This window comes from Psittacula echo (assembly GCF_963264785.1).
Source record: "Psittacula echo genome assembly, chromosome: Z".
NCBI lineage: Eukaryota > Metazoa > Chordata > Aves > Psittaciformes > Psittacidae > Psittacula > Psittacula echo.
This window is the reverse complement of record NC_137742.1, coordinates 19377570-19521748: the sequence shown is the minus strand read 5'-3', so window position 1 is coordinate 19521748 and position 144179 is coordinate 19377570. Positions and strand designations below refer to the sequence as shown.

Here is a 144179-nt window from a genome sequence, read left to right as displayed (position 1 = left end):
TCAATGCAAGCATCTCACAGACAGTGAGGTGATATTAAATGACAATATTACCTAGAGATGTTTCCATTTGAGTATAAACGTGTCTTGGTTTCATGGTTGCTGTGGTAAGCAGCTGGAAGAGAGTAGGGGATACTCATTCCTCCTCACTTTTGGTGTTTAAAGAGTACCCTAACCACAACAGGTTTTCTTGGATGGGGCTACTAATTATTTTGTAGTCAGAAAGTGCTCTATAAAAGGCATAAGAGAGTAATTCAGTGCAGTTTCCTTTTATCTGCCTTGCCAATTGATGTCTATACAGAGCAAGCGGGGCTCCCCAAACACGTCAGTCTGTTTCAGATACACAAGATTAAGTAGCAAGTGACATTCAAGAGCAATCGGCCCACCCAGGAGGAGTGAAACCAGCGGAAAAGCTGTCAGATTCCGCCTTTTCTCCATTAATCTTGAAGCTTTTCAATGCTGCCAGGTCGCATCTCCATCAAACAAGCTGAGAAGAGTGTCGGGCTATTTTCTTTCGTCTCACCCTCCCCTCCGCATCGCCCCCCATTAACCCCTGCCATGCCAGGTTCTGGTTTGGGAGCAGCTCTTGTGTTATCCCCAGTAGGTGGGGCCTCACATGGGAAAGGATGGAGCCCAGTGTGGACCTCATTCTTAGCAGCAGGACAACATTTAGGTGGTTGGAGAAGAGGGTGGCAAAGATTTCTCCCAAGACAGAACTGTTTTGAATGCTTGTGCAAGAAGAAAGGAAATAGCAGGTGTGTTTGCCTTCTATAGACAGACCATATAATGAGGTACTACACCCAGGTTGGTCTGGGTTGGGAGTGAGCTGTGTTTTCCATATTCTAGATAAGAAGGGGGAGGAATTTACCCTTTTCTGCATTTAGGGGTAAATTTTTGCCAGTTATATTTGAGCTGGCTGCATCATGCATGATCCAGGATTTGACCCAGGCATAGATATATATCTCAGTCTTCCCTGGGTAGTGGCAATAGCATGTAGGACACATTGTGTAGCTGTCATAGAGGAGGCATTCAGGCTGGCGGCAACCTTCAGAACTTGAATCATAGAAGCAAAGGGTGGCTGAGTGGCCGGAAAGTGGCACAGATTGTGAAGTGCACATAGCAGGGATAAGTGATAATACATGTTGGAACTGGAGCCAAGTGACTGTGTTTCTCTGATACAAGCGGATGGGCCTGTCTGAAAGGAAGGAGGCCTCTTTCCTTCAGTTCCTAGGGATTGCATCCTGAGGATGATATTGGGGAGGGTGTGGTTTTGAGAGGGAGGAAATTATGGTGGAGATGAAATCCAGCTCTGAGAAACTAAATCTATGAGCATAAGAATGGCTGCAGCAGATAAAGCCAATGATCCATCTAGACTGTCTCTGACAGCAATGTGAAACATGCAGGCATCATGTAGTGGTCACTCCTTGGACAGTCTTCCAGTTTGGAGTAAATTGTAGATAAGAAATTTCCCTATACCGAGGTGCCATCTCTCTCCCTCCCTCCACCTTCCTTTTTTCCTATAATAATTCAGCTATGGTGTTTATTCTTGTCACCAAGAAATCTCCCATGTTCCTCTAAGTGATGTTTGAATTTCTAACAACCACAGACATAGGGACAGCGGATTTGTTCCTACCATAAAGCAAAGTAGTGAGAATTGTAAAGGAAGCATGCCCTGGTACAATTCACATACCAGTATTCCATTCCTCATGCTCAAGCAGAAACGATCAAAGGCTGCAAAGTAAAATGATCTCAAGTCTCCAACGTCTGAGGTGAATGTTCTACCCCGGGTGACTGAGTACCAGGGAAGAGAGGATGGCAATAGTAAATCTCCAGGAATGTTTCATTGTATCCTAAAATTGTAGATGTGCTCTGAGAGTGCCCACCAAATCTTACCTTGAAGGTTAGGGAGGGGATGCTAATCTTAGTGATTCACCTGTAAGCTTTCCACCTCCCAGATACCTTTTGTTATTCTCTCTCTGTGCTGCTCTAGGGAAAAGGAAACAAAAGGGATATGCTTTAGATTCCAGGGGCGGGAATTTTTTAAAGGAATTGAATTTAATTTTAGTAATGCAATCTAGGTCACTCTTAGTTTCTCCCTACTAGACACTGGTATACCAGATGTATTTTATTTAAACTTGCAGAAGCTACATTACAAAATACATTCTTTGGTTTCTACTTAAGTATGCCACTAGTGTGTCTGTTTCAATATAAATGGTTTCTTAAGCTACATTTGTAGATAACAGGCCTTCTTAATTTTTCTAGAAAGCTGCCTTTAATGGCTAGTTGTGTGTAGTTCATTCTGCTTCTGCTCTTTATCAGCCTCCTGGCTGACTGGGCCAGTGGTTGTAATTGGTCATCCTTCCAATACAGTACAACACTGCCTGCATGCTAGTCTGTGTAAACTCAGTCAATTTTGTATTCAGACAGTGCAATCCCCAGCAAATGGGCTATTAACACATTTAATGGTTGTAACAGAAGCAGCAGATTATTGGAAAAGCAGTTGTGTCATTATCAAATGTGAATGCAGAAGGACAAATAGTGTTACGACGTACAGAATAGTGGGGAGGAAAAACAGCCAAAGGTGACAAAAGGCAGAAAATTAATACATAGACAGTAATAGCAGTTTAGCACAGGAATAGTGGGAGAACCAGCATCACCATTATTTTGATCAGACTACACTGAATAAAGGAAAAATATGCTTCACAAAACAATAAAAAACACTGTGCTGGCTGCAAGAGCCAGATGCCCATGTTCAATATGAGAGCAAAAGTGAGATCTGTCACTCTAAGGAAAGAAGCAGACATGAATTGCTCTATACATCTAAAAGCACCAAAAGGCTTAGAAACTTAAGACCTCTTACTGGAAGGATGAAGTCTTCCAGAGTGATGATATGGCAAGCAAACTTTTACCCACTAAAATAATGCATTTTAGGTAATGAAAAGTTTGTATATCAGAAGAGATAATGTAAATAATATGTAACAAGGTTTATTCTCTGGCTGGTTGGGGCTGGATAGCCTCTTGTGAACTGCTGTGGTGTGGTGCCATTAGCAGGTGTGATCACACAGACCTCTAAGAATGATCATCACATTAAAGGTGAGTCCTCTCCCCTTTGCATTGCAAGCAGAAGCATGTGGACCTGCTGAGATAGTTACCAGTGTACTTAGTGTTTACTATTCTTTGGTTTGCACACAGAAGCCAGAGCAGGAAAAAAATAATGACATTACAGTGCTGGTGTAAGAGTTGAATAGACCACTTGAATAGGACACCCTTTCCCAGTGCTCACTACTCACCCACGCACCTGGCATTCACCAAGCCCACACAGCCAGCATGTCCCACTCCTAATTTTACACAATGGCGAGACATGAAGTTTTTCCATTATGTTCATCTATAATTCAATGACATTTATCTTTACTAACGACTACAGTAGCTGTCTGTTCTCCACAGTGGATTACTGCCAATATACAGAAATGAATGACCTTAAAATGTCTCCCTAAATATCTCTACAGTCTTTTTCCTTGTGCAGTCTCCACCATACTCCCCCGCTTTCAAATTGCCTCCTCACCCCAGGCTGAAAAATAAACTGGTATCAATTTCCTCCTTCTAAAACAAAATAGTTCTCCCACCTTTCCCTTTTTCTCAGTTTTCTACCTCTATCGTCCATGTCCTTTTCTCGTTCTTTTTTTTTTTCCTGTTGCTATATCTATTTATTTCTGGTTTTGCCTGTCTGATCTGTGTTCCCAGTTAAGGAGAGCTGATTTGTTCTATAGCCCTTATGGCATCTATACTCACATTATGCCACACCTTTCTATAGTCATAGCTACTTATGTACTGCCAATTGCTCTAGTATTCTGTCATTTATATTTCCATTTAGATCTTTACCATCATAACCATGAGGCTTAAGCTCCTTTCAGTCACTGGAGTTGTATTTCTCCACAGCTTAATTTTTTTAGAGGCATAAGTTAAACACGAGAGTTTGGGACATTTTGTTTGTGCCTGCTAGGGCATGCTAGTTGAGGTCACAAGACCTTCCTGACTCACAGCCTCAGTTGTACTTTTGGATAATCCTATGGGATAGCAGTATATAACTAATTTTGGAACCCAGTTTCTCTTCAAATTTTCATGCAAAATCCTGCCTTAAAAGAAAAAAAGGCCTTGGAGGGAGCCTTCGATATCATCTTTACATAAGCATTAGTGCTCAGATGCTGTTGCTGTCTTTGAAATAACTCCTCTCCCTCAAGTTTAATATATAGAATGATAGTATCATTCAGTTGTTTAGGTGGAAAAAAGCCTTTGAGATCTTTAAGTCCAACCACTAAACTACCACTGCCAAGTCCATGACTAATCAATGTCACTAAGTGCCACATTGACACGTCTTTTAAATACCTCTAGGGATGGTGACTCAACCACTTCCCTGGGCAGCCTGGTCTAATGCTTGACAACTCTTTCAGTGAAGAATTTTGACCTAATATCCAATCTAAACCTCCACTGGCACAACTTGTGGCTGTTTCCTCTCCTCTTATCATTTAATTACTTGGGAGAAGAGACCAACACCCACCTTGTTCCATCTTCTTTTTCAGGCCCTCCCTGAGCCTTCTCTTCTCCAGACTAAACACCCCCAGGTCCCTCAGCCATTCCCCATCACACTTGTGCGCCAGACCCTTCACCAGCTTCATTGCCCTTCTCTGGACCCCCTCCAGCACATCAATATCTCTCTTGCAGTGAGGGGCCCAGAACTTAGCATAGGATTTGAGGTTCAGCCTCACCAGTGCCCAGTACAGGCGGATGGGCACTGTCCTGGCCCTGCTGGCCACACTATTGCTGTTGGCCTCTTGGTTGCTTGGGCACAAGCTGGATCATGTTGAGCCAGCTGTTGATCAACACCCCCAGGTCCTTTTCTGCAGAGCAGCTTTCCAGCCACTCTGCTCCAAGCCTATAGCATTGCATGGGGTTGCTGTGACCATTATGTTCCATTTCCACCAGTTTATCTTCTTGGATTGAGCTCATTGTTGCATAATGAAAACCAACTAGAAATTCCAGAGGTCATGAAAAAGAGTTCATTACATTCCTGCCTCTGTTTTATTTCTTCCTCCCCTCTTTCACTTCCTTCTCTTTAATCTTTCTATTTACAGCAGAGTTAGACACGTGTAGGTTAAAAAAAATATAAATTATTACTTTATCTAAAGCTACAATCTTTAGATGTAGATGAACTTTCTGTAGAACAGAAAGATGTTGCTTTTACCAAAACAGTCTTTTGAAACCTGCCCTATTTTTTCCAGAAGCACAAAAGTGGCTTGGAAATAACTAGATTACTAATTTATTCTCTGTCTTCTTCTAGTGTTTCTTTAAAGAAATTCCAATCATCAGTATTGACTGGATCAAGAGTTTCAGAACTGTTTTTTCCTGATAAGGTGAAGTTATTATCTATCTAACGCATATTGCTAAAACGGAAGTTTTAAATAATTGCCAGCAGTCGGTCCTTGGACCAGACTGACTCACAAATATAAGTGAAAATTATGGTAGGATTAACATCTAATCTAGCTATTTATTATATTCAACAGTGTTTCTCTTGTGATTATCAGGAAAACATAAGTAAACTTCTGGCAGAAGAAAATATTTAGGAATGCTGCAAAACCATTAATACTTCCTTCTATTGGGGATCATGTTGTCGCAATGATTCTTAGCAACATGTTCCAAGAACATGTTATTTCTTGTGGAAAAGCTTAAATGAAGTTTAATTCCTGACTTTCATACACATACTATAGAAAGTGTATGTAAACAAAGTGAAAGTACTCTTTTTTTAAATGTTTGAACCTCAAAGTCAAACAGAAAAATGGAAGTCATGAGTCTGCCTAAGCAAGTAATAAAATTATTCAGGTGTTGTGTGTTTCTCTGAATGGCTCACCTCTAATGCTTAAAGGTTGAAAAAAATTAGGATACTGTTTTTGTCTATGGCATAAAGTAACATTCTAAATAAATTCTCTGGAGGAACTTTTACCTCTGCTTGAGTACTAAGAAAAGAACCTTGGGAAAGGGAGTGTAATTTTGCTGGCAAAGTTTCAATCGATTTACAGATTCAACATTTTAAAGTACTAACATTAGACCATTTTGATCTGCAGTGAAGCTTTTTGGGGAGGGGGGGAATAGGGTGGGATTGTTTATTTCATCTTTATGAACCTTATGACCTTCTTATGATTCAAATAGATGCTTATAAAGTCTATTAAGATGATTGTTTCAGGGCCAGGAAGACAAGCAGCAAAATGAGTTAAGAAAGTGTAGCAGAATATCTAATAGACTTCTAAATCTCTCCAACCATATACTCAGATGGACTTTAACATCCTTTTATTATTAGATTTGAAAAATATTTGTATTTTTTCATAAACTGCTTTATTTCACGGGCTGTTTGTAATTCTTAAATCAAGTCTACTTTCTGCTGTGTTTTTTCTTGTTATTATTATATTTTAGAGTTTTTTAAATAGTCTTTCTTAGCCAATATAAAAATTGTTCCCTTTTCTGTTATTCCACTATAGCAGTGATGCAAAAAGGAGCTGTGGACCACAGAATGTACAGAAACCAGCACAGTTTGGCAGCTATCTAAAACTGGGAGGCAAAACTGAAGTCTGCATTTGAAAATGGATGAAAATTCGTTTGAAAGATGTTTCATACAGGTGTCATTGGCCACTTCGGTTTATGTTTACATTTCTAACCCCTCCTCCCCTCCTGGTTCTAAAAGAGAGCTTGTGCAAAGTAATAAAAGAAAGACAACTCAAAGCTACAGCCTCTGGGGTTTCAGAGCAACTGCTATATATTGCATTACAGGAACCAGGAGCTACGACAAACCTCAATTTTCATGTTGGACGTATTTTCTAATAGAAAACTATATTGACATTACTGTCTTAGTAAAGCGGAATTCTCCATGTCTCTTTGTAGAGGGGACATATGATGTGTTCAAGAATCCACACAGGATTCATATTCTACACACGTAGCAAAAGTGTCAATGACTGACTGACTTAGAAATCATAACTTACCTACAGAACAGGATTAATGTACTAATATAGTAGCTAAAATGATAGACCTGAGTTATACGTCCCATTTTTTCAGGGTAAGACAAAAGAAATACACCTCTTCCCTCCCAAAAGTATTTTTTTTCCCTGGATATTGTCCTTCTTCTGTATCACATGCCTGCTTTAATTGTTACTCACATATCACCAGTCCAAAGAAGAGGAGCATTTGTGGAGAATTTTTTAGCAGCAGGTTGATTAATTTCTGAGAAAGTGAATTTTAAAACCAGTGTCCTGGACTCAGCAGTAGCAGTCATTTTTCTCCTTCTTAGTAGCTGGTGCAGTGCTGTTTTTTTGACTTTCGGCCTGGGAACAGCGCTGGTAACACCGATGATTTTGTTACTGCTCATATATTTAGTCTGACCAAGGACTTTCTGAGTCCCATGCTCTGCCAGGGAGGAGGGGAAGCTGGGAGGAAGCAGAGACAGGACACCTGACCCAAACTGACCAAAGATGTATTCCATACCACAGCACGTCATGCCCAGGATGTAAACTGAGAGTTACGTGGAAGGGCTAGTGCACTGCTGGGGTTGGGCTAGGTATTGGTTGGTGAGGTGTTGTATTCTCTTCACTTGTTATTTCCCTTATCATTATTATTATTGGTGGTAGCAGTAGTGATTTGTGTTATACCTTAGTTACTGGACTGCTCTTATCTCAGCCCATGGGAGTTACATTCTTTCGATTCTCCTTCTCATCCTTTCAGGAGTGGGGGGAAGAAAAGGAGGAGGGGGGGAGGGGAGTAGACTTCGTGGTTCTGATTTAAGGCCTGGGCTTAAACCATGACAACCAGAAACTGTGACAAGTTCTTCCTTGTAATGGTGCTGTGCAGTGGCAGGAAGCTTGTAAGAGGAAGACTGTGTATGTATGTGAGGCAATGGAAGTTTTGAAAGAACAATATTGTACAAAACATGAATAGTACAGGTTATTCATTATACATATAAAATTATCACGATGAGAGTAATTTGTTGTTACTGAAGTCTAGGAAAAATGTCAATTACCTTGTAACTCTTTCTTATGTGAAGTGCATATTGCTGCATGCTCATCTCTGTAAGCTCTGGAACAGGCACCGAAATCCACTATTGCACAGGTACACTGATGCACAACAACTGGCTCAAATTTTTACACCTTAAAAAAACCACACCTATGGAAGCACGTTACTTGTGGCCTCTGTTCTTGCAGACCTCCATCATGTAACACCCTCCTTATTAAGACACATCAGCAAAGATTTATAAAGGTTTATACAGCTCTGATGGGAATGGACCTCACTGCCCCTGGTAAGAGGAACCCTTGGTTCTGTCAGTACAGAAAGTTTGCTCAGCCCACAGCCATTTATGAGTTCTTACTCTTAGTGTGAATTATCTTTGACATGGACCTTTTTTTGATCTTGTGCACTGCTCAGGTACTTTACAACAATAATGCTGACTGGCATGTAAATTCTTATTAGGAACTAAGCACACATGGACTGATTCTTACCTGGCTAGTGTAAGATCACTCTATCTGCCATGAGCTTCTGCCACACATAGGCAGAAAAGCATCAGACATACCAAGTGGGAAAGAACAAAAGGGACAGGCAGTGGTCAGCTGAGTTAACATCCCTTTTTTTTTTCGTTAAAAGTGTTGTTTCAGGATTAGTTTAGTTTTCTAAATTAGCAGTAAAGCTTTTAATTCTAGATCTTATTTGAAACACAACATCCATTGCAATAAGAGAATTCAGGCAGTGAAGTCCTGGAGTGAGATTCTTACTGGCTTACCATAATGGACAGGAAGAAAGCGCCTTGCTCCTTACCACAGAGAAGGCACTCAGGGTGTGTTTCTTATTACAGCATTGTTCTATTTTTAATTGTCTGGAGCTTCCTGAGAAGTCAGCATGGCTCACAGTACCAACAACTATATTTTTAACCACACATGAAGTGCACAATGAAAAGAAATCCTTGCTGGTGCACTGTTTTGAAAGGTAGTGCTGTCTTGGTGGCTTAGGTCAGATGCTGTCTGGGCAGATGATGTAAGAGCAACAGGATATACTGTGATTAGTACTTTTGCTCGTTCTAGTCCACAAGTTCTGGATGCTCATCGAGATACCATGTTCAAAAACACAGCAGCAACTTCATCATTCAACAGTGAACAGACAATTACAGCCTTTTTTGATGATTTAATCTGTATAAACTTTGTCTCACTTCTGGAATACCTCAGCTTGCTCTTAATGACAATAGTGACTTTGGCAGAGCTTTAAGAATTGCTTAGCTAACACAGTATATTTTATTCTTATCTTTTTATTTCCATTGTTACTATTTTTTCATTGTGCTACTATTTTAAATGACAGTCTAGGGTTGGTACTTCTGAGAACTTGCAATATTAATCTCTCTCTAACAGCTTTTCCTGTGCAAAGACCAGTATTTTCCTTTTCGCTGGAAGACCCCAAGGAACAGCATACTGTGGCAAAAAGTTGCCATTGTATTTCAATTTAAAAAACCAAAATCAGATTTATAGGCATATATACCTCACCATGCATTCATTTTTCATTGTTTTTCAAAGTGTTCAGAGTCAATATCATGAAATAAATTTTACTACCTTACATCCGTGATAACCACACAAAACCCGAAAGTTTTGCTAATACTATCTGATTGATCAGTAGTTTCCAAAACCACTTTAATGCCAGACCAGAATGGAACTTCTTGTGGCCATAGCCAAGTTTCAGCTCTTCATAGGATCAGAGAACCTTTTTGGTTGGAAAAGGCCTTTAAGATCATTGAGTCCAACTGTTCCCACAATTTTCTCTTCCCAATCCAAGCTAGAATACGTGCATCATCCCATGTGGCATCTCCCTTTGTAAAAAACTACCTCTAGACATTACAATGCAATATATTTAAAGAACTTGTTCCTGAAAGCTGATTTAGCAAAGCAACTGTCTATTAAAATAGCTATGTGCTACATAGTAAGCTATTCAGTATATCACTGTTAGTTTTTGAGAACCAGCAAGTTTGAAGGATAAATTTTGCCACAGAACTTTGGAATTTCAAGTGAAAGTCATATTCCATTTGGGAGCCTGACAAAAGTGAATTTTGCTTGGATTCAAATAATAATTCAATGAAAACTGACTTTGCTTACATTCTTTGATTATTTTTGAAGAAACTGTTGTTGTTACTGTTGTGAAGAAAGCGAAATCTTGATCAGCTAGAAACAAGCAGTTTGATGATTTAACTGAGTTATTATTAATTTCACTCAATCCTAAAAATTTTCTTATGGTGGTGTTCTTAGCTCTAAGGTTAAATTATAGTTTGTTTAGCTGCATGCTTCAGGGAATATGCTTTCAATGAAAGTTTACACTATTTATAACAGTCTTTAATAAAGAACAGAAAAGTAAAGCTATCAAAGGAATATCTTAACACATTGCTTTTCCTAAACAATCTGCGCTTAGCAAATCAGCATTTGTTTCAACAGTTGCAATCCTGATACACATTGACCACTGTCACACTGCAGTCTGCTGTCTTGATGAATAACTTCCCTTTTTCCTCCATCTATTTTATTTGTGACTACACACAAATAATCATCAGATTAGCAAGCTGTGTTGCAAATGGAAGGTAAATACTAGTAGCCCAATCACCACCATGGGCCAGGTCTTTCTAGTAAGAAAACAACTCCCATTTGTTATTTGGTGACCATATATCCAGCTAGCTTTTTCCTTGTTGTTTTGAAGTTTAGAAGACAAAGTTTGCAGAGAGAAGTGATAACATTTTTAGTCAAACTGATGATAGAATTTTCTTTGGAAAACTACCAAATCAAAAAACAAAGTAATAGTGTAAATCTATCCTCAGTTTAATGCTCTAAATCATTCTCTGTTTTAAGACAAATTTCTTATTTTTTGTACTTAGTCTAATATAAGAGCATGGAAATGTCTCCCATATTAAAACAAAACTGCTAAACCCAAAGCATTTCAGTGCCATTGGAAGGCAGTTAAAAACTACTGGCTTTAGTCAATTCCATGTTTGATTGCAACTAGTTAATGAGTTAGAAGTTATTTCTTTGAAAACAAGAAGAAGAATTGGTACAGCAACTTCTTTTTTCCAGTGCTTATCCGAAAATTTTCAGTGCTTCCATTCAATAGATTGACCAGACTGGTATTCCGGACTCCTTACAGCCCAAGAACATGATTTGTAAATCTGCCAATTTTCAGACAATTTTTGCTTCTGAAAAAATTCTTAGGCTGTGATGTTTCAGACTTCTATTATCAAATGCTGGTTTGGGTTAACTGTTCTTTGTGGCAGAAACATGTTTCTTCCATTTCCAGAACATCATCAGCTCTAATGACAACAAACCAATTTCTATTCCCATTCTGAATCATGTTTTGGCTTTGCAATGGGCATGATTTACAGATGAAAGGAATGAAAGCAATGGCTACTAAAATTATTTGGGAAATGGCAAGCCATTGACATGACAGGAGATTAAAGGAAGAGTTCAATGTGCTTAGTTTAGTAATCAAAGGCTAAAAAGGAATCTGATTAGGTATTTTAATTCAGAAAGTATTTACCAGAGAGGGAATATTGGATAAATAAGTGGAAATGTGTATGAGCTGGTTATAAATAAAGCTAGTCTGAAAATAAGAATAGAAACTTAGTATTTCAGAGATGAGCTGGTCTTTGAAATGCAAGAAGGACTACAAGGAATACAGTGTTTCATGCTAGCAACTATCAAGTGTGTAAGCAGGATTTGATCACAGGATAGAAGTGATCCTGCTGTTGAAAATTAAAAGTTGTGATTTGTATCTTTGAGTGGTTAACTTGTGTCTGTAACAGAGGCTTGAAAGAAGACTGCATTTCCATACATCTTTTCTGCACTGTATTTTAAATATTTTAATCCTGCCAGCTGTTTACCTGCAGGGGCCAGAGAGATTTACATTTGCCCTCAGTGCATAATTTGGCTTTTGGGGAATGAAGATAGGCAGGGTTACTTTCTTTTGAGGCATCAGACAATGGCCACAGAAGATGATGGGATATTGGGGCAGAATTTACTGCTATTTTCGTGATATTGGAAAAAAATCTTTCCTGCCTTCACTCAGTTGTTTAGGAAGAACCTGATTGTCAGGTACGGAGTAATACGGGTTCCTCTCACCAAATTTAGTGTGTTGACAGGGTCTGTTAACAGTCTTCGCTTTACAAATGCCCTGCTATTGAAGACCATGGTTGCCACATGGGTGACATGTTTAATTTTTCATATTTTACTCTCCTTATTATCCTCTGTGATGATTTTTTTGGCTTTATGCTGAATGTTTTGGGTTAGTTAGAGTGACAGAAACTTTTATACAGGGTTTTGGTTTCATGGGTAAGTGCATGGTTCTGAGGCCATTCTAAGCAGATATTTTGGCAGACAGCTGCAGAGTGTCGTGGTTGACTGTGATGGATTCCAGGTCCCTCCAAAAACCTATACTTCTTCGTATTTAAGTTCACAAAATAGTTCTTGAATCTCTGTAACTGTGACTAGTTGAAATATGCTTTATGCCCTAAAGAACATAGGGAATTGTTCCATATGTTCTGTACCTGAACATACTGACAACCTGCAGTTTACAGTGTAGACATGATTTTATTTTATTTATTAATTAATTTATTTATTTATTTATTTAACGTAGACACTCCTCTGCTTTCGTGGTAAAACCTCTTACCCTCTGTTTCACTTGTTCATTAGTTACAAGTGTCACTTATCTAGGTTTCCACCATAACTCTATTGTATAGTCATGTTGGCAACATAGCAGGGTCTTTGGATACTGATGGAATCACAGCCTTCTATGCCAGATGGCATAAAAACCTGCTCTGCAGCTTACCTATTGTTATTTTTTTGCACCATTCCAATCCTTAACATGGACAGACTAAAGACTGGACAACCTACAAAGTAGGGTTGTCACAGCTTTGTGAAATATCACTCACTATGTCCTATCCTCAGTCATGACATTAAGAGATAATAGGCCACTTTGTTAATTGAGTCCAGATGTAAGAAGTCAACCTCTAGTTCTACAAGTAGATATATGATTAGCAAGGTTTTTTTTTGGAGGAAGGACAGCTCATTCTGTGTGTTCAGCTGCACCTTGATGGTGCTGCTCTGCACAAAGCAACAGGAAACCCAGTTCCTCCTAGAACATAGGAAATTCCGGTCAGGGCTAAAAGTGCTTTTCCAGTATTATGAATTCTTTGTTAAACCTACATACTGACAAGAACAGATTTGTTATTCAAGAAAGGATCAGTATTGGAAAACCACCATGAACCACCCTGCTGCAGCTAATATGACAGCCATTCCCTGAGCAGAATTGTGAAGATCCCTTAAAGGAGAAAAATATTTATGTATCCTTATTTGTTACTGGGTGAGTAGCATCTATTTGGAATTACAGCTCAGCTGTGGATAAAATGGGATGGGATGTAGAGAATACCCAATGCTGGTTAACAGTATGCAGACATCAAACCAGTTGGATGCCCTGAGGGAAACATTTGAACATAAGCTTGTTTGATTAAGCAGCATTTCAGTCTTTATTTAGCTAGATGGTAAGCATCTCTGCCTGTCACTAGATTAGCATTTGCAAGGTACCAGCAGTGAAATACATAAACAGTTACTCAAAGGAGACTAAACTGTTGCTGTTCTATAAAATCTACTTGTGCTGTTAGGCAGTCTTCAGCGGAGTCCCAGATATTTCCTTCACTTATAAATCTGTTAGAAGCTTTGTAACAGTGGAGGACTGAATACATGTATACAATACAATCAGCAGTTAATTTGTGGAAATATTCAAAGGAGAGAGAAAAGCTATCACGTATTTTACTCTTGGACATGACTTCAGTGGCAGGAGGTAATTGCTTAGTGTCTGAAGATTAAAGTACCGCTTTATCAAAATAAGCATACAACCCAGACTTGTCCCGCAGGGAGCAGTGTTTCATAAATGCATAAACAGGTGGCACAGTGCATACTCCAAAGATGGGAATATTTCCAAAAGAAGTTGCAGAAGCCTTTATGGAGTAAATCTTTATCTGATTGGGGAGAAGGTTCTCATCTATCTGTTAGCATAAGAGTATTTGAGTTAGCAATCCATATGGATCCATTTTGGGAGAAAATCTGCAGCACTGCGTGCAAAATGTTCCTTTCTTTTACTCTCTCAACAAAGCCAGTCACCTCAATCAGATTGTGAGTGTTTTGGTAAGATGCAAGTCATCGAGAAGTGTTCTAACATTTACAGTATATGAAGACTTATTTTAATAGTAATTATGTGATTGACATAGAAAGCTATGACTGGTTTAAGGAGAGATTCTTCTTGCGGATTAAGGCAAGGGGCACTTCTATTTGCTCTCAAGAAGCAGAATTAAAATGCTCATAAATGGTTCTATATTCACACAAAGATTATTTAAACAAAATTAATGAGTCAAAACTAGTCCCCCTTCATTTCACCTATGGAGGACTGCAAAGTACCCACACAGCAATCTTTTTGAGACTATAAGATGGATGGACTGCTGCAAAGTTAAGTGCAAAGAAACTCTGATACTGGATCAGACTCCTCAGCTCCCAGGGAAATAGGAGGAGAGCTTATTTGGATGAACATAAGATTGCAAATTTTTTTATCAGCATCACTGCAGGTGAAGGTTGTGAGAACAGCCTTATATATACTGTAACAGGATCCTTCCACCAGACATGCTAGTATGTTTTAGTCTCTGAACCAGGATGCCAGGCCAGAAATTCTTGTGTGCAACCAAGGGAAAATCTGGCTTCAAGAGAACTGGAAGTGCCCAATGGCACTTGGCTAAGTATTCTCAGATTCAGGCTTATTACTGCTAAGGGATTTCTCTACAATTGAAGTGAGTTTTACCGATTCCTGTTGATGCTCTGAAATCCAAAGTTTGCAAATTCTATTCTGCAAGATGGCATTAGAAATGGTATTTCTTTTTTCGATCTAAGCCAGAATTTGGCAGAGATTTGAGAGGCAGCATATTCTGTCTGTGATCTGGCAAAGAAGATACTCTAAATTAACTAGTAGTGGGTGGGGAACTATTATCCCTGAGGACCTTGCCTGGAAATAAAACCTGGAGCTTTTGAAGTTCCTTGCAAAGAAAAATAGAAAAGAGCAATAGAGAAATAAACCAGAGCAAATTATAGTCACAACAGCTACCTAGGAGATAAGACCCAGACTGAAGTTCTGGCTCCATATCAGATTCTAGGGCCTGGGTCATTCATATATCAGATGAGCACCCTAACAGTGCTTGCTGTTAGTCCTTGCTTCATTCACTTCTTTGGAGCAGTCCTATTCAGTGTAGATAACTAGGAGAGGAAGTCCTCAGACCAACAGTTAGGGATTTCATCCAGGATAGACCAGCAGCAGGTGCCAGTCCCTTGACTGTGCCTTCCCAGGCACACGACTTTCCTGCTATTGGCTACTCTTATGCAAATTCAGTGGTTTGGACCTAAAGTTATGTCTGGCTGCAAAATATTTCAAAACTAATGTTTACTTAAGCCAGAATTTCCCCACAAATCATGATTTCAACAACTCAACATTTCCCAATATTACTTGGTTTTTTTACAGAACATTTCCAAGCTGCCAGGGTTCAGAGAACTTTTTATGTTGCTGACAACTCAAACAGCAGGACTCTAATAGGTTAAAAAAATTTCAAAATTTAAGTCTAAAAATAAAACCTTTTTGAGCTAGCCTAGTACTAGATTAATGATATGCCACAGATAAAAGAGTTAAGCACCTAGACACAACTATAGCAATTCTAATCACAGATGAGACAGTTGGCTGCAGTGCCATTTTATGCCCTCAGGAGGTGGTGGAGGTCATTTAAGTGCACAGATGTGGGATGCTAAGACTACTGGCCAAAAAAGAAATTCCAAACTCCAGAAAACGTAACACCAGGATGGAGCACACATAACCACATCACTCAAAGAACTGACTGCAGATCTTTAAGGCAATGCCTATGGAAAAGAATAAAAGGCCCAAGAGGCGCCAGTAAGAACTGGATTTTTGTTTCTGTGGCACCATTTGTTTTCTATTATGGATATTTGCGTCTTAGGTTAACATTCCTCTGAGATAAGACCTCATACCTGATAACATTCATCCCCAGGCCAGGCCACGGATCTATGTCCCTGGCACCATACAACTATTTCTGTCTGGAATCCAAAATACTCCCAAGAACCACATCACTTTATGTTCAGGTTGGTTTTTTGTATAGAGACCTGGTCAGAAAACTTGTCCAGGAAGAGAAAAATGAATCATGATCCTGGAAAGACACCCTGTGCACGTATGAAAGACCATATGGTAATGATCAAAGTTGAGGAAAAACAAAAAGCTGCCTTCCACCTGCAAAACAGAATTGTCTGAAGATAGTGAAATGGGAATGCTTTGAAGATAAGCCATCACGTAGTGTGGGAAAAGGAGGCAAGAAGTGAAACCTGGTATTGAGACAATTTCCTAAGGTGCACTCTGTGATTGGTGGGTGGGGGAGCCAGGTGCTGATTATTTTCTACCCTGTTCTAACATGTAAAAATCAGCAAAAGAAGTGCTAATTTTATTTGCTACCTGCTTTTCCTCATAACCTTCCTTCCAGTGGATAGAAAGCAGGCAGGGGAGGAACTGAAAATGATCTCAGCTCTTCATTTCAAAATATTTCAGGTAGTAAGTCATTTGCCCTTTCTGAAATGGGATTCCTGTATTGTCTTCCATGGTCTTCTCCTGGCTCTCTCTTCAGGAAGATAAAGGCTTAAGTTCAAGCACGGGCTCTGTAATTTCTCTCTCCTCTGCTTCTTAATCAGTTTGAAATCCGAACATAGGCACTGATGGGAAGTGAGGATGCTATTTTTGAGGCCGCATCAAGAGAAGTGAGTATACCTAACCCTCTCCACTCCTCTATTGCACTCACTGGTAGCATCTATGACTACTTCAAAAAGCCTACGGAATCCTGAGATGTAGGTAAGACTTTGATACTGAACAAACTACTAGTCTGGAGAAAAAAAAAAAAAAAAAGTAAAAAAGGCATTTCTTAGCCATTCCTTGTAGCCATTGTTTTTAAAGGAGGGAGCAAAAAAGCAAAAAACCCTGAAGGAACTTGAGATAATATGACAAAATAAAATCATACATGTAATTCTATCTTAAACTGTGCAAAACAAGTAGATTCAGATACACAGCAATAAAGTCAACAGTTTCAACATCCCTCAGATGATATTCTACTGCTCAGAAATTAATTATCTACCAGTCCTGAAGACTGGTATTGATGACTGAACTTCAGATGTTTACAGTGGAGATGGCAGTTACTTAACTAGTCTCAGCTTATAGTCATGTAAGTGTTACAAGAACATAAAGGTGGTTATGGTGTCTCCGTCTAGCCTAGGTCCTGTTTCTGATGGGGAGTGAATGTAGACAGCTGTCTACCTCTGTAGGGATGCCTGCTGAGTCGTGTACCTTTGAGTATTCTCACAGCCTCTGGCCATTTGTGCTTTAGAGGCTTGTATGCTGGAGGTGGCTTCTAAGTGTTTAATAACCCTTAATGATATTTTTTTTCCCCACAGTAACTTGTTTAGTCTCTCTTTTGAGACATGAACATTTAGCATGCATATCACACACATGCTAATAGACAGAAAGGTACTTCTACAGCTCAGTGCATCTCACCTCTTCAGATTTCAACATTAGTTAAATGAATCAAAATCCATCATTTATTAAAGGAATCCAGTTTAAGTGTGGATATCCACATTGTGGGCAGGTGAGTAGTTCTCACAACACCTCCCTTTAAAACAGAAAATGTAAGTTGTTGGCATTTGCAGTTTTACACCAAGATACAGTGATGGGCTGCAGCAAAGTAGTCTCCAATTTGGTATTATTTTTAAAATTCTGATTATATTCACAGTGGTAGGTTTTGATTTTTTACAACCTAGTTATTTTGTAAAAGTATGAAGTATTTTTGCCTAAATAATTTTACTTACATAGTTACATTATACATGCAGCTCATGGAAACTAGTTACTGTCTATTACTAGTTACTGCTGTCGTTCAGTACTCCTTGTTGAGGTAAATGTACCAAGTTTGCTCCCAAATTATTTTTTATGTATAGCTGCAAAGGGCAGTTGCAAAATAAGGATTGTGAAAGTGGAAATTAAAGAAAACTCTTCTAGTTGAAGTGGTAAAATATTTAGTAGTTTCTTTTACAGTATCTCAGTGACGGTTTTTTTGCATGAATGAGATTTTATGTGCATTCTAGTTACTGGGTATTTTATATATTTGAGGTCTATACTTTGGTATGTTAGCTGGTAAAGGAACTTTGCTATTGGCACCCCAATAATAAAATAGAAATCTGTCTGGCTAAAGAGAGGGAAATATGCACCACTAGAAAGCTAAAACCTGAACGACCCAAGCAATAGATTAATGAGTAGGACAGTCTGCAATATAAAGGGCACTGTAACTGCAGCATTCCCCCAGCCATGTGTATCACTCAAAAATGTTTTCTCAAGCACTGTGCAAACACCCTAAGTGAAGCAATGAAAGTGGTAAGGTTGGGGAAAGGGAAAGACAACAAAAATAAATTCCATTTTCTCAGCAGCTTTGTAATTTTGACAAAACACTTATTTGGCAACATCAGATCATATGTAAACCAAAACAGTGAAACATCCAAGAATGGATCAGAAAAGGTGCTGAAATAAGCAGAGAATTTATTAGTGACTGCTCGTAATACGCAGTATGTTCTGGTTTTAAATCTACAGTATTTCTCAGTTTGATGCTGTACTTCCCTTAGCTGGTTAAGGCAGAAGGCAGCGATGACAAGCTTGCATTCAATTAGAAAAATCATCTCAGTAGACTGACTACAACTTCGCATACATATTCCTGTAACAGACAACCAAGGCATGCTAAAAGACAACTGCTTTACTTGACAGACATGCTAAGAATTTTCTCATCTTCTCTACCTAATAACAGAGAAATTTAAATATCTTCCAGTATTTATAGGCACAATACCAGAATAAACAGTTTTCTTTACTACTTCTGACTGAGCAATAAAGAATAATTGTACTTACTTATCAAGTCAAGCCATGGTTTTACCAAGATGTGTCTGGAGAGTAAACTGTATATATAGCATGAAAGTATTTAATCTTCATTTAAATATTTCTGCAATATTAGACAATACTCTTTAATCATAGGATCATAGGACAGTTCCAGTTGAAAGAGACCTCTAGAGATCATCTAGTTCAAACCCCCTGCATCTTCACTTAGATTAGAGATTGTTTAGAGTCCCGTCCAACCTGACCTTGAATGTTTCCAGGGCTGAGACATGTACTACCTCTCTTGGCACCCTGTGCCTTTAAGTACCAAAAGGCCACAACAAGGTCTCCCTAGAGCCTCCTCTAAGCTGAACAACCCCAACTTTCTCAGCCTTTCCTCACAGGAGAGGTGTTCATCCCTGTAATCACTCTTATGGCCCTCCACTAGACCCATTCCAGCAGGTCCACATCTTTTTTCTACTGGGAACTCCAGAGCTGAACACAGTACTCCAGGTGGGGTTTTACGAGAGCAGAGGGGCAGAATCATCTCCCTCAACATGCTGGCCACTGTTCTGTGGAATTTAGGCCATATGTATGTATATGAATACAATAACCTGGTTTAAAACATCTGATTATTACTGAAGATCATGGCAGTAGTAAATCTCCATCAGCTTCTGTTGGTGGTCATTTCATTTCTCTAAAGAATGTATTTAGTTAATCACAGAACACCAACAAACACAACAGCATGAATGTTTGAATGCCATACTGGTAAACAGTACCAAGAACAGCCATTATGTGTCAGATCTGGATATCCACCTGAACAAACTCTGTTTTGGCAGTGGCTAATAGTGACTACCAAAGAATGTAAAAACAGGGCTAATTCAAGGACACCCTTTCCAAGGTATCAGCAGCCTTTAGCTCAGGGATTTTTCTAAACTGAATACTGTTTTATGTTTAATGCAAACTTCCATTGCATTCATTACTTGTGCTGGATTTGAGACAGTGTAAACTTCAGTTTTGAGAGTCAAAAAGTTGCCAATGGATTTCAAAATCTGCTTTGTGAAGATGTACTTGTTTTTTAGCTGCATCCTCTCAAGCATGATCTGCCTATACACGAAAAAAGTGAGTAGCTAGCTATACACTATTCTCTGCATCAGTTGATATTTTAGAGGAGACTACCATAGTCATCCTTAATTCCCTCACCTGTATACTGAATTCACCTTTTTGCTCCTCAAACAGAAGATAATTACATCTTAAGCATGCTGTAACGTGTTAAGAGACCTTTCTGAAAGCTCTCTTTAAATCCAAATAATCTATCTGATCACCTTGTTCCCATATTCGCCAGCTTCTCTGTAGAACATGAAAGTGAATTACATCTAAACCAGCCAAATGGATGCATGATTTCTGTATCATATCTGCTTACAGCACTATTTATCAAGACCTGTCACCTGTTATTCAGGTAGATAGTTTTAAGATGTTTAAGCCACATAATAGTTACATAGTTTCAAATCTGAATTCCATCAGCACTCTCACAAGACTATTCTCTGGCATTTGTGTTTATTCTAATCAACTTGTCCAAGAAGGTTTTTATTCACATTTTCTGTGCAGGAAAGGTTTAAGGCCAGTACCTTTACCTTCCCTTTTGATGAACATGGATGTGAAGAATCGCATTTTAAATACAACTGAAACCCCCATTTTAATATCATTTCAAATTAATTTTTTTCTATTAAGTTGCTGTGGGCATAGTTGTTTAAGTAGTCCTGTGCTGTTGGTGATACACTCCAGCATTAATGAAGTACCAATTAAAAATAAATCCCTTTCAGAATGCAGCAATAAGGACAAGGACTTATGAAGACATACCATAACTCACTATGCATCTGTCTAAAGTTATCTTTTTAGGTTATTGCAGGTTTCTTTGCACTTTTTCTTTTTGAAATAACAAAGTATGTTGGTATGCCAAGTAACCAAACATAGGGTCAGATAACTGTATCTCTGGAAAAACCAAACTTCATTGAGTCCCTGGTGGGAAATTAGAGACAAAAGCTAAAATTAGTCCAAATTAGCTTCTCCTTTTCTACCATATGACAAAACTTTGCAGATAAGGGTAATTAAATTTTCCATTTCATACTATGACTTAATAGTCTGATTTGTTTTAAATTATCCATCAAACTGCTAAGTTAAGGAATACACTGCTAGAAATCTGAAACTGTGCTTTTAGTTTCCTGACAGTCTCTAGGTTCCATTACAACATCATGATTTTGAGAGTTGCAGGGCCTTTGTTGTAATAAAAAAATTTGTTCGTTGGAATTACGAATGCTACCAAACTTCATATCCTGCAAATGTCATTTTATCACAACAGAACTATGCAAAATATATCGAAGTACTTGCAGGCATGCACCCACATTTTTAGGGAGTCTTACATGGCAAAATAGGTTATTATCTGTATTCAGAAACAGAATGGGGATCATTAACTTCCATTATCTCTATTTGGCTTACACAAAAGAAAACACAAAGATTAGAACCATTCTGGCCATTCAGAAGACAGCTAAACAGGGTTGGTTTGGAGTTTTTCAATGGCTCATCACAAAATTATTTAAAAAGGTATATATTTAACAGAGCAGAATTCATTGCAAGGAACTTGGAGAAAAAGTGGTAGGAAAGATGAAACACAAATATTAGATAAAATTTAAAAAAGGAGGTTATTATTAAAGTCAAACTTTCACCAAAATATTTCTGGTGCTGCAGTGGCCAGCCTTTCAAAACTCATATATGAAAATCCTTATGTGGTCATCTAAAAAAACAAAGGTATGTGCTACATACTGTATAGAATTGATGGAAGTACAAGTAGTAGCATATGGGAGGAAAAAGATGATAATGATGCTTCTTTCTTGAAATACAGAACTTTCACCAGACTTGACCCGAGCAGTCCAAATCTCATTGTGACGTGTAGCTGTCTGAGACAGCTATGACAGGTAAGAACCCTTTTTCAGAAAGCTGGTGATGACACGGACTAATTTGCTAGAAGTGGGAAATGACATTGTCCAGTAGCAGAGTTCTGCCTCCAGAACTTCACACAGTATTTCTACATGAGTCCAACTATAAACCACTTTGGATCAGCCTGTTAATTTTTCGTGTAAGACTTCCAACAATAATGAAACTAAAAATATGTAAAGACAACTTCTCAAATCTACGTAGCTCAATGGCAGATTGTGAATGTAACATCTATGTAAGACTCCTCTGCAATGCTGGCATGAAATTGTCTTTAGTTCTTTAATATTCTTTTGGTTCCTACTGCCACGTAAGGTGGTAATACACCTCAGATGCATGCAAATCTCACTGTGTAAAGATCATGTTCTATTCGTTTGACAGCTTTAAACTTTTTATTTCCCCAGCATTGATTTTGATACTTCCAGAGGTTTGAAATCTTACTGCCATGAAAAGTTTCGATTAGTTGGATGCAGCACAGCTACATCTACCACCACATCTAATCTAATTCGGCATTTGTATTAGCCTTCAGTCCTCAGAATCTCTCTATATTTCTATTTTCAGATCAACAGTTGAGAATACTAAAAAGATAAATTACAGTAGTTTACCTGTAGTGCCTTTTGTTTTGACATGCTATAGATTTGAAGCAATTTTGCCTGTCGTAACACACTGCAGAATAGACACAAGCTGGAGTTCACCAATGAATCATTCACTTCTGAAGATACTTAACTAAGGATGGTCAAATTATCTTGTACAATTTCAGTTCCAGCCTAGTGCAGTAGCATTCTGGTAAGTTAATGGAAGGGTAATGAAGTTTAGTATCTAGTAGATTTTTTTACCTATAAAATATATTCATACTGGTACTAGTCCTCTACAAGGTCTTGCACTCAACTTCACTTCTAGTGTTTGAAGACAACAGTGACGACAATCAACACTCTTCCACTGTCAGCATGCTAATTCTTAAGAAGCCATCCAACAGGTGAAAAAATCCAAGTTCTAGGAAAGCAATAGGAGAAAAAGGTCTGTGTTCAAACACAGCTTCACCATGGGCTGCACAGTGCACAACCATAATGAACATACGGATTTTAAAGAAGGGGAAAAAAAGCTTTCTTCCTCAGAGAGGGGATTTACAGAATTCTCCTTTGAATAATCTCATTATCTTAATAGCAGAAAAAAAAAGAAAAGAAACTGTGCTCTGGAACTGATTCTAGTTAAGAGAAGTATAGATTAACATACAGCAATTTCATATATTTGGTGTCCAATGATAATGATAATAGGTATCAGTTTCCCTGGACTACATAATTTCAAAAACCAAGCTGTGCATCTGTTGCATTAGATATCCAAGCACTTTTAAATTTTAATGTTGACAATCTTATAAAGCTTGAAGACCCTTAAATTAAGTTCTTGTACTTGCAAAAGAAGAAAAAACCCAAACCAATGAATGGCTTTTCCTATTACTGTCTCCTTTGTAAGATCAGAATATTAAGCTTAGCTGGAATACAAAGACGCAGCAGATTCTGGATTGTTACAATTCCAGTTTGGTCACTCTGGCATTTCTGGAGGACTTTAGGCTTCCCTGCACAATGCAGCATTCAAAACCCAATAGGAAGATGAAGTGGAATAAGAGTTCTTGTCTGTGATACAAAAATAGTGACATCAGCCAACTGGCTGATTACACTGAAAATGGGTCAAAACCAATGATTTCAACAAATGTTAGCCAGCATATAGGGCAGCTATATATATGTATGAAACAAGAGTATAATAAAATCTGGGCAACACAAGGTAGTTTTATGCTTTCTTTCAGCTGGAATTAGTGCACAGCACTTACACTATTCTTTAGATCTATGTAGAGAGAGCTGTCTCAACTGCTTCTTTTGTAACAGTTGGGATAAAACTCTTGGTTGCACACAGAAAAGGTGTATCCTCCCTCAGTTTGTAATTGATTTCACTGATCACGTGTCAATATCTCTATATGTTAAGCCAAAGTGAAAAGTGAATAAATTAAAAGCCATAGATATGCGACCAAGAATTCCAAACATGACATTTTGCACAATTTGCAAATCATTAATTGAGTTTAGGCTATTAACAGAGTTTAGGCTATATATTTGATGTAAAGGCTGAGATGCTATCACCACATCTCATTAGGCAACAGGAAACCTCACCGCAGATAAATGTGTAACTAGCATTAAAAACCCAGAACTACAATTATATAATTAGTATATGCTGATGCTGTGTGAGGCACTCGACACTTCTGACTTAATCTGTGAATATTTAACTGTCTGAGTTTCACTTCTGCAGAACATCACAGAGAAAACCTTGCAATCTAAATATTTTGGACTAAATCTCACCCATATCCAACACAAACCCCAGTGTTCTCTGTTCGAGTCACGAATGCTTCCGGAATATTAATCTGGGCAGAGAGGAGGTTATAAAATATACACTTTTACATAACAGTCAAAGTTATACTCAAATGTTAAGTTTTATATATCATACTTTGTTCTTCAATTGACAAACATCTCTTGTATAGAAAGAAAAAAACCCAGCTCCTATTGAAAGAATTCGTATATGCAAGTTTAAACAAGACAGTGAATATAAAATTATCATCAAAGATCAACCACGATCTTTAAAGTTGCAGCTGATTTTAAAAATTCCTTTTGCTAGATTCCTCATACAGCAATTTTTTACAAGTATGAACACTCCAAATCTCCTCTATTTATAGGGAAGTTTGTAACAGGTTCAATTTGAGACATCAAAAACATTTTAAATAGACATCACAAGATGCATCTGTAGTTTAAAGGTCAAATTTATTAGGAGATTAAGAGATGTGTTATACATGGACTATAAATATAGCACAGCTGACTTCATTCACAGTCAGACAGCCAATGCCAACCTATTTTGTAGACACCCTTGTTCTTTTGTTCCAAGAAAAGTTTGCACCATAAGACTTGGATTTAGGTTTTGGAATCTTCTTCTCTTCAATATCATAGCTCCAGCCTGGAGGTTACAAGGGAAATGGCGGAGGGAGACAAGAAACAAAGAGAATTGTAAATACTTTTAGCATACGATATATAGCAAATACAATGTAAACCTTTTAACTTCAATCTTTTTCTCCATGTTGGCATTCATTAGTTTATTCCTTTCTAGTGACATAGGTGTGACATATGCCCATTCTCTCAGTTGGTAAGAAACCACCATACTACATATCTCCATGTCCTTTGCTCCTACAAAAAACTTTGACAGTCATCAGTGAAAATCTCAAGAGGGAACGCTGACCGTCCTGCCTGTTCATGGTTCCACAAGTCCATAGCATCATAGAAGCACTAAGGCTCTGTGTATGCTTGGACAGGAAATGAAAATAAAGCTAAGGAAACGTAGAAAAAACACAGAATGGTTTGGGTTGGAAAGAACCTTAAGATCATCTAGTTTCAACCTCCTGCCATTGGCACGGATGCCTCATACTAGACAATGTTGCCTAAGGCTCTGTCCAACCTGGCCTTGAACACTGCCAGGGATGGAGCATTTACCACTTCTTTGGGCAACCTGTGCCAGCACCCCACCACCCTCACTATAAGGCTGGGAGAGAATGGAGACCTTGGAAAGCTAGAGAAAATATAACGGTGGGAGGACCAAAGAAAGTAAAAGAAAAGAAAAAACTTCAGCATTAGAAAGGAGTTTAATACTTAACATTTTTAAAAGAACATGAAAGATCAGGAGTAAAAGGAAAGAGAATGAAGTGATAGAAGACAAGTAAATTACGTGATAGTTAAGCAAGAGAAATGCTAAAAAATGTCAGAAAGGAGGAGGTGGAGACATTAGTGTTTATGTAAATCAAAATGCAAATTGGTTGCAGCCTCCAGGTGCCTGGAAAGGTGCCAGGGCAGCACTCAGTATTCCAAAGTTTGGTCTCTTTAGCTGCAACATTTCACTCAAAGTTGAGATACTTGAGTTGAAGTTAGAAGTGGTTAAGTACGCAGTTTTAACTTGTACTGATAAGATGGTACTTTTCTTCCTTAGTTTTAAAACAAAAGCTTAAAAAGTCCTAAAAGGTTTAACATATATCTAAATTTTTACATTTAAAATGTTCACAGAAAATACTCAAGATGCAGCTACACTTCAAAACATGTTTCGCAAGAAACACAGTTTTGTGTACTGGCATGTCACACAAAAATCACCTTCATGTTTATTAGGCTGAACCAACATTAACTTACAAGTTAACTATTGTCCATGAAAAATACTGGAACAGAGGTTTTACAAACATATTCTTTCCATCTGTGAGAGCACTGGCTTTTGCCTCCTGTCCTGATTAAAAATGTAAGCTTGAGTAAACAGCCAGAACTAGATCCAGAGACAGACTTTGGTATTGCAACATTCAGTATTATAACACCTAACATCGAGGCATTTGGCTGCTGGAATGTAATCTACAGCATCAGGTTATTGCTTCATCTTTTTATATACTAGATCAAGAGGAGGTGAATGCCTCCAAAAGAGATTTGCAACTGCCAGCACAATGACTTGGGCTGCAATACTTATCCAAAATGCACAGTGTTAGTTACATCTAACTTTGGATTGCAAGAGGTCACCATATGTGATAGGTTTCAGACTCTGGAACAGTCTACTTCTGTGAGGCACCTTAGCTTGTTCATGACAGATAGCAGAGGTCACTTTGATAAAAAATACGACAACGGTGAGGGAGGTTATTCTTGCCAGAACACTGCCATACAAACCAAGTAGATAGAAAGCAGATTTTATCATCTCTGGGAAAACACCCTCATTACCAGACTGAATGGCAAGTATTAAATCTCTCTATCCTTGCATGTTTTTAAAAACTGCCTTAGTGATACCAGACAGCACAAAAAAGAATTTAGGTTGACAGGCTAAACTATTTATTTCAGCCAGTTACAAGTGTTTCCTCCTTGCCTCGACTTCAGGCCATCTTCAGCTGTCACATTTTGGACAGAGATCTCTCCCTTTACTGTATTCAGTGCTGTTAATCCAACATTTGAAAACACATCACATGGGACAGGCAGAAAGACAACTTGCCTCAGGTTCCTGAAACACTTAGGCGAGAAAGAATTTTGGGTTTCCCAATCATAGCAGAACCCTTGCAATATCTAGGATTTGCAGAAATTAAATTTTAGGTTCTCAAGGAACTTGGTAATAGAAAACTTAGTTGGTTCACATGGGAATGCCAGAGAGGTAAATACGTGTGTTCCTAGACTTAGACATGTTTCAGTAACACCTCAGTTTAGAAGTTCCATTGTAAATGTGTAGCTATGTTTCTCATTCCTTCTTAAAAACAGAGCTAAATATTGAGAAACTGTATTTTCAGCTACATCTGATACTGAAGTTTTTACTACAGAAAATACTAGGCACATATCATACACATAAAACTAAGCCACCTTAAAAAAATAGAACAAGCCTTAAGCTCAGTTGGTAGAATTTCTTTGTAGTTTCCCTTCTCAACGGAGATTCATTACTAACTCAGTGAAGGCCTAGACTTTCTACACTGAACAAATCAAGTTATTTTACTTGAATCTTCATTTCAAAGCACAAAATATAGCATGTCCAAAGACATGACATAACTATCTCATTAATATAGTGCTATATAGGCCAGGATTCAGTCTTTTTCCCCTTTTAGGCTGAATTTCCCAAGAAAAGTAAAGCAACACCAGATTTTTCCAAATTTCATATCTGTTCATAAAACATTACAAAATACTAGTAAAATAGCACATAATTGGTGCAATTTTGATATCAATCAAATACCATATATGCATTAATATCAATGCATATATGAAGATACTATTAATTTCTAAAACTGAATACTATTTATTTTTCAATAAAATTAAGACTATAAAATTAAAAAAGATCCACTCAAAGAGGAATAGAGGAATTCAATTCTAGCCTTTACCAATAAAAAGTGTAAATACATTGCACATTAAATGGTTTAGCTTCTTATTTGTGTAAGTTAATGGACTTCCCCTGGTTTTTGGATGTACAACATAAGCCATCTAAGAACTTTATACAATTTGATCTGACCAGGAATCTACCATCTAGCAGTTGAAAGCTGCAGACCACAGGGAAGACTTCTGAAGAAGCTTACATTCCATCTGCATTATTTCTGGCTTTAACTCAGTGAAATAAATCTTCCTCACATCCACAAGCACTAAACATCAGTCCTAGGCCTTTAAGGAAAATTTAATTGATTAAAAAAAACACAAAACAAAACCCCAAAAAGGCAGAGAAAAATTCAGACCATCACATAAAAGGACTGATGAACATTCAGAAGGCTGAAATTATAGATACTGCTTGTGGTACTATAATTCTGTGAGAAAATACAAGTCTAAATAACCAAGTATGTTTACAGATAGAGTTCTTCTGATACATCATTAGCATTAAAGATATTAAGTAATTATACAGGCTTTTCTACCACCTTTTTCTCAAATATGAACAATCATCAAGTGTTTAGACTTTAGTGATGTACATAGGGAAAGTTACATTTAATTTCCTCAATCTACAACTTCTGCAAGGGGCCATTGGAGGGGGAGGCACTGATCTTCTCTTTCAGTTCAGACTGGACATTAGGAAAAGGTTCTTCACTGAGAGGGTGGTCAGTCCCTGTAACAGGCTCCCCAGGGAAGCAGTCACAGCACCAACACTATCAGAGTTCAAGAAGTGTCTGGATGACGCTCTTAGTCATATGACTTAGTTTTAGGTAGTCCAGCAAAGAGCAGTCTGAGCTGGACTTGATGGCCCTTATGGGTTCCTTCCAACCTGAGATATTCTATGATTCAATGACACAAGCAACATGGCCAAAACTGAAGTCCAACATGCTTACTTGGCAGTCACCTAATTTTAGTTTTTTCTGATTACTGCTCATTATTATTCACAAAGGTTCTGACAGTTCCTTAACCAGAACTCAGAGGTTCATATTAAGCCTTCAGACAGAAATCCCACTGCCACGTAGCTGGGACCCCTAGCCTAGGATACTCTTAAAGTATTAATATTAATTTTTCTCCAAGACCCGAGCAGGCTCAGTTCTCATTCAAATCACAGATACTGGCAAAAGCATCACAACAGTAATGCCAAGAAACTGGAACATTTTTCCAGAAAGTAGAAAGCCTAGGCTAAATGCCTTTAGCACCACAGGAAATATCCCCCTCACTCTTTAGTTTTCCTTCTCCTTAAGTGGAGCACTAATGGTTTGCCAATATTGTGAAATAGAGGGAAGGTGCTTTATTCTTGACTTTCTCTGTTGTTAGATCAAGACTGTCTACAGAAAGATGAAACCCTCATGCCCAATACATACCATTTTTTTCAGCAAAAGCAATGGCATCTGCTTTAGTAGAGAAAGTAAGAACCATGTTGGATAAAGGATCAGCTCTGTAAGAAATCAAGATGACAAATTTTAAGCACATCTGAAATATAAAATAATTATATCTGTACCTCAAAAGCTAGTCAAACACTCTATTACACCACTTTTTGTAATACAACACCTCACAAGCCATTCAGAATTTTTACTTATTTCCAGGATTAACACTTACACTCTGCAGAGTATTGTTTCAGTCTTTCAGTCTGTTACTCTTCTCCCAGTTCCTTGCAGAAATTAATATTTTAAGTTTTTTATTAGACAAACATGTCTAACCACCTGCTAAGGTTATAGTAAGTGCTCTGCAACTATCTTTTCATTTTAAAGCTGTCTCCTTTTGGACAACCAGGAGGCTTAAGTTAATGTTGAAGATTTCAAGGAGACCTGGAGTCTGTAGAGCAGCTAGGGGAAGAATAGTCTTAAATAGAAAAGACCAGAATATCAAAGTGATCAGAGCAGGAATTAATCAGAGACTGAAAAGTGCATAAAAAGCTTCAAGAGTTCAGCTTTGTCTGAGGTCACACGACCTCCACAGATCACTGCAGTACAGCAAGCAGATCGAAGGCCACCACTGAAAATGAAGCTCAGAAATGAAAACTGCTAGCTAACTAAATACACAGTGGTCAGTTTTAGATGATTAGCTATTCCTCAACTGCATTTCTGAAAGGAATCAAACAGCTTTGTGGGGAGGGAAAAAAAAAAAAAAAAAAATCTCAGTTAAAAAAACAAACTGCCGTCTTTGTTGCTGTAAAGGCTCACTTTAAGAACAGCGACAAAGGATGAAAAAAAAAAGGGGTTTCTAAAAATGAATCTACAAAATTTCAGAGAAATAAAGATACTGGTTGTAGCAGCACAATGACTAGATAATGCTTCCTTCAGACAACACTGCATAGGAGTCTGGGGGACAACCGGGACAATAAGACCAAATTGCAACAAACTATTGAAGGAGCTGCCTCTCAACTGTTCTCCCTTTGAAGCTAGAAGGGTAAATGAAAAGAAAAAGCAACCAAAGATACACTGAACTCTCTACAATAAAGGACAAAGCCTGTGACTGGTGAAGGGGGAGGGGAAGGGGGAATCTAGCTCCCAGCAAAGACAACAGTGTAATTTTACCTGATGTACACATGGAAAAATGGAGTTCGCTATATATCCAATATATTCCCCAATAAAAAAAGAAAAAACAAAAAAGGATAAAGGCAGAAATTACACTTTCACAAGCCACTAAGATGTCTCTCTTACAGACATTTACAGATCTTTCTTATAAAGGCAGTGAGGAGAATTAGAAACAAAGAATTACTCCATGATGCAAGCACTGGACAACCAAGTGAACCAAACATATTGCAATACTGTGACAACTTTTGCTTATCATACTTCTCTTCCATGACTGGGGTTGGAAAAATCTTTTCAACATTACTAAGACAATCATAGAATCATAGAATAGTTAGGGTTGGAAAGGACCTTAAGATCATCTAGTTCCAATCCCCCTGCCATGGGCAGGGACACCTCACACTAAACCATGTCACCCAAGGCTCTGTCCAACCTGGCCTTGAACACCGTCAGGGATGGAGCATTCACAACCTCCCTGGGCAACCCATTCCAGTGCCTCACCACCCTCACAGTAAAGAATTTCTTCCTTAGATCCAATCTAAACTTCCCTTAAGTTTTAACTCATCACAAAGAACAAAGAAGTTTAAGTCTGAAGTGTACTGAGAGATGAATGCTTGTGCAGTACTGCAAGTTTGCCAAAAACTTTCCAAAATAGAGGCAGTTTGGAAATGAGGACTGTGCAGAAATTATTTGTTCTGTTTTCATGTGGGATCATCTCTCATACAATCTAAATGCAGCTTTTTTTTTTTTTTTATTTCTTCCCATAAATGAGCTATCCATGTGTTTAAATCTGTGATAACCTGTGAGCAAACTGGAGCTCAGGATGGCAGGCATGATGTCCCAATAGTGCCAGCAATAGCAGTGGTGCAGGATTTCTTATGCATGCACTAAACTTTCTCAGTCACTACAAACTCAGATTCCCCATTTTGGTCTGAGATCTTGTACAATGAAAACCATGCATTTCCCCTGTTTCTTTGTTCACAGTTTTATAGTAAAAGACATGCTCAAGAACTATCCATAGGCATTCCTGTAATGAAACTTCCGCATTACAAAAAAAAAAAAAAAAAAAACCAACCAACAAACCAAACCAAAACCAAACAGACCACAGGCTCGTTTTATTTAGATCTTCAACTGAATAATTTTTGCTGGGAAAAAAATACATACAAGAAACAGCAAATTCAAGAACAACAAAAAAAAGCCAACAAGACTCTAAAATAACGAAAGATAGCAAAGACCTACAGGTAAATAAGTATATTGAGTTCAGAGGAAAAGAACTCTAATCCCTAGACTCTTAAAGGGCTCTAATCCACTAATCCCATTACATTATTCAAAAGTAAATGGGAAAACTTCTAAGTTAGAACTGTTCTTTGCAGAAATTAATTCTGAAAAGAAGAAACTATTCTTAGGTATTTCTGGATGTTGAATGAGAATTTGAAATTACCAGAATGTGCATTAATAGTTTTTGTGAGAATTCCTTAAAAAAGTTGTACAAACTAGTTTACAAAACCCTTAATCTAGCAGTGTCAATTTTCAACACAGCACTTGCTTTTGGCATACCTGGATCTTGCTTACACAGGAAATATCCTTTTTCCACCCCAAAATAAAAACACATGCGGAGACAGTCATTCAAAACAGCTATTCATTTTTAAATTCCCACAGTAAACTCACTCCAGGACAATTTAACATACAGGTAAGCCCTTAATACCGTGATTTATTTTTCTGGATGGTTTATTTAGCACAAATGGTTTTAACTGTTAGAAAGGTTAAAAGCCATTGTTTTGACTGAGATCATGCAAAATCCCACCCAGAAAGTAATTTGTCTGGGGAGGTTAAAGTCAGTTAAAAAGCAAAGCGGGATTAGAAGAAATGTTAAATTCAACCTGGACTAAAGCAGGTGTTACTGGCACCTGCTACACTGTGATAATTTGTGCATACGTCAGTGAGTAGACACTTGGGGGGCACACAAGACAGGAGGGAAATGTGTATTGCTGGTCAACAGTCTATCACTTACTTAATCTAGGCCCTGTGAAACAGCCTGCTCATTACTTGCTAAATAGAGTAGTTACTTGCAGTAGTTGAGTCATCCAAGGCATACATGTATTAAGTCATTGACATCCTTGGAAGAAGAATTTAAATATGCTTAAGACAAAATGGTGAAAACCCGCAGGATGTGCTTAAGATGAGGTCATTGTTATACACAGGCTTCAGATTTTAAAATTGCTATTTTAACAGATTATTTTAGTAAAATTAGTATTTTAATTCATATTCAGTACTTTTTCTCATCTAATGATAGTTGAGCTTGGCTTCCTAGTGCTTTGCAATACCAATACAACCGAGACGTTTCTCAACTTTTATGGGAAACCAAGATAACAGGAAGACATTGTTACATGATTTTAGAGTTATTCAGAATTAGTATTTCTGGATGCATTTATTTTATAAATAATTTTTTTTTTTTAAAAAAAAAGGTCTAGAAGCTAAGTATTGTTATATTATGCTTCACCAAATTTAAAAGATGCCAACTTTAAGCCGACTAGCATTTACTGCTTAAGGTAAGTAACAACCTCCTTTCCCTGATGCTGTCATACAGTAGCATCATCACAAATGTAATCCTTGAAATTTGTGGTTATTAACACTTTTTTCAAACTCTTCCTGATGATGTTATGAGCTAAAATCAGCTTTCAAATGAAACAGATCATTAATCATATGACTAACAAACCCAATGACTTACTGTAAGTACTGGTAAAACACAGTAGGTTTATGGTAGAAATGATATTTCAAACTTAAAATTTACATGACTAGTTAAGAGCCAAATACAGAAGAAAAGTATTTCCAAATTCAGTAACTACTCACGTAGATGCCCAGCCCATTAAAGGGTTCTCCCAGCGCTCCCTGTTATCAAATTCCATCTTCCATTTCTTCGTATTGTTAACACCTGACTGCATTGCATTACGTGCCGGAACAAAAATGTGAACTTTCCTGGTTTTGATGTGCTCATCTGGAACACCAGTTAAAGCAGTGATATCCTGTTAAAAACACAGTGGAACTTGTTAAAAAAGGGTTCACATAAAAGGCTTGTAAAATAATATTGCTTATGTATTTTTACATAATTTTGTGCTTTATTTTTATTGAACTACCAAAAAAAAAAAAAAAAAAAAAAAGCCTGAAAAATACGTTATGAGTTCAGTTACATAAAAGTGAAGCTAACACACGTTGGGGTTCCTGTCATCCTGCTTTCCCTGGCTGAAGTAGGTTTTGTTTAGATTATTTACCTGAACCTGCTCATCTCCAGGCTACACAACTTGCTAGTGGCAGAGGACAGACAGGACATTCCCTCCCACCCTGACTACCGCTGCAAAGTCAAGACTGCTCCAACCTGCACCAGCTAAAGAAAATGTGGCAATATATAAACTCTTCCTTCTCCCTTAAAGAAAATATTAAGAACATGAATTATCAACAAATCCCCAATTTTTTACTTTACCATTAGCAATCTAAACTTCATATGAACAAGTCTATTCACCAAACTCTTAGCCAGTCAACCATGTGCTGCAGTGTAAGGGCTTTCACTTGGGCTTAAGTCTGTAGATAATTAAGAGGCACCAACATCCACATGACATAAGAAACTATGCTTAGCATGAAGAAAGAGGCAACAGGTTATCTTTCACACAATATCCCAATAAGAGTGCAGAGCAGGTGCTAGAAATCAGCTCTCTTATTTCTCTGTTAGTTATTACATAAAATTAACCCCCTCGTTGCGTTTCAAGCTATGAATATCAGCTTTTGAGAGTCAATCCTTCTGATGTTCAAGAGAGGAACATCTGGTACTGGTAACATTCTTCAGTATTTCTGTTAAGGACAAAAGGATTCAGGAGATCTCAAACTTCAAAGAAATAAAAAACAAAACACCAAACCAAAACAAAAACCACAGGCATTGTAACATTGTATATAGTCAGTAGTAGGATTCTCTACAAAGTTTCGGCTTGTGAGTCCTCAACAAATAAACCTAACAAAGATAAAAAACTGAAAGATCACAAAACCAGCCAAAATATATTAACTCACTTTAACAAAGAATAAGATAGGAAAAAAACCTCACAAGAATTGCTGTGAAAAATTACCCTCAGCAGCATCTGATATAATCAAAGTGAACTTTCTCGCTAAAAACTAAACAGTAATTACATAAAATTAACCTGTCAGTTCACCCTAGGAAAGAGTGAAATCAAACATCAAATCCATCTCTAAGGATGCTAAACTACTTCTGTTCCTTTCACACTTAAAAGGCCAGTGGGAGCTCCTTGGTCTCCCTCCTTGCCTCCCCTCCCCTTCACTCCACTCTCCAGGAACAAATAATAAACTGGTAAAAGTCCAAAAAAGTGCAGCAAAACTTTGGGCATATTGAACTCATCTCATCAGTACTGCCATGGTTTGAATTAAAAGGCGAACAAGTTTAAATAAAACACAGTGGCTTTACATGTCTGTAGCTACTAACTTTATGGGATTTTGTTTTGTGGCAAACTTAAAAGCTCTTGGTGCTGTCACCAGATCATCTTTCGAAATGAGGCAAGTTTCATTTTTCATTTTACTTCAAAAAATAAGTTTTAGGAGGTCAGTCCCTCAAAACTACACAAGGGAGCAAGTTTAAAGCGTTTGACTTGTATTTGCAATTAGAACAGCAGGGGAAACAAGCAAGCATGCAAGCTAATTTTCCAACTTCTGACACTTCTACCCAGATGACCAAAAGAAACTGTCAAAGTATCTCAACAGTTCCATTGTAAATGCTTTCATCAGGACAAAGTAATGTTTGTTTTTAATATGAGTCTAGCAGTGATATGAAAAAGAACCACTACCAGTCACTGGAATGTTGCAACATGTATGTAAAATACCACCTGCCAGACTGGCATTTCTAAACTGAAGCTAAATCACAGTGTTAGAAGGCAATAGCTTTAAGTTTTCTTACTTGAATTGTCAAAGTGCTTTGTTTAATGAAAAGATTTTTACCTGCAGTAAAGTTTGGTGGGGCTTCAGTGTTTCAGCTTGCCTATTAATAGGAATAGGCTACTATATTAGCCTTTATTTCTGTATTTAACAAACATGCTTATTTAGAAAATGCAAGCACATTCACAAAAGATTATTTTAGCCCTCTGAAATAATCTGCTGCATGCAAAAATTCTGGGTTTGTTATCATCGAATACCTCCGAATATGCAAGCTTCAAACCAGCTCAAAACTATTATTTTTTTTTTAGTAGTAGTATTCTCAGTAACTCCTATGTCCATTACGAATTTTATGCCTCAAATTTAGAGGGGTTTTAATTGCTCCAGAATTACTCAGAATTATTAAAAGAGGATACTATGTTAAATATCATTATGGACATAGAGTTTCCTCTTTTGAAGTCTCCACACCAGAGAATAATAAAAATACTACACAACAGTACATACAGAACACAATCTAAACCCCAGCAAATACTGTACTTATGAAGTAACTGTAGTAAAGAAATGCCTAGACTTGTTCATCTGGATGAAAATAAAATCAAAACTGCAGACAAACCGTAAGTCCCTTCAATCCATGTTTTTTCGGGCACTCAGTTGGCTCCAAATCAAAGTTATTTCACTGATAATATAGGATTCATCCTGTAAAAATCTTTTCAATGTGAAAACTAAAACCTGCCTACTTTCCAAAACTAAAATATATACATGGTATTGCTAGCTCTTCATACTTTGATTCATTATCGTTAAAGTTTCCATGCCTTCTGGGAATCTAGCAATCATTTATTGATATCTTCCCCATTCTGAGGCTGGCAACTGGACAGTTGTTAGGACAATGAGTTTCTGGTTTCTGAAGCCCAAGTTGTCCTGACATAAAATCACTGGTTTTGCCTGCTGTAGACATGTAAGATACTGTAGCATAGCTGAGCTGTTGCCAAAGATATGGAATAAAAAGGCTTGGCATCTATCACATACTTGACACCTAAAGAGCACAGAAGCTCTAAAATTCCTATTCCCTGTAGACGCACTCTTAGTCTAGACAAACTGATTTCTCACACTTTTAAAATGCATTACAACACTCTATTGTGATCATTTCATCCACACAGCTCCAGCTAGTGACAGAAGAACCTGTCCTTTAAGCGACATTTCAATGGGCTAAAGCTCCCGCTCTAAGATGCCATTAAAACAATATAATACTTGAAAAGAACTATGCTGCACTGGGTTGAACTCTTTACTGGGTCTTCAGTTCTTTGTTCTGAGTTCAAGTTCTCACTGAAACTACCTGTGAACCAACTTTCCAAAACAAAGATGTTTTTGACAGCTAGTTTCACATTACTATCTCTTTTTAAGTGTTCCATACTGAATTTTGCAATATTAGCATATTAAAGTATTAGTGAGGTGTTCAGCATTCACAAGTCTAAATAATAAGGTGACATTATAAAAGGCTTGAGATTTGAACTGTATAGGTTTGCTTTACTAAAAATTAACAACCTGCTTCACATTTTTAACACAGCCTATCATCTAAAACCTGCATTTTAACATTCCGTTTTTCTTAATATACAGAGGGGAAGATTTAATAGCAGCCTATTGTTCTTATTTTTATTTTTAATTAAAATACCCATTTTGAAGCACTTTGGTTCTTCTTAGAATAAGCTGAGAGGGTCAAACCGCTTTTTTTTTTTTTAATAGCAGAAATCACATTAAATTGCTTACAAAAGAAGAGGAGGTTTTGTCTTTATTTTAACTTACACTATTTAAGAACACCTGTCATACTGGAAAGCCTTGTAAAACTGTTCTGGAAAGAGTAATACGATGTATGTGCTATCCAGCAGGGAAAAAACTGGTTCATGGAGGCCGTGTCAATGAAAGCATGACTTTTAAAGGAACCAAGAATTTCCTTCTTTTAAGTACTCCACTAACAGCCCAAATTCCGAATAGGACAAGAAACGGAACTCTGTAATTCAATGGTAAGGACAAAGTAATGAAAGCATCTGTGAAAACTAGTGTTTTTGAATAGACTGGTCAGGTGTCCATAAAGGAGTCATGTTTCTCCTATGACATTTCTTTCCATGCATAGACTAAAACTGTATATAACCACTATCAACTATCTACTGTTAAGCACCCTCCCCCCTTTTTTTTTTAATAAAGGAAACAGGGAACAAGCAATGGGAAGTTGATGTCAAAACACAGAAAAACCTCCCAGCAAGCTTCCAGCAACCACCCAGGATTTAGAGTCTTGCTAGCCGCTTTCTTTTCAATACCAGAATTTCACACATTTCAATGACCATTATGACTTCAAAGAATCAAATTTTCATCATTGTCCGTCATCTGCCGGTTGATTTGTATAAAGGAGTTCTTCTGCATGCACTCCAGACAAAGGACTCCTTACTTTCGTGGCTATATATCAAGTTTAAAAGTTCTGTTTGTGACAGTTGTGTCTGTGGTAAATTAGGGTAACACTGAAGGAGTGCAGCTGCTCTGCAGGAACCTCCTTTTTGGCATCATTTCACTTAAATAAAAACTGAATAATTAGCCTCTGCCTTTATTAAACCGCAAAAATGCCACTGGCCTTAGTAATTACTTCCGGTTGCCCCACCTACTTAACCTCAATAGTTTACACTTGTTAGAAAGGAGGGAAAGCAGTAGTTTTCTGTACTTTATAGGAGTTTACAACAGCTTGCTCTCTTCCCCACCCCCAGCATGTTTTACCAGACTAAGTGCATAAAGTTTTGGTATAAATTCATGTTGCAAAACACTTTCTTTAGGAGCTGTTACATCAAAGCACAGAACATCTTGCATAATACCCACAAAACAGCTGCTGTGAAAGTTGCTTTTTTACTTAGTGTGCTCAGCTGCTTAGGCTGTAACTCAGGATCGGAACATTTACATTTCTACACTTCAATACAGTATTTTTGAAACAAATGTAAGAGAACAGAATCTACTATGCAAATTGTGAGTGGAAAAATGGAGCAGAATGAACTAAACATGGTCAGACAACACTTATCTAACAGCTACAGACATAACGAGGGGAAAAAAAGTATATCTGCCCTTAGGAAACTCTGTATCACACAGAATACTGTTTTGTTTTAGGCTTACAATAACTTTGCATTATCACAGTAATCTGTGAACGACATGGTGTTACCCATAATATGTTCCTCTTATCTAACCATCTTGCAGAACAATTAATGAAGTTGAGAAAAGGAGTGAAAGAACCATACTTTAAACAGGAAGCAAACACTGTAAACAGGAAACAGGTTTCAGTAATAATAATGGTTGCATGAATGCATCTATTAAAAAAAAAATAATCTTTCTTCATAGGCAGTTTTGTGGAAAACACTAAAGGAAAACTGGTCATGAATAAAAACATATAAAGTGGGTCTAACTGAAGCAGAAATGGAATCAACTTCAGTCCATTATAATACTTTTTATACTGACTGGCATTACGCAAAGGAAGACTCAGCATCCAAAACAGCACAACATTTGCAAATGTTGCTAGCTTCAGCAAACTCTATTCACCAGTTTGTATTTCACTGCTGAGGAGATATTACCTGTAACAGCCATGATGGCTAAGCATTCACTGTTCTCACAAAACCTTGAGAACTTCCACGTCGCCATGTCTTTTGCTTCCACACACACAAGTGGCTGGGTTTTTTTAATTACCTGTGAGGCACTTAAAAATACAATTTTCTACAGCATACAACTTTCAAGCCTTCTGCAGAACTTCACAATCCTCAGGTAAAAAAAAGTGCAAAAAACCAATTAGCTAAGTTAAGACTACAGTAAAGTTTTTAGACCATAAACTTTTAAATAAAATGGAAGACAGTCTTAGTTTACCTGTATTAAGAAAAAGCATGATAACTGAACAACTGAAATAACCTGAGTCCTCTCAGAACAGTTTACAGTTACGGCAATACTCTACTACTCCACTACCATAAGGAACCATTTCTTAACTGGGAAAAAAAAAAAAAGGCACGCAGAAAGTTTTAAAGATGGAAGTAATAGCAGCTAGGGCTCACCTAAAATAGAAAGTTTTGTACTGAATCCTCTGATTAGTTCAATTTTGTATATACTGTTAAATAAATAGTATACTGTAGTTCACTTGTAGTTCAGTGACTGTATATTCTTTCAAACAAAATGGATTCAGTCTGCAGTTCTGACTACTTATGCTAAAATTCCTAGCGTAAGTCACAATAAGCAGATTGACTTGTAAAGCTAAACATAATACTTCAAGAACATCTTGGCGGTTTATTCACTAAAGATAACTCTTGAACTTGCAGTCTATAAAATGCAGATTTGATCACAGACATGCAAAAAAACCCCAACCAGCGGCTCAGGGTGGTGTCTTCCATATCTTAAGTGAGAGCCAAAATCAAGGCTACTCCTTCACATTGGAAATAATTTCTGTATTTTTTTGTGTGTTTCTGATGCCACTTTTAAGTCCTTACTTTTAACATTCATTAAACTTACCCGTATTTACAAAATAAATCATAAGCATATGAGTTAAATGAATTTTGTAAAGTTACTGATTTTTCAGGAATTCTGCCAGGAAGAAGAAAATTAACAGTTCTGCCATGCTTACGCCCATTTGCAAACCTTACAAAGCTTCATTTAAATGAACCATTAGGAAATTTTCCAAATGAGGGCCATGCAGACTTCCCACATACAAGCACTATTTATTCAGCATTTTCAGCCTTTGGAGGAGAAGGAGTCCAACCTGTGTTAGATGTGTGGCTGGGTTGAGTTTTGTAGAAAAGTCTCCTTATCAGCTCAGGCTGCAAAAGACCCAACGGAGGATGTTCAGAGCCTAGCAGTGAACTGGGACACTACTTACACATAAGTAGTGCAATTACTGCTGTGAAGCAGGAACACCCTAGCCAATTGGTATTTTAATCAGCGGATAGCCAGGTCTGAGTTGCTGAGTTCAAATTTGGACGTTAGCAAAGTCTAAAGACTTGATAACTCTAGTACGATTTTCTAGGATTAATTCATAAGAGAAATTATCACTACACTATATGAAATATCCATTGTGAATTCACGTTTAACTAGCTAACAATATCCCTCGGCCAGCAGCTAGAGTAAGAAACACTATTTTTTTTCCCTTTTTTTTTTTTTTTATTTCATTATTGTGCATTCGAGTGCTGTCTTCCTTTCACCTCCCAACTACCTATTAACTCCCTATTTCATAGTAGCTGTGGAACACCATTTAAGGGTTAAAATTTAACAAATTATTTAGTCTTTATTTTGAAAAAAAAAAAGACAATCATCAAAGGTGGGGTCAAAAAAGGGCAAAAAGTAGTGTTTTAAAGACTAATTTCACAATACTGTCACACTAACGTATGGTCTGCTACTAACAACAATATTGAGAAATCCTGAGTTCATGTAAATCAATGCCTGCCTTCACTGTGATGCATATATCTATTCTTTACATGTCCTTTATAAAGAAAGTGATTTCTTATAAAGAAAGATCTTTGCCACATAGTAACACGTGGTGTGAGACATAGAGGAGAAAACCAGAAGCAAATCCCCAATCAAGAAATGCAAATTTAGAGCAAAATCCCTGTTGGTACATGCTTTTTAGAAGAAAAGTTGCATTTAAGAAATTGCAAAGAAGCCAGACCTGTTAAAAGCTGTTCCTTACCCTAATACAAGATGTAATGCTTCTATGTAATATGCATGGACTTTAAAAGTGGAAAGCAAGTGCTAAATAGTGTACAGAATTTCCATACACAGCAGGTAGTGATGCAAGAAAAGAACTGACACAGTTACCCTTGCTAAAGAGATGAACAATAGAGAACTGTTATGCAGTGTTAGCATACTGAAGGTCTATGCATCAGGGATGTTGCGGCTATTAACAGCTTAAATGTTAACTGTATTTTCTTAATTACTGCATACAACTTTTAAGCCTTAGAAGTGTTTTAGAAGGTTCTTTTCTGAAAGTAAAACAGTCATTATTCCCTGGTGGGGATGCGAAGAGTTGATGAGGCTTCAACTGTTTCAACATCATCAATAAAATACACAGCTTAATACTGAACAAAACCAATCTCTTTTAAATTTTTCTATACTGGTAAAATGAAGCTTTCTACAATATCTCTCTAAAAACTTGAATCATAACTAGAATATATTAGTGTTACTTCACAAACTGTTTTTAGCTTGCTCTATCTAGAAGTCTGTCCCCGTAATTTGTGCTTTGGCCTTTATATGCTTGGCCTTTAAGGTTACTTATAGGACAGAAATCATGGTCTTACACTAATGCAACAGAGAAGAACCCATTACCAAAAAATTCAAACCAGAAGAGCAATAATAAAACACTAGTGCAAACTACAATTTTAATCTTAAAAAAAAGCTTCTGCCTGGTTAAGATGCTACTCAGTGAAAACTTTAAAAGATGTGATCCCTGATAATAATGCTGGCCTATCCAGAAAAATACTGTTATTTATGTTAATAAATATGTATATGTGCACACCTACAAAATGAAATCTGTAAGGGAAAACTATCCAATTATTCAGATGTTTGTAATCAGAAATATATACCATAGTCTCAATTTTTTAAAACACTTGCCCCAGAATTATAACATCCTTAAAAAAATTATTTTATTTGGTACATCTTAACCATTTTGTAGAAATTCCTTGTGGCTTATAGCTCAGCTTCTTCTCATTTGTTAACTCAGTTTTCATGCTAACAGGTAATAGGATAAAATTTATTTTCCCATCAAATAAAGATATTCTTCTGCACTAAACATAAGCCAATGGGCTTTACAGAATGGATAGAACAGAATACATCAAAAAGATACATAAGAGTTTGAGCAATTTTCCTAGAGTGGATGCTTCACAATCCAAGAACTAAACTGTGTATTAGAACTCTGGATCCGCATATCAGATGCTCTCTCCATGGTTCTTGTCCAAAATTAACACAGGTTGATGTTTGCAGTTTGAGAAAGCAGCCATGAAAGTAGTTCAAAGATGCGTCACAAACAAGACACCAAGGACTAGAAAAGCACCAGGTTTCATTTCATCATTGATCTTCTCAGTGGAAAGACGTAGTACCGAAGAAGCACCAAGCTCTCTTGCAGTATGATCAAGATGTTCAAATATTTCCACAGGATTACTAGGCTTTCCAGACAAGGAAAACGTTTCTTTTCTGACTTGATAAAATGATTCAGCTAGAACTTTTTGACTAGAAACAGCTTTATCTGTCTGGATATAGAACTTGGTTAGTTATACTAGGATTTGTGTCTTAAATCTGTAACCTAGATACACTACAAAAACGCAGAAAGACACATTTGGCTGAACAGAAAAGCAAGCGCTCTACAATGAATTTTTTATTCACTATTCCAGACAGGACACGAAGACTTCATATCATCTATAAATATATTTCATAACAGGGGATACTAATTTAGGTGTCCCAGGAAAGGCTCAGATAATGTATTGTTTTATGAGAACATGAGAATACTTACTTTCCAGTCTTTAAAAAGCACAACTACAGAATAAACAGCTCCAAAAATAAAGTTACCTCTTACTCCTGTTGATTGCTCCACTGCATTTTTTATTCTTTCTAGCCGATTAGAAACATTGCTTGCATATTTAGACTTACAAAACCAACCAAGTATTTGCATGTTGAATAACCCTTTGGAAGCCATACAAACTAAACATGGCACAATGATACTGCTTTAATTTGTTCTGAGCAGCCATCGTAGCAAGCTCTTCAAAACAGTATTCTCTGATAGAAAATTAAATACTATGTGATGGGGAAAAAAAAATTGCCTGCATACACTTCAAAGAAACATATTCCTTGACCCAGTGCTCCAGACTAAAGCCTTGAAATTTTTGCACAAGAATGCTGCATGAAGGAAGCCCAGACAAAAGAGACACTCGAGATGTTAGAAGGTTGTGTAACCCCAATCTCAGACACTCATTCCAATACCCAGCAAGATATAACTACCACGCACTGAAAGAAAAGGCTCTCAGACAAAGAAATCCAAATCCTTCACCCATTCCTAAAACCAAAATAAACTTACATGTGGATGAGACTGCAACTGCTCTCACTGATAAAACTGTGTATCATTTTATATGAGGTTCTGAGCTATTTGCAAAATGTGTAGTTTTGTAAACAAAACCAAAATTAACTCAAGCTGAAGTTTAGTAATAAAGCAATATTTATTGCTTTTAAAAGACAGCTAAAGGTGATGGCAACATCTTTTACTTGCACCATGAGAGCTGTAGAAAACTTCTTTATCATGAGGAGAAACTTGTTGCCTGCAGACATTCTTAAAGAAAGCTCTTTATCGGTATCCAGCCAACCGGGTTTTGTGAACAACGGCAAGCTTCATCAAACTACAAACTGATTACAAAAACAAGTTGTAGCAAGCAGTATAGGCTAAACTGAGGTAGGATATTCCAACTGAAGAGGGATTTAATTGCTAAACAGCGTAATACAGTGAATTTGCAGTACTGAAAATGTGTACAAAGCTAGATAATCTGGAAAATAAACACACCTTCACCTGAGCTTGTATTGTATTGAAGACAATATGCAACTGCCAGAAGAAACCATAAAGAAGAAACTGCCAAATTACTTAAATAAAAACAAAATAATCACTGTTTAGAAATTAATACATGCTTTAGCAGACCACTGCTGTACATAAAATGAAAAGGATTATCACCATCCCCAAAATCATTAAAACCTTTCAATAATGAATTTCACATCAGCTACTTGACAAAATTATCCAAGACAGCTTTTCCATCCCCAGAGGAGTATTTCTTAGTCTTCACTGGGGAGTGTGGGGGGAAACCAAACCAAAAACCCAAAAAAAATCCCCAACCTTTTTAACAGATTGTTTAGTAGCAAAAATGCATATTCACAAATAAACTATCAGTGACCACAAAAAGGCCTTTAAATATTTATGCAACTGTACTCCTAGACATCTTTATTGAAGTAGATATACATGTATTGTTACTTGTGAGCAGACTTCTCTTTTGAATACTTCTTCTTGATTGACAGAATGCCTTTAATTTTGAAACAATTCTAGAATGTCATTTTACACTTTAAATACCCTCTACACTCAACTGTCAAACATCACAAATGCAAATGACCAAACGCAAACCAAACAATAAGTACTGCATATGAGGTTAAATGAGAGGATAAGACACACAGTATTAAATATTTTATAAACCACCAGCAAACAACTTTTATTGTAGCTTGAACTCAAAGTACAACACAGTTCAAACAAGCTGGTCATCTGCTTACTTGACACAACTGTGATGGAGGAAAGCGCCTCTCCAAAACACAGACTTCATATACAAGGCCATTTTGGCCAAAGCTGAAAACTGTTTCTTAAAACATATCTGCAAAGTAAAGGGTTGAAAAAACACTTAACCTTATTTTACATTAATATGTTTTTCAATTGTTATTTAGTTTTCATTATGCTGAAGGAAAATACAAACTGCTAATCTAACTGGGGGGGGGAGGAAAGAAGAAATACAACCTTATATTTAAGCCCCCTATATTTGAGGCTGTGGGGTAGAACGGGTAACTGTCTGAAGTCCCACACAGATTTCCATCCTGGCACGTTGTACCCTTTGAATATGATGACTCCCTGCCACAGAGCCATACATATAAAGCACACAAAGATTTGTAAGTTACATTCCTCATCTGAAGAGGAATGCTGTCCTGAACTGAATCCTTTATCATAACCACTTGAATAAATACTGCAGCTACAGTGGCTTAAACGAAGAAAAGATTATTCTAAATTCTTTTATCCCATTTAGTTACTTAAGGAACAGCTTGAACTCACCCTCAAGGAATAACCCACAATGGGTTAACAGCATTTTGACAAAACAAAACACAGAACAACCACTATATCCTTATTATCTAACACAGTGGTAATGCTTGGAGAATTCTTTGCTGTATAGTAGTTTCAAGAAAACGAAATCTAGTAAAGCCTGCCTTTAATAAATGCCTACTTTGCCAAGTGTTTCTCTTCACCAAGTTACAAAAACAGCTCCTATACACACTCTTCAAATGCAATGTCATACTGTTTCACACGTTATTTTGTGGTTTGGTTTTCGGAGTAAAAGCGTATTATATACTCTCAGGTTTTGGGAAAGGCTGCTAGCAATGACGACACTTTAAAAAACATGTTAAAACTTTATTTGTGATGTCCTTTGTCTCAGAGCACTGTAGACTATCAGACAGAGATCTGAGGAAGTTTCATCATTCCAGGCTATTTTTCACTTGTTTATTTTATTTTGAGCTGCAGTATTATCACTGTTTATTATAGTAAAGTCTATGCTTCTCTAATCAAACAAAGATTATACAATTTCACTAATTTCTAAGCCTAGCCAAAGTTGGGATTTGGATAGTGAACAAATTATGACTCAATCCTGAAAACACCGTGTGATGCTTGCTAATAATGCAGTCTTCTAGAAAAAATGGACTGGAATACTTCTTTTTCAAGTATTCAAAAAAAAAAAAAAAAAAAACCCACCTTTTTGCTGGAAGTTCATATTCTGAGAATCCTAGTAACACACTGAATACTCCTAAATTATCTAATAGCAAACACTTACAACAGACATTAACTGCTACTTCTGGACAGCCAAGAGGAAGCCACTCAGATTCCAATGCCAATTTCACAATAGTTGTAAGAATCAAAGAATCATTTAGATTGGAAAAGACCTTTAAGATCATTGAGTCTAACCACTGACCTAGCACTTTCAAGTCCACCACTAAATCATGTTCCTCAGCATTATGTCTACACATCTTTTAAATACCTCCAGAGATGGTGACTTCCCTGAGCAGCCTGGTCCAATGCCTGACTTTTCCAGTGAAAAACTTCTTCCTACTATTCAACCCATTTGCTCTTGTCCTATCACTTGTTACTTGGGTGAAGAGACCAACACCCACCTTGCTACAACCTCCTTCCAGGCAGACAGCAGAGGTCCCCCCTCAGCCTCCTTTTCGCCAGACTGAACACCCCTAGGTCCTCAGCCGTTCCCCATCACACTTGTGCTGCAGACTCTTCACCAGCTCTGTTGCCCTTCCCTGGACCCGCTCCAGCACCTCAACGTCTCTCTTGTAGTGAGGGGCCCAGAACTGAACACAGGATTTGAGGTGCAGCCTCACCAGTGCCCAGTACAGGCGGATGATCACTGCCCTGGCCCTGCTGGCCACACTATTGCCAATACAGGCCAGGATGCTGTTGGCCTTCTTGTCTGCCTGGGCACAAGCTGGATCATGTTCAGCTCCATCAATCAGCACCCCCAGGTAATTTTCTGCAGAGCAGCTTTCCAGCCACTCTGCCCCAAGCCTGTAGCATTGCATGGGGTTGTTGTGGCTCAAGTGCAGGACCCAGCACTTTGCCTTGCTGAACCTCATGCAATTGGCCTTGCGCCATCAATGCAGCGTGTCCAGATCCCTCTGCAGAACCTTCCTACCCTCCAGCAGATCAGTGCTATTACCCAACTTTGTGTCATCTGCAAACTTACTTACAGAGGGTTCACTTGATTCCCTCATTCAGGTCATTGATAAAGACATTAAACAAAACTGGCCCAATACTGAGCCCTGGGGAAGACCACCTGTGACCAGCTGCCAACTGGATTTAACTCAACTCATAGAATCACAGAATCGGTAGGGCTGGAAAGCACCAGAACTCTTTGGGCCTGAGCACCCAGCCACGTTTTTACTCAGCAAATAGTGACACCCATGCAGGCCATAGGCAAACAGTTTCTCCAGGAGAATGGAAATGGTATCAAAGGCTTTACTACGGTTAAGATAAACAACATCCACAGCCTTTCTCACATCCACTCAGTCCATTTAGTCTGCTTTGGCCTAATCTGCTGCAGTATACAGTATTTATTCCTCCTCTTGAACATCATCTGAAAAGTATGAGCTTCTCATCCTCAAAAAGAGGTTCAGATCTCGTGCATTCAGTTTGGTATATGCAAGTTACCTTTATTAAGTTACACAGAGCTTGTCTACAATCAGAAGGAAACTGGCCCCCTGCTGAGGTTCAGTATAGGGACTTTTGAACTGAAAAAAAAGGGGTTAATTAACAGTAGAGACAAACCAGTTTCAGGACAAGTGCTGAAATGCCAATAGCATCTTTGTAGCTAGTCTGTCATGCCTGTAGTATGAGTCCATTAGGACACGTTCTCATAATGCTGCAAAAACTACTTTAGCACTATTTCAACTGCACTTGATAGCACTGCTCTTAAATGCGTAATGCTGTGTAGCAACTTATCCTATTTTATCTTGGCCTGATATGGAATAAAAACATCTGTGAGATGGCTGCAACTAATAGCTGATCCTTAACCACAGTTCCACAATGTTTCCAGCATCTCCCCAGTGACCAAACCCTACAACTGCTCTTGCAATAATTTTTGCTTTGAGCTACAGCATATATATTATCAGGGGAATATTTTGCTTTAGAGATACAAAGGCTATTTTCTGGCAGTTATTTTAATTTTGAAATGTGCTACCATTTAACTACTACAAAAGCCCTTTTATTGGCAAATTCTTGGGAGTACCTTCCAACTGCAGACAGCAACTTTCACAAAAGTGCCTAGCCTGTAGGAACAGCAGGCTAGACACCCACAATGTAGTGTCACCACCACTGACTGGGAAGCCTGCTTAAAGCAGACATGCTGAACCAGACAACTTTTAGCTACAACAAAAAGTATTGATGCAGCCTACTCAAAAAAAAATGAAACAAATCACAGTCATTTAAAACAGTTCAAACCCCATTTTAGGCAAAAACCCTAAAGCTTTATATAATAATGACAGAAGATACATTATTCAACACACACAAATAGTTAAATAATTTGGAACATAACCTGAGGGAGATTTGCTGCCGACAACCTTTGTCCTCTATAGCCCAAATTTCCTAATGCAAGCAGAGTCTTGAGAGACTACTTTTCACACAGCTATTTGTCCAGACTCTTGGAATATGACCTAATTGGTGGCCAGAGATTCAAAATGTGATGCAAGAACTACATTTCTGTTCAGCTTTTTTCATTTTGTATGTTATTTTCTTCTTAACTGTTTCTTAAAAGTTTTTTTATTCAATATTCACTGAAAACAGCTAGTAACTTAGGCAAAGATAATTCACTGGATGTGCTCTACAGAAGCTGAGCATTTAACTTCTTTTACACTTAAGACTCCCACTTTTTCCTAATATGAAAAATGAATGTGGTCTAAACTACTGTATTTTCTACTAGTTCATTAGAACTCATTTTTCTGTTGTATTCAACATATGCTGGCCTGCAGCAAGGTGACCAACTACTGCTTAATAGCTCATTGTCAGGATGCTCTTCCCTCTTCTATTTCATTTGTGTTTTCCAAGACAAGGAACAATTTAGTAGTTACAGAAGCAAACTGGACTCTAGACAATTCAAAGGAATCCGTGTTGATCAAGTTCTAGCATATGCATGTACACACAGGAATATAAGGTCAACAAAAGCACTGGAAATGGACAGATTAATCTGACTACAGTATACAGTTGAAAGTTTTCAAGGACCACAGTGGTACTCTACTAGCAAGGCAAACAAAAATAACTATATCCCATTTTCTGCCTGTTCTTGCTTCTTTTTTCTAACAGGCACATAAAAATCATCAGGCTTTCCATTAAAAAAAAAAAAAAAAAGTATAACAAACCCAACAAATCCATTTAAATATGATTCAAAGATTTCGACCAATAATACATATACATCTGGCAGTAACATGAGAGGAGGGGTCCTTTTTTTAATTAAAAGCATCAACTTCTAGAATACAGTTTAATTAAAATTTGCATGGAAATAATAGTTTTATTACACTTAGCAACATTATCTAAAACTCATAAAATTCACGTAATGTGTTAAGTTAGTTTTAACGGGTTGTAATTAACCCTACTTAAAATTAAGAAATACACTGCAATAATCTACAACAAATTAATACAGTACCCTACTCTTCCATGAGGCTTAACAGGTGTCTAGAGAACTGACCCTGAAAGAGTGGACAGCCACACCAAATTCCTTTGTGAAGGTTTCCTGTCATAATGCAATAGAAATCTTTGTCCATTAGAATGTTATGTCCAACAGAACATCGATTACTGGATATTTTATGACATTATGGAAATTTCTCTTCAAACTTAATTAAATCTACAAATGCAAATTTAAAAATAATGTTCTAATTTTTTATGATTTTGTTTCAGGCTCTACAACAATATTGAAAAAAAGACTATGTATCTAGAATGTGCACCTACAACACAATATTACAGTAAAATACTTTTCAGTCTGACATTTAACCTAATGCTTGAAAGAACTACTACATTAGCTAATGTATCAAAATGAAACAAAATTATTCAGTTGCTGCTACTATGAGATGTCAAAAAAAAACCCCAAAACCCCAACAACTATGACGTATCTTCAACTTGATGAGAACATATAATGACATTAGAAATAACCACTTCACTTAAAATTACCTTACACTAACATTAAGAGAATAAGTAGATGTATTTCAAATTAGTATCACTTTCACTCAACTGGAAGTATAAACACTCATAGCCACACAGGGTAATGAATAACCTTAACTTAGGATAATGCACATTTAAATACAAAATGGAAGATAGAAGAGTACTTATTCTGTAGGTATGTCTTTGCACTGCAGTCTCTTTCAGAACTATGTATGCATCACCTGAGGTCACAACAGGGAAATGTGATACTGTAAATTTAGGCATTACAAAACTTCTATTTAGACTTTTTTTTTTTTAATGTTAAGGAACAGTGCTACAGTAATCAAATACAATTCATAATTTATTTAGGAAAATGTAAGTCTATTGACTTGGTGAATCCTACTCACACAGTAATTCATGAACTCGAGTACATGAAATAAAATTTCCTGAATCCTAAATTATGCAACTAGATTAGCAAGATAATCAAGTTTGCCAGAACAGAGTATTATTTTTTTCCCTAATTTTTGAACTCAAAATTATACTATTACTTTTTAAATTCAGAAAAAAACTTTGCAAAAGAACTGGTATTTTTTACCTATGAGTAGATTATTGCTATATTTGTATTTCAAAGCATGAGAAAAAAAATGCCTTAAAGAGTTGTTAAAGTAGATGTGCTTTTTACCAGTTAAATGAAAGCCAGCTCAACTTGTACTTATCATTACAAATGTCCAATTTATAAATAAAAATTCCAAGTATTTCTTAAGTAGCTACTATAGCTTCAAGGATACAAGAAAGTACACACAATATGAAGTGTCTGGTACATATGATGGGAATGTTTTTTTCCTGAAGATTCAAAAGCGATATGAAAACCAAAGAAAAGCATGCTTCTGCTGTGATGCATTCCCCCCAGAAGTCCTACAGAAATTATGCTATTGAATAATGTAAACATAAGTGTCAGGTTGCATCTAGAGTAACAGACCACACATTATGGAAGAACTTACAAGAAAAGATTGCCAAATTTCTGATCTGCTACTGATTAGCAGAAGAATGTCATGCATTTGTTCCTAGCTGTAATCTAACCTTCATGCATATTCAAAAGCTACAGTATATGTGCATAGTAACAGTAATCTTGCATGATGCTTCTTTACACAGTTTCTTTAGTAATATGGGTCCTAATGAAGATAATTTCAGGAAGCTGGCAAATTCTGTGATTTCACCACAACGAAAATATACCCAGATTTCAAAAAGAATATGCCTCTTATAAAATACAGTTTATACTGGTCCTTGGCTATAATATAATAATAATAAACAAGGCACTCATCATTTTATATGGCTTAACACTCTGAATGTCACATTTCCTTCACATATTTATGCTTCACTAATGTTCCACTTTCAATAACGTATGAAAGATTGTTGCTTTGTAATTCACATTTATACAGCTTTCCTAGAAGAACCCAATACCATAGTGAATGCCTGTTGTGCAGAAATAACCCTGAAGGCTGTATCATAGCAATATGCAGTAGAAAACCCTTACCAATTTTTCATCAACTGTGATGAGTTGCGTGTCTCGAGTTTGGTCCTGTGCCAGCCGCCATGTGGAAGTGCTCAGTGACCTGCAGTGCGAGACCTGAAGTTAAAAAATGATTCATGCAATGAGAAAATAGAGGCAGACAAATCTTACATAAACAAGTTACTTTAACAATATCCGTCTTGTAAAAAAAATTGAAGAGGGAGAGATGAGGGCACAAAAATCCTTTTTCTCCCCAATTAGTTCTGTCTGCTGAGTTTTTGGCAGGCTCCCACTCAGCAGTTCACAACAGGCTGCACTTTATGTCAGCCTACAGGCTCTCTGTCACAGACAGACTGCCAGTGGCAAGGACTGTACTGCTCTATATGAATGTACAGTAGCTGGTTTGTCACGAATAGACAGCAAAATACAAGGCTGCTGCAAGCATTCTGGAACTCTGATCCTTAAAACGATGGCATGAGAGGAAAAAAATCATAAATTCATTTGCAATGGTAAAGCATCAGTACTACACTTTAACAATGGAATATTAACAAATTTAAAACAAACAAACCAACCCAACAAAAAACAACAAAACAAATCCTAAGTGGATAATTGCAACAGAATTTTCTGATTTTGAGTGGGCAAAGCTCACAATTGGTTTGTTTCATTTCTAAGTTGGTATGGGTCAGCTTATTTACACTGAAGAAATATGATTAATCTTCTTGCATAAGAACAAAACCTGTAAGGTACAGATGGAAATATAGAACCCAATTCCACATCACTGAATTAAGAAGTAAAATTTGCCCTTAATTTGCATTATGTTACTGATATCAGGATTGGGTCCTTTTAGTACAAATTATCCTTTGGCAAAATAATGCAACAGCAAGTTGCATTATTTGCAAGCCAAAAAGCCCAATTCTCTGAGCTAATAATGTGCTTCACATTTAATTAAGGTCATTTTAAACAAACAAGGCACAAAAAAGAATATAGGCAACTGAACAGTAAGAGGGATTAAACCACTTTTGTTTCAACAGTTCTTCAGATGATTACTTAAGTTGGAAGCCAGACATGCTTGCAAATACAAATGAACTTTAAGAATTTTGCCTATGGGATACTTAAAACCGTATTTCTAGTAACTTAACGCTACTGGTAATGATTACGTAATTTTTGAGGAAACCATCGATAGGTGCCTCTAAGAACACCACATCTTTCAAAACGAAATTCTAAGACTTTCAGAAAATCTGCAATACTATGCAAACTAACTTTTTCCCACTTAAACTGTAACAATCAAGAGTGTGAAAGGTGTTTCAGGACCAGATAACCTGCACACAGTAATTCAAAACCTGTAAATTATAACAGCATACTTTCTATTGCATTCTACATGCATGGAAACATGGAAGACCTGACTGGGGAAATGGTCTCTCCAACAAATATATCTACTACATCTTCTAATCTCTGATCCCTCCCTAATTTTTGTCGACTCTGGTGAAAATACATTTCAAGATACGAACTTGACCATTTAATTAATCTAGCCACACTGCATTTAACATATTAACTAAACAAGCATTAAATTTCCAGACAATATTAGCATGGTAAAGTTTTTAGGAGGCAAAACCTACACTAGAAAGGAATTTGAATTTAGCCACAAGAATCTTACAAAACTACGCAACTGGAACAAAGTTCAGTTCACTGCTAATTCAAATGTAGATTCCCACAAATCTATACTTCTAACACAGATTACACTCTACTAAATTACCTTCCATCTGCCAATAACAACTTCAAAAAATCTCCACTTCATGAAAAATCAAACTCAAAGCACAAAGTTTACAGAATGATCCAACTTCTTGACACAGACAAACACATCTATTCCTATTTAAAATGACAAAATCTGTCTAGAAGGCTACTCTGAAAAAGAAGATGAAGTTTTTAAGTTCAAGGGAGCACAAGAATTTTATAAACATCCAAATGATAACTCCTCACTCAGCTCAAAAATCTCTGTCCCAGACAGCTTCTGGCTCGACACAGTTGTCTTTTTTTTTTTTTAATTTGTACATGTAAACCAATACGTCATAAAAACAGAATAGACAGATATTGCAGTATGCTACAAGAAATGGCTCCTAAATGGTCCTCATTCAAAAACAGACCAAGGGAGAATTATCTTAAAAGCCTTCAGAACAGCAGCATTACACTTGAGTTCCTGTGGTAAGCAGCTGAAGCTACAAAATTTCCAAATTTAAACCAGGCAAAAACATAGTGATATGAAAATTAGTTCCCCCCCACCATAATTTTAATATCAAAAGTTGTATTCTGCAGGTATTCTCGAGCTTCATGTGATACAGCATTCATTACACTACTTAATATGTGGCCAAAGGACACTGGATTATGCTATCAAATTGGTCCTTTCTGGATAGAAAATAATTTAAACTAGGGATGAAGAATTACTCTGAATCTTGTTCTGTCTGATGAATATGTAAAGATTTGAGTATGCCAGGATTTAAATAATAATGCTGATCAGAATTCTACTTTTTCTTGTAATATACAAGCAACCTGGAACAAAATTTAGCACAATTCAGTTTTAATTTGGTTGTTTGGGTGAGGGTTTTTGTGTTCATCAGCTTTGAAAAGTGTAAAAGCCATTCCCTTCCAAAATCATTTCTCTTTATAGGGTAACCTATATTTGCGGGGGGGGGGGGAGGGGGGGGGGGAATAAAGGTTCTATACCATTATAGTTGATAGGGAAGAGCAGGGTAAAATTCTACCAGATTAAGGGTGGGCAGAATCTCTCTCTGAGATGCCTCTACAATGCATACAAAGGGAGCTGATTTTTCTACTCTTTTTTTTTTTTTTTTTTTTTCACAAGATGTCTCTGTTAACTGGGATAAATTGCAAGGTATCACACCTCACAGCTTTCATGATGTTTTAGCTCTTCTACTACAAAAGCAGGCAGGTGGTTTAACAAACCCAACTTTTGCTCCTATTAATCATTTTTCAAAGCCATTTCTCTTGACTACATCATTCTGGAAAAAAAACAACTGTTACTGGAATTTGCAATGTATACATTTCTTAAATGTCCAGCCTTCTGTCCATCCCTGGTTGCAATGAACTGGCAAGAACATATTATCCTTAAGAATTTCCTATTTGAAAAGTGGCTGAAAACTGGACTAGACTAGGAATGTGAATCTTAAGCTCATGGAGGCCTTTCTACGTAAAAACACACAAACCACAAGTTTTGTTTTAGAGATGACAGGCTCTTGATATTTACATTTGTTCCATCTCTCACAGATAAGTAACCTGGAGCTTGGAAACACCAGCAACCCTGAAACACCATGTGATCTGAAATACTACTATTTAGAAGTTAATAGAAAGTGTTACTTCATTTCCAGAGTGCTTGTTTAATTTTCAGCAGGTTTCACTGCAGGTTTGTCCCTAATGTCAGGCACTTAACTGAGGAGACAACCAGGAAACACACCTCTTTCACAGTCCCACAATGACAACTATAATTTCATTACCATTTCCCCTTAAAAATTGTATAAACTTTACAACATTCACTTACCTTCAAGGTACATGAATATGCAACCTAAATCACTGAAGTGACCATTCAATTTAAACCCTTCATTCTGTCCCCAACAGTAATTCTCACAAAATCCCCAATACATACGTGCCTCTGCTCATATCCACCTTGACCTTTACATAGCTTTTGTGACAGAAAAACCTGCAGGAGTATAAAATATACATTCTCTGGTCCCATCTCAAAAGATTCTTTACCTTTCTGGAGGGTCAGTAGTAGAAGAAAGGAAATCTGTTTTCTTGCTTTCTCTTTGTAAGCAATAGAGTCTACATTATCCTGTTTCGCCTTTTTTTGACTGCTTTTGTATTTGTTTTTTATTCCTGTGAAAACATCTTGCAAGGAGGCCTTAAGAACAGGAAATTCAATTTCTTACCCTGTTCCAGGACTAATCAAACTGATTTAAAATTACTGTAAACAGAATACTTTAATAGTAACTAGACCAGCAATATAATTCTTAAGTTCAGAAACTATACAGAAATTTTTAAATGTAATAGGTAGCAACAATAAACCCTACTATCTTCTAGGGTCATTACTGTCCCATTCAAAACACAGATTCGACAAACTTCCTTCACAGTTACTATCTAATAAACAAAGTATGACGAGACTCCAAACTGGCCACAGCTCTGTAGTGATCTGCCCATTTTTCTTACAGTGAGCTCCCCCGTGATGAGCAAACAAGCTTTTAAATGTAAAAGCCTTTTAAAACAAAAACCCTTCAAAATTATGTAGACAAAAATAAAATTAAGGTTTAAAAATAAAAAGTCACCCTTTACGTCCTTTATGATCTTGCAGATATTTTTCCACATTAATGTAACGGCTAATGCAATTTGCAGGTTCTTGGATTATAACCAACCCTTCACAGGGTCTTCTAGTCCACCAAAAGTTTTTCTTTCACTGAGGCACAGCTGTAGGGCTGGTGAAGATGCCACACTTACCCTACAGGGACTCAAACAGCAAAATTCTCCTCTTGCTGAAGTTTGGTTTTTTTGGACCTCATTCTTCAGATGCGTCTGGAATACACTCCTTCTCCCCAAGCATACTCCCTTCCTCAGATCCCCTAGTCATTCTCTTAATGGAAGATTTCTTCTTTGTTCTCTACATGTTAGCCTGCCACACAAATATAGGGGTGTCTGTGATTCCACAAATATGGTTAACTTGCATGAATGTACAGCAGCTCCTCTGGCTATAAAGACCACCACTCAAACTATAATTTGGTTTACAACTAAGGAAGTGGTATTTTCTCTCCAGTTGGTACCACTGTGTTGGGCATTTAAATCCCTTAAACTTGATCTCTGTGATTCTGTATCACAATTTTCCTCTATTATCATTTAATAATTTCTATCATTTATTATGATTCCATCATCCTAATTTCTGAGGTTCACTTAAAAGGTAACTTTGTATAATAAAATTTTGTCTTTGCTACAAATATGACTGATTATAGTCCATCTTCAGGATGAACTCTGCTTTAATATCTGCTTTATACCCTTTAATGATCTTTCTTGGTTTCAGTGTTAGGAATTTTAAAAAGGTGAAGGTTCCTTTTTCCATCACAGTACAGAGTTGTTCAGAGAGGCATTACAGACCTGAACATGGCATCTACACCAGGTTCTGGCTACAATCAGTTATTTTAGAGTCTCACAGTATGTCTAAATGTCTTTTATACTGTGTAGAGAGGCAGAAGCAGAAATTCAGCAAAGACTACACTTAAGACTATTAAGGTCTTATTAAATACTTGTAAAAAACCTCTTACATTAGCTCAATAATACAGAACTACTAGTGAAGATGTGAATTTGTAGAGTTGAAAAATTTCTACAGGTATCGCATATCCCGGAAAAACAAATGCTGTGATCACCTAATCACATTTCTTCCAAGGGAAACGTGTACTCCCCTTCTAACACCATCTGCTATTCCAGGTCACAAATGGGTTCCACATCTCTGCTACACAAATTAAGGGGTCCACTGAGAAGCCATTCTCCAGTTTTCACTACAATATTGACAGTCTTGACCTTAGCCCAATGTAAGATAAGGCCACTGCAAAGTTCCTTGTTACAGGGTACATACTTATGTCTCCCCTTCTTACATGAGCGGCCCCACCTCTGCTGGCACCATTAACCAGTTCTATTAGGGAAACCAAACAGTGAAAAAAACGACAATGAAGTCTTTTCTGGTATCAGGACGAATAATATTAAGGCATCAAACTTGAACATTTATCTTGGTAGTTTTGGGTATCAGTATTTAATCTCTAAAATTCAGTGTATTTGAACTTCTTGAATATCTGCTAAATAACCAATGCTTAACCACTATATACTTTTTAACTCCATGAACAGAAAAATAAATGGAAGTCTTACAAAAGAGAACGCCTACCACAGAGCCTCTGGAAATGTCACGAAGAATCCCCCACAAGCCCAGTGGAAGATGAGAAGCAGCCATATTTACAAGGCATGAATTTGCCTTACACAAAGAGCAAGGCTGTAATTGTGATCTTACACAACACCCAGATGCAAAAACTTGTATTTACCTGATTTAATTCTGTAGCTGAAATTTAATTCATTGCACACAAAAAAAGGCTCCTTAACCTCCTTATGCAACATATCTGACTGTTTGATCTATTAGCACCCCCTTTTGGTCAACTGTTGGAGATATGTTGAAGAAAACCAGATATATGCAGATATATATATATATGCAGAAGCCATGATGAACCATTCAATACTTTGAACACATAATCATTCTTAGAAAACCAACCTCTTTTAATATTATGGTATTTATCGGATATAAGGTTCACAGCATACAGCCACCATAAAGACATTAAATTCTTAACTAAAAGCACATGAAAACACTGCCAGCTCAGAACTTCCACAGCATCTAACCTAGTCTCACGCTGCAATTAAGCAGACAAGAAACAAATCAGTAGTATGTTCTCACATAAAATACAGACATTAATGACTGCCTGTTACATGATGTCAAATACAGTACAGATCACAGTATTCAGCTCCAACATAATGCATTTTTATAAAGACAGCTTGTAAAGTTGAACTTGTGAAAGACTAACTTCAACAGAATGGTACAATACTACCTTGGTATTAGATTCACTATTGTAATTAAAGTTATAAAGACTTAACAGAATCAATGGTATTTTATTTTTATCAGGATACATTTACTACTATAATGCCAAACATTGCCTGTGGAGACCAAGTAGTTCTAGTTTGTAGTATGAATTGCATGAGTAACTTTTGGGTTTGGAGGAAAAGCAACTTCTCCATTCTCAGACAATAATGGCAAATCATGATTTTTCTTTTCCCTACAAAATGATCTTAAAATTACGAACACAGTAAATTGTGTTTCTGAATGGATTAAAGGAATACCAATTTATTTAATCTAAACTGTTGAAACTTCTGTATTAAGCAGCAAAAACCAGACAAAACTGAAACAGAAATACATAAACACTGCTTCTACTTGCTAAAAAGTTTATATGCAAGAAATAGTTGGTCTTTTTTTTCCAGATGTGTGTTTGGAAAACAGGGCAGGAACTGATTGTGCTTTTCTGCTAGGCAAATCTGTGATATGAAAAGAAGCAATGGTCATACAAATGTACTGAATAACCATGAAAATAATTTTAAGCATTTGACTTGTGGCTTGTAACTGTGTGTGGCCATCATACTTGAAAAATCATGGCAGTCAGGTGAAGTTCCTAACCACTGGAAAAAGGGAAATATAACCCCCATTTTCAAGAAGGGGAAAATGGATGACCCAGGGGATTACAGACCAGTCAGTCTCACCTCTATGCCTGGCAAAATCTTGGAGCAGATTCTCCTGGAAGGCATGCTAAGGCACATGAAAAACAAGGAGGTGGTTGGTGACAGCCAGCATGGCTTCACTAAGGGGAAATCCTGCCTGACCAATTTGGTGGCCTTCTATGATGGGGCTACGAAACTGATGGACAGGGGCAGAGCAGTTGACATCATCTACCTGGACTTGTGCAAAGCCTTCGACACTGTCCCACATGACATCCTTGTCTCTAAATTGGAGAGACATCAATTTCATGGGTGGACCACTCGGTGGATAAAGAACTGGCAGGATGGCTGCACGCAAAGAGTTGTGGTCAATGGTTCTATGTCCGGCTGGAGACCAGTAACGAGTGGTGTCCCTCAGGGATCGGTGTTGGGACCGGTCTTGTTCAACATCTGCGTCGGTGACATGGACAGGGATTGAGTGCGCCCTCAGCAAGTTTGCCGATGACACCAAGCTGTGTGGTTCAGTTGATACGCCAGAGGGAAGGGATGCCATCCAGAGGGACCTCGACACGCTTGTGAGGTGGGCTGATGCCAACCTTATGAAGTTTAACCATGCCAAGTGCAAGGTCCTACACCTGGGTCAGAGCAATCCCAGGCGCAGCTACAGGTTGGGCAGAGAAGAGATTCAGAGCAGCCCCACGGAGAAGGACTTGGGGGTGTTGGTCGAGGAGAAAATGAACATGAGCCGGCTTCAGTGTGCGCTCGCAGCCCAGAAAGTGAACCGTATCCTGGGCTGCATCGAGAGGAGCGTGACCAGCAGGTCAAAGGAGGTGATCCTGCCCCTCTACTCTGCTCCCGTGAGACCTCACTTGCAGTATTGTGTGCAGTTCTGGTGTCCTCAACATAAAAAGGACATGGAACTGTTGGAACAAGTCCAGAGGAGGGCCACGAGGATGATCAGGGGACTGGAGCACCTCCCGTATGGAGACAGGCTGAGAAAGTTGGGGCTGTTCAGCCTGGAGAAGAGAAGGCTGCGTGGAGACCTCATAGCAGCCTTCCAGCATCTGAAGGGGACCTACAAGGATTCTGGGGAGGGACTATTCATCAGGGACTGTAGTGACAGGACAAGGGGTAACGGGTTCAAACTTAAACAGGGGAAGTTTAGATTGGATATAAGGAAGAAATTCTTTACTGAGAGGGTGGTGAGGCACTGGAATGGGTTGCCCAGGAAGGCTGTGAATGCTCCATCCTTGGCGGTGTTCAAGGCCAGACTGGATGAGGCCTTGGGTGACATGGTTTAGTGTGGGGTGTCCCTGCCCAAGGCAGATGGGTTGGAACTAGATGATCTTAAGGTCCTTTCCAACCCTAACTATTCTATGATTCTATGAACTTAGTGCACATCTTCAAAGCTAGATGTTAAATTTACTTGAAATTTAGAAACAGAATGATAGAATAGTTAGGGTTGGAAAGAACCTTAAGATCATCTAGTTCCAACCCCCCTGCCATGGGCAGGGACACCCCACGCTAAACCATGTCACCCAAGGCTCTGTCCAGCCTGGCACTGAACACTGACAGAGATGAAGCATTCGCAACTTCCCTGACCAATTCATTCCAGTGCCTCATCACCCTCTCAGTAAAGAATTTCTTCCTTTATCTAACCTGAACTTCCCTCTTTAAGTTTGAACCCATTGTCCCTTGTACTATCACTACAGTTCCTAACGAAGAGTCCCTCTCTGGGGTCCTTGTAGACCTCCTTCAGATACTGGAAGGCTGCTATGAGGCTTCCACACAGCCTTCTCTTCTCCAGGCTGAACAGCCCCAACTTTCTCAGCCTGTCTCCATACGGGAGGTGCTCCAGTCCCCTGATCATCCTTATGGCCCTCCTCTGGACTTGCTCTAACAGCTCCATTAATTAGGTGGGTATGTGCATGGCACAAGCCTATACACAATGAAAACAGCTTGAGCTGAGGTGCAGTTCAGGCAAAAATTCACAGAGCTAGCTTGGATTCAAGTCAGCACGCTGGCAAGCGAGGACTGCACATCTCGAAACAGCTCTCTAAATGTCCCAGGCTCATACCTGGCTGTTCCTCCACGTGGCTGGACATAAACTCAGCCATTATTTGCAACTAAACTTCTGAGAAAAAGCCTTTTTTCAGTGCTTCTAGACCCCCATACGCACAAGTCAAAAAGTGTATCAGTCGTCTCTCCCAGATTACAGCACACTAGAAACACTTCTAAGAGAGGGGCTTAACAGGTTAGGAATAAAATGACCCAAAATTATTTAAGTATTTTTGTAGGAGAAATCGTAAAACTCATTGTGAAAGGAGATCTGGTATACTACTTTTACAGAAATAGAATACATGACTTATAAGCTGCCCAACTGCTGACATGTGACAGGAACTCTGAACTACTGCCTGTACAGATGCTGATCAGCAATTTTATTTCATGCTACTCTCCAAACCAGAAGACCTAGTATTAAGAAATTATCCACAGATCACAATATGAGAACAGCAGGTTCTCTGTGAACCAGTGGAAAACTCTTGTAGGCAAATCAGACAAAAGGCAAATAATACCAGAAATGCTGCATAGCCCGTATCAGCTATCAACTGAATTTTACATTATCTAGTTAGAAAGCCAAATAAAGTTTAAAAAGAAGAGGCAGAAGTTAAGTAGGCAGTAAAGACAAAATACACAGGTGACATACTTGCTCTGTTTGTGCTTTCTAAATGTCAAAATTCTCCCCACACATACACATTCAAGCATTCATACAACTAGACAATAACTAAAAACTATGCTCTCTTTATAGTAGGAACAACGAAAGTCAAAGGGTTTAATTCCAAAACTGTGAGGAATGAAACTAATGTTCTACAACCCACCTCTGTCTTAGGGAAGTTTATGCATTTTGAACAAGAGCCTTTGAATAATGCAAAATTTAACAAAAAGATTCGTAAAGATTCCTCTGTGTTTGCAAAGTGGTTTATGGCATACTACAGTCCTATATTTCATTCCTATCCTTTCCTCTTGATTTAGTCTATTTGACTGTACTTACAGGCTTAAGTAATACTTATTCTAATAATCTAAGGTAATAGGAAGGTCTGTAAACCACGGCATATAAACAAAGGTGCTTCTTTCTTATTTAATGCACTCAAAACCACTGAACTGTAAACTACTAGAGTGCAAAAGAACCTTTTGAAGTGTTACTAGAAAACTGTATCTTGGTTTATAATGGTTCACAGAACTCAAGGAAGCTGTTTGGCTAGTAAGCCTCACTTGTGGTGCAGCTATGAAAAAATTTACTTAAGAGCCATCTGTTAATTTCTGTTTGTAGTGTTTCATAAAAGCCACTTAAGAGACAGCCAAATGCCTCACAAATGGCATGTGAAGCAGGTCACTTTTCAGAACTGTATGCTCTCAGCAGTTTTTACAGATGAGAATGGGAAAATCTAGCTAGTATTATTGTGCATGATTTTATTTCATCCTTTGTCAACTTTGCCGTATCTCAGCCTCCTTACTCTTCAATTTCCTTACTGACATTAAACTTTTGTCCTCAACTCCTCTTTGAACTGTTGCTATTCCAGTTATCAGGTACCTTAGCCACTCTCCTTAATCACACCTTAATCACACCACAACCCATTTCTTACTCCTTGTGCATGTGCACATCATTTCTTTCCTGACATATTTCCAACTTACTTTTAATACACCTGTGAGTTGAACAACTCCCATGATATTTCAGTAAATCTTTGCTTATTGAGTTAATCGAGTTACATGCAGAGAAGATACACCAATGTTGCCATCTTACATGCAACAATATAATTTGAGTTTTCAAGTCAGACTGTGGTCCACTATAAACAGTCTGAAGACAAACCCTGTCAGATCATGCGGTAGGACCTAAGGGTACCAACAGGTCTTAACAGCTGTGAGTAGCCTCACCCAGAGCATTCATTGAACACCCCGGCCTGCAGCTGTGGAGCTTCAGTTACGCTCATCTCTGGGCCTTCAACCACTGCCTCAGCAACATCATGAAACGCACCTGCCTCCAGCCCCTGTGTCTGAGCCTGGCTAAATCCCTCACCCAAGCTGCAACATGACTACAGTCCTGTTCAGGCCCGTTTGCCTACATGGACTTCAGACACACTGCAGATTGCTCCTGAACCTGTCTTCAATTCCTTTTGCTTCTGGATTCCCCAGATGGACCCTGGAGCTTTCTCATGACTTTGCTATGTCTGGGATTGCTGATGGACCTTATTACCAGCTTTTCTCATGTATAGATGCTGTGGCTTAATGAGTGAGGGCACTGTCTCTGCTGGGATCACCCTCAGCTCCCATGTTACCCAATCTTCAAAAGCAGCAGCCCTTACTGCTCCCTGACATTTTACTAGTCATTAATTCCTATAAAATTATTTTTTTCCCCAGTGTATGCAGTATATTAACACTTGTTTTCAGCCTCACTACTTTGCAACCAAAGCACAGGAGTTACTTTTATGTAGCCTTTCTGTAATGACAAATTTTAAATCTTATCACTTTTAAAAAGATACTAACTACACAGGTGTTTTGTTGTGGGTACCAGTGTGATTAATTAGCTTCTACAATACTCATCTGTCTTTAGCTTAAAAGAAATGGTTACTGCAATGTAAGCAACCTATGCAAGTGTCTCCAACAGGAGTTGAAAAAAAATTATCACATCAAAACTTATATTCAAGTGCAAGTAACAATTACATGGCACTAGTTTAGAGAAAAAGAAAAAATAAAAGTTCTTTCTTCTACAGAGTACTCTATCAGCCTCTGCAGTCTTGTAACAATTCTTTAAATTGATGAAAGATTTATTATTGTTACAAGAGTAATATAATGAAACTCCCAAGCTACTTAAATGAAGTCTACTTTAAAAGAAAGCTTGAGTGCTCTGTTGTTGTTAATTTTCTTTTGATTTACCAGTATTAATGTAAACACATCTTACAAGCATTTTTTCAGAACTCACCTTTGAGAACAAAAATAACCTTGTCAGCTACCCTACTTGTGTGTTTGCTTGTACTCTTACTTACACACTGACTCCTCCACTAGTATTATTCTTTCCTTTTGCTAGTCTTTTTTTATACTCTTACAGTTCAAGCAGCTATTAGCTCTCTGAAAGGAGAATACTAGCCTTGCTATTGCCCACTCTTTTCTAAAGTGGAATAAACCCTTAAGGCAAAACTTGTGCTTCAAATTCACAGAATCAGAGAATGATCTGGGTTGGAAAGAACCTTAAGATCATCCAGTTCCAACCCCCCTGCCATGGACAGGGACACCTCACACTAAACCATATCCCCCAAGGCTCTGTCCTACCTGGCCTCGAACACTGACAGGGATGGAGCATTCTCAACTTCCTTGGGCAACCCATTCCAGTGCCTCACTACCCTCTCAGTAAAGAACTTCTTCCTTCTATCTAACCTGAACTTCCCCTGTTTGAGTCCATTATCCCTTGTTCTATCACTACAGTCCCTGATGAAGAGTCCCTCTCAGGCAGCCAAAATAATAATTAATTAATAATTAATACAATCCAATAAATACTAACCTTATTCTTCAATTCCCGTTCAGACAACAGCATCCCAATTATTTATCTCTTTCTCTAGTAGGCACAATCAACACTGACATATGACAAAACATAACTGCTGCAGAATTTCCCTTCAGACAACTCGAATAACACAGCAAACACAACTACTCCTTGAAAACATGACATAATAGTCAAAGCTACCGCATGAAGAGCTCTGCAATTTTTCCTTCATTTAAAATACAGTGGTTCTACTGAAAATGGTAAGCCATTTGTTGATTCTTATGTCTTCAAATAGCCACAAAATACTCCTCTGGTTTTATAATTAAAGATGGTACTTCTGAACATTATTGACATCAGTTACCCATTAAAATCTCCACTTAAAACTAATACAAATACATATACAAAATAGATGAAAAATTAAAGTTACCCTCTGCCAAAAATTCTGGTTAGGACTTTAATACACATGGTATCACTAACATTTAGTAGAAAATTACTTTGTTAGACTGATCGCAAATGATGACTTCAGAAATATTTACATATAATATGTGCATGAAACATAGGTCTTCAAATACATCAAAATCTGATATTTTAAATAATAAAGAGAAGCTGTTCATGAAATCTTCTGCATTAACACTCCAAGAATAAGCAGCTGCAAGAATTGTTTGCCCACACACATTCTCTAGCTGCCTACAGTCTGTCCAGTTGAATGAGAAGTTAATTTACTTTTTCAACATCAGTCACAGGTCAAAGGAAGATTAAGCCAGACAGAAATTACTGCAGCTAGGAAGTGGCTTTTTAACAAAATGGTACCTAAACATACTGTTATACTGCCAGGAGGGAGCAACTGTACTTTAAGCTCAGAAATATGCCATTCGTTTCTTAGGAAATATGGAAATATGATTATAAAGACGGAAACATTAACTGTTCAACTTGCCTCCTGCTTGTTTAACAGTATCTTTTATCAAGAAACAGTTTGGAGGTATCCTTTGTAACATACTCAAAATCCAATTCTTACACAAACATTTAAAAAGCTTATAAAAATCTACTGTATTGTCATGAGAACGAAAACATGTACATGGAAAAAATACGTAACACAATAAACTCTTAAGGATTATACAAATTTACTGAAACTGTTAGTATAAAATAAGATTTTTTAAACCTGTTGTGGTTTTTGTTTTTTTTTTTTCTGAAGTATCTGTGAGCAGTTTCAAGCTTTGCTGCTAACTATGCAAGCCTCTTAGCATTTCTGATCTTGTTCAACATCTGCATCGGTGACATGGACAGTGGGATTGAGTGCGCTCTCAGCAAGTTTGCCGATGACACCAAGCTGTGTGGCTCGGTTGATATGCCAGAGGGAAGGGATGCCATCCAGAGGGACCTCGACACGCTTGTGAGGTGGGCTGATGCCAACCTTATGAAGTTTAACCATGCCAAGTGCAAGGTCCTACACCTGGGTCAGAGCAATCCCAGGCGCAGCTACAGGTTGGGCAGAGAAGAGATTCAGAGCAGCCCCACGGAGAAGGACTTGGGGGTGTTGGTCGAGGAGAAAATGAACATGAGCCGGCTTCAGTGTGCGCTCGCAGCCCAGAAAGTGAACCGTATCCTGGGCTGCATCGAGAGGAGCGTGACCAGCAGGTCAAAGGAGGTGATCCTGCCCCTCTACTCTGCTCCCGTGAGACCTCACTTGCAGTATTGTGTGCAGTTCTGGTGTCCTCAACATAAAAAGGACATGGAACTGTTGGAACAAGTCCAGAGGAGGGCCACGAGGATGATCAGGGGACTGGAGCACCTCCCGTATGGAGACAGGCTGAGAAAGTTGGGGCTGTTCAGCCTGGAGAAGAGAAGGCTGCGTGGAGACCTCATAGCAGCCTTCCAGCATCTGAAAGGGACCTACAAGGATTCTGGGGAGGGACTATTCATCAGGGACTGTAGTGACAGGACAAGGGGTAACGGGTTCAAACTTAAACAGGGGAAGTTTAGATTGGATATAAGGAAGAAATTCTTTACTGAGAGGGTGGTGAGGCACTGGAATGGGTTGCCCAGGAAGGCTGTGAATGCTCCATCCTTGGCGGTGTTCAAGGCCAGACTGGATGAGGCCTTGGGTGACATGGTTTAGTGTGGGGTGTCCCTGCCCAAGGCAGATGGGTTGGAACTAGATGATCTTAAGGTCCTTTCCAACCCTAACTATTCTATGATTCTATGATTTCAACTTCTTACAGCAGACAATTTCATCTATGACAGACAATTTGGCCAACAGCAGACAAATCAATAGCTGCCTGGCAAGATGGGATTATCTTTAATTTCTAGTTTTTCTCAACATAAAAGAATTTAATTTCAGGCCCTATAGTAACAACAACAAAAAAGCTTTAAAAAAAAAAAAAAATGCAAATAATGCAAATAATGCAAAAAATGCCTTACTCTCAAAGAACCAAAACTGCCAAATTTAGGAACAGGTATTTTCCTGCATCACAAAGAATCACATACAACATAGGAACTAGGAACAAGACTGTATGTCAATCCCAGACAGAAATAGTCTCTTTTTATGTCCAGAAATTTACCTTATTTACCTTCTGCCTAACACTGTTTTCAAGCATGCTAGAAGTTCACAAGTTCCTTAAAATAAATAAACAAATAAAAATTTGAAATAAACAGTCAGAAGGTTGGGGATGATGAGACATTATTACCATACTATGTAGATAATTTGTCACAGAATAAGTTACACCAAGACATCAGAAAAAATAACATTGAAAATCCAGAATGCAGACAAAAGTTAAAAATATGGACCATATTAACTGTAATTAGTGTTTCCATCCTCACTATTCATCACCATGTGCTTAACAGGCATTTATTTTGTTCCAAAAAAAGATATCAGATACTAATTCTGCTTGTGTCTAGTTGTGTTTGAAAGACCAAAGCAGCATGCTACCGAGGTGGTATCAAATTCTCAAGTTACTTTGGTTTTTGGAATTTAACTTTTGCTGCATCTCACTGGTACATTTTGATAGTGTCTGTTTTTGTGAAGAACAGCTTTGAAAATTACAGTTTCTATCAGTCAGAAATACAACCCAACCTAACTGTCTATGGGCTTTTCCAATCATATATAAATATTGCATCAAGTTGAGCTGTATAATGGAATAACAAGGTTAATTGAGTCATAATGCTCAAACCTACATTAAGGCAACATTAAGGTCATTTTTGTAATCAAAAAAGTAGTATTTTTCCACTATGAGTTAAACCTGCCGAACAGCGTATATTAAACCATTACCACTAAAGCAAATTCTATTATTTTGTTACTATAGATTTGAAATTCTATCTATTGACAGCTGGCATTCGAATTCTCCATGTATCCATATGGCATTTCATAATCTTTCTATAAATTCCTTTAGTTATTTGACAAAAAAAAAATGTGCTTGAAGTCATGGTAATAAGTTCTACAAATATATTCCTTTCAAACTTCGACATACCAAATATTTGGTATTAGAAAATACCAACATGAAAGCCTTGAGAGAAAAAAAAAAGTTTGGGGTTTCGTTTTGAAAACAAAGTGTCATTTTCAAAGCCAGTGTCAGAACCGATTTTAAATTGTTTAGTCCCTGAAGGAAAGTATTATGTCCTTCTGTTTTAGGATACCAGTGGCAACAAACTTCACCTCTACTTTTCAAGGCTTTTTTGTTTGGGTTGTTTAGGGTTTGGGGTTTTTTTTGATTGTTAGGGATTCGAGGTTTTATTCATATCACCACTCCTCTTCAAATCTTCAAAGTGGAGAGAAGATTATTAGGTTCTCAGACCAGTAAATTTAAGGGGAAAGTTATTCTGGCATGTAACAATACTTGTTTTAAAGGTACACCAAATTTAGGTAAGTAACCTGCATGATGACTAGCTGTCACAGAACTGGTAAGAAGAGCTTTCAACTCTGCTCTAGTGCAGAAACAAGCACATCCCGTATTTACTAGTTATCTTTCAATACAAACTTACTGTAAACATCTGTCTGCTTGTCTCTATTAAACCTTCTCTTGCTGAAAAAGCAAGACAAGATTTCAGTCCTCCCCCTTCAAGTTTCTAATTCCAAAAATGAAGGAACCAAATGTAATTAAAGTAACTTGCTCCATGTTATATGTCAAACAATGAACACCAATTTAAGAAGCCTCATCAGGAACATTTTGCTGCCATAACACCTGCGCAACTTACTTCTCCCTCATTACACTAGGAAAACAGCAATTTCCAGAACAACACATCTCTCCCTTGCCCCTGTTCTCAAACTTTGCCTCCCCAAACCTCTTTTGCCCTTCTGCTTCTCTTACTTTCACATCTTCCTACCCATTGTCTTCCTCGGCTAGACTAATACTGAAAGTGACAGAATTCACCATGTGATTCATCAGAGCCACTCTGACCTCGTAAAAAAGGTGCATATCCATGAACAACACACCACACAGAATAAAGGACAGAAGCAAGTAGGATGGATTAGCAACTTTGAGATCATACACAAAGTACTTGCAAAAGGACTTAAGTCATCCTACTAATCAGAAACCTCCTCCTCTCCCTCAAACCATGTGAAGCTTTTGGGGAAAGAGGACCTTCCTTTCCAAGAGTCAGACACCAGATCACCATCAAAGAACATGCGATTACAAAAAATAAACAGCAGTGACGCTTTCAGTCATAGTGAATATACAAGATTTGGCTACTAGACCCTCTCTTATCCACACAATTATTATTTGAACAGTGTGGACTGAGTCAAGGGGAGTAGGCTTTAAATGAACTATATGCTCAGATGTATGGAACACTTACTTTTCCCAAAATACTGGGTTAGGTTATCTGCAAGATCAGACCAATACTCACTGCTGCTTGGAGTCTTGTTTTTAAAATTAAGCTCATTAACTGTACAAGTTGCAGTGCTTTTAATCTTTTCTACCCTCACTATGTCAATTTGTCTCTCCACATCTTTCACCTTGAGTCTGCTCCAAACTTCCACATTACCACAATCTTGAGACCAAAAATCCCCCTGGAGTTCCATTCTGCATTTCAGTTTACAGCTGGACTGCTGTGTTGCAAGAGTCTGTGCACAGTACTTTCTCTGATATACATTAAAAACAAAACTGACATTCAAGATAAAATTGTAAAATTGAAATTCAATATATATTTTAGAAGGTCCTTTTTCCTCTATAAATAATTAAAATAATTCTTTGTATAAACACCACTCATACAGCAAAGGCAAGACCTCAAAAAACTTCTTCCCCTGCTCTTACCTTGAAATTTTATTTTGAGTACTGTCTGGAGATGCAGGTAGCCACTGGAATTAATTTTGTCAGAATTAAATGCTGCAGAACTGTTTTTTTTATTAATGAAAACCAAAGCTTACAAAATGTCTGAACCTGACAACATCACACATACATTATCCCACACAGTGTTTGAGAGTAAGTAGCAAACACGCATTACGGCTACATGAAATAATAAGCAATATAACTGCTGCAACATGTTACTTGTTCAAAACCTGACAAAACTAGCTAGCACTTAATAGAGCTTCTGTTAACTAGAGGCAGCCAGAGCTTTGCAAATCTTTGTGTAGCTCTCTAGTCTGCCCAAATCTAGATCTGGAAAGCCTACTAAACCCTGTTTTAATATATGGCTTAGTATGAACATGCACTAAAAAAGCCAACACTATTTTGAAGAAAAAGGAAAAAAAAACCCCAACAAACAAAATCCAAACACATAACACAAGCTAGTTCAACAACAACAACAAAAAAAAAAAAACCACACAAAAACCAACCAAAAACACCAAAAAAAAGACTCTCAAAAGAGTCAATCCCCTCAAAAAAAACCAATTTTTTTTGAAAGCTAATAAACGTTTTCTTTATTATTCATGAAAGCGCAAGACAGAAAATAAAACACGTTTCTTCTATGTAAGTCCTAGGTTTCCCACAAAAAATAGCTTTCCCCTCTTTCTACTGAGGACCCTTGCATAATAGCTGAAGAATAAGATCTAAATGGTATCCCATTGGAATGAGGAATGGTCTCCTTATTCTCTTGAGCATATAGCATGAACTGAATAACAGGCTCTCTACTAGACAAATGCCCCTAAGTATTTGCTTTCATAACCTCAGGTACTCATTTATGAACTAGCAAAACATTTGCTATCATGCTCAGAGTCTTTACAACCGAATCACAAGAGGAAGGTAATACATTTTGAAGAACCATAATCTATTACTGAAAAGTGAACGAACAATCCATTAGCACAAAATATAGGGACTGTTTGGCCAGGTACTACACCTGTGCACATAAAATACTTTGCTTCTGCAACACTAGTATCTTTGTGTCCTGACTACAATAGCTTGTGAAATAAAGGGACTCCGAAATAATAAACAGTTTTGGAGCAGACAGCTGATCCCAGCTAAGTAGAAATTAGTTTGAAGTTTTCTTTTCCCAGGTCACCCTTATTTTCTAATGCAAGGAGACACTGCAATCTTTCCCAACAAAGACATTTAAAAATCCCTCTTCTGCTTTCCTCCAATTCAGAAGAAATGTAATTATATTACTTAAATCATACAACTTCATCAAATTTTGGCTGCAGATAACTCAGATGTAAAACTTGAAGTAATTTGGTAAGACAGACAAACAAGGTACAACTTTCCTCCTGAAGAGGTCAAACTCAGAAGAGCATGTTGCACATAATTTCAAGCATCTGAAACCCAGACACATCTTACAGTGTGAAAGCTTCAAAACTGTGATCCAAGCCAAGGAGGCACTTCTACTTTCTGTATCAGCTCTAGCCATCTGCTGCTGATCTATTAGGCCATTAGGCTCACCACCAGACAGAGTAATGACGGAATCAGAAACTACTGCTTGAGTGATTTAAACTAGGCACATAAAACTTCATAAAGTTATGAGGAATGTTGCTGCATGTTCTTTTAACTTCAGACCAAACAATTGCTTGTTGTGCTACCAGTAACCAGTTCAGAATAACCAAGCAGCTTGGGGTTGTATATTTTGAAGTGCTTAAACATGTACTGATAATTCCAATCTTTTTATCAGCGGATGTCATAATATTGGTAAGTACTAAATATAAATCATGGTAATCAGAGTAGAACCTTTCTTGTGACTATTGCAAAATGAGCTCGGGAATGGTTTCAAAATTAGAGGGCAGCCATATTATTCTGTAATTAAAAATCTGAAAAATGTAGAACTATCAGAATTTTCACATGCAAGTACCTGCAAAAAACACCACAAATAAAACTACTGCTTGAAGGTTTAAGCTTTAATCCTACAGTGTTCAACCAATAAGCTATACTACTCCCATAATGAAATTTTGCAAATAACATGAAACTGTAATTTACCAAGTTGTATCAAACTTGACCAAAACTCACTACAAAATTCAGTAAACAAAAGCATAGTGTTGAAATCATGAAAGAATCATAGAAATCAACTAGGTTGGAAAAGACCTTTAAGATCACCGAGTTCAACCTTTGCCCCAGGACTGCCAAGTCTACAACTAAACCATGTCACTAAGGGCATCAACTACATGTTTTCTGAACGCTTACAGGGACAGTGGTTCCACCACTTCTCTGGGCAGCCTGTTATAATGCCTGACCACCCTTTTGGTGAAGAAATTTTGCATAATATCCAATATAAACCTCCCCTGCTCTGCTTGAGGCTGTTACCTCTAGTCCTATCACTTCTTACAGTATTAGCTTTTACTGTTAGCAATTCTAACACCTATACTTACTTTAAAACATGCATCTAGCAAACTGATATAGTACATTCTTTCTACAGATTGAAAAATACACCAATTACTCCAATAATAAATTAGACAAAGACTTTAAATGCACTCTGAATTTGATGTAACAAAAAAGCTATCTGTACCAAACTGTATCTTGTCAAAATACTTTTCTGAAAGAAAAGCAGTACTGCAGGATCTGCATATCCAATTGCAAGATATCCTGCAAGCCACTAGATTCTCAAACAAATAGGTTTTTCGATAGTAGCTGATCATTATAACCAGAAAATAAACTTAAGTGGTTTGTATTATAAGACCATTCACAATTCCATAAGGTATGGAAGCTCCTTTATCCCTTTTTAGAAAATGAGATGTGAGATACTAAAGCTAGAAATGCGACTTGTATACTGCCAAACTTTGAGGAATGTACCTGTGTACTAAAATTTATTATATTGGAGACATCTACATTACTGGTAAAACAGAAATTGTATGTAAGGAAGGTATCCACAAAGGAAAACAAACCAAACTGCTGCTTTCAAGAAGCAATAGAAAGTACAGAAGCAAAAGACAAACCTTCTCTCATGCACCTCTATCTACATTTATTACCTCACTGTAAGCTGCAGGAAGATAGCTTGAATTTAAAGTTTAGAACACTGGATCTTTTTTTTTTCACTACATACTTTGAGTGTCCCTTCCAAGCAGAGAGACCACAGGGGCTGTTTAACAATATTTCTCGTATAAAACCGAAACTGAGAACTGGGAAGATGTAAGTTCCAGTGCCTACTTCACCAAGGAAGTAAGGAATTACTTCACAGAAACTATGCAATGAATGCCAGCCTTAACCGTTCCTTCACGTTGCCAAAACTATCTTACTCTGAAACATCTCCTCCTTGTTCTAAGGAAAATTTTATTCTCACTCTTCCAACATACAATGATTGTGCTGATGTGTAAAACTTTAAATAAGAAAAACTCAGTGCTCTTCCCTGCCTCTTCTCTGAAGAATTATGATCAGGCTACTCTCCTATGGGATTTGAAGCGTAAGTTCCAGTTCCCTTCAGGCAAAGATCTTCAATCTCCCTCTTAGTGAAAATATTAAGAGACACTAATTCTTCTGTCTCCCTCTGTGGCAGGGAAGGAATCTAAGCCACTATTTAAAAAAACAGATTTCTTGGAAAAAAATGCCAACTTAAAGACTCCCTACCTCGCATATCCATGCTGTTCATTCCTACCTCTGCTACATCCTGCTATTTGTTCTGGAATAACTGCTTAAAAGGTAGAGTGTTTAAAACAAATAAATTTATTTTTAATCTGAATCAGTTGACGTATCCAATTTACGACATAGCACAGGCAACAGCTGAGTCAGCACCACAGAGGACTAAAAGAAGGGCAGAAACAAGCCATCAAACAGAATCATGGTTTGGTTTGGAAGGGACCATAAAGATCACCTAGTACCAACACTTCTTCCACAGGCAGGGACACCTTCTACATGAACACTAAGTTTCTTCATTAGCATAGAGGAATTTCCCAAATTCCAAAGCATTTTTATGGCACAGGATTAACCTTCAGCACTGTCAAGCAGGTGCCAGTTTTAAAAGGGAGGAAGCAGCAGTAACCAATGTGACAGAGCATAAAAAGTGGGAAAAATAGTATGGGCATTGTCCTTCTTGTTGTTTATTATCTGTATCTACAGCTTTCTCTGTGTGTTTATATATGTGTATATACGTGTATGTGTATACATGTATAAAGACCCCACAAATTTTTAAAAGTTACTGGACCTAACATATGTTTATAAGTAAAGATAAAAGTAGAATGGAAAAACAAACCTTCCAAATAATAGGTAATGGCATTAAACCTTATTTTGAATCCTGACTAGAAGGGAGTCCTACAAAAACTTAAGTTCTGTGACATGCACAGAAGTAAACACATGCACATATCTTCAGCTGGAGGCTGGGTCACATACCGGACTTTCAATACAGATCTCTGCATTAAAGACACAAACAGCAAAGTGCCACCAAAAATTATAAAGCAATTCCCAGCATTATTTCTAGGAATCAGCGAGAACTGCTGTGTATCCCCTGAAACAAAAAAAAAAAAAAAAAAAAAAAAAAGAACGACGGATCTTGGGGAGGGGACAGAGTGGAAAAACTACAGGGCACAGAATAGGGCAAAGGAGTGAAAATTCCTAGGATAACCGTCCTGGCGATGGTTGCAGCCATCGTCCTCTCCGGTTCCGTGCAGCGAGGTAAAAGCTGCCCGCTACGCCGGGCACGGAAAGGCTCCTCTGCCGCTTCGGCCAGCTCTCGACCTCCGGGAAGGACACCGGGCGAGCGGTCACAGCGAAAAAGACAACAAGAACAGACGCAGACGAGCACCCTCAGCCCGGGAGGAAGGCCCCTTCCCGGCGCCCGCAGGTCACCCGGGCGCCCCCGCTCGCGGCGGGAGCCCTACGCGGCCCTCCCGGCCCAGCGCCCGAGGAGGCCGCAGCGAAGCCCTAGGCCCGGGTCGGCCTCCTCGGGAGCGCAGCCGCCCGCCCCGGGCCGCCGCCAGCGGGCCCCTGGCAGCAGCGGTGCTGCCGGCGGAGTGCCCGCGGTGCCCGTTACCTGGCCGGCGACAGGCGGGGAGCGCGGACCCCGCTCCTCACGACAAAGTGCCTCAGTGCCACTGACATTGAGAGAGCCGCCGCCATGACGCTCGCCGCAGCAGCTGGGAGACGGCAGCGTCGCAGGGCCAAATCTCCTCCGCCCAGACAGGAAACGCGAAGAAGAAGGCGGAAAGAGGGAGTGGTAGGGAGGGGGGCAGGTTGTAAGGGGAAGAGAACTGGGGAAGGGGAGAAGGGAGAGAATTGTAGGGTTGCTGATAGCCCACAGCTGGCACTGCGGAAAGTCAAGCCTTATGCCGGAGCCCTGTGGAGGAGCTAGGCATGCGTTCAGAAACATTTTCTGGCAGCTTCGGTCCTGAAGACATCTTCTCGGCGCAGGGGATGAGTCCCCGGGAGGAAAGGCACAGGCCTTCGGGGCCAGTGGGCTGCCTCCACCTGGCAAGGTGGCTGGGTTGGCCGGTTGGGCTGGCAAGGCAGGGAGGGCTTCGTCGTTTGCAAGCCTTGGTGTCTCCTGTGCCTGGAGCCCCTCCAGCTTGGGCACAACATTCATAGTTTTGGTATTTTTGGCCCCATTCTTTCCCGTTGTTTCACTGACACAATGGTGCTCTCCAGTCAAAGATACCAATTCTTTGATACATCTCTCACCTGTTTTTTAACATACTATTTAGTTGCACTATCTAAAGTGGATCCATATTCTTGGTTCACTAGTAAGATAATCAAGTCTAACATACTGTGGCGCTTTCAGGAGGTCTGTTTTGTTTTTAAACCAATTCCAACTTTATTTGAGTGAGGAAGACTGGCAAGAGCCCTATTCTTTCAGAGGGTATTGAAAAATAGTGCCTGGAACACAATAGTTCTATACGCTACATGCACTATACACTATAGTGCCCGGGAAGCGCTATAGGTCTGTGTTCATGGTGAAAGAAGGCACATTACTATAAATTAAGAGTTCAATACGATGATCAGTGGCAAAACCTACAATGACATAGTTTCAAAAAATATGTGCTACAAAAGCACAGTGTTATAATAGAATCTATAATATTGTGAAAGAGTGAAAAGTTTTTGGTTCTGGGTGGGGGAAAAAAAAAAAGACTGCATTCTTAAGACTATTCTGATTATTTTTATATTAAAAATTTGTTGACATTTTGTAAAAAGCTTAACTAAAGTTTCAGCTTCAATTTTGCTGAAAAATTGAAAAAATGCTTAGAAGTTTGTAAGCAGAAAAGTGATGAAATTCCTATCGGTGATGTGGGTTTTGACTGTTTCTGCATTGCTCCAGATGCCAGCCAAGAACACTTGATTTTGACAGCACAGTTTGACAGGGTCAGACACAAAAATTCTACACAAGCAAGTAAATTCATCATTTTCCTGCCTCAAGTAAAGAAAGGTGGAAGAAGAATAATTCTAATGGAAAGTGAAACTTTGAATTAATGTCTTCTGGGGTTATCAAATAAACAGAGCACTAATTTCCAAGGGAACAAACAAGCAACACCCTTGTATTATATAATCCTAATTAACTGTCAAACCTAAAGCAATTATTTCATAGTCTTTGAATTAAGCGAAGGTTGCAAAATACTTTCTGTTGTAAATCATTGTAGTAGAACTTTCCACTCTCAAATATTTAATCTTCCATGCTTTCTTGCTGTCAAATATTTCTGAATTGTGTGGAAATGAAAATGAATACTGTTGCTCAAAACAGCAACAATGCTGCAGAAAAAAATGGCATACTTTTTTTCTGGGCAGCATAATACAGATACACAGTAAGGACAGTGATTTAAAAATTTGGGGGGTTTAGGAGTATTTGAACTTAATTTTTCAATCATCAGTGAATATGTTCAAAGTTAGATACAGCAAGGCAGACAGCAGGAGTAATTTTGTAGCAAAGATGAATTGAAACAGCTTATACTGGGAGGTCATCTCCCTCCTTAAATACAGGTGGGGAATACCCCAAACTTTTGAACTTGCCAGGTTTTCTTTGGGGATTTTGAGAAAAAAAAAAAACACTGTTTCCCAAAGTTGTTTTGTTTCGGACTTTTTTTTAAAATATATCAGTTATCAGCCTAATAATGCACCAAACATGCAGATAGTCATAATGAGAAATTAATGAACTTTTCTCTCTTTTCCCAAATCTTTTTCCAGTACATAGAATCATAGAATAGTTAGGGTTGGAAAGGACCTTAAGATCATCTAGTTCCAACCCCCCTGTCACGGGCAGGGACAGCTCACACTAAACCATGCCACCCAAGGCCTCATCCAACCTGGCCTTGAACACCGCCAAGGATGGAGCATTCAGAACTTCCCTGGGAAACCCATTCCAGTGCCTCACCACCCTCACAGTAAAGAATTTCTTCCTTATATCCAATCTAAACTTCCCCTGTTTAAGTTTTAACCCATTACCCCTTGTCCTGTCACTACAGTCCCTAGTGAATAGTCCATCCCCAGCATCCCTATAGCCCCCCTTCAGATATTGGAAGGCTGCTATGAGGTCTCCACGCAGCCTTCTCTTCTCCAGGCTGAACAGCCCCAACTTTCTCAGCCTGTCTCCATACGGGAGGTGCTCCAGTCCCCTGATCATCCTCGTGGCCCTCCTCTGGACTTGTTCCAACAGTTCCATGTCCTTTTTATGTTGAGGACACCAGAACTGCACAGAATACTCCAAGTGAGGTCTCACGAGAGCAGAGTAGAGGGGCAGGATCACCTCCTTCGACCTACTGGTCACGCTCCTTTTGATGCAGCTCAGGACACAATTGGCTGTCTGGGCTGCGAGCGCACACTGAAGCCGGCTCATATTCATTTTTTCATTGACCAACACCCCCAAGTCCTTCTCCGTGGGGCTGCTCTGAATCTCTTCTCTGCCCAACCTGTAGCTGCGCCTGGGATTGCTCTGACCCAGGTGTAGGACCTTGCACTTGGCATGGTTAAACTTCATAAGGTTGGCATCAGCCCACCTCACAAGCGTGTCAAGATCCCTCTGGATGGCATCCCTTCCCTCTGGCGTATCAACCGAACCACACAGCTTGGTGTCATCGGCAAACTTGCTGAGAGCGCACTCAATCCCTGTCCATGTCACCGACGCAGATGTTGAACAAGACTGGTCCCAACACCGATCCCTGAGGGACACCACTCGTTACCGGTCTCCAGCCGGACATCGAGCCATTGACCACAACTCTTTGCGTTCGGTCATCCAGCCAGTTCTTTATCCACCGAGTGGTCCACCCATGAAATTGATGTCTCTCCAATTTAGAGACAAGGATGTCATGTGGGACAGTGTCGAACGCTTTGCACAGATCCAGGTAGATGATGTCAACTGCTTTGCCCCTGTCCATCAGCTTCGTAGCCCCATCATAGAAGGCCACCAAATTGGTCAGGCAGGGTTTCCCCTTAGTGAAGCCATGCTGGCTGTCACCAACCACCTCCTTGTTTTTCATGTGCCTTAGCATGCCTACCAGGAGAATCTGCTCCAAGATTTTGCCAGGCACAGAGCTGAGACTGACTGGTCTGTAATTCCCTGGGTCATCCATTTTCCCCTTCTTGAAAATGGGGGTTATATTTCCCTTGTTCCAGTCGTCAGGAACTTCACCTGACTGCCATGATTTTTCAAATATGATGGCCAGTGGCTTAGCAACTTCATTCGCCAGCTCCTTTGGGACCTGCGGATGGATTTCGTCAGGTCCCATGGACTTATGTATGTTTAGGTTTTTAAGATCGTCTCAGTGTGTGCTGGTAAGTTAGAGGAGGCATTCACACCAAGTCAGGTTTACTTCAGCTAATCTAAACTCATCCCTTTTGTATTGCTTCAGCTAGGAAAAATGTTCTGTCATTTCTGGAAGTAGAGAAAGATTTTACAGCTGTTCAAAGGCACCAGTGGTTTGGTGAGGCCACTTGCCCTTGAGGCCTCCATTGTAAACTGAGGCAATTTTTTTGAATCTGTCGACTTTGCATCAGCTGGCAGATCGTCATAGCTCAGCCAAAGACTTTTGGGGTAGGTCCAGCTTTGTGTCTGGTGTTTTCTTTCCCTGTTAGAGATGGAGTCGGTGGTTTGGGCAGCACGTGAAAGCTCCTGTGTTTCACACAGCCCAGTTCTTTGAACTCCTGCTCTCTCTGCTACCTCTTCTTTGGGTGGGGGAAGGACAGAGGTAGGTAGCACATGGCAGCTGGAATTTGAAGCTGCCACCTTATTAACTGAATCTGTCAAAGGAGGATGCCAAATTCAGGAAGTGCCTTTTGCAACTCCAGAGACATGACCTGTGCTAGATCACAGCAGCTGATGGGCTTGAGCGTTTGCGCAAGTGAACACACTGCTAATTGCTAGCACAGTCCCTGAAATCGTTTTGGCCCTGTCCAATTAGCACCATCCCAAACAGTGTCTGAGCACAGTCTGGGAACTAGCGTGGGCCTGGGCCTGTTCCTAATAAGCTGTGTGGATGAGGCCATTCTGATTTTTGGATTGTTTTTTTGGAGCAGGGGAGAAGAGGAGAAAGCTTCATGGATGTGAGCTGTGCCACGTAAGCTGAGCTGCATCAGGGGCATGAAAGGGTCCTTGGACTGTTTATTTACTAATATAAATGTAACCATAGCATTTGTTGCTGAAGTATTGTTGCATAGTAGTCACAAACACATGAGAGACTATTTCAAGACAAGTAACCATAGCTCTCTAGAGACAGCATGTGTGGCAATTCTAAGTACACAGTTTACCATGGAATTAATATGCACCAACAGTCCCCTTGCAGTCTGGTGCCTGAGAAAGGGAGAGATACGAATTTTTGTCTCCCACTACTCCCCCAGCTTTAGAAGTAGACCTGTAAAATACTCCTACATAGGTTTAATGTTTACTGTTTTACCTGATTGGCTTAAATTTGTGCAAATGTATTCACACACATAATACAACACCTTCTTAAATAACTATTCTGTGATTCTATGATTCTATGTCTTAGGTTAAACTAATGACTTTTTATGTGAATAGTCTTAGAAAACGAAGTGTTAAATGCTGTGTTTCCCCGAATAATTCAATAGATCAATTTTTGAGATGACTGCAGAAGTATCATTCTAAGTCCATACTTTCATGAAGGCTTTTAATTTTTCATTCATAATTCTGGCTGCAAGCTGGTCTTCTGTCACTGATATACTGTGAAACACTGTCCCTCAAGACTGGAACAGTTCATGTGCCAGCACTTATTGTGCTGTACAGTATGCTCACAGTTCCTATTGTCTCACTCTATGAGAAAACTTATTAGCTTAACTATGCAGAGTTAGAGTCATATTTTTTCTTCACATATGTAAGCTGCACACATTGTGAGAATTGGAGAGGAAAATTTAACCTTTTACTTCTTTCCTGAAAGACTGAAGAGGTGCACAGCTTTATTCCATGCCAAAATCAGTTCTGGTACAAATAACTGCAGTCTGAAATAAACCACAGTTAGCCCTTAAAAGCAGAATTCAAGAACTATTCCTTAATGTATTGTTGCTTTGAATTGGTTTGCTTTCTTCTGGGTGGCATAGAGGAACTATGTAGGAAACAATAGCATCAGTCTCAATGATCTCAACAGTCTAATGTGGCAAAGAACTGGTGAAAAAAGGGCACAACATACAAGAAAACTGATTATACTGGCTATAGCAGTGTGTATTCCCAGTTCCATTTTGTTTGTCGGTTGTATTGCTTTTACATACAGAAGCTGTGATTTCAGTGTTGGATAACTTTCAGATTCTGACCCTTCAGACATCTAAGCATGGCAGCTTAACATACATGTTAATTAACATTCATGTTAATTAACTTTTGTGGGACTGGAAGTTAGTTTTTAAAGTACTACTTTTTAGTGTGAATATTTTAGTTGGAAAATTTTGTCTTTGTAAGGATTTACTCTGTAAGAAGGGACTCTTTGTGCTTTGTTCTGTCAAGAATAAATTCTTTTGTGGATGAAATACCAGCTGCAGTTATGCTTGCAGGTTTTTTGAGAATTTGCAGTGAGACAAAGATTATTCCTCTTATATAGTCATTTGCAAACTTTATCATGCTTTAGATGTTAGGATAAATTTAATGGAAGAATTTGTCCCAAATGTCAGTTTCTGCATTAAAAGATGACTTAGCATAAGAACATGATGTTTTGGGATTTTAGTATTTATTTACATTCTCTATATGGCAGCCAGGATGGTAAGGAAGCTGACAATATTCTCAAAGTCTGTTTGATTGCATATGAAATTTAAATTGCAGTTGGAGCTGTCTGGATTTAATTTCCCCCCCCCCCCCCCCCCTTTGGTATGGGGGAATAAAATATCTCAGCTCATACAGGAGAAAAAAATTAAAACCAGGCAGAGCCAGCCCCATTGTAAGCTTCACATGCAATCAAACGGCCTCGCAGGGAAACTCTCCTTCCTGGCTGCACTGCTGCCACTGGTGAACCACAATTAAAAAAAAAACCAAAAAACAAAAACAAAAAACCACTTTTTATACTCCCTGCTTTCAAGCTAGACATTGACATGTGAACCAAAATCTTCTTTTTAACTATTGCCCGGGAGGCCACCAAAGAATCCCAGCTGACCCCCTGCCATCAGAGTGAGTGATGGTCGGCTGCTGGTGTTGCAGCTCACTTCCCCCAGGCTGCCACCCTGAGAGATCCCACCATCCACCGTCGGTGTGAGTGACATTAGCCCACTGGGCTTTGAAAACACTTTTCAGGTCGGTCATCGAGGAGAGATAGCTTCCTTCACACACACCATCAGGGTGAGTGACGTCAGGCCACTGGGGTTTAAAATACAGACCCTCAGGCTTGCTAAGCTGACATTGCTGAGAAAACTGCTTTTATTGTTTTACATCAGCAGGGACCTCTTTGTCTTTTTTTGCATTGTTTACTTAGAAGCCAGCCTCCCCCTTCCCGACTCCCACCCCAGACAATTATTAACATCTGTAGGGTAATTTCTACTTATTCTTTTTTTTTCTCTCTCTCTTTTTTTTTTTTTTTTTTTTTTTTTTTTTTAGCTGGAGGTAAAGCAGATTTTACTCTTTGAATTTTTATAGCCATCTGCTTTCTCATATGATTTTTGAAAGATCCTGGGTGTGCCTGGGTATTTGTTAGTGGGAGAGTCTTAGAATAATAAAAGGAAAGAAAGCAGTTCTCAGAGATTCTGGTCCTTTTGGCTTTCCAGGTCAGATACTCTTTGATCGATAATGCTAATGATAGTCATTCTTCCTTCTTAGCTTCTTCTGAGGTTCCTGAAAAATTAAGACTTCAAGAAATGTTTCTCTTCGGTCTTGACAGAGTATGACTCTGTCTGGTGCTCATACTGCAAAAATTAAAAGGCTCCTTTCCAGGCAACCATTATAGAAATCTATACCTGACATTTTGGATGGTTTTTGATCCCTAAATTCAGATGATGAATTTTAGAAGCTTTGTGAAATAATGCGTAAGATTTAGGATAAAAAAGCTTGAACCAATTAGTAAGGAGTAAAAAGCTTTAGAATTGTCATTCTATAATATTGCTGAAAACACTGTATCATACAGTATTAACTAGTGCAGTAGAAGTACTGTTTCTATGAACTCTACTTCCCTTTCATTCAAAATTAGGAAATGTTTCTTGATATAATATGGAAAACTAGAAATTTTTATTTTTTTTAAATACTTAAGGGATTCTAATTCCTTATGGAAACTGCAAACATAGGTAAGCTAAACTAAATACATGCATTTAAGGTTTTGGGAAAATAAATTCTGAGAAAGATTACTTGGTTAATTGTTAATGTATTTAAACATTTAGAATAGTATTGAAACTAACATTTCTTTTTGTCTGATTTGCAACTTTTTTTCTTTTTCTTTGCTCTGTGCAATTTGAAGCTCTTCTGATCTGATCTGATCTTCATTTGGATGCATAAACTCATTTTGGATTCAGATTTCACAAGAGGTACTGTGCAGAGTACCATTGCTTTTTAAGAGAAATTTGATTGCTTAAAATAGTTTCTCACTTCTTCTTTAGCCTGTCTATTTTTTTGAATGGCATCAACTATAGCTAGATACTGAATGGCAGCAGTTTCATTGAAGGAAGAGGCTTTTTAATCTTCTTGAGAGATTAGCAGGAAATTATTGAAAATATGTAGTAGAAATGTATTTTGATGTAGCAACTGGGCTGTCCAGTGAAACACATTTGAAAAGAATTTGCTTTAGCCTTATAAAATCTGAAATATAAACCAGAAATACATGAAGAGTGCAATACTAGATCAGACTGAGGTCCTTTTATGTTACTATGAAAGTAGCCCCTAGTAGTTGCCATTAGGAGATGCTTCTGAGGACACTGAAGAAAGAATGACAGTCTTCCACACTGAAGTTCTCACCCTAAGTAAACCTTAAACTCTCAGTTTAAACCTCCAGGTTTTTCCTACTCATAAAAATTCTTTTAAGGATACAATTTTAATGAGCTTGAGAATATTATGTAATATTAAACACCAGAAGCCAGTTATGTATTCTGTGGGGTTTTTTTAATTATTGTCCTAAGTTTTGAATAAGCCCAACCTCACTTTAGTATAAATGAGACTTTGAAGGCCAAGTGTTTGTTTGTGAAGCAAGAACTGGACCCCAGACTTTTGCAGTTCAGAAGCACAGACGAGATTGGGAATCTGTGCCACAAAATTTGCAAGAGGCTTTAATGAGTGCTTTTGCTTTTTTCTCCTGGCTGCAACAATCTGCATGAGATTTGCAGTTGCTCTCCTGTTTCTTGGCCAAACTGAAAAAACCCACTACTTTTAGCTCTTTTTGTGCTGTTTGCTGGGGTTCATGTGTGGCTCTGACAACACTGGTGTGCAGGCTTTCATGCTAGCAGCACACCCCAAAAAGGTTGCATCTCTAGCGTGATCTAGGAAAGGGCAGTGTATATTCAGTGCTGTGCAGTTCTGGGATTCCCCTGCCATGGAAATCCCCAGCTCTCCACCTCGTCAAAAGTTTGACCTTGTGTAGGATGGATTCGTTTGGCATTGCAAAACCTGTCTGTTCAGAAATAAGAAGTTGTGCCCAAATGTAATGATTTTGTTAAAAATTTAAAAAAAAAAAAAAAAAAAGAAGTTTCCTCCAGACATTCGGGCCTTTCTGGTCTACTCAGTTTGCATATTCAAATTATCCTATGGAACCATGAACATTATTTTGGATCTTTGTGTAAAATGAAAATTAAGTTTTCTCTTAAGTGCACAGCTTGAGAGTCTAAGATTCACGAGAGCTGCCAAAAAGTCTGCAGTATCTGTGACTGGCCATATAGAACTGAAAGATGGATATCCCTATAGCAACTGGAATCTAAAATCAAGAGATTGTAGAAAAGAAGGTAACAACCCATTTGGGTTATGCTTGCTTTGGCTCTGACTCCTATGGATAAGGAGATACAAGTTCTGTATGTCTGCCTTATGCACCGGCATGCTGGATCTGGAAGATACCACACATGTATTTCTGCACCTTCTGTATTTGGATGGAAGACATTAAAATCTTATACTAAAATGAAGCATATTATATAGTACTTCAAATTGTGATTGTGATCATCACTGTATTAACTGCAACAGGAATGTTGGGTTTTGTGACACAGTTATTTTCTACAAAAGGGATTGTGATGCCAGGAAAATAATACCATTTCTATAAAGCAGCTGTTGGAATTCTTAGCGATTAATGATTCAGTTTCCACGGAAGTAAATTACTGAAATATATATTGTCAGAATATTTTCTAAATTGAATATTTAGTGAATATCCAGGAAAAAAAAAAAAAAAAAAAGCACAACCAAAACAACAAACACCAAACCAAACCCCACACAAAAAGAAAAAAAAACCCAACACACACCCCACCACCACCACCAAAAAACAAACCTGAAACAAAACTAAGTCATTTAAAAGAGAAGATGTTGAAGAGTGCTCTGGTTTTACTGAATACACTGGTGAAGGAACACTATGCCCTCCTCAAAATAACGCCAAGTCAGGTTATGTGCTGTAGGAATATATATTTTTTAATAAGGTGGTTGGCAATAGCAGCTTTAGTCTGCCCATCACATCTTTCCCAGAATGTGCTGTTGGTTTGTTTTGTTTTTTTTTTTTAATTAAGGCACCTGACTGCTTATTGACAATAATTGTCTCTTTTTTTCTTTAAATGACATTCTATGATTTTTTTTTTTTTGTTTTAACTGGTTAAATCACGGTGAGACCTGTGATGCACATTATTTTTCTGCTTGTTAAAATACTATAGCCTGTATTAAACCAATCACAAAAATGAAGTTCTGAAAAAGGTTATCTACTTATCTGTGCTTTTTAGTATGGTTTTGTTCTAAAACCCTGGGCTCTGCTTTGTCATTAATAATGTACACAGTGAATTACAAGATTATCATTCTGGTAGTCAGGTGATTCATATTGCATACCATAATTTGTCTGAACAATTTTAAGAAGTGCTATAAACTAGTAATTTTACTCTATTTGCATGGTCTAATTAAATAAGTTTAGGACTACAAATGCCACAAGATTACTACTTACAATAAATAGTTCTGGGTTTAATTTTGGACAGTGTAGCATGATGTGTTACCAAGTCAAACGTCAGGGTCTTAAAATTAGATGATAAGTTGTAGGCCTGTTTCAACATCTGGGGAGAAGGGGCTGGTTCTGCCCTGTGCCACTAAAAGGCTTAGCATATTAGTATGCTTGCCACTGTCAGCCATTCAGCTGCCAGACAGTGTCATACTGACAAACAGATGACTTACATCCAACAGGAAAGTAGCACAGTAAGAGCGATATTAATTCTCTGTCAAATGAAAACGAACTATTACTTTGCAATAAACAATTTATATTTAAACAATTACGTAAACATATAATCAAAATATAATTATAATAGAAAACAGTTTATACAGTCCTCTTCTAATTTGGGGTCACTTTTTACTCAATTTTCTGTGACATTTTCTTTCTTAAATTGTTTTTTGTCTAGTTGCATATCAGATTTAGTTTTCACCAAAAGTAGTTGTATTGCAACACAACAAAAAACTCCCAGAAATAAATTTGTATTTCATCTCAAACAGAAACTCCTAGATGGGTCTTTGTCACCAGTTCAGTATTCCTTGTGAGTTTAATTTTAGCTAATACAAATAATAAAGTTGTTCATACTTGTGCCATTCGACTCCAATATTAACATATCAGGATTAAATCAGGGAGGATCTAGTGCATCCATGTGTTGTGAAAGCAAGGCTCTTTCATACGAAAAGCTGTGTGGTCATTACTTGTTCTCTTCCTGCTCTTCTGTGAAAAAATTAAACATTTGCTAGATTAATTGTCATGTGAAATTACTTCATCTTGGTCCTTTTCTAATTTTATCTATATATTTATTATTCCTCTCCTTACCTCTCTTCCCACATTTGTTCTGACCTCTAAGCCTTACGTTAGCAATTACCTTTCTTTGAGTCATTTAAAATAAAAATACTAATTTTGGAGGGATTATCTCATTCCATGAAAAAAGCAGAAACAACTTTATTATGAGAGAAACTTCATCAAAGTGACTCTCAATCCCTGTTGTGTATTCTTCTTGTCGATTTGGAAAATACCATTTAAAAACCCTCCTCCTTGACTACTTTTCTCTTATATTTTCCATTTTATACCCTTGGAAGTGCAGTGGAAGAACAGAAAACTAAACTTTAATTTAAGTTACATTCTCTCCCACCCCCCATTTCATAAACAGGCTAAATGCTAATATAGCTCTCATATTTCTTTCCTTGTACTTTATTCGTCATGTGAGACTTTGGAGACTCTTCTTCATTCTCATTTTCTGTTTTCCTCATAAGAAGGTGAAGGGTAATATTACAAGAGAGCATTAAATTCCCTGTACACATGTACATGTCAGTGGTCACAGAAATTTTGACTAAAATGACGGACACAATAAGTACTCTTCAGGGTCTTTTGTTATTTTAGATTTAGGTCACAAAGTGTATTTCCCAGGCTGTCATTCTAAGATGAACAAGTCTGACAGCATAAATGTTCTTTTAGATTTTGAGAGCATTGGCTTTGTAGCGGCATTGAATTAAGATTTTTCAGAACTTTCGCAGTGTTCCTAACAATCCACATGAAAACATAAAGACTAATTTTTAAAACAGTATTTTTCCTGCTCAGATCTTCTACCCATGTTTCCATATGATTTCATTTTAATTCATGGGATGAACCCATACTTCTATTCTTGTTTGCTCCCTTTTACTGGAACTCACTGGAGGAAAGTGCTGTAGGAAAAGTGCTATAGAACAAGTGCTAGCCTATATATAGGGTTTTCCTTTTTGCAGAAGAGGATAGTTATTCTGAAAAGAGAGCACAAGATTAAATAAAAGGGTACATTTATGAACAAAATGGACATAATGATCAGGGGTTTTTACTGAATCTTTGTGGTCTAAAGAGGGTCCCTGGCATTGTGAATGAGAACAAGATTGTAAGAAAAAAAATCATAAATTAGCAAGTTTCTGGAAGCTTAAATTTCCTATTAATCCCTCATGTCCCTTTCTAATTCTGATGAATCTTAGAAATGGAAAATAATTTATATGTATTCTCAAAGATTAATTTTTGTTAAGATATTAAACAACTGTATAAGTGGCATCTGACTAGTTCAGACAATTTAAAGGGCACTCTTTAGCCTCCGGTTTAGATTTTTAGTGTATTTCTAATTTATATTACCTGATTAGAAATGCTTATTCAAAACCATATGCATTTTGAGCACATTTTAACCTGAAATGCTTTATAAGGTCTCCTCATACATATTTTAAACCCAGCTCTATTTCTCACATACATGTAATGTGGAGTCCTTCATGCATTCAACGGAAATATTCATGGCCCTAAAGAAATTCAGAACAAATTTGTAATATATGTTGTTGAATTGAGGCCTCAAATTCCAATGAACTGAAAAAACCCTAACACTCAAATAACTAGGAAACAACTGCAAAAAAGTACAACTTTCAGAAGAAGCTTTAAGAAAAGCATATCACATTTTTCTTCTTGGATAAAAACAAATGCAAAGTTTGAAATACCTTCTTTAATCAAAAGAATATTGGAATCTGCACTTCAGAACAACTAGAATCATATAGTGTTTTATACATAGCATTTTATATAAAAATTTAAAATTTATTATGGTAAGTTTTCCCTTTTGTTAGTTTGCTGTTTTTAAGAACATAGACAACAGTGTTGAAACCAGTTTTTACATGTTCCTGAATTTCAGTTTCTGGGGATATTTCTTGAAAAATGTCCAAGTTATGAAGTCCATACACAACATTCACAATTTCTGTAGTTATATAATGGACAGTGTTTGATTTGACAATTGGAAAATTATATATTCAGAAAAAAACCCAGATTATTCAACATGGATATTAAACTTCGTTCAGTTGCTACTGATTTGCTACAAAATGAAGGGGAATATCAGGAATGCTTATATAAATTCTTTTGAACTTTGCCTTGGATAATGATCATTATGATTTTCTTCATAACCAGAGCCTTCAGTCTTAAAGATCTCCCTACACAGTCAAACCCCATGGTTTCTCTCCTGTATTTTTATTATGGTTTGATTGTTGTCTCATCAGGTTCAAATTTTTCCATCACAACCTGAATTTCTGTCTTGAGATTCTCTTGTTGAATGCTTAAAGGATTTTGCAGTGATAGCATGAAGAACAGGAACAAGAAAATAAATTTTAACAGAAAAATTGTTGAATGCAGGTTATTGTGCTCCTAAGTCACATTTGTAGAAATGGGATAAAGTAAATTGAAAAAGTTATCTCTTACAATAATCTAAACTTTTTTTTCCCCATTTTTTTCTTCTGAAAACTGTTCAAGAGCTTCATTGCTCTTTCTATCCTGTCTTGGGACATTTAAGGAGCACTCTGATCTGATACTCCATTTCTCAGGACTACTCTGATCATCTCCTTTTCCCTCTTTTTGGCCATGTTTTTACTTGCCTCACCATTCTTCCAGTAATCCCCACATTCTTCTACCATAACTAAGGATTTCCTTTATGGTGTCATAACACATTTTTTGTTGATGCCCAAGTGGATTATCTATTGCATTTCCTTTGTCTGAAAATATGTTATCTGATCAAAGAATGTCAGCATCTGACCACACAATGTCAGTATGACAAAATTTATGTCTAGCATTTTACTCATCACTTCTTGGCTTCCTTTTTTTTTTTTTTCCCCTCCATTTATTCTTGCCTTCTGCTATGAACTTTTCCACATCCTTGGGGTCATTCTAGCAAGCCCATAGCTGTTTCTATCACTTTCCTGTCTCTTCTCAAATATATATGCAATGCTATGTATTCTCTGATCAGAGAGTGTCATTATAACTGATAATCTTACCTATACAGCAGCCTCATGGAACCTGAAGCTTTTTCTATGAGGTCTTTAAGAACTAAGAATTATGAATCAAAGATTTTCCAGAATGTCATTCACTTCTGCTTTTTGCTATGTCAATCAGCTGAAATATATAAAACAGAAACTAAACTTTGCTTTCTAATGGAAAAAGACACTGTTCAGCGTTGGCATGTCTGCAACTGTAAATATCAGTGAAAGTTTAAACATTTTCAGGCAAAAATACACTCCAAACTCAGACTTCCTAGGGAATATTTTTATTGGAAGTTGATTATAGCCTAGTACAATTTTATTCTTGTTTCGTATTATTCATTCCCTTTTTGACAACTGACCAAGTCATGCTTTTTCCTGGCATAAGTCATCCTCCTTTTTATAGCAAAAGTAGGTGGAGAGGAGTCAGCAGAAAGAAATCAGAAAAGGTCCTTTATATTTCCTTTATGTTATGATGTTTATATATCATTCTACCAAATATTTGGAGAATGGATGTATTTCTTTGCAGTATCATAGGCACCTGATGTCCTTATCACCAGTTCCAACAGATTTCAAGAATTAGAGTGCAGTTAACATGTGGCCTGCCCAAAGATGCCTTGAAGACCTCTTTCAGATTTAATGATTTGTTTCCCAGCAGCTAAAACCCCATAGCTTTATGTATTTGGATTACAAACTGGCACAAATGAAGATCCCTATTAATTTGTAGGATTGTTATAGTAATCTTTCAGAACTTCCATCTTTTTCATCTTATTTTTTGTAGAGAAAAAACCCAGCAGTTTTTTTAAATATGGGTGATATTTTTTCATATTTAAAGAGGATAATTTCTAAGGATGGATGTGACTTCCATGGTAAAGGACTTCTTGACTGTATCTTTTGTGGGTGTAAAAGCAATGTGGATACCTTGATGGAAATAAACATGATGACAAGAAAGACAACTGGCCCACAAATCCTCATGTCAATAGAAAAATAGAATGGTCTCTTCTTCCTCCATGCACGGACCAAGTAACTTAGATCAAGACTTTATTGTCAGATGATAACAAAATAATTTGATGACAGATGTCTTTAGTTGCAGTTAGGTCTCATGGATTAGTTAATGAATATTAGCAAATCATACTGCTAAAATTAGCCTCAGAAATGCAACAGTCAGTGTTTTGTAGTTTTCTTGTGCCTTTCTTACTGCTTATCTTTATGCTGCTAGAGCCTGGATTTCACTTTTGCCAAGGCTGATTGCCCATTTTCTTTACCGTCAAAATTTAAGCTAAAATCATCAAAGTGCCGCTGGCCATTTGAGACCTTCAAACAGTTCTACCCAGGACAGAAAGCTTCTCCAATGGAAAAGTTACAGAACAGCTCATCTTATTGCAAGGGGAAAAAAAAGTGGATCTTCTGAAAAACACCAAACATTGCACGCACGAAAGGAGTACAGCTTCTCACTAGTGGAGGAGCAATACCACACCGAGCTCCTGCACTAACCTGGATACTAAAACAAGGTGCAGTCTTCTCCAGCTGGCATTGCAGCGAAGGCTCGGAAGCTGTGGTTTCATTGCTTTCTTTTTCGCTTGGAGTTCTCCTCCTTCCCTCTCAGTGGATCAACCACTACCTGCTAAGTCTATAAACTCCTAATGGAGACAAGGCAATTATCCTACTGCTCTGAAGTATGAAGGTAATAGCACTGATTCTGTGTTGTTACTTTTGGAAAACTAGAGTGCTTTCTCTCTAGTGGGATGCTAAATGCAGGTATCTTTTAATATCTGCTGTAAAATCAATTTTCTGGAATAAAAATAAGGCACATAAGCATCTGTGATTTAACTCCTACTAGCTTGCTAAGGCTAGTAGTTCATCTCACTATTTTAATATAATTTATTGCTGTGCATTATTCCCTTTTTTCTGTCTTTTACTGATGCATTTTGGTATTTGCTTTAACCTTGTAAAAGTTTCTGTGATCGTTTCTAAAACAGAGCTTCATGATTTATTTTTGTTTAGTAGGTCAGATGACTTGTTCTCATGCAGACAGATCAGTGACATACAAGAAAGGAAATGTGAATTATCTGCCTACATCCCATAGTTTAGATAGCATCTCAGACAGAGCTATGCACCTGGGATATTCCTAGTGATACCAGGAACCCACGAGGTGTGTCCAATAGCACTTCATTCCTTCTCATTCTTTGCTTCAGTCTGCCTAGCTGTCTTTGTGCAGACAGCAGCTCTTTAATTTAAGCATGAAAGGAATTATTCTGAGCAGTTTTTTTACTAAGTGTCTCCTCTCTTGAAGTAACATGTTGATTCCACGTACCATTGAGACTGTATTATGTAGTTCATTACTCAGAATATCAAGACAGAATTGCCTAATAACAGAAGCATAAGACAACTTGATTTGCATAGCTCAGTTGAACTTCAGAGTTTGCATTTCTGAGCAGGAGAAAACGCCAAGATTCCATAAGGCAACTACTTATTCCAAATCTGGCATTTCTCCTATTCAGAAACACAGATTGTGAAGTTCACTCGAGTTACTCAAATCAATCAATTTTTTTCCCGAGTATTTTAATAATAAGAACGTTTTCTGTTATTAGTGTTTTACTTGTACACTATTTGCATATTAAGATACTAATTGAGTATATTCACTAACCTGCTCTCTCTTTTCTGATTCTCCAAAGTAAAATCTCTGTAATACATTTAAAGGAGTAAGGAACATAGACAGGTTGGTACATGTGTGCCTTTGCTAGAGAATTAAGATGAGTTATCATGCACAGCTCATTTGTGGCTTTGTCTTATGTCATTCCATCACTTGCAAGTTATACAAGCTATTCCTAAACCATATAAATAAGGGGTTCCACACATACAGCATGTCAGTCTGACTGGAAGGCTGTGTCTGTATTAGTGAATGGTCTATGGACTATTTTTTCATCCTGAAGCTAACTGAGATGGCAAGTCCTGTGTCCATAGGGTAGCTCTTTTGCCCTTCTGGCTATATTAACTGTATTCTTCTTGGGGAGGATCCTTGGCCTATGCAAATCCCTAAAATGCAACTTTGAATTGCAGGAGAGTGGTAGTTGGCCTGAGCCAAACCTATGCCAGGAACCTTGATGACAATTTCATGCTACACTCGCACACTCATGCTATGGCCCTGCTGAGCTTATCAGTGCAGTGTTATCAGAAGATTTTGTTGTATCCCTGCTTGCCTTAGGATACCATTCAGGGTCTCTTTCTAGCTCAGTAACTGAAGCCCAGGCCAGTGCTGTATAGCAAACCCAGTGGCTTAGGTCTACTTGCCTTTGTGAAAGGCCAGAAAACTCCACCTCTTTCCTCAGCCTAAGTTTATTTATTGGAAGCAGTGCTACTTTCTAACTTGGGGAGAAAGGGAAAAAAATACATGTTATGGTGGGCCTGTCCAACCTTCCTCATGAAAATAAGAAACAGTTATTACACTCCCTCTACAATGATGAACCACCATCACTCATGGAGGATTTAAACAAAGATATCATCTATGATCTGCAGTTTCTTTGAAACCCAAGGAAGCTTTGAGGATTCTGTGTACATGACAGTGCAACCAATCTACCCAAGACAGATAGCACGTTAAGTGATTGCATTTGCAAGTAATGACATAATTTGGTTTGGATATCCAAATAGTGTGTGCAAGCATTTTCCCATGAGTTGCTGAAAAACTGCTGAAAAACTGAATTTAAATATTCTGCTTTTCATTAGAAAATATGAAGATTTCACAATGACAGACATATTCAACTCCTCCTCTTCTGTGGATCAGGTATGTCAAAGTTTTATTTTTGTTTTTGTTTTGTTTTGTTTTGTTTAATTTATTAGCATCATCAGAGCAGAGTGAGAACATAGGTTCTGGGCTTGGTACATGCAGTTGAATATTTTGCAAGACTATAATAAAAGCTTATTTGGTATGTTCTTATATGATTTGCTACTGTAGTGAAAAACATAGCTATTAAAACTTTATAAGCAGCTGTGGCTACTTGCTCCTGTGAAAAAGCAAATCCCAAATGTCAACTTGGTTTCTGTGGTTCTTCAGAAAATAGTGTATTCAAGTCTGGTCTATACTTAATAAGTTTTACTGACATGATTATGTTTGCTAGCAGTGCATTTTTTTCACCATCGTGATTGTGCTTCACACTGACCTACCACAAATTATAGAATCATAGAATGGTTTGTGTTGGAAGGAGTCCCATGGGCAGGGACGCTGGTACTCTTGCTGAAGATATGACTCTTACTTCACTGACCAGAAGGAGGGTATACCTTTAAAACATGTTTAAGCTAGAATTACCATTTCTAGATGAGGAGAATGATTGCCCTATGAGGAACTAATAAAAAGAGACATTCTTAAGTGCAGACAAGGCTTCAGTTTCATAGACACAGTACAGTTCTGAATAAATAAAGTCTTCTCTGCTTGGCAGTCAGCCTTGCTGACTGTTATGACTTTATCATGATTTCAGTGTTTTTTGTTTTCTTTCTTAAAATCATCAAGTTCTTATATAACGTGAATGATTAGAAGTCTGTACTTCATATTAGCCTATATTTCAAGCATATGTAGTTGTAGAGAAAAAGCTTGAATATGCTGTTACAATCCCCACTGCTAACACAGCAAATAGGAGGATCTGGAATGTGCAGTATAATATTGTGAGGTTTAAATCAAGTTCCTTCTTTCTGAGAGTTCCCTTTTTTATTGTTTTGATAATAATTTCTATAAATTTCATTTGCGTGAGCCAAGTTGAAATGTGTTGGATCACATGCTGAAATGTTCAGGCAAAAATGCATAAGATGTACTTTTTAATAGGATTGCATACATTAGAAAAGTATGTTTTTCAGATTCAGGGGCTTCTGTTCAAAATGGTGGCAGTTTTATTTTTGGAAATATATTACAGTAGGTACACTTATCTTTCCTAGATGTGTTTGATGAACTAAAATTTAGCAGTTGAGCTCTATGTAGAGTACAGGTTATTAACTTTCCAAAATGAGTAGATTTTCAACAAATTTCAGAAGCACAAGGTATCCTGTTATTTTGTTAAAATAAACAGTGATCAGGAGCCGCCTCTGATGTAGTATCAAGAAGCAGCTTTTTGCCTGTATGTGACTCTACACATCTGTTAGTTCAGAGATCTAAATGCGAAATCCAGCACTCAGGGACACCAGGTGGATATCTGATACTCTCTGAGGAATTTGGGGTTCATAAACCATTGTATGGATTATTCACAGCCATGCATTATTTTCCCTGCTTGTGACAGAAAAAATATGGTTGAAATATTTGCATCAATAATTAATCCTGGTATAAATCAATACAAGTTACTAATAAATGAGAAACAGAGACATGTCACTGTCAAAAATCAGCTGTTAATGCCTCTCTGTCTGCATATCACAAATGTTTTAATACTAACTACAAAATATTTCTCTAAGTAAAAGTCAGGAATATTTTTCAGCTCTAATGTGAAAGCTGCAGTCATAGCACAGTGTAATTTGAGACTGGAATAAATGTGCATAGAGCATGAGAAATAAGGAGATACAACTCTTCATGTCTACTTTTCATGACTGTTCAGAGGTGCTTACATGACTGAGAACCTAAAGCCTCAATTCACTTGTCCACACATAGGGATCTTGTTCCATTTAAAACTCATTGAGGTATCACAAGCTTCATTGTGGGGATATCAGGACACAGGAGCTATGGAAGAACTGTCTCCTTTGGGAACAGCATCTGGAGAGCAACAAGAATAACCTAGGGTGCCTGAAGTGGCCCTAGGTAGGTGTGTACAGCCAACTGAACCTTAAACCTTCAAAGTCCAGGCTGAATTCAAGCTTAGGATGTGTTCTTGAAGATGGTGTCTGTTCCACTTCTTGTAAAGAATGCAAAAGACAGTCTTCTCTTCACAGTGGCTGTCCCTTCTTTTCTGTATGCTTGTTCAACATACGACTCTTTCCTTAACTAAACGTACTTATTCTTTGCCCAAAGATCATGCATGTAGTGAGGGACAACCTCCACCTCCCCTGATAGCACTGAAAAGTTGGGCAAAAATCATAAACATGGCTCCATCTCACACTGATGTCCTGGTGGGAAAATCACCCTCCTGAAAATTGCAGGAGTGGGTGTGATTTCTTCAGTCCAAGGGTTGTCAGTGAAGTGCTCTCATCAGTAGACTTCAGCTACCAATGGGTATTTTAAATAAAATGGTGGATGTGTCTTCACTACATGATGCACCTGATCTTTTCAAGATGTCGTACTCACAATTCTGAACTTAATTCTCAGATTTCTCTTTAGGTACCTGAGACCTTCACTTGAATCTGGCAGTAAATCAGTCAGAAATGAGACTTAATTCTCTGAGAAATATAGGCACTGTTAAAAATTTTATCCTTCAGCAGAGATTGAACTCAGCATCCATGTAGGGGTCCCACCTAGTAGCACAACATCAGTGCTTCCCAAAGTTTTCCGTTAGCAACCCTACTTCCAGGGTCACAACCCCACTTTCATTTTCACTTCCAGGCTTGTGGGCCCCAAGTGGGGTCATGACCCTAACTTGGGAACTGCTCCATAACACATTGAAAAAATTAACATACCAGCCAGTAAATACATCAGCAAAACAAACCCATCCAGTCTACCCAAGACCATGCACAGTCTGCCATCCCTAGAGGCCTTACCTATTAAACATGGGATTACAAAACCATGTATCTACTTGCGAGCTCACATACTGTTTGGGTATGCGTTACCATTGTCTTGTAGTCTTCCTTTGTGTGATGTAGCTAGAAGTTTGGTGTTGACAAATATGTGCTAACACTTTCAAAAATATGACCCTCTTTTTCTTGCTTATTCATATGTTGGAGGTGCTGCTTAGATTTATTATTTGCACATAATAGAGTTCACAGTTATTGTGTGTCAGAAACAAGATCTGGAAAGTCTGCTGTTCCCACAGCTGGAGCAACACATAGACATCTGCTAAAAATGCAGTGTAAATTGTATTGTCCTTAGCAATTAATCACTTACACTGTATTCTACCAGCTCTCCTCCTCCTTAACTCCTACTGGTCTTTACCCTCTTCTGCCTTTTTCTTCCTCCACTGTCTTCTGTTCTCTTTTTCTTCTGCGTCTCCCACTTAATATTTTAGCATCTTCTCCAGAAGCGTGGAGTTTGGACATGGAGGTGCTATTGCAACAGTTCGTAGTTCTCTTGCAGGACGTTCTACCACTAAATCTCAAAGAACTTCACACGGGTTATGAAAGTACACAAATTACAAAATCTTAATATCTTCATTTTACAGTAGGAAGATTATAACACTGTTCTGGCAAGGGCTGTTACTCTCAGTCACCAAAAAGTCAGTGGCAGCTAAAAAGATGAATCTTCAGTTTCATGTGTCCCATGGTGGACTCCAAGCAACATGGTTAGTTAGCACAAGATATACCAGTAGATGGCACTTTAGCATTCATAGCATTGCTTATATATCTGAGGGTCTGACAAAAATGGGTTTCTTGTGTGTATTTATTCACTTACGACTTTAAGCATAATTTTATTTCCCTTTGGTCCTCTGCTGTTTTCCTAGGATCTTTACTCTGCCCTTCTCTTTTTTCATTTTCTTTGCTGTGACACTTTTCTGTTGCTTCTTCATTTCTCCGTTTTCCATATGCTATGTCTCATTTTGAAAAGAAAGGGTGTGTGTGGGGGGGGAATCAGAGAAGGAAAAAAAAAATAAAAAAACTCATACAAAGTGGAATCCCTCACTGATACTCTTCAGAAAAAAGTGATCTACATCCTGATTAACTCATTACTGAGGAGAACTGGGGTGGGGGTGAGCAGGAGCAGTAAGATATGCTTCCAAATGTTCTTAAGGTCCTCAGTTTGTATCTGAATGTGTGGCTCCAAAAGCTCACTGTGGTGACCTACCTGCATGTACAGAGAAAATGGTGTTAATACCAAGAACAGACCATGCTAAGCCTCACCATGTATTTTTTGCAGTGTGAGATAAATGGCTATTTACTAACTTGCAGTATATGTGTGGAACACATCCGAACAAAGACACTGCATGCCCTCAAGTCTGTATTTTACAATACCTTTGCTGTACACAGGCTGCAGCTAACACTTCAGATTCTGACTTTTCTTCCAGATAGGAAATGAGGGTTTTGATTGGGCTTATGCTGTGGGCTCTGGCTGGATTTCGCCCTGTCAGTGCATGTGGTGCTGCTTGCTAGGTTGCTGACAGTGGCAAGTGACTTTCAATTAAGGCTGAAGTTCCATCAAAGCCGGGAGAATGCCAGGGAGATTAATAAACGAATTGTCAGAGCTTCCAGGCATGCTGGGTTGGGAAGTGCAACTCTTGAGTTTGTGGGCTGTGTAAATTTGGAGCTCCGGGTCTGTATCTTTATAGAGATAGACTCAGTGCCTTTTTTTCTTTCCCATAAAATGAGTAATTTATTTCTATAAAGTTGAAGTCCAGATGTGGAAATGCTTAATATTTGCATATCTTTTATGCCAAGCATTTTAGGCTTTTTACAGTTTTGGTGGAGTCACCAATTGAAACAAGGATTTGAATTGCTCTGCCTAAGCCATCTGTATGTGGGAAAAGATTATGGAAAACATCCCTGCAGGACTCTTTTTAGTTGCTCTAATGGGCATTACCCATTATTTTTCCAAGTGTCTTGCCTTGGGTTTTTTTCCTGCTATCTTTGCTGTCTTGACCAGTCTAGCTGGTACTAGTTATTGTATCTTTGATAATTGTTGTCAGTCCTAAAAAAAAAAATAAATAAATCTGAACAATACAATAGTTTTAAACTGTATTTTAACTGCTTCACATTTGCATCTTACTTGTTTTGACTTAAAAATACAGACAGAAACTTCTGTTCATTTGCTTGCATGTTCTCCAATACACATTCTACTTGGCACAGAATGAATATTCTAGTGATCAGATACTGCATCCCTTGAACAGCAAAAGGTTTTACTAAAATCAGTGGGAAAATAGCATTAATGGGAAGTTTTAGATCACTTCAGAATCAGAGAAGGGAAAGACATACTAGAGAAGAAACATGTTATATTCCTGCTGACAATTGCATCCAACACCTCTGGTGATATGATTGTTCCTTCAATGTTTCTTGAGCGGATTGTTCCTTTTTAATTGGACATTCCTTTCTGATTTTGGAGACTTTCCTAGAAGTGGGTAGACATATCACTTCATAGGATCACAGGATAATGTGGCTTAGTAGGGGTGTCAGGATCTGCTGTATTGTCCTTATGGGGAAAAATGTTTCCCTTATACCTAGTGTGAACTTCTAGTGTTTCAGTTTCAGCCTGTTGTCTCTTGCACTGCTACAAAGACCCTATCTCCATCTATACAATGATCTGCTTGTAGGTAGGAAAGGCAGTTCTGAGGTGCCCCCAAAGCCTTTTCTTCTTCAGGCAGAAGAAACTGTCCCTTCAAACTCTTCTTGCAAGTTAGGTGCTCCAGCTCCTAAGACTCAGCTGGGCTTGCTTGTCATCAGTGCCACCTTTTTCTACATTGTCCAAGGACTTGCGTAACTACCTATCTATCTGACTTATCTACATGTCTTGCCTTGTGACCTCTTTTAGCAATGCTTCTAATTCAGAAATCAAATGGTAGCATGTTTTAGTATCTTCTAAATGTTTTCTGACAACAGCCACCTACCAACATCAACCTTGTAGATCCAAGTGCCTCTTGAAATACAGAGTGATTGAAACTTAAAAGGTAGAGTACATAACATGAAGCTCAGCAAAAAATCAACTGCAACACTGCTATTGAATGAAAGCATTTCAAATTGCTAATAGATCTTGGGAAATGTATTACAACTTTTTGCAACTTATATAAAACTGCATTTTTTGCATATAGCCATGCTACAAAAGAATGATTTTTTTTAAAAAATGCTGCTTTTGCTGTGAACCAGTTACAGACTATGAAAAAATAGTTCCAATATTAATTTTTTATATTTTTCAGAAGTCTTTAAAATCAGGTGACTAAAATCTAGTTCTTGAATGTGAGTGCTGTAGTTTCATTTTGATGAGTTCTGAGTAGCTGAGACCTCACTGAAGCACTGGAAATTTCTGACGGTACTACTGAGTAGCACTGTTGGAAATTTGGGGGCCTTTACACATTCAGATCTATGCTGGATCACCTAAATTCCATTATCCTGTAGCATCTGGGAGGTCTGATTAACTGTTATCAAAGTCCAGAGTTTCTACTCAATTTTCTGACATGTTAGTGCTTTTCAATCCCATGGCGAAGGTGAACAAATCCATTTAAAGATTAAAAGATCAAAAAAACATACCTGTAGGTTACAGGAAAATGAGCCAAACGTAGTTTTAACTCCAAATCAGTCTCTGAGCTGAACATTATGGCTCACACCTTGTTTTCATGTCATATTTCTCCACTGTGTGATAATTTCGTTTTCCACATTGTTTAGGAATGACTGAATGTGAATTATACAGATGATCCCAAATAAATGTCAGCAAAATCCAGCCACAAGGGTCCATTATGTATTTATATCTAATGCAAAAAAAAAAAAAAAAAAAAAAAAGAAAAAGAAAAGAAAAGAATAATTAAAGAGTTAACTTGTGTGAACTGTTTTTCATATAGTACCTGCAAAATTCATGCTGCCGTAATGGGTCAGGCAGGCTTTGGAATTATACAAATATCAAACAAAAAATGTAATTTCGCTATCTTCAGGGAGTTATGAATTTAAAATTTGAAACCTTGTGAACCCCTTGGTCTATGTACAAATTTTATGCTTCACAAGAAAGCATGGAATCCTAGTTCTTCAAAGGGATAAGATACAGATGTTTCTGTGCTGGTGATTCATTGTATAGTAAAATGTCACTGCCTGGAGAACAGCACTGTATACTGAAATTTAATTTCACCTGATTCCCATTTGGAGGGAAAGAAGGAAACATTTTTATGTTATAAAAAAAAAAAAAAAGAAATGGCAGCTGTTTGAAATTCGCTGAGAGGTTTGGAATGTAGTTTTAGTTGAGGTGTATTAGCAGGCAGAAAGCAAGCAAAGATGTAAAAGGTGCAAAATAGGTCCATGATACTGTTCTTATGTCTGTCTTATGAACACAGCTATCAGGAATGCATTTGAGTGTGACCAAAATTCTATATACTCACTTGCATTTATTGCACAGACAAATACACTTGGGAACTGGAGCTTTAGAGGCAATAGTCTTATGGTTCGAATGGTTCAAGCTGGGTTTCTTAGAATTAAGCTGATTTTACTTAAGTGCCCAAATACGGGTTTCTGTTTATAAACATACGTGCTCTACTCTGTGTTACTGTGCCTGCATTTGTGAACAGAGTTCACAAGCCTGGGATTGAGTACCAAAGTATACTCCATGGTGAGCTAGAGTTTCAGAAGTATGATTTACAGCAAAAGGAGTATCTATGCCAAACAATAGAAAACACTCAAGAGAAAGATATTTCTGAAAATGTCTTTCTCTTCTGGTTTTAGGAGCTTGTACGATATAGTTTCAGAGCTGGAAACCACCTTCTTGTACTTAGACATCCATATATCTCTGTGTCATCATTTAAACAACATCCATGATAGCTGTGCATCAAGAAAAGAAGCAAAACTAAATGAAATCAAAAACACACAAAAGAAGGACATGAGGTAGAAAAAATGGATTCAGCACTTTCCTTAGATTGAGGGAATTAAGTTCACATTTCCATTTCCCAGGAAATTCCCCATATACAAGCCTTGAAGAGAGGATGAAAAAAGTTTCTGCTGGTGTATGACTCAGTGTAGAAAAAGATGTGAGATTTGTAATCTTGATTTAGGCAGAGAGTTAAACATGATTTCATAGCTCAAGGATGGAGGTGCTTACCTGCTGGGGGAAGAGGAGGGGAGGCAACCTGGATTCTGGCCCCTGCTTCAAGCACTGTGTACGTATGTTACTCAATTACAAATGCAAAATGTGTAGGCAGCCCCTGGGGCAAGAACCCAGGACTTCCTCTTCAAAAGGAGCACCTATTAGGGTTGCAAATTATCCTCTTTCAATGAATCTGGCTTCCTCTCCAGTACAGAAGTATGGCTTCAGCAGGCATGACAGACAGTTCTCCAGCCTGTGCTTCACCTTGAGTTGGTGGCAGATGCACTCTTGGGAGATGTGGGAAAGGTCTCCTCAGAAAGAGACTGGCAGTGAACCTGCATCTCCCACTTCACGAAAGAGTGCCTTATCTACACCTAAGATATTATGTAAAATGTTGGCAGTCATGCTGCTACAACCTCTGGACATGTTTCTGGGAGAAAGTCTCTGGGGCTGTTGTGTTTCATGACAAGGCTGATGTATGTTAGGCTTGCTCAGAAGATGCTTACCTCATGAAGCCTCTCAGGAGGTGCCTCACCTGTACATCACAGGCAGGCTTTGGTGCAAGGTAGGTTTCAAGATTCTCAGCTGTATAGAAATAGCAGTAGCAATTGGAAATGCAATAGCAGAACTTTTAGATCATTTTATCAGCAAAAACCTGATGTAGAATTTTGTGGTGGTTTTGCGTACATGTGTAAATATAGCTTCCTCACATTCTCGTTGCTGTTCTTGAATTTGTCTGTCAGTGACTTTCTCAAAGCTATTTTGTGATCCAGCAGCAGGGTATCAAATTAGAACCCAGAAATCCTGCTCTGCTACAGTCTCTCTGTAAGACATGTAAATATATTTACAATTAAAACAAGTATTTTAATATTGTTTTGTTGGAAAAGAAGTAGCTGGCACCTATCTGATTTTGAGAAAAAATTCCTCTGACACTCTCCGTATCTATTAAACATTTTGTCTCTATATTACCGTCATGGGTATGTTATTTCCTTGGAATATTTTCTGATATGCTCTTTTTCCATCCTTCTGTTCTCCTGGTCCCTGTTACCTTTTATTCTGGGTTCTGTTCCCTTCAGGAGACTAAAATCCTGCTCCCTTTGCTCCTCTCATCATGTACTTCCTTTCAAAGAGACTACTTGTCTAAATGAAGCAACAGGAGGATGAAGGGCAGATGTTTTTTACTGTATTTTGAATACAATATTATAAATGCACACTTGCAGCTTTTATGTATAAAGGAATACATTCTATTTGCTTTGGATAATGCTAAACAATCCATAACAAATCAGTATTTACAGTAAAAAATACACAGAAGACTACAGCAGGAGCAGCTTTCAAATATGATTTGTCTTTAAACAAAATTGGTCAGTTTCTGCTCTCAGGCTTCAGTTCAGAGAAGCACTTAGACACCACTGAATAAGGTATTTAATTACATTTTAAGTTTTATGTGGTATGAGAAATTTTGGTAAATGGGGCCTTATTTGGGAGAACATCATAGCCATGTAGATTTTGGTCCCTGCTGTGCTTATGGCTGCTTCTTTTCTTCAGTTCACTGTATTAGCATTCATTCTTAAGTGGGTCCAGTTCATCCAGTTTGAATATTGATTCACCAGAAAGAACTTGAGAATTAACCTTCCCTTTGTGAAAAAGTAATTTTCAAATGGTAACATGCTCTTTGATGGTTTTGGTTTTCAGTTGGTGTTGGTGGGGTGTTTTTCTGCACTACCTGTTACGTATCTTGAATTTCGGCAACTAGGCCCCACTTTGCTTTTTCTATTGGTCATCTAAAATGGTGATACAACTGCAACCTCAGTAACATGGATCTGAATCTCAGCAAAATTTCAAATATATATTCAACACCTCCTAGAAATAAGGAGTTAAAAGATGTCCAAGATATGACAGACTTTTTATTTAGTGGATGGATGAGGAAACAAAAATACTGCATCTCTTCTCCTCCCTCACTGTACTTAGATTTAAAAATTAATGCCAATGAACTGAAGACATTGCTCCTGTCTGAAAAAAAAGGGGTTTCCTGAATCAGTGTCAGCTGAAAGCTTTGGCCTTAACCAACGTGTTTTGCTGCTAGCCACACACAAGGCTTCCCTCCCCTAACCACCAGTATACTGTCTTCTTTGCACCAGAGGGCAAGAACTCTTTAGAACCAAAGCTGAGGACTGCCTCTAAGGAAAATTCCATTTTATTATTTTTTTCACTCATCATTTATTTACAAATACACATTATAACTTTTATATACATTGCACATTTACATGGTAGAAAAGTACAAAACTATATATTTAAATGAATTTATATTTAACTCGCCATGTTTGAAAATATAAAATTGCATCAGAAAAGAAGTACTATGAAAAGCAAGAAACCTGAACTGATAAAGCTTTGATATAACTTTTAGTGAGACACTGATTGGGAAAGAAACCTTTGAAAGTGGTACTGAAAGACCATCTTAAAGGAAACACCTGATAAAACAGTTATGCATGTTACAAAAAAAAAAAAAACCCGAAACAATAAAAATAAAATAAAACCTTTATTCTTATTACAGTAAGCCCTGTAGTTAACAACCTTCATAATCCGATTTCTTTGGGTCTGGAATTTGTATAGTACAGTATAAATGCTCAGAACATTGAGATCACTTCAGTACATGATGTGATCAGAAGCAGAGAAAAGTGAAGTGGAAAAAGTTTCCTTAAAGATTGCCTCACTGCACCCTGGAAGTATACTTAAGTCAGTTACAACGCCTTTTGGTCAGTCAAGATTCCTTGTAAACAAAAACCCGAGGAGCTTTTACGTACAGAACCGGCAAGAAGAAAATCCAATAAATAAACATAACAGAAACCAACATGCAAGTTTGTTAAAGTGGAAAAGAGTTAACATCAGTGAAACAGATGAGATCATGTGGGTAAGCTCTAAGGAATGGACTTTTATAGTTTGCAAGAAAAAAGAAAAGCTTTACTTTACAAGCAAGAGACCTCACAATAAATAACACTGCTCTTCCCGTAACGAATAAATTTCTTCAAAAAACAAGGTGTACAGTCAACCAGACATTTTATGTATAAATTATAAAACATGACACAGTATAAATAAATGTCTACGAGACTCAACTATATGTATACTTTTTTTTTCTCCCCAAAATAAATAGGCATACACTTATGTACAGTATGGACATTGATTTTGTGCCCAATGGCTGTTCCAATAAGTGATGGAGCTTTTACCACTCTAGAATGGAAGATATAGGAAAGCTGTAGTCCTGGTCTTCATCTTCGTCTTCGTCCTCTGGGTCTTCATTAATGGCTAGATGGGGGAATACAGGGGAGCTGTTGTTTAAATAAGGACAACAACAGCGCAGAAGCAGCTCAGTGCATGTTTTCAAAGCCCTCTGAACAGCCATAATACAGCGTTGCATTTTATGCGACTTGTAGTGAGATGCTCTTTGGCATCTGCTGTTACGCAATAAGGTTTTTTATACGTAATCTATGAAGTCAAAACTGCAGAAAGTTCTGAAGAATCAATGGCTCAGGTTTTATTGGCAGATTCCTGAAATCAAATGAAAAGCGCTCTTGCGTTCTAGGTTTAATTGTTTTGTGTCCTTCATTCAGAGTTAGAAGAGGCAACTGTGCTCAACCAGATGCCCATGTGCTACCATTAGGCTTGTTCTTTTGGACCGAGTTAAGAGTTTATCAGGGCGTTAATAAAGCAATCAGCGAAGCACACGAGAGCAGACAAAGTAGGAAAAAAAAAATCACTAGAATTACATTCTTAGGGCAACCCCTTTCTGACAGAATGACTTGTCCTTTGAATATCCCCAAAAAACCCAACTTGAAGGTCAGCTGGTTGTTGATCTATTGCATTTAATCAGTAACCAAAGTGTGTGCATGATAGGTACATACGTATATGTCACCTGTGCTGTATCTCAAATCTCCAAGTCGAGCTTTCTTATGTTTAAAGGCGTAAGTCTTCAGTACCTAGGGATTGCCTTCAGAAGCTTTAAGTGTCTGCAGAGTTAAAAATCTCACTTACAGTTGCAAGATCCAGAGTGCTTTACTTCTAGAAGCACACCCATGGAGCAGGCTGCCTCTTTCATGGCACACTCACTTGGGTAAGTGGTGTTATCGCTGGCACACACTGCCTCGTCTGACTTGCTTTCAGGGCAGAGCTCATCGCAGAGGGCGCACCGACCTCTGCCAACCTTAAAATCCCACAGGCATTTCTTCCCAGCACTGCACTGAATGTCTTCACAGGATTTGGCTTCTAAAAATACACACAGGATACAAGAGGTAAGTGAAAAGACAAAGAAAAAAGAAAAGCAACAAAGAACAACCCCAAACTCCTTTTTCCCCTGTGAACTGTGAACAGACAAAGCTCAGATGCAGTAGATGTGATGATACTTGCTGATTTTGCTCAAGCAAGTAGTCCCTTGGACACCATTGCCTGTCTGTATGTGGAGGAGGAAAGACAGCTGTGCCAACAGAGCTTGGCCCTGGGAATACAGAATTACATTTGCCTATTGTACATGACTTTCCTGCTTTGTTTGAAGTCTGTGGAAATTCAGCTCTCCAAATTAGTGGTAAGTGCAGAATTTGTCAACACATTCAGAATTTCTAAATCAATTATTTTTAAACTAACTGACATAGAGTAGTTGCCTACAAGACTGGAAAGGGAATTCACCTCAACCTTTGCCAACTAAAAGCAGCTTGCCCCAAATTTCCTCAGCAGTTTTGGGGATCAGAGCCTGCCCTGAAGGTGCTCCTCATAACATGCTTCACTATCAGTCCTTTCTGGAAATCACAGTACAAAATGTCAGGATGCACAGAGATTATTTTCCTATCTTCACCCACCAACTGTCTCCAAACTCTGCATTATTTCTAAAGAGGGAAAAGTGATCAGATGTTTCCAATTAAGTTAAAGCAAGCTTTGCCAAGACCACTTGAAGACAATTGTTTCCAGGAATCTAGATCCACTGAATATCAAGACCTTGTTACGCTGTAACCATGTCATCATCTATTTAATGGCGGCTACTTCTCCCTTGGATACTTATGTCAGCACCCACAGCGATAGCAAGAGAAGCAGGATCAGTCCCTCTACTCCCTCACCCCTTTCGCAGCCTTTTCTGGGGCAAAGCTCTCCCTGGCTCTCCTTTTTCTGGCGGGGAGCACTAACCCAGGCTGATGGAAGCCTCTCCTCCTCCCCAGCACTCACTACATCCATCCAATTGCACACACAATACTCTGAAACCGCTGACTGAGGAAGCTCCCCCCACCCTCACCCTCCTACAGAGATACCTACTGATGCATTTTCCTTCGTAGGCTAATCCAATGGATCTGCCCAGCAGGCAAGTAGCTTTCCTCAGGTGGCAGGCGCTGGCGTAAGTGATGCCATCATTCCCACAGAGATACTGTTCAGGGGAGGTAGGCTCCGGGCAAATTCGATTACATGTCACACAGTAGGCGTTGTTAGTTTGGTCAACCACACACGTGGAGCTGCCGGGGCATAAAACATCCCTACAGGTCTCTGAAACAAAGACGGAAACATACAGTGATTAACAGGAGATCCCGGAGCCCTATTGAGGAGTAAAAGGGTGACACAATGAAACAAATTATCAGATTTGCCTTCATTGGCTCTCATCATTTAAGGGCAGCTGGAGGGAACTTTGAGGTAGCTAGTGGGACACAAGTGCTGCTAGAGTGTGGGGAACCCTCAGTCCAGCTAGGGCCTTGTCTGCTGAGCATGGTTTAGCTACTGTCTCTCAGCATTAGGAACACCACTCTGGCTCCTGTGGGGAAGTACATCCAACAGCTCCTCCTCCCTACACTCAGACACACACCCTTTGGCATTTGAGGGAGATGGGATTAGATATGCAAACCTACTTTTGCATTTGCCCTGATACTGGACTTCAAGTTCGGGCTGTTCTTTACATCTGGCTTTGAGAAGGGCACACTCGTTCCTGTAGGTTTTCCCATCTAAGCCACACACGGGACCCTTCCAAGTGATATTAGAGCAATCCGGAGCACAAACACACCGAGGTTTATTCTTCTTGTTCATTTTACATTTCTTCCCTGGTCCACAGTCCACGTTCTCGCATGTTTCTGATGGAAGGAAAGAGGCACCACTTTAGTACCGAGTGTGCAGAACAGACCTGGTGTCAAAACTGCTTGAAGAAAAAAAAGACACTGTGACCCCAGAGCAGAAACACCTTCACCCCACCCCCTCCGAGAAACACCACTCGAGGTAAATTGTCCCTGCCACTGAGGGCTGGGGCAGGAGGTGGGAAAGAGGAGGTCGCTCCCCTCCTCCTGGCGGCCAAGCAGAGATGGGGTCCCCTCACCCATCCCGGGTCCGGTACGAGACGCCCCTCAAAGCCCCAGCGAGCGAAGGAGGCGGGAGCAGAACGCGCTGCCCCCCGTCACCCCCCTCCTTTCCTTCCCAACTCCTCCTCCCCCAGGCCCTGCCTGCACCGCTTCCCAGCGAAGAGGGGCTCGCCAGCACCCCCTCACCTTTGCACGGGATGCAGTTTGGAGCTCCCCCATTAAAAATCATCCACTTAAAAAGCGTGTTGTCGTTGACGTCCTCCTCCGTCCACGAAGTCGTCAGGCGGCCGCTCTTGCAGCACTCCTCCTTGCTGAGGTCGGTTTTGTAGAGGACCTGGCAGCGGCCGTTCCGCGCCTGCCGGAGCCAGCAGTTCCCAGCTGCGGGGGGGCCGGGGGGACAGACAGACAGACACCCAGCCGGGTCAGTGGCGGTCGCCAGTGACCCAGACAGAACACGTGCGCCTCGGAGTGACTTTTACTAGACTGTTTACTTTTATTTGTCCCGTTTCATAACCCGCAGCTACTCCGGCCCACTGGGGAGAGCAGTCGAAAAATTAAAAAGACTTTAAAAAAAATTTAAAAAATAATAAAAAAAAGGAACAAAACCCTCAACCCAACAAACTGACCTCCCCCCCCACCAAAACAACAACCAACAAACAACCCCCAAACCCCACCCTCCCCCAAAAAACCCTCAAAACAGAGAAAACCCGATCAAAGCAGGACCAGGCAGTTTTCGGAGGTATTTATTCCATATGTAGAGCAGAAGGAGCACTGCCGGCACGTGACAGAGGCTTGAAAAGGATGTGCATTTAAAAGGGAATAAAAAGAAAATCGCGCTTGCAAATTCCTTCCTCCTCCCCCTGCCCTCTCCTCCTCACCGTGGCTGCACAGCAGCATTGTTTTAGTGCCGCACAGCGTTTCAGTCTCAGCCCATTTTGCAATCTGCACGAATTGGGAACATTTGCTCTTAGCGAGGTCTTTCGAAATCCTCACATTTTGCTGCTTCTATTAACAAATGTCTTTCCTTCACTAAAATAAATCAGCAGAGCTCCCCAAAAGTGAGCAAAGTACATAAAATACAAGGGCACGTAGAGCAGGAGATCCCTACAGTTTTAGAAATCGATGAAGCTGGAAAAGTTGTAGGTGCCGTCTCTTCCGCATGCATTTCAGAGGAAAGTACACTGACCTTACACCGGATAGAGTGGGTTTTGGGATTCCCCCCCCCCCCCCCTTTTTATTTTTTTACTAGTATCCCTGTTATTCGTGGAGTCAAGCCAAGAACTTCAGTCCAAGCAACTCCCCCTTTTTTAGCTGGAGAGTTTTGGTTGGGATGAGTCTCTCGTGAATAACCAATGTGACTTCTCCAGCAACTCAATACCAATTGATTCTGGTGCTAATCCAGCCAGGTCTCGATCCTGCCTCCTTACTCCGATGGGAATGTACCGCAGCGAAGAGCCAGGATCGGCCAGACGGGATGTCGCTGGGCGCGGGGGAAGATCCCCCTTCATTCTCCCCCCACCCCCCCGCGCTAAAAATCATTGCACAAACAACGCCTCTAAACAAAAATCAAAAAGTTTTACGCCTCACTGTTGCTCACATTAGGTTAATTTACGCTCTAGTAGGGGAGAAAAGTAATTAAAAATCACAGAGCACGCAGTGGTAAGACATCCAGGTTGTGGCTGAAGCACAGTCAAGATAGGGGAAAAAAGCCCCAGACTAAAAATCAATATTCCCTTGTGTCGAAAGAGGGCTCTTAAGAGTTGTCAAAAAGCAGGTTCGGGTTTGTTTTGCTCGCAAGAAAAAAAAAAAAAAGCAACAAAAAACTCCAAACCAACTTATTTAAGCCTACTCTTCAGTGCAGGGGAATTTACAACACTACCATTTATTCACCCACACCAAAAAAACGAGGGGGGGGGGGGGAGGGGGGAGAGAGAGGAGGAAATCCTAATATTAAAGGAATGTCCGGAAAATGACCACTTACTGGTTTCTAAAAATGTCAGCTGTAATCGTGGGGCTCCCCATCACCACCTCTCCTTCCGTCAGGAAGGAGGTGAGATAAAAATCTGAGCTAAATTACCAACAAACTTTGAGCACTCAAGCGGGAGCTGCGACTGGGAAAGTTCCCTCGCGATGCTGCTCTTCATTCACGCTGCATAATAACAGTAAATACCAAGAAACATCCTTATCTGTCCTCTGTGCTTCTGCAGAGCAGTGCGAAGATCCGATCAAAAAGGCATCTAAATGACACCTCGGTACAATGCAATCCCATGCCCACAGTTAACTTCTGTCCTGTTGGACCTTGGAGAGAGGCGCTTAACACCGCAGCCAACTAGACCGTGCCCGAAAGACGGAAAACAATAGTAATAATAATAAAGAAACACATCTGCGAATAAACAGTCTGGTCTTACCCTGCACTGTGTGATCTTCCATGAAGTGGCACAGAAACATCAGGAGTAAGAGCATGCCCGGGTGGATTTTCTGATTTAACATCCTCAGTGTAGCAGCGAGTGAGAGACACAGAGACGGCGTGAGGGGGAGTAAGGAGAGGGAGCGAGCACTAGCCAGCCTGCTTATGATCGCTCTATTGAATGAACGTCAGGCTCTGAATGCAGTCTCTCTTTAAATCTATACGGGGGTCCTAGCTGTCTGCGGTGGGCGGTCTCCTAATGTGTGTGTGTGTGCGTGTGTGTGTCTGCTCGGGGGTGGGGAGATTTAAAAAGTTCAGTGTGAATCAGGTGACATTTTCCACCTTCTGGAAGCCCTCTCCAATTATCTGCTCTAGGTGCACGCACACTCCAGCGCGCATCCGCGCAGCCCCGCGCGCCGCAGAAGCCGGAGCCCTTCGGCGCGGCCGCGGACGGCAGCGCGAGCCACTCGCCGCCTCCGCCGCCGAGTCCCCCGCGCCCGCGCAAGCCGGAGACCCTTGGGGGTCGCGGCCGCTCCAGGGGCGTCCCTCGCCCCCTTTGAGAAGTGTGCGGAGCTGCGGAGCGGGGGGCGCCGGGGCGCGGAGGGTTCCGCGGCCGCTGAGAGCTGTCGTCGCCGCGCGAAGCGGCTGCTAAGATTAAACCCCGCTCCCCGCGCCCGCGGGGGGCGGCTGGGGCACGCATTGCTCGCCCAGCTGGAATCGGCCACCGAAATACCCCAGCCTACGAACCCACCGACCTGCCCAAGCCCAAAACCAACAACCGACCAAAAAAAAAAACCCAACCAAAACCAAAAAGGAAAAGAGCCAAATAAAAGTTTAATACCTAGGGCTGTGCCCAAGTGACAGCCTTTTCAGTGAGAGCCCGGGAGGACGAGACGGGAATGGGGGCGACGTAGGCGGTCTCTTTTCAGAATCAGAAAAGATTGCAACATCGATAATGAACTTCTAGGGCACTAGTTTATTAAGCACAGTCTGGCATTATTCTCCCCTTAGAAAAGTTGGCGGTCTCTCATTTATAACATTTTTTGGCACCGCTGAATGAAACTGAGTAGGCGATATTTCCTTTTATACAAAACGATTACTTAACGGAAAATGGTATTGTTTATTCAAAAGCTGCCTTTTAAATTTCGATTCTTTCGCTTTTCTGAGCCACCAAAGCACAACAGACTGCGAAGTATGCAGACAGGAATGCCCGGACAGTGCCGGGTCAGGGGCCGGTGCGCCGCCGCCGCCCGCGCCCTCCGCCGGGCCCTCCCCACACCCCTCCTCCCGGCTCCCGCCCCACGGTACCGCGCACCACCACCCCCCCCCGCCCCCTCCCCACAACTGCAAATAACTCAGTGATAACAGATTTTTTTCCACCAACTGCAGGAGATAGTGCTAATCTTTTAATAAAAGATCCCATTACAATGGGATCTGTCTGGACAGACTATAATAGATCCAGAAATACAGCCGTGCTAATATTAGAAGACAGTTGTTTGGGTGCCTCAGACCGGGCCCTGGTCCCGCTTTGAAAGTGGGCATGAATCACAATGTCCCCCGGTACCACCTGCGGTCACACGCATTAAGAAGCAGACTGGTAAATGATTGACCTCGCTGCATTTTTTTTTGCTTTTTTTTTTTTTTTTTTTTTTTTTTTGTTGTTATTATTATGATCATCGTCCTGAGCAGCTCTCGGGCATTTTGAGCACTTCTGAAACTCCAGGACTCTACATCCTTTTTAATCTTTTCCCAAATTGGTGCCACTCTCCCCCCGCACTCCCCACACTCCCCCTTCCTTTCCCTCCCCGCTCTCAGGAGCAGCGTTAATGCAGGGTTGCTTAGTGCCCTCTAATGGCAGACACTAACAATTAATACCAAAACACCCTGCACCCCCGCGTCGCGAATGAAAGGCTGCTTCCAAACCCTGCTTCTCCCCCCGGAGGGGATGGATGCGGGGAGCAAGGTGCCCCCCCCCCCCCCCCGCGGCCGGTCCGCCCGGGCACGGCTGTGCCGGGCTGCGCGGGCACCGGAGCAGCCAGGCGGTATCGGGCCGTCGCGGGAGGGGTGGGGGGTGGAAGGGTCGCTGTGCCCGCGGAGGCGGGGGGGTGGCCTGGCTGTTCTCGCCGCACCCTTCCGGGCCCCCTCCGGTTCCTCTCCAGCTCGCTCTGCGGGGTCCCGCCGTCGCAGCACCGCTGCACACCTCGGGAAGCAGCGCTTCCTCCACTTCCCTCCACTTCCCCTCCGAGGCAGCGCTGGGGCTGAGCCGCTTCCCACCCAAGCACGGTGTCCTGGGATAGGGGAGGTTTCGAGGAGGGGGGTCCTGGCTGCAGCGCAGGGAGCGCAGGCGGCTGCTCCCGAGCGAGAGGCACAGCACGGCCGCGGTGCCGTGCGTGCTGCGGGGCCAGGCGCACCTTTTCTCACGGGGTTTGCCTGTGTTTTTTAATAATTGGCTAGTACGGTGTTTATCCTGATAATGTTTTCAATTATAGAGAGGCATTTTCAGGCCGTATTCCTGGAAATGAGATGCCAGATGGGTCGATAACGTTTGCACATGTGCTTCATGCGTGCATCATCAGGAGATCAATATGATTGCCCTGGTATGGAGATTTGTATCACACCTGTTCTCTGACATCACATAGAAACAGCTGCTGTTTCTTTTATTGTTTTTTTTTTATTTCTTCTCTCCCCCCCCCTTCTTTTTTAAATGCTAAATATTGGGTTTGTGTGTAACAACATGTCAGGGATATATTGTATAATCAGAAATGCTTGCTTCTTTCTCACTGTGTGCCTCCCTGTACGAATCCCCCACCCCTTTCTGCTTTGCCAACAATCACATTTAAATTGCCAAAAAAACAATAGGGTTGATCTGTAACAGAATTGCCAGGCAGCACACAAAAAGAGTGTTGTTCTCAGCTTGACAGGTTTTAAAACTTCTTTCTACCAAGAAGCGTATGCATTTTAATATATGTTTTTGGATGTGAATCCAATCTTTGCAGCTGGCCATGATCTTGGAATAATAAAGGCTTTTAAAAACCCTATATATACCAACATCTCAAATTTTCAGAAAGTTCAGATTTAGCTCTCAGTTTACACAAAATGTATGTTGTTGTCCTATCTGTAATATAGCTGTAGCTACAACAGGGACTCCATAATCCAAAATGCTAAGTGGTTAGTCTCTGAGGAAGATTGCAGCAAAGTTCTAAGCAGGAGGAAAAATAATGCCCAAGAATAACTTTGTGTGATGTGCTATTAGCATACATATATCTGCACACACACATACATAAACACATGGGGAATATTTATTTTGTGGTAAGTCAGTATAATATCTTTTATATATATACTATAGTATACTATAGTATACTACATATATATACTATACTATACTAGTATAATGTATTATCTTTTACTCTTTTCTCCTCAGTGTGCTGCCTCTCAACAGCAGTTGCTCATATCAAGAATGGACCAGTGCAGGATCCTCTCTTTTATAAGGAATGTGTCTGCATAAAATTTTGCAAGGGTGTGGACATGATTCCAAGGAAAAACTGGTTATTTAGAAAGGATCTGGATTTTGGGCAAGTGAAAATTGGAAGGCCTATTCTGGCATTTTCTAACCTAACATTCAGGGGAGAGGAAAAAAGACTCAAACACCCTCCTGTGGTCCTGGATGCATGCATCATCTGATGTAGTTTCTCGTACAACTGGCTTTTCCCACAGACCAAGCACTCATATAAAGGTAGAACGTCCTCTTCTGGTAGGAGAGAAAACTTGTTAGCCTCCTTTGTTCCCATCTAATTGTCTGGCTTATCACAAAAACAAGGGCCTGTTTCTGGAAAACTGCACTTTTACAAAGGTTCCCCTCTTTTTGCATTTCAGATATCAGTTTTAAGGACTATTCTGAGCACTGCTGCATTGTTGCATTTGAAAAGCTTCCCCCTGCCGTTTGTTTTTTTCTTTCCATGTATAGGGCAATACAAGAGCCTTTTCTGCAGAAATTTCATATGCTGTTTCTTGGCATAAAGTAACATAAAAATTTGGATTACAAAGGTTCATTTCTTGATTTGGCCAAGAATTTTCCATGAAAATCAAGCAAACCAATTCCTGATAAAACTAAGCTCCAAAATATATTAACTGAATACTAGGTAGTGGATGTGTGTGCTATTACACTGAAACTGTTTGCACACCTAAGTGGGACTGTTGAACTCAGAACTTGCATTGTATGCTGTTGGGCGTTTTAGATTAATACAGGTATGTTGCACAGGTATTTTTTCTTTAAGTTGACCTAGAAATTGATGTTGTTTCTTCAAGTAGTGAGCAATGGATTGAATTAAGAGGTAGTAGAGATCTTACATAAAAAAATACCACAGATAAAAATTGCAAAGGGAATATAAGTTTGACCATCTGTAGGTGTTTGGCAAGTTGCATCTGAAAAAAAAAAGCTGTCATCCCTTTTGACCAAGACAACTGGAAACAGGTACACTATCTGAAACTTCTCCCTGTGGTTCCATGGAAAGAAAGAATTGAGAATCATCAAGCAGTTATCTTGTAGGTGGGCAATTTGCAGTTTTAACCATCCTATGACAGACTCTCAGATAGTCTCGAAGGCACCCAAAAGATTCAGCCTGGCTCAGGGAAGATTTTACTGCTCTCCTCAGTTACCTGAAAGGAGATTATAGTGACGTGGAGTTGGTCTTTTCTCTCTGGTAACGAGTAATAGACAAGAGAAAATGGCCTCAAGCTGTACCAGGGGAGGTTTAAATGGAGATTAGGGACAATTCCTTTCCCAAAGGGTGCTCAGGCTGGAACAGGCTGCCGAGGGCAGTGCTGGAGTCACCGTCCCTGAAGTATTCATACACTGTGTAGATGAGGCGCTCAGTGCCATGGATTAGTGGTGGCCTTGGTGGTGCTGGGAACAGTTGGACTTGATGATCTTCAAGGTCTTTTCCAACCCATTTGATTCTATGATTCTATGAATTGTGGCTCGGGAAGGATAGGAAGACAGTATGACTCTGAGTACTTTGATCTTAGGTAGCTTTTGGGAGCCCATGTGTTTGTGGCTTTGTTCATACTGTAGAAAGGACATGTAGATGGGTGGCATTCAGAATTTAGGTCAGACAAAATTGACATATGTGTGGTAAGAGCCAAACTGACCCCTTTCTTAACTTTTATTGGTGATAGAGGGAGTAATAACAGAATTGTGTATCCCTCTGAAGTTCTTGAGGGATACACAGTTGTTGTAAGCAAGAACAGGACAAGCTGTCTCAGACACCCCAATGACATTTTATTCTCTTGTATTGTCAGTACCATGAACCAGCATTGAGGAAATGCAGCAAAACTTACTACTCTGTACCCACTGCAAACAGGATATGATGTGGTAAGATGAGGTTTAATAGGTGAATAGAATGAAAACAGGTTTCTAAACAAGTTACAAAAGCTTGCCAGGTTATTGAAAACTTGGACAAAAGTGCAAAATTCCAATGGAAAATAGGAGTGGAAAAATTTGTAAGAAAAGTATTAAAATAATTAACTATTTGGGGAAGTTAAATGAAAAATTATAAAAGAGCATACTGATTTGTTGCTCTGCTGATCTGAGCTATTGATCAGATAGTTTTCAGTGTAATTCTATGGAACAGAAAACAACTAGAAACATGCACAGACCATTGAATTTCTAGGGCAGAAAAAAGTTTATCCTCTTGTTTGGACAGCAATGTTGTCAGCAGCTGCAGGAATTCTGCTACTGTTTCTAAATGAAATTTTTTTTTTTTTTTTTTTTTTTTTTTTTTTTTTTTTTTTTTTTTTTTTAAAGAAAATGTAGTTATTGCTGGAAACCTGCCCTAATCAACCTCCTAGGATGCTACCATTTTAAAGAAATGCCTAAGTGACAGAAAGGCAGCACCACCAGCTCTAGACAACCCATTTCCATGTAAAGGTTTAAGAAATGGCCTAGTGGGAGGAATCATGGAAAAAGCTGAGCTGACAGATGGAACAGCCCTTGGAAGGCCATTTCAGCTTAAGCAGCATTAAGCTAACCTTCGGCTGTCTTAGGTCGTATGCTGAGTGTGGAATGGCTCTTGCCCAACTTCCTGACTGGCAAATTGCCTTTTCTATCTCCACAATTCTGCCAACTGGAGCTATGTCATGCTTGGTGATAAAATTTCAAACTTTTAATTTATAATTATAGATGAGAAGCATAGTACTTTAAAAATGGAGGGGTTATTGTACTTTCAAGGTCTGCAACATTTTGTGTGGCAGACTTCAAGAGCCATGTCATTTGGCAGTCAGTTGCATCTGAAACAGGATTGGAGACTAAACCCAAGATTAAAGTGGGGATGGACATAGTCTGTAAATAACTACTGTGAAAACTATTCTTTTTTTTTTTTTTTTTCACCATTACTTTATATTTCTTCTTGCTAGTTTGATTCTGTTAAACTTTATGCGGAGAGTAGATCTGATTCATGGGATATGTGGAGTCAAGTAATTTTCTAATCGAAAAAAGGCTTTGGTGTAGATCAGAATAAACAGAATAAAAATCACTGTTAAGAAGGATACCCATAGCCAACTGTGACAAGCTGAATATAACATGGCAAAAGGGTAAAAACCGGATGATTTCCAGCTCAGTGCATGAATCTGATGATGTACTGGATCTTGTTTCTAGACTGAGAGAGTAGGTGCTTGAGTACGTCAAAGCTACAGCCTTGTTAGGGACAGATCATTAACTTCTTATTGTGAGGTTTGTATTTACTTTATTGCCCATCAAGGAAGAGGATCAGTTTTAATGGTTTGCTTTCAGAGATTAATGGAACCAAATGGATTTTAGGCTGCTGTTTAGTCAGTGGCAGCTTATCAGGACATTATCAAAATTGTGCTACACGATACATGTTGATAAATTCCAAATGTCACCTTCTAGTAGTGTTGCACATGTCGGTGAATACATAGCGTGTGAAGAAAGAAATGAGCTAGACAGAGCCCTCAGCAAAAATAATGATCTAAATGAGACTAGTTGTGACAAAGAATTTTAGAGAAGTTAAGGTCATGGCTGTGATGGAAGCAAAGAAAGGCTTTTTCCCCTTAATGATGAGCTGCTTTATTTTTATGAGCAGAAAATGAGTGTCTTATGATTATACAGATTCTTTCAAATTTTTCTTTTGTAATGAAATGTATTTATAAAAAGCACTTAGTACTTAAGCATTTTTATTTCAAGATCTGGCACAATATCACATATGTATGACAACGCTTCATAGGTCATCAAAATTTTCAGTCCATTAAAAAGAACATTTCTGCTATCACTTAAACAGCAGTGAATTTCAAAAAGTAAGTTTCAGTACCAATTGGAGGTATTATACTATATTAAGTAAATGGCACTGCCAAGTAACTCTGTAGACTTGCGTTACTGCAGTTCAAGATAGCATTATCTTCAGACCTTCTAAAGTTGTATTTTGAAGTTAGGCTTTTATGGAAGGACTATGACTATAAATACTAGTTAGTAGTATGGGACAGCAGAAGGGCCCAGGGTAATATGTACTTTCTTTTGGACCCGTTGCATACATTTTTTTCTCAGTGGAGGCCCTGCATGCAATGCTCAGAGTTTGTTGGCTTCCAGGTATGTACTGTGAGGATAGTATCCCTTCAGTAGCACAAAAACTGGCTTGTTTCTTCCTTGTACCTCCTGAAGAAGGGGGTCTAGGAGGAGCCCTGTGGCTCCTGTTTTGTTCACTAACTTGGTTGGTTCACATAAGCTTTCTTCTACACTTGATCAAGAAGTGACTTGAAGAGCCAGAAATTCTGAATAGAAGGATTGGTATCCAGGCTGCTGGTCCTTAGGGTAAGGTAAGTTCTCTTCCTCTCCAGATGTCTAGAAAAAGAGGAGGTGGTGCATATTCTGTCGACAGGGTAGCAAGTTCAGTCATGGGTTTGCAGGATAGTCCCGAACAGATGGGTTTGAGCCATCAAAGAGACACTTTTGTGTCTCTGCCATGGCCCTTACATCTTCTGATGATCTACTAAGTTTTTGGTTTTCTCTGGTCATCAGAGTGGGGCTGATACCTGTGGGGCCTCCAACTCTGAGAATCTGTTAGTCCTTAACAATTTCATTGTACAAGACTGCTGTAAGATCAGGAAGAGTAAGCATGGAGATGACCTGTATCTCAAATGAGAGGGGTTGAGATAGATACCAGCATGAAGAGGGCTTTAACCATTTTTCCACACAATGTGCTGGTCCTGTATGACTGCAGGTGCGGCTCCTGAAGTTTGTGGCATCACATCTGCTAGCCTTGTGTGAATAACCTAAGTATACTTGGAGTTTACAAATTACATTAAATGTCTTTGTTTTTTTAGGTGACTGAATCAAGCACAAAATGATGTGCCCAAAGGTATGTAGATAGCATATGAAACAGCAGGGAGAAACCCCAGATCTCAACTAAATCTTTCTCCACTGGCCATCCTTTCTTGCTGCTGTGTTACTTTATCTCATTTATACAGGCAGAAATCCATCAATTGGCTCCATGATTTAGAATATGAAATGATAAAGAGAAGTTGATTATTAAAAGAAAAATTGTTTGATAAGTGCATCATAAAATCCTGACACTCAGGATCTGGTCTGTATTAGGTGGCTGTCTTTTATGTATATCTATTACATCTACTGTTGAATCACTTTTTTTAAGACAAAAGAATTATCACTCTCACTGGCCATATCCTGCTGAGCTCACTGAACTTTTTTGAGCACTTCTGATAGGATTCAAAAGGAAGATGAAATTCTGTGGTGGTGATAGTGAGAAAGCAGTGTAGTCTCCTTTCCAGTGAGAAACAGTGTAGTCTCCTTTCCAGCTTTGTACATAAAGGAGATCATCTCTTCAAATGAGCGAAATCACACTGTAGTCCAAAATTGATGTGTCAGAGCATCCAAACACCTTTTAAGCTGAATGCTGTAACAGTGCTATCCACTGCATGGGAGCAAAACCAGCAGATCTGTAAGAGTCTTTGCAGGCATGTGCTTCTCTATAGTGATGGCAGTAATGAGTACCTTACATCTCACTCCTCTCACCAGAGGTTCTCATGAGCCTTTGCTGTTTATCTCAGTGAGCTGAAGTATTGCCAAGGTGAAGTGTCCTGGATATATACATACCGTGATTTTTAACTCAAACTAGTGAGCTTAAATAAGTAGTTTTTAATTGAGTTCTTTCTTCCTATGTTCTGGTTTTGAGATGGCAATCATGTTTTCAGTTCTTTCCACAGAATAATGACATTTTGCAAGCTGAGATTCTGGTATGATGTCTGGATTCCAGTAGCTGGTGTTTTAAGAACATCAAAAATGTCCTTGATAGAGACACTAGAATTTCCAGCTACAAAATTCAGGTCTGCAAGGTATGGGGCCGTGCTGGCCTTGAAAGATGTGAAAGCACAATAGCAAAAGTGGCCTACTTTGTGGAAATATGATTGTCAGAGAAAGACACTTTTCTTCATATTAATTTACAGAAATTCAAGAGCTTTTGGAGCAGTGGGGGGAGAGAAGGGAAAGAAATATGGGGTAAATAAGGGATTAATTAGAACCTTCAGAGAGGACTTTAAAGTAGAGAATAAGAAAAAAACCAACATAAAACCAAACCCCAAACCCAAAATAAAAACCTTGTGCTATTGGTGTTCATGGTACTTTGGCAGAGGAAAAAAAAAAAAGGTTCTTAGCAGTAAACAATAAGGGAGTTTTTGAAAATCAACTTGAAAGTACGAAGATACATAATTTAAAACAATGTTCATTGCTTGGAACTAGATGATCTTAAGGTCCTTTCCAACCCTAACTATTCTATGATTCTACTACAGACTGACATATCTACAAGGAATTCATAAAATAAGAGAGACCTCTTGAGGACTAAGAATGAATTCCATTAGCTCCACTGTTCTTAGGTGTCTTTGATGTATGTGTAACTTCCTCACCTGTTGGTAAAATGAAGGAAAAGAATAAAGAAAAGCATTGCTAAGAAGACCTAAGTCAAAACTGATTTCACATCCTTTAGATGGAAAGAAAGTACATTCACAGCAAGGTGAATGCTTTACCTACAAAATTTTGAAGCATGCTTTAGTAAGTTGCTACAAGTAAAACACAAATCCTTAAAAGAATTCACTCTGAAGTATCTCAAGAGAGGAAGATATAACAAATCTAGACAGTAAGAGAGTCACTTTTGCATCAGACTCTGCATGCTATTTGGCTTAAACCGAAATATCCCAAAATTCAATACTGCAAGTGACTCTTTTGAGGGAAATAACAGCATACTAACAATGTAACTTGCAATGTCTGGAACCACTTAAAAAATTAAATAAATGTACTATTTTTAACCTGTCTTGTTTAAAGACGCACATAACTTGTAAGATCTTCCATCAGCCTCCTAAAAAACTCTTCTTTCAGCCTCCTAAAAGCATGCTTATCACTTTTATGCTGCAGCAGGACAGATGCAGGTATTTTTTGTGTTTTCCTAGAATATTCTAATAAGTATAAGGGTGTTGATTGTATTAATCTTACTAAATATATATATATATATAAAAATTCCAAAATATACTTGGAGCTTTCCAGAAATTAAATTATGTTCTTTTTATGGAAAAGGGAGCTCAAATCCCAGACAGGTTCCAGTCCCAAGTTCAAAACTAGTAACAACTCAACACAAAGATGATTGGTCACAAATGAAAGTATGTCTGGATGTATGTAGGGAGAGAAGGTAGGTAGTTGGGGTTTATTTGCAATAAACATTTTTCTTTAGCACTTTAATATTTTGCTTAAAGTGGTAGGATATTTGTGATTCAATTACAGCAGTGTCCTTTTAGATGCAGAATCGAGATTATCTTCAAATATGATCTCTTTTTTTTTTTTTTTTGAGCATTCCTGTCCAAACAAGATACACAGGTAGAGGTGATGCCTGTTACAAACCAGGACTCATCACTTTCTCAGTTACATGGTTATCATGCACGGCGTGTTGTTTCAGCCAAAATCTTCTGCAAGAATTCATTTTTTCTTAATGCTATAATCATGCTTTATCTTAAAAAAAGTAATTCTTCTGTATGTTAGAGGGGAAGTGGCATGATTTAGAGCCTTCTTTGTTTTAATGTCTCACAATTGGACAAATTTTCTTGTTCCATTGGCAGCAACCCCAGACTGAGTTGTAGGGGCAGATTTGAAAGCTCAGAGACAGAGGCGGGGGAAAAGGGTAACATTTAGGGGTTTTAAGCTTCATAAGTTGTTTCTGCAAGACAAAACAGTGGTGCAAATTAGAGCCGTTACCCTTTTATTTGGACAGTGAAAATCAGCATTACACTGAGGCAGACCACACCATCCTGCCTGTAACTGCCGCTGCTTAGACCTTTCCTTTAGGCATAACCCTCTAGTGGAACAGGATGGGATTTCAGTCACATGTAGGAAATATCCCCCGTGTTTTCCAAATAGGGTTTCACCTGGGATGCACCACTCTGAAACCATCCTGGTCCTATCCAAGCTCTGATGCTCTGAAAGGTGCTGGAGGAAGACAGAGGTTTAGAAGACAGCTATCTAGATGGGCATTACTGCTGTGTTCCTTAAGGAAAATTCCCACCAAGTCCATGGGAACTGCATGGTCTGAGGTCTACGAGGTGTGCTGCCCTCTTCAATGTCCTGTTTCTTCCTGGGTAAGTCATATCACCTCAAGGATTACACATGCTTGCTCTGGATTCCTTCATGAAGCCTCACCTGCTTTGCTGTGGCCATTCTTCTTTTTGGAGAAAATAGTAAATAGCAAACTTTTATTAACCTGAATTCCTTGTAAAGTAAATAAATAAAAGTCAGCTGCAGAGGTCCAGGGTGAAAGACAAATGAAAACTCTGTGGTGCTTTTTAAGGGAGACGAGTGGAGGGACATCTTCAGGATCATGAAACTGATTACTTTTAAATTCGTATTGTCAGTAGCTACTTCTTTTGACTCCCTTCTCCATGAATTTCACCAGATGACCTTTTCACACTATGATAACATCTTATTTTGTTCCTGGCTTCCTTTCCCCAGGTGTCTCGGGAAGACGGAATTTGATGTACACACATCAGTTGCTCTCAGGAAATAATTGTTACCACTGACTGTGTATATTAGCTGCTGCCAGATTTAAAGGGATTATTCATCCCATAAGAAATAGCTGGGAACCAAAGAAACAGGTTTTAGTTCTCCAGGGCCTTAGGCAGTTAAGCGTTTTGCAAGAATACCTTCAGGAATCCGCTGCTAAAGCAATAAAATATTGGATATAAATGAACTGACATTGTACATGTAAGGTTAGTTTGAGAAGGAGAAAGATGAATTTTGGGTTAAAAAAGAACATAATGGTTGGTCTTGTGTCATTCTGAGAAACTAATTTAATTTGTTTTGTCCTAGGTCACTGTAAATTTACAGTAATATACATGCATGTTGTAATCTGAGTGCGATTATGAATGAAATATTTGGTCCTGGGCTATTTTTAAGCTTTGCTTTCAAACACAGAATGTGCACCAGGTAGCTGCAGGGAAAATGCAGTCACCAGTGCTGGGACTGCCTGTCTGATAACCTGGTCGAGGGAGGACTCGCCTGTACGCTGCACTGGAGGTGAAACGGGAGCCTGCGGCTGGGAATGGGAGGAACATGCTGCCCGTCAATAGCACACCATCTCTGCTGTCACAGCCTAGCAGTTCTGGTGGAATGTGCTGAAATAGTGCACAAATGGCTTTTGCCTCATGACTTTTTCCCTCAGCTACTTGCCAGCTGTGGGGCAGAAGGGAAGAGGAGAAGGACGGGTATCTGTGCAGGAGAAGATACAAACCAAGCAAGTGGAGGCATGTAGTAACTTTCCTTGCTGCTCCTGAAATGAAGATGGACTGTGTGCAAGCAGCTGCACCTCTGCTATTGATATTTTTACTCCTGAACAGTTCAGTGCTAGCACCAGTCATTATGTGCCCCAAGCCTCTGATGCACTTTTTCCTCTTTGGGTGGGATACTCATTCTACTGTTGTGCAGGGCCTTGCTTCTCAGTCTAACTTATGTCAGTATTTTTATTGCAGTAACCTGCAAAATAACTATGCAATTTGTTCTTATCATTCAGGGGATGTAGAATGAAAGACTTTGAATACCTGTGCTATCATCCAAGAGTGAAGCTTCTGACATAAGTCACCCGTTCTACAGGTAGGTCAGTAATTAAAGAAAAGGCAAGAATCTTGGTCATTGAACAGATTTTAAGATGCAATGTACAGTCAGGCATGATGGTTAAAATTAACATTTCAGCATGACCTAGCTACCTATATATTTCATTAAGCAAAACTTGTAAAGGGCCTTCTGGAAGCACTATCTACTTATTCCCAATAAAACTGCAAATGCCATGGAAACTTTCTGCTGTTTGTTCTGTGTTGAAAATGGGCTCAGTCCTAAATGCTAAACCCAAGGCACTTCCAGCTTGGATTCAGATTTGAATCAGAATGAGTGTTTATGTTGCTCTGTAGTTTATAGAGTGCTTTTCTTTTCTATGTGAGTTAGAAGAGAAAAACTACTACAACCTGAACTTCTCCTCTGTGCTTTCCAGGCCATGTGACGTATCATCTACAGGATTTTCCTGGTACTTTTAATAATGGCTCTTCGTAATATTTATAAACATCCTAGGAGATTCCACTTCCTGATTACTTAGAAGATAATTATACAAAAACAAACCACCTAGGTCTAATACAGAGCCAAAATACAGTATGCCAGTTGAACATACTGGAGTCAAAGGCAGTGACTCATTTACAGACTTGTTCTCCACAGTCATTTATAAATAAAAGGATAAAATATTGTAAAAGAAATAGTGGTTGAATGGATTTTTATAATCCTTTCTAGGTAGAATGACATGGAATACGTTAAACCCAGAAACCATGAAGGGGATATGATATTTTACTACACTGAATTATGTGAGAAGAAGCAGGGCATCCTACTGCATTGTCAGGTTTCTTTTCGTGTGTGGATGACTCTACTTCATCTTACAGGATGTAGTCTGAAGATCTCAAGAGCAGGACATGCATTGTACTTCGGTGTTAATAAGAATACTGAAAGTAATGGTGAGAGCTGCTGTATAATGCTGCAGAATAATTTTACAGAGAAGGTAAAGCATGACTATCTTCCTCAGACTACTTGTATAAGTAAAGTTTGTGGGACTACTCACATGAGGAGAGTGAGAAATATTTGACCCAAAATCTTATATATCAAATAGCTTTACATATTATTAACAATCTGCAAAGTTGGACATAAAAATGTGACTTACTAATGCCAAACTTATGTCATGTGGAATAGGAAGAGAAAGAATAGTCTTACCTATATTGTTTGTCAAGACCTTTTTCAATAAACTTGTAAGTGGCCCATGGTCGTAAGTGCGTATTATAAATTAGCTTGAAGGCAGATGTTTCCGTGGCTTCAGGAAAACTAGTGCCAACATGTATTCACAGACTGTATCCACAATATTCACACTAAAAGTAAGTGCCAGGACTTGCAATAGATAACAAATGGAGGTAAGCTTACGATGCTGGAACAAATTTCCAAAATTTACTGAAACTAAAACTGCAACCATAAATACTACAGCCGGAAGATTATTTTTGATCTCTGCCACCATTAAGATTCCCATCTCAGATGTTTTGCTTGTAATAGTTCTGTTTCAATATGTGAAAGCATGAAAGATAGCGATTTTTTCCTCTCTTTTATTTTTTCATCTCTGTCTCTCTCACACACGAAGATAAAGGGTAAAAGAAAGGAAAGAAGTGTCAGTTCTTTATCTGGGACACAGAAATGATGATGCTGAGTGGGCTGATGCCCGAGTGCAGTAGACTATCTCTGACAGAGATCACCTCTGCCAGAAGCCTATGAAAGGACTGAGAAACCCCAGGGCAGGCAAATACAGAATAATGTGACCACAGGGAAGATTCTTCATTGTGGTAGTCAGTTAGTGGTCAGCTCTGTGTCTGAAATGTGCATCAATGCTCTCGCTCTTACAGAGAGAAGGTCTGTTTGCCATATGTAACTGCAGCGGTTTTGACCTGTCACAGAGTCTAAGCCTTTTGAATCCCCGTAAATGCTTTGCCTGGGTTTTTATCTTGTAGCAATGAGTTTAACACTTAAATAAGCCGGTCTTTTCATCACTCCTAAAAATAACTCCTATTTTGGTGGAAATGTGAATTAGAAACATGTAATTCGGGACCACAGCCATTTAGATTCTTATTTCTGATCATTTCCAGCATTGAATTTTCCAGAAAGGAGTGTGGAGAAAGATATGATGTATGGCACAAAATGTTTGGTGTACTAGTTGGAAACATTTGGAGCTCTATGTTTTGGTGCTGCTTGTTTGTCACCATGAGACGCTTGGGGTGGCTGTGTGCTGAGGGAGGATCCTGGTGACAGTTGGAGGGAGTGAGGGAGCTTCAGCCCCACTTTCTGCACTGGCAGTCCCTTGCAGTGTCCCAAGCACTCCAGGGAAAAGTAGAAAAGGTTGTTTCCAAAGACAAGCTTGCTGTCCTCTTTGGCAGCCTGTGTTCATGTCAGGGTGGTGTCTGAAAATGTCACGCGGTTGGGCTGCAGCAGGGCCGGGTGACATACTTGCTGAAAGGCAGCTTGCTCCTGTATCTGTTGACCTCCTGGGTGAGCAGAGAATGCTTCCCAGGGGTGCGTGAGCCACCAAACTGCCACACTTGGGGCTATGTTGCAGGATCATTTCCTTTTAAATGGGTTGCTTTTTAAATTTGTCTCCTTGTTCTATGAGGATAAAGGGTAAAAAAGATAATTTTTTGTTTGTTATGGGAGTGCCAAGTGACCATCTTGGGGCCTTGTTGTGGTAGCTATTGTTCAAATTCTGAGTAATAGACAGTTCCTAATTCTTGTATCACAACATTTAAATAGACCAGACAGATGAAGTGTAAGAAAAAATGTCAAAAAAAGCACACAAAATCAGAGTATTCAGTTTACGTCCTTCATACTGTTTTATTTGATGGTGTATGCTTGCACTAGGGTTGCTAGTTTTTATTTATTTCCAAGCTAAATAGTCCTAACAACTTAAGACTATGGATTCATTCTCAAGGCTGTAACATGCTTATCAGCTGTCTCCAATCACTTTTTGTTTCTGTTAAATCCTTGCTTAGGTGGAGTAATCAGAACAGAATATAATATTCAACATGAAGGCATACCATTGATTTGCATAACAGCATTCAGATATTTTCTGTATTTTTCCTTATTGCTTGCTGACCAAGGCAGTTGGAACAGATGTTTCCTCTGAGCTGTAAACAATGACATCTAGCTGTTTTCTTGAGTGTATAAGCAATGCAGAAGTGGTTCAAATTATGCTTGCCATTGTATATTGCTTCCTGAATTAGTGTAGTAATATTATTTATTATCTGCTTATGCTCTGCCAAAAAAAAAAAAAAAACAACCCACTTTTCACAATGGGCTATGTAAATGGGGGTGGTGGAAGGCTTTGTTTCTGTGAGACTGCAAAAATCATCCGTTTTTCATGAATATATTACTAAAACTTTTCTTTGCTGAATTTTTTGACAGGGAGAAGTTTCCAATAGCTGGGAATGGTTGTAGAAAGCCAAGACCTGGGAGGTTGTGTAATTACCATGCACTCCTCATATTTCATAAGACAGGCTTATCTACAAACTGCAATTCTGCATGAGCTGAATTGGGAACTGACTCCTGCTGCTTCCCTTTCTCTTTTCTGGACCTCTGCCTGAAGGATAGCCAGCCACACTTTCTGTGGTGGCTGCTAAGGGTGACTTTCTTCTGACCCTTTTTAAACAGACACCTCATGTAGTTTTAAATGTAAATAATTTCATAGACTCTAGCCAGCAATTCCTAAGGCTAATGCAACCATAGCATCTTGTTTTTAAAATAACCAAGCCAAATGCATTCAGTCATGAGGCTTTTACCATGATGTGCACATATGATTTAATGACCTCCTCCAAGAATGGTGCATAATAAAACAATTGCTAACATGTACTTGTGTACCTGCAGACATCTAGAATACAGAGTTTCCCAAGTAGTGTAGCACAGATAACATTTGTTGTCACAATATTTGTGATTTTTTTTGAGAGTAATTTTGTGTGTGAAAAGGATTTATCAAGAAAGTGAATATTGTTCAGTTGTGCCTTATGCCTTATTGTCAAGTAACAGAATCACATCAACTACTGCACCTGCACATACCCTTTATTTTATGTTTTGAGGTATGAAAAGGAACAATTCTGTGGTATCCCACATTGAGACGTATGGAGCTGCCTTCAAGGCAGTGCAGACCTGTATGAAATGAGAAAGTTTCTTTGTGAACTTTTATAGAGGATCAGAAGAAAGCTGTTTGGCACAGGTGTTTCTGTAATTGTGATACACTGGAAAAATTCAGCATGTTCAAGGGCACTTATGCTGTGGCTACAGCTGTTCTAACTCATACTCTGCATGGACTATGTGGTGCTTTAGTGTTAGCACACTCGGTTGTGTAATATACAAGTAGGAAAGGGAATATTAGTTAAACCAAGGTGGTAGTTTTTATTTATTGTTTTTTATTTATTTTGGTTTGTTTGGTTTTTTTGTTGTTGTTGTTTTATGAGGTTTTATCCCTTATCATAGAAATGACACTGGCAAAAATTGTGTCATGACAAAGTCACTGGGGTGGAGAATGGCCAGATACTTCCTAACACTTCTGCTTCTCCCTGCTGTTCATGTGCCACTTGGTTTTCCTGGACTTGGAAGCATAAAGCACAAATGCAGAGGGAGATACCAGGATGGGGATGTTTTGAATCTCTCCCTCAGTGCTGATGTATGGCAGCGTAAGTTATTCTTTTGCTCCCTGGCTTCAGCTTGCTCCTTTGCATTTAAAACTAAAGGGGTCTTGAACTCAAAGGGTTGCACAGAACTGGTTTCAAACCTATCAAGGCTGTACTCTGTGTATGTGGTGATATGAATTAATTTCAAAACACGCACTGACATTAACATTATTGTTAGTATCTAACCTTTCTATATAAGGCAACAGGTCTATTTCACATAGAGAATGAGGATACCGTCCTTACCTGCAGGAGAGTGCATTTATGCAGCCTATACTCTGAGCTTGCAGTCTGCTGCTGCTGGGATGGGTGCTGGCTCAGGAAGACCTATCTGAGTGGCAAGTCTGATCCTCTACCTATCTGGCTTCTCTGGATGATAGTGGTGTCACTCTTCAGCATATTAATCCCAAAATAAGATCATGCATCTGTAGTCACTTAGGCATTTCCACAACAGTTTGAGAGAAATTTAACAGCAGGTGATAGACTTTATTCCTAGTAGGTCTATGAACAGTGAAGCTACTGAAATACACTTTCTTACAGAGCCATATTTTGTGGTTAGATTCCCTAGTGTCTAATAAGTTACAGACTCATACCACAGCTTTTCCACAGACACTGATAGGAGCTACTCTCTCATTCTGGCTATCTGTTTTCATGAAGCTCATAGAAACTTGCCGTGTTTGAGGGTAACTCCCTTCTGCCATGTTGCTTAATTAAACTGGGTAATAGCTTCAAAAGCTTTGAAGGATGGCCAGAGTCAGTGAGAAAGGAATACGCTGATGCATAAGCATGCACACAGAAAAACACATACACAGAATGCTCACTGTAATTAGGCTAATAAGCTTAATTTTGCTAGGAAAAGAGGCTCAAAATATAAGAAAAGAATGAGGAACAAAGTTGGTCGAAATAACGAGGAAAATTCTGTAACAAAAATTCAGCTTGAGTTAAATCTGATTTCCTGGTGCTTCTGTCTTTTTTTTTTTTTTTTTTTTTCCCTGTTAGTTCTGATGTTTTGATAATAATTTCAGTTTCATTTATTGCCTTATTCACTGTACTGTACGTGAACAATCAATCAGACCCAGTGGGATGAACAGAATGTCTCTTGGTAAGGAATTCCACTGTAACCATCAGTGGGGAGACATACAGGAAGGGTACATTTTTTTTGGACAGTTTTAATTTTCAATCCACTTTCATTTTGGAGGATGAGCCTTTTGCAGGAACTTCAGTGGAGTGATGCCAATTTATGTCAGACACCAAGCAAATTAAGAGCTTTAGCTTACCAGTTCTAGCACTCTACTTGTTTATAATTTTCATTATACCTAAAGTGACACTTGACAGACTTCACACGATGGTTGGAATTAATATCACCTGGCTTTTGTTTTAAAAATTTACATGTTTAGTATGCATTAGTTGGCTAGGCTCCCAGGGGAGACAAAGAGGAAGAGGGCAGTCATTTTATTGATGATTTTGGGATGGAAGGAATTGCACTTTGTAGGCAACCTAGACTAGAAACTCAAGTACGCTGCACTTGAATTGCTAACCTGTGGTAAGATGAATATTAGCAGAGCCTCTGCTGACATGCATGGACTATGTTGAAAAGGTTTTAACCACAGATAGCCATGCTTAATGTGACTTGAAGCTTCTTACTACTTACAAAGTGTCTACCTGTTATCATGAATTCCTATTGCTGATGTTGGTTTCACTAGGAAAAAGTTTATGGGATTGATATGTCCTTCTCATGTATCTAAATCACCCTTCACAAGATATTCATGGTAGCCAAGTGTCTCTACAGCTATGGGTATGAATAACTGTGTATTACTTTTTCCATTGACCAGTTCTAAAGTGGGGAAACTTGGAAAAGCTTTTTTTGACACAGTATTATCTCTCCTTTAAACAATGTTGCTCATTAGATGGTTCCATCAATCTTCTTATAGAGGGGTGATAGTATCTTATCACAACACACAGAAGGTAACATCCAGTTCTGTCTCGTGATTCATACCATTCGTATTCGCAGTTTCAGTGAGGTTAGAGGTTGACAGATATACAATTAGACTTTTTCTAAAAAGGTAGCAAGTTTTATTATTTAAATAGGACAGAATGATATTGTGTTTATTTAATAGGCATTTATTTTGTCAAATCTTTCGTATTTTCTCTTAAAGGATCATGTAATCAGGTACAACTGTAAGACCTCATACACAACTTATAATAACTTAACAAAAGTTAAGAGTAATAGCTTATCAATTATCAAACCTGTAAAAAACACAGCAGACTGGTAATCTTACTGCTGATTAGAAACTGAACTTTTCCATTTCTACTACTACACTAATAAGAAAGAAGAGGTAAGGACCAGGCACTATATGGGTTGAATATTTTACCCTTTCCTGAACAGGAAATATGTTATTTTCTATTCTTATTCCTTTAGCAGACATGCGTATAAAAAGGCTACCTCTTATTTTATGAACGTATGGTTGGTGCACACATCTGTTCACTTAACTATACTGTTCTATTATCCCACAGCTGTCTCTGGGGCACTACATTAAAGCAAAATCAGTCCTGCAAAAGCAGCTTACTCCATTTGCTTCTTTCCTCTCTGAGTTTTCCTCATGTTCTCTATCTATCTTCTAGACTTACTGGATTATTTAAGTTCATTCAAAACTAAACTTTCTTGTCAGATATTTTCAGGCATCCCACAGTAAAGGATACTGGTGTATTCGACATCCTCACAAATATGGTAAATCAGCATTTTATTTAGTACAGCAAAGTTATTTGTCACTTTTCCTAGAATGATTTTTTTGGGGGAAAAAAAAAAAAAGAAAAGGAAAAAATTCAGAAATTGAACTTAATATCTTATCAGACAGTAGAATCAAAGCTAACTGCTCTGTAAGCAGGTTTGTGAGGATTCAGAGATCTATGTTGTAAGATTCCAATCTAGTAAACAGTTACAATAATACTAAGATATTTGCCCATGGGCATTTAAAAGAGGTGCAGATGTAGCTGACCTTCCTTTCTCCTCTTGTGTGCCCTGACATTCTGGAAGAATCAATGAAGTGAGCAGTAGCAAAGCCAGAGAGCAGAAACCTGACCTCAGAGATGATAAGCATGCTATGAATGCTTTGATAGAAAGGCAGAGAGGCAGACAGAGTTCAGATATAAAGAGTTCCATGGGCGGAAGGCTGCAGGCAAAACTGAAAAGAGAATCCAGAGAAGACAATTAGGAAGAAATATTGTCAACATTGACACTGAATGGAGAAGGGGAGAAGCTATAGCTATGAGGAATGGAAGGGATACAAAATCCCAATGCTGCATATGTAATGTTCAGATTAGGCTGTGAACTGGGAGACAGAGCTTGGATTATCAAAGAGTTCTAGCAATTACAGCAGTGGTAGATGTTGGCAGGTGTTTTGCTGATGGTATGTGAGTAAACAGAATGAAATGAAGGAAGACAAGTTATTCTGCTGTCAGTAGGATTTAATAGTGAAGAAAGAATGTTTTTTTCTTTTCCTTTAGGTACACTATTGACAAAACAGAAACCATTCAAACAGCAACTACTGTTTGGAAACAGCTGGAGAAAGAGGAGGTGAAAATATTATAATCCAAAAAGCCAGGTGATGGGGTGTATTATGTACATCTTACTGAGCCAGCAAAAAGCACAGGTAGAAAGACATTCAGAAAGAACAAGGCATAGATGAAGATAGTGTTTCTAAAAGAATAGTGAAGATTAAAGTTACTATGATGCTTTGCCCTTAAAACATACTGAAGTAAAGGTTTATGGTGTGAATTGGGGTCTGAGGAGGAGCACTGTCTCTGAAGCTGCAAATTTCCTTCAGTGCATGAGTTTACCTTGCTTCCAAGCTGCTGGGTCTCAAGTTGTATGTTCAGAGGCCCAGATTCATCTTACCTAAAAATGGGTAGGCAGTATTTGTGACAATGCCAAACTGAGGCTCTAAGTCAGGGATCCCATCACTTTGCATTCTCTTTTCAGTCAAAATGAATGAGAGATTACAGTTAATATAAATGGTAATGCGTTAGGGCCAATGTCTCGGTTCTGCATGGAGGGGGCATGGACCAGACTTGAGATTGTGCGTTTGTCTGTCATTTATGTACAAGTCTTGAGATCATGCTTCTGCCTGTCATACTTTAAAGGAGATCTGGATGTTTAAATATATCTTCTAGTGCAGTTTCACTATAATAATTGAGTTAGTTATATACTTCACTATCAGAAATTTCGGATATATAATTTATTAGAAGTGACCAATGGACAACATGTCCCTTCACAAGTTCATAAAGGCTGGGAAGTATTTTAAATTAAAATCAGCAGAAAAAGGGGAGTGGGAGCAGAAACAGTGAGAAAACACTGAGAAATATTTCACAAAGAGGTAAGAAATCAACTACTAGTCACATAGCTACGAAAACAATTCTGTCCATAGTGAATTACCAGGGTCCCACATTATTGTTGAAGGCAAGGAAGAATAACTCTAATATTACACAACACATTTGTTTTCACATATTTAATTAGATTTTGTAGAAATGGAAAAATAATTTGTTTTTATGGAACTACTATCAGTCTGTAACCCAAACCGTCTTTCAATATTTAAATGTTTTAATATAAACCATTCATGCTGGACTAAGTAAAAAAATATGTTCAAAATGGAAATAATCCAGATAATATGGTCTGCTTTCTTTTACAAGCCTCAAATAGCTTCCATTTTACTAACAGTTTTATATCTGTATAAATGTAGGTAGGAAATGTTTGTAACATAAAGATGTATGGCCACTTTTTACATTACTGAATAGGTTGTATGCCAGCAGTATGTTAGGCACATTATACCTCAGTCTGACTGACTGTAGTGTTGATTTCTTTGTAGAGTCATCAGAGAGTTACAGAAAGCCATCTTCTGAAAGCCATCGAGGATTACTTTGTCATCAGACCAGTTGGATCTCATCTGGGCTGCTTGTCATCAGCTCACTGCCACATTTATTGTGTTGTCACAAGCACAGGCAACCTTTTCTGAGGTTTGGCCTTTAGCTGTTTGTAGCCTTCTCTGTTAATCCAGCAGAGGATTGGGAGAGTACTGATCTGAACTGGTAAGCAATTAGAGATTTGTGTTGAGGAGAATATCAGAAGTTAAGGATGCGCTAGGCACAATTTTGCAAAACATTGAAATGACTTTCTTTGAAACCTTTCAAATCACAGGTCAAAATTTTTTAAAATATTAATAAATTCACCCCACACCCACACACATTAGCTTATACTGAATGCAGTTCCATGGAAGCAAGTGATACTGTCTGTAGGGCCAGATCCAAGTACTGTAGGGCTGGTTGGTGGCAACTGTGCAATCACCTATGCAGTGTTTTACAAGGCCTTTGAGTTAGCTCACACAGGTCTTGTGGGTGACAATTGTATCTGAATTCACAGCATGCATGTGGATGAAGGTTGAAAATCATTCTTGGAGTCCTGAGTAATGTTTCAGAAAAAGGACTTCCTTCTCCTGAGCACAAACAGTATTTGTATTTTAAGGCACGTATCTGACTTCCTGGCAGAAGTCAGACTGGGTAAACCTTCCTAATGAATAGCTAGAGTGGACATTTTTTATTTAGAAGTATAGCTACTGTCTACTTGTCCTACATTCTCTGGGCATGTACAAAGCCCAAAAGTGCTCTCCCAAAATATATTTTTCTTGCCAGTCTGGATTGTCTTGATTATCGTTATCCTTACACAGGATACTAAGTTTAACTTCACATAAAAAATAATAGTATAAACCTGAGACATTGTTGTCAGATTGTAGGAGACAATGATTATCCATACTGTGAAATATCAATATATGAGGAACTGAAAATACCCCATATTGTTAGGCAGGAGAAGCCAAAGGAAGTGTTTGGGTACATGAGAAGGAAAAGATGCTTAAAAAAACCTCTCCATAGAAGGAGCCTTCTGATTGCAGCCTTGACTGACTCTGGAGTCTCAAATGGTGATCACCAGCAGAAAGGGTATCTGCCAGGTGTGCCTCAGCCCAGGAAGACTGTGGTAGTCCATGCAAGTTGTACACAGCAAGAATGGGAAGGCCATCCAAATCAGGCTGATGACAGTGACAAATGCTTCTTAGTGATTCTGAATATCTCTCAGATCTTGTGATGCCCATATATTAGTACCCCCTTCCATCTTTCTTCTTTTCCCTTCAAACATTTTTTTCCCCGCCCAAATGCATCTAATGGCAAATGTTAAACAACATTCTCTACAGTTAAAGGTGGGGAAAGGTTAACACCTCATGTATCTGATCAAAACAGAGTGGGTAGGAAGAACAAGCAAGCTGGAAGGGTATAGTTTATATTACTCAATCATTAAAATCAGTCTGGATGCACAATTTACAGTTTTTTACAATTTAGCTTACATTTGCAACATCTTTTGAGGTCTTCAGCAAAATATTCTATTATAAATTATTTAAAGTATAAATCATGATACCTTATTGTTGCTACATTTGAAAGATCCTAGTTGTTCAGGAACAATTATTTGAGAAATGCCTTTTGTCTTTCAAGTAGAAGATAAGATTTTGTGGAAGATATCTCTTTAACTGCTGTTATTGTCCTCAGAAGTTTTGTTTTTCCTTGCCTATCTTTTCAGTGAGGGAGGGCAGGAAGTCAGAAATGATTCATACCATTTTGGGATGTGCTGCTTTCTCTGACGATGTATGATTACAAAGCTGGGCCCACTTGTTAGCAAGAACTTCACAGAGGATGTTTTCAGCTCCATACACTTATTAATCACTTCTTAGTTCTTGTAAATAATCTACGCAAGTACATCCTTAATACGTCATAGGCACTCTGATGAATAACTGACAGTTCAGCTTTGAGAAATGTAGCCCAGAAATTTTTGTAAGTACTTTCTCACCATTGTGGCCCTTTTCTTTCCATTCTATTTAATTCGTCTGAGGCAATTGTTTTGAATTTTAGAGCCTCGAGTCCAAACACTTATTTTTTTCACTTATTTTAAAATATATTTCCACCCCCAAAAGGGTTTTTTTTTTTTTTTTTCAGAGAAGCAGACTTTTAAAAATCAGGAAATACGTATAAAAAGAAATCTATTAAACAATGTTTGTCTGGGTTCCCATTGATATTTTTACTGCAATTTTTAGAAACTGTTGGTATTTTAATGAGTTTTTTTCCATCCATCTGCTTCTTCAGTTTGATTTTTGCAGAAAAGATATAAATCCCACATTTATGACATCACAGTTTGTTGCCATGGAATTTACTATACTATCACAAACACACTGTTATGATTACATGACAGTTTCAAATCAGAGGATAAAATACATTCCAAGTGAGAGAACATGTCTCTAATTCAAAAAAATATAAATGGGAGGAATAAATCTTCTGGAGTACAGAACACCAGTGTGATGGTACACAAGCACAGAATGAGACTTTCTGGTTTTTGCTTCACAGAGCTCCTGATCTGGTGCAGACAGAGGCATTACAATGATGGCCTTCAATATGCATGGCAGGAATATAGACTTGAACCAGATATGAGACCAACAGTTGTCGCAGGTGTGTTGGAGGAAGGGGCTGGTGAGAAAGAGAAGAAGAGATTGGAGGGCTACTGAAGTTAGCTTCATGCTACTTCAGAAGCAAGGTGAGCTGAGAAAAAATAGGGTGAGTTCATATTTGCAAAGACAAAGCTGTTCTATCAGCGTGAACAAGTGACTGAAGCGTGGGGATGTGCTTCCAGGGAGTTGGAGAGGGCGGGAAAGCAGTTGGAGGAGTCTGGGCAGGACAGAAAGCACTGAGAGTCACTGGATATTAGGGCAGAGGTGTAACCACAACTCTGTTGTACAAACTTTGAAGGGCTGACTGCACCCTGGCACAGAAGGGGTTCTGATGAATTCAAAGGGATGAGCCGTGCGTTCTTGAATAGTGAGGATAGGAAACGAGTCTGGGCAAATGAGAACAAAGAGAAAGAGGGTAAGAGAGCAAGATTGTGGAAGTTACTGTGATGAGTGACTAAGGCACAAATAAGTCTTCAGTGCTAGAAATGAGAAAGCAAGTATAAATACTGGAAGAATATGAAGAAAAAGCAATAAATTTTTTTCAGGAGTTTGTCTGCAAAGAGAATTCAGGTAGAGATGCACAGAACATGAGCCCTCTCATGCAGATGTAAGCAGAGCTACAAGGTATAAGCTTATTGAAGGCTTGGGATCCTGTCTGACAATCCAAGAGAGCAGTAAAATAAGATACTGATTAAAATACTGGTAAGTGTGAAAGCAGTGGATGGAAAACTAAGACAAGCTGTATTTGAGATGGTAACCAGGAAGTAGTCAGGGAGATGTCAGTGTGGCAATGCAGAGAAGTGGAAATGCTGGGAAATTAGGAAAGGAGGTACCTGAGTATCTGGAAGAGGAGCTCTGGACCCAGTTGCCACCCCCCCCCCCGCCCAGGTGGACAGAGCATGATGTCTCTATCCGTGCCATTTTCTACCTGGCACTACTATTGTTATGGTGAGTTCTGCAATTCCCTTGGGGAACAGAGTTCCCAACTAGAGAGTTAAAAGTCTACTGTGTATTGACACAATTGAAAACAGAAGTGGAGGGACTGTACTGTACATTGCACATGCATTACATACAGATACACATGCCAGGCAGCAGGGTCTTTCTTCTCTCCTGTTCATAAGTAGGTTCATAATAAATCTTCTTTCTCTGTGGCAGGAATTTTTCACCTTGGTGCTAAACAACTTTTATTAGTGTGGAATGATGAAACTATTAGCTAATACTTTTTATGCAGCTAATGCAGAAAGCTGTAGACATTTAGCATGAATAAGCCAGGCTATTCTTGTTGAAAGCCTCTGACTCGGTTCAAAGCACACAGACTGCTTTACAGTGTCAGCCTTTCCCAGCTTCATGTGGTAGTGACACTGCCACAACCATGTAGGAACAGCTTCTTAGCTGCTGTGAGCTAATTGTCGGTACACCAAATTTAGCTACAGCTCTGCCAAGTCAAAAGAGGGAATAATCAGATCTACCATAACTATACATTTATGGATTTCTGTGGTGGGACGCTGTGTATGCTTCCTCCACCCAGCAGCTCTTGCAGTGGGAAGTGAATTTGCACAGACAGTGCTCAGTTCTTGTAATGCAGCCTCAGAGTTACCTTGAAAACTTACTGGACAAAATGCACAAAATTAACTTGCCTGTCCTTTCCCCCAAGGATGGTAACACATGAAAAAGAGTTATGTTTTTTACCAGTGACATATAATCAGATGCAAACATAAAGTTTTGCAGGGCTATTGAAATACTTCTATAATACCTTTCTTTTTAAACAACAACAAAAAAAGCATTTGCTATACTTGGTCTCATGTTAGCAACACATTCAAATGCTGGCACAAATTATTATTAATTCCTTTGGTGTTTTTGTAACAATGTTAACCATCATGAATTCATTTGGTACCAATATGGATGTCATAAGTACTTTATCAGATTTCCAACTAAATTCATGACTAATTACCTTTACCATTATTTTAAGGAGTTAACCAGATGTGCTTATGATAGCATTAAGGTAAACAATGACTGATGCTCAGAGGTTATGATTAGAGCAGCTCTACACAATTTGACAAAACCTCATGTGCCTTTCAATATAAAGCACCTGCCAAACCACATGTGCACCAGATTTCTCAAATTCCTTGTCACTCATTAATGCAGATGTAGCCCATATTTTAAAAGTCAATTTGTAGAAAGGAGACTTTTTTTTTTTTTTTTTTTTTTTTTTTTTTCCCAAAAACCAGGCTAGCTTCCACTTCAAAACCCACAAACTCTGTAACTGAAATTTTTAGTGTTTGCTGGTTGAAATACTTTTATATGATCTACATTATTTTTCCACCCACTTCAGTATACCACTTTAACACAGAAATAACATGCCTAAGGATGTATTTCCACAAAATAGTACAATTTAGGTATGAGAAAAGCCTATTACCTCAAACTATCCAGCTTCCTGCCTTTGTCAGGTTGTTTCCTACTTTAGAGTCTGTAGGGTTTAGTAGGGTTAGTTCATTCCATTTTTGAAACTCTCCAAGGAGCCTAACCACTTCTCCAGGGGAACTATTCCAAAACCTAATACGTCACAATGTCAGTACATAATTCAGCCTAATTACTGCATATTTGGTGTTTACATCCTTTGGATATTTGAAGACGTTTACCAGTGGTTGTTCTGCTTCTGATGTCTGCAGGCAAGTGGGAGGGAATTTTAATAAATAATTTAATAAATATCAGACAACTTTGTTTACAAACTATCTGGGGAACATCTGATACCTTTTGCTAACTATGTATTTGGGTTATGTGGTGGAAGAAGGCCAGGGTGTGTGTGTGTTTGCAGGGGGAAGGCTACCGGAGGTAGAATGACTGGTTTGCTACAGTTAAAAGGGTGTATCCAGCTCATCAAAGAGTGAAGAGGAGAAAAAGCTTCTGTGTTTACTTTCACCTTTAGTCCTGGATTTCAAAGGTGTAGGAAGTCTAGACTTTGTAGAGTGCCTAACTTGAAAGGGCTGTGAACACAGCCCATCTAGAAACCTGGCCATCATTCTCATTTTGTGCTGCTATGCAGCTTCTAATATGAAAAGTCAGACATGAAGAATTAGGTGGTTTTTAAGCACCTAAATGCGGATCATGTGAGACAGGAAAAAAATTGTCTGACTAATAAAAGCTGCAGTCCTGATCAATAGTCAGTTGGAGCATATGGTGATCCAGGGTTTCACCTGCATTTTAACATATATAATTTCTGCTCACAAAATTAGTTGTGTAATTTCTTGCACCTAAAGTCTTTAGGTGACTGAGGTATCTATTTTATCCATGCTCAGAATACCTGCAAGGCACTTTTCCTCTTTGGTTGTGCCTTGTACAAAACCATATAATCCCATAATTACTTAGTATAATGTTGGACAAGTGTATAGGGTGCAGAGTACTAGATATGGGTACTAAAAATGAATCCCATATTTACTTCTATTCTTTCATATGTCTGGGACTTATGTGGCACCCATATCTAAGCATCACTTTGGCTTACATGCTTTGATGCTTTGGAAAATCCTTTGTCTCCACTTTTAAATGCTTAAAAAATAATAATAAAATATCACACTAAACCCCCACACCCTAATTAACCTTACCAGCATGTTTTACATACTAATCTGCTTTGATTTCTTTCTCTTCTCACATGATTTTTAATTCTTTTTCCTTTTTATTGGTAGTGTTTACAGGGGCAAAGGTATACTGGAATAAATGTATCCCACAGGAAACAAGATTGTCCTGATGTTTCTTCTTCATGTGTTGTTTCCTCTTAATGTGCTGCAGTATTCAGTACTGTATTGAATGAAGCAGGTGATTATAGAGACTTAAGTGATCCGTGAATTACTTATTCATATTTTAGCTTTTAAATATAACACTTTAGTTTTAAAAATGTAAAAATACTGTGAATGCTTGGAAAATCAAGTATTTTTCCAATATTGTGTTACAGTACTGTGGCAGCGCAGTTGCCCAGCTCCTCTTGGTCCTGGTGCCCACATTGTCTATGATGGGCACCTGAGCAATGGTAGTTCCTGCATATGCAATTCTTGAAGGATTAATGGGATCTGGCTGTTTTCTTGCTACTGCTCTTCTGACTAGGATTATACAAACCTAATATTTGTTTAACTTGGGCTCTAAACCCCCTCTACTGCCCCAGGAAAACAGGCCACATGGTCTAGTTTTATAGTTCCTTTGCATGACCTTGTATCTTGCTCTTTTCCCAGTCACTTTCTTTGTCTGTCCCTACTTCGTATTTAGCAAAAGCCGTAAATTTCTTAAAACTGGAGATTGTACATTTCTGAAAAATGCAAGTAGTCCAAATGCAATTTTTCCACTCCAGCAGTTTCCAATTCAGTTTTTCCTTAGCTAATAACCAAGGTTTGGAAGGGTTAGGGTATGTTTTGTGTCCTGATAGAATGTGGTGCTAATAAACCACCAAAGAATGGGATGTGTTGGGACTTGCCCCACTGTTGATGTTTTAAAGGCTAGCCAGCTGTTGAGCCTATTCACTGTCCCATCAGACTCAGAGTTTGTCTTGGGACATTTTATAGATCCCTTGACTTCAAAAACCTGGTTAGTTGGAATTAAAATAAGAATCTTTCCTGGATTTCTGGGTGATACGTTTGAAACCTTAGATTTGGTCACTTGCAAGGAAAACTGCTGCTATTATATCTTGATTTCTCATTGGGCACAGAATCACAGCATGGTTGAGGTTGGAAAGGACCACTGGGGGTCATCTATTCCAACCCCTCTGCTCAAGCAGGGTCATCTAGAGTATATTACTCAGGATTGTGTCCAGGTAGCTCTTGAATATCTCCAGGGAAGGAGACTCCACAACCTCTCTGAGCAACCTATTCCAGTCACCGTCACAGTAAATAAGTCCTTCCTCATGTTCAGATGGAACTTTCAGTGTTTTAGTGTCTGACTGTTGCCTCCTGTCCTATTGCCCAGCACCATCAAAAGAGTCTGGCCCCATCCTTTTGACATTTTCCCTTCAGACAATATGCACACTGATCAGATCTCCCCTGAGCCTTCTCCTCCTAGAGTGAATAGGCCTAGCTCCTGCAGCCTTTCCTGACATGAGAGATGCTCCAGATCCTTAATTATTCTAGTAGCCTTTCACTGGACTTGCTCCAGGAGCTCCATGTCTCTCTTGCACTGAGAAGCCCAGAAATGGACACAGTACTTCAGGTGAGGTCTCACCAGGGCTGAGTAGAGAGGGAGGATTACCTCCTTCAACCTGCTGGCAGTGCTTGTCCTAATGCAGCCCACGGTACCATTAGCCTTCTTGGCCACTTTTTAAACCAGTTCATGAGACAGCGCCATCATGACGGAGTGAGCAAAGATCACCCCTACAGTTTGCAGTGAGGTATAGAAGCATCTGACAATCCAGATTCTCCCCTGTGAGGGTTACAGATGTGCTAGAGAAATACTGTGATTACTCTGTCTTACTACAGTTGTGTGGCTGGCTCAGTGCCATTTGAGGTGGCTGACTGCCAGTGAGGTCTGTGATCTTTTGACTTTCTTCTTGGTGTGAACCATCTGCTCCTTGAGTCCTTGCTGCAACTCAATTCTTAGCAAGTTCAAAGTTGGCTGCACCTTTCTCTGTGTCCCTTATTTTCCAGGAAACCCTCTGATCCACAGCACCCAGTTTGCTGTTATCTTTTTGATTTATTTCTACTGCTGAATGATGGAAACATTGTTATTGCTCTTCCTAATAAATCTAGACAATTTGTCACTGATAGACTGACACCCCCCCACCCCTCCCCCTTTTTTTTTTTCCAGTTTTTCTCCAAGACCTTCCTGGGAAGGTTCCAGATGCTGTTTTAATTCCTTTTGCAAAGTTTCAGCCTCTGACTAAAAAGTGTCTTTGGCTATCTCGGACTTTAGGAAGCTCAAAAGAAACCTCAGCTCACAATTTCTTCCCCTGGGGAAGTCTTTGGTTTCCTCTTCAAAAAGGATCTCACTACTCACACCATTGTTGCTGTTTTTATAGAGTAGGTAGCCAACATTCATCATTTTGCAGACTGTTTCTATTATGACAGAAGATATACTATATAGACATATATTTTTTTATGTGATCCTGTTTATTCACAAGGTGTACAAAGGTATAAACATTCAGATTCCAGGAACTGAGTTAATCATGCAAGAGAAAGCACTTTCTTTGCTCAGAGATACTAACACTTTTTCATGCAATGCTCTGTCCCCCAAATTCATGAGTTGGCTTTCTTTCAAAAAGTGCTTGTCTTGCTGGGTTTTTTGGATTCTTTACTTGCATCTGGCTGTTCCTGCCCATAAACACGCACAATTTTACCAAACAGTATGCAGTTTAGATGAATGTATGGACATGTCCCAGCAAAAGTCCTTCACCATCTAGCTCAGCTTCTGATTCGGCTGGCATTTGGCTGGAGTTTTGGGTAATGACTCATTTGTTTCAGCTGTTTTATGTGCCTTACACTAAAAAGGACTATAATTGCTTCTTCTGTTTGCCCTATATGAGGAGGCCTGTTGACAACATCAGTGATGTCTTACTCAGCCTTCACCATAATACTAAACCTGTGCTTAAGGAGGACTGGATTACCTTGCAACAGATCACAGCTGCCATAAAACTGAAACGCAGTTTTATTTATGCCTTATGAATTTTCATCCTCCTGTTTTTCTTGAAGCAGTCCTCAGAAAAGAACTTCTGTGTCATCAAGTGAAAAAGAAAGAGTATTTCTGAGTTAAAGTTCTCCATTTACTTCTTCTGCAAGGCATGGGTTAATGGACACAACTGTTTCTTGTTCTACCAATTACTTGATCAGTCAATGAGATGTGAAATTATCAATAAATGCAGCTTCACACTGTTTTATTTCATCACTTCCTGTGTCAGTAAGTTATTGTGTCAGCTGTAGGTGACAAGATGTTGGTAGGGGGACTGCAGGGTGGCTGCTGTGGGAAGAATCCAGGGTTTGCCCCTAGCCCGGCTGGTGCCAATGGACCCATGGCGGGACACAGCTGAGCCCATCAAGCCACCAGACAAACTGGTGGCACCTCTGGGAAATATGTTTAAGAAAGCGTAAAATCAGTGTATAGGCAGAGGAGAAGGGAACTAAAAAGTGAGAAACATCAGAGAGAACACTGTGTCCTTGAACCTAAATTTATCATACCAAATTGCACCTGTATTCCTGTATGGGGAGCATCCTGTTGGTTAGAAAGTCATCTGTATAATAAGGCATGGGGAGCAGTGGGGGTAAGGGGTGAGCTGTTCACTGCCATGTATTTGGAAACAAAAGGCAAAGGCTTTTAGGCAGAATCAGAACAGCTGAGTCTCCAGTCATAGCGCTGCATGGTTTAGTTCCTGCAGTTCTTCTGGATTTGTACTGGTGAAAGAAGATAATTAAATTTTACCTACATGAATGCTATAAAGACATGACTTTTCAGTAGGTGCAGAAAACACATTTTCTTCTGTGTGTGCAGACAAATAACTTCTATAGGAGGGCCTTGGCCAGGATGTAAGATCTTAATACTTTCAGACTGTGGAAATAGAGATCTATAGATCTATTTATATTATCCTAACTTACATTGTAGTTGTAACCACTAAGAAAGAGGTCAGAATGTCAGATGCAAAAGGTTTATATATGGCACAGAATAGTCTGAATTTAACACTTACGTTTTAGGTTAAAAATAAAATTCATGTTACATACTGATCAGCAATCATGTGAAACAAGCACTCCTTCCCAATAAAATTGTGTATTTTATTGATTATTATCACTGAAAGTATATTTGAAAACAGTTATATAATTGTTAGTTATGAAAATATACACATTCTTTTTCAAGTAATCTGTGCAGAGCATCCTTGAAGCTTTAGTGAAACTGCTGCATGTTCTTTTCCCGAACATACATTTATTTGTGACGCTTACCTCCAAACCCAATGTGACTTCTCTTTTTTTTCACTATGAAGAATTCAATGGCACATGTTCAGTGGGAACCTAAATGAACTCTCCCTGCAGATGGAATAGTTCTGAGAATGTCTTTATCCCCTGAGCTGGGACACTGGCCTATGTAATTTTTTGAATTAACTCTGTTTACTTTTGCCTTAACAATTCTGAAACTTTTGCTCAGGCCAAAACCAAATCAACGCCATTCAGGCCTTTTTTTTTTTCTTTTTTTTTTTTTTTTTTTCTTTTTCATTTTCTGATGGTCCTATAATGAAACAGAAAAGGCTTTTCAAAAATCTGTTTGTTATTATAAGTTCACCCTAATTCCTCCCATACAGGAGATGGATCTCAGTGTCTCAAAAGACAGAAAGTTCCTAGATTTCAGGGATTTAAAGGAATTAACAGTGCCTTTAAAATACCTAGCCAGCCTTTCTATGCAAAGAAAACAAAAATAAACAAAGTGCTTTAAGATGTCTATAATAATAAGAACCTGTTCTTTTTTTTATTCTTCCTTCATCCAGACTTTATCCTATTTCTTCTTTCTGAAAAAAGAGCTGAAAGAACAGCATGGAAAATATTTGCGTGTTACCTTAGCAAATTCCGAGCAATATACCAAATTCAGTTCTACAGAGCGTAACACAATGTAAGGCATGGAAAAGCAGTTCAGTTTTGCTATCCATTTTTTTGCTGCTAAGGATACTTCCTGACTTTATTTTCTCCTGCCTCATGTTTTGTGTTCTGAGCACTGGAAAGACTTTTATCTAAGTTTAAGAGACTCAGCAAATAAACAATCAGAAATTCCAGTATCACTCTGCATCTGTGGTATCACAGTTGTTTGGTTATCCACGTAGTACACCTACCTAGAAAAAATATGGTTCAGTCATCACAGTATATAAGACAAACACAATCAAATTATGGCAGATAATTCAGAGATCCACTTTATGGATGAGAAGTAAATAATGCCGTTTCTTCTGTCATCAAGACTTGTGGTTAGAACAGTGATAGATCTGCCAGTTTTTCAGTTTCATGGCAGGTTGAGCTAAAGATTTTTACTTGTATTTACCAGTTTTGAGTTAAAGTGAAAGCAAAGCACAAAATAAATGTTGAATTTTATTGATCATTCTTAATTATTCTTAATTAAATTCCATACAACCAGATAATTTTAAGACAGTTTCTAGATAAAAATGAGTAACAGTGATCAGGGGAACTGATATAAAGGACTCTGATTTTGGTGGTAGAGCTCTCCTGAATTCTGTGTTTGTGGTTCAGAAAAGCATATACCTGCTGCCTGTAGGTTTTGTTAGCATTTTACAAATCCTGTGGTTTTAACAAGAAAATCACATCTGCGCAACTTGATTTGGTGTGATAATTTTAAACATAATTTCTAAGTTGCATCAAGAGGTGTAAGGCCTTTGAATATTCATAGTCTGATCTATCCTTAGTACTGTTGTATGGTCCTCAGGTGATTTCACGGTATCCATCTTTCATGTGAATTTCAATTCTTTTTGGTAGAATTTTGATATTTCTCATACTTAGCTATGCATCACTTCTAAAGCATCTCTGTTGGTCATGGATTAAGG

The 144179-nt window shown here is 38.8% G+C and overlaps 2 protein-coding genes across 2 annotated transcripts; both read right to left on the bottom strand.

The window, feature by feature from the left end:
- Window positions 1–24819: 24819 nt before the first annotated feature.
- On the bottom strand, window positions 24820–74661 carry NDUFS4 (NADH:ubiquinone oxidoreductase subunit S4). Its single transcript, XM_080637432.1, has 5 exons — window positions 74531–74661; window positions 51421–51499; window positions 33341–33513; window positions 29324–29397; window positions 24820–25011 (listed from the first exon to the last, which is right to left on the bottom strand). The coding sequence occupies exons 1-5, from the start codon at window positions 74614–74616 to the stop codon at window positions 24908–24910; spliced, it is 516 nt and encodes a 171-aa protein (XP_080493558.1). The 5' UTR covers window positions 74617–74661; the 3' UTR covers window positions 24820–24907.
- A 29199-nt stretch (window positions 74662–103860) lies between these two features.
- Window positions 103861–109447, bottom strand: FST (follistatin; the record flags this gene model as incomplete). The annotated part of the gene is made up of 6 exons (XM_080637630.1): window positions 103861–103943; window positions 104670–104900; window positions 105936–106160; window positions 106517–106735; window positions 107144–107335; window positions 109366–109447. The coding sequence occupies 6 exons, from the start codon at window positions 109445–109447 to the stop codon at window positions 103861–103863; spliced, it is 1032 nt and encodes a 343-aa protein (XP_080493756.1).
- Between the last annotated feature and the right edge of the window lie 34732 nt (window positions 109448–144179).

Bases quoted from the DNA above. Each gene is read 5' to 3' on its own strand.
- NDUFS4 (XM_080637432.1), bottom strand. From the start codon at position 74,616: ATGGCGGCGGCTCTCTCAATGTCAGTGGCACTGAGGCACTTTGTCGTG. The intron at 51,500-74,530 runs GTAACGGGCACC...CTCGCACTGCAG, and splicing joins CCCCGCCTGTCGCCGGCCAG to GTCACTGAGCACTTCCACAT. The intron at 33,514-51,420 runs GTAAGGGTTTTC...TGTTTTTAACAG, and splicing joins TCACAGTTGATGAAAAATTG to GATATCACTGCTTTAACTGG.